The following is a 144,179-nucleotide window of genomic DNA, read 5'->3' as shown; positions in this document are numbered from 1 at the left end:
CTGGACCTTGTGACAATGTCTTGCCAAGGAAGGAACCTGTTCTATGTTGTATTAAAGGCTGTGCCTTACAGAGCTTAAAACCACAGCTTAGAGCACAGTGGATGTCCAGGGGTGTGCAGTGCACCCTCCTGAGCTCTTGGCACCATGTCACTCTCTGGTCCTGGGCTCCTCTCACTTTCCCAGCTGCAGGTCACCAGCAGCTTGGGCTGCAATTTATGGAAACAGCCAGATGGATCAGGTTGGACCTTAAACCCAAATTTCCTTGCTGCAAGAAAGCTAAGCTTTAAATGGTAACTAGAATCTGAATTAGAAGAAACCACCAAGACAGAAAACCCTGCTTTCATTCATGAGTGAAGGGGGCTGGTGTCTACCAGCTGCTGACACCAGCCTGCTTTTCTTTGCTAATATGTCAGTTCACAAATGGGCCTCAAGGATTTAGGAACTAAATCCAACACACTTTGCAAATTTTGTGTATCCCTTAAGATGCAAAAATATCCTAATTTTGAGGGTGAGTAGTACATAATTGCTATATACAGTTCATTATTATCTCTGTGCAAGAAAAAATGTATTAGAATATTTAACCTAATCTGGCATTCTAGAGGGAAGCCTTACCTTGGTTGTACCCACAGAAATTTGTTACAAGAGTAAATACATGGTACAGAAACAATTCATCTCACCCTGAAAACTTGTGGTCTGGATTTGGGAGGTTAAGAGATAAAATGTTGAAGCAGGTAAGAAAACTACTTCATCTGAATGTAATTTGAATGTCCAACAGAATGTCATTGTAGTCCCAAGTCACCCAAATAAATTACTGCTCAGAAATGAGACTCAGAGTACATGATTCAGAGTTTCAAATTAAGGAATATAAAAAATGGAGACAGCCTACATTATTCATAAAGCCTGGCCCAGTGAAAGACCCAAAGATCCTGAGATTTCAGAAACTTCAACCAGTGATGATCTTCTGTGCAAAGGCACTGGACCCCATAAATCACTCAGCTGCAGTGAACTTCAACACACACGGCAGAAAAGCCCAGATTAAAAGAGTAAATATTTAAGAATACAAAAAATAAATAACAGATATGAGCAGCAGATGATTAGTTCCAAATCTATGAATCAGTTCCTTCATTCTTATGTTCACATAGTGCTCACTTGTTCTCAAGAATTTATCAAAAATAACATCCTTTCAAATCTGAGAACAAACTGTACCAGAACTATAACCAAAACATATGGTTTACCTGCAATTTCAGCAATTATCAAAGTGTGTTATTTGGAGTTAATACAATTATTAACAAGGGCTTTGCAAACATTTTAGGCACTCTGGTAATTCAAAGCAGGCACGATGTGAACTTGTCTGTATTTGCAGCAGAAGCAAAGGCTTGTCAAGGTCCTGTTGGCCTCTCTGATTGTGCTCTGGAGCTGCTCACCTGCCCCTCCAGCCTCACAAATGGGCTGAGGTTGCCCCAGGAGTCCCAGCACAAGCAGATATGGGAGGCCTCCCATCCCCAGCCTCAGAACTGAGACCTGCTTTTTATCTTGAAACATTTTCCAAATTGCCATTCCCCATTGGTCCTTCCACAGACTGTATTCCCAACCCATTACTTAGATGTCCTCTAACCATTTTTCAGTTATCACCTCTCAAATCTAGGAAGGAGGTTAGCAGCAAGAAAACCACAATTTTTACCACAAACATGACATCAGCCAAACAACCCAGACCACATCTCTCTCTGACATATTGTCTTTTTCTTTGCCTTCATCTGACCATGACTCTAGCAGGCCTGCCATACACTTGTGTGCCCATTTTTCCTACCTGTATTGCTTCTTTCCTAAATTTCTGATGAAATTCCTGCTTTGCACTAGCATGACTGTGCAGACACAGCCTGCACAACACAAGCAGATGAGCCTTTCGTCCAAGGTGACACAGTTCTTTTCTCCCTCTCTTTTTACTTCATCTTTCAGAGGTGGAAACTCGAGCTCAGTTTCACTCCAGAAGTTAGTTGAGTGTCTTAAACATCAGTGCCTCATCTTCCCCATACTGAGAGTTGGCAAGAATGCAACTTCAGCACATCTGCCAGCTGCATCTCCACTGACTGTAGAGGGAGCATAGATCCCTAATTCAGGCACCTTTTGTGCCCAAGATTAGTTTATATGAATCCATCTGAAACACATAAGTTACTTAATAATTATTGTATTTCTGTGGGCTTATCCAGCACCCAGGAGAATGGGTCTGCAGCTATTCTGGAATACAGATAAAAATAACAGTGTGCAGAAGTTGCATGGCTCGTGTAGAAGAGTCTCAAGTCCTTGTAGGAAAACTACTCTGGGCAAGGGATGTTTGGCTCAGGTGGGTTCTGCATCTCAGAGCCCCATCATCAGATGCAGGCTTCATGGAAAACAAATATACCGAGTCTTTAAAAGGTGTGGCCTTGGATCCTAAATTTCCTACCTGACAAAACTTGATAAGAACACTTGCTCTCTACACCCCATTACCAATAGTGAGAGGATGTCAATATTCAGACACGATGGAGTCTTTTCACCATTATGGATAGGAGCAGTACCTTCATCTGTATTTCTGGGCCCTGGAGTCACATCTGCTTTTTTTTTCTGTACAGTTATTTTATAGTAAGACAGCCAGCACAGCCCAAGGATTTTGTTTTGTTTGTTTAAAACCTGCTTGCAGTCATGAGGTGTTGAAATTCACACTTCTTTTCAGCTGCTGAAGCAACATTCTGAGATATCACAGAAATGAGGCCAGCTGATTATCAGAGAGAGATATGTATCATAAAACAAAATAAATGACGAAGTAAAATGGGCCACTGTAAAAGCAAATAAAAACAGTGCAAGGTGGTATCACAAGCAAACAAAAAAGCAAGAAAAATGTACAAGAGCTCACATCACTCTTTCAAGCCACGAAAATACTCAAATAAGGGCAGCAGTATCAGTGGAAACTACACAGTTACACCATAGTCCCACTGCTTTATTCTTCTCTTATCAAAATGGATCTAACTTTAAACATTGCAGCTCCTTGTTAGAACAGGAGGAACTAATGCTGGCCGCACACTATGAATCACATTGATCATCTATCTGCATTTAAATTTACTGGACTTTGAACAAACTGACCTAATAGCTAAAAATACAGTCTAGTTCCCTTTTCTAACATCCCATTTCTGCCAATCCTAACAGTTCACACACAGTGATGGTTTGCTGTGAAGGTACCAGTCCCTTCTCCTTCCAAAAGCGATGTGATGCAAGCTCTGACTGATTGGCGTGGACAGATATTCAAGCAGACAGTTCTCTGAGCTATCAGTTCTTAACTTCTGCATTGCCTGGACATGATGACAGGAATATAGAAGTTAATTACCTTGCAATTTTCCTTCCTTAAAATTGTTTTGTAAGACTGACTTCTGTCTCCTGCTGTAAGACTGTGGGAACACTACTACTGCCTGTGTCTGGTCCTGAATGGCAGTGGCAGTAGCAAGCACTGAAAGATGTTATCTTCTTGCTGCCCACAGAGATAAAGCAAGAGAAAATAAAAAAGGGTGGATTTTAACATCAGAGTTACCACATATATGGTGGCTTCTCTAAAAGATAAAAAGTTTCCCACACTGGAAGTCTGATTTAACAGAAATATCATCCAAAGATAAACTGATAAGTGGCTGTGTCTAGTTTTGCATAGGCAGCTGTCTAATACCACGCAGCCAAAGCTGATTAGATTGAAGGATTTCCTACAACACATGTAGATGAACCCCTTACAATACGAAATGGAGGGTTTTGTCATGCATAAAGCAAAATTCAAGCATTCACGTCCACAAGTCAAGCACGGAAAATTAGAATGATTCTCACATGGTCATGTCACTGCATTATTTAGAAACTCCACCAAATATTACTAATCCTGCAACACATTTGGCAATTCAGAGTGGAAATAAAGCAACTCCATAAAGTAGAGGTCTCCAGTGTATGTTTCTTCCTAAACCAGTTGCATTTGTTTAAAATACCCATCAGATCTGACTTAAGAGCACACACATTCTTTGAAAGTGAAACAAGTTTTCTGAGAGGAGTGCTGTCTCATAACTCATGCAAAAGCTATAATTCCACCTAGCTGGCAACTTTATCTCGACAAGAAATAAGGACACCTATATTTTCAAAATTTTTTGTCCATGAAAACAAAAGTTCCCTACCAGCTTATTAAAAACAAACCGTGCTAGACAAGACTCCTGCAAAACTCATGGTGGTAGTAAAATTATGTTCATTGTAAATGGAACATTTTACCTGATAAAGTGTCATAGGAATTTGTAACAAGTGAAAGAGCTGTAGAGGCAAATTTGAAAAATCAATTTGTTCACTGATAGACTAAATTAACTATGTAAACTGTGTAAAAGTTTTGTAAGCTTATTTTCCAAACAATACTACATTTTTTCAGCTACATCATGCATTATTTTTGTCTCATGCTCATTTTCTCTGTTCTCCGACCAGGAGCAGCACTATAGCAAAACAGCCAAATTGTGACCACCATTGGTGAAGCCCTTTAATTTTAAAAATCAGGTTCCTATCTTATCTTGGAGCAGAGGGTCATTGTGCTCCACCAAGGGGGTGACCCAATCTGGGACAAATCTGAGAGTCAGGACATCAGTAGTGCTGAAGGTCATGATCTCTTGGGAACACAGTAAGGATTAACCACAGACTAATGACCATTCCCAGCCCCCATGGGGGAGTTTGAGGGTGGACAAGAAGGGTTTCAGAAGCAGCAGAGCTGGATCTGCCTCACATGTGACCCTGGAGCTGCCAGGGACATGGGGACAGACCAAGGACAAGGACAGCCACGGTGGCCAAGGGTGGGACACAGCTCCTGCCAGGGCTGAGCACACACGGGGTCAGGGCTCTGTGGGGCTGAATGGGGTGGTGGTGCCCAGCAATGGCCCAGCATGGCACTTCCCAAGGTCTCCCTGATGGCACCTCCAGTCCCACCTGGATTGAGGTGCTGGTGTGCAACGTGCAGGTCATGCTATCACTCCCACCAAACCTGCTGGCAGCTCCATCTTCTCCTGCTTGCTCGAGGAAGTGTGGTTTGCACAATCACTCCATCTGTTGTCCTGCCCATTGGATGGACCCCTATGACAAATCTCGAGTCTGCTGGCCAAGCTTAACCTCAGAAGGGCAGAGGTCTGAAAGATAAAAGCAGCTTCTGAATATCACAAATCTGCAGGTGGGTTGTGGTGGGGACACCACAGCAGTGTCACCAGCACAGGGGATCTCTGTGAGAGCTCTGCAGCCCCGGGGTTTGTGTCTGGGCAGTGAGCAGCACAGCCCAGAGCCAGCCTGGCACTGGGACACCAGGGAGGACACAGGGAACCACCTCACTTCCCACAGTTATCTCACTTCCCACATTAATCTGTGGTTACTGAGGTGCTGAGGACCTCGGGAAACCAGGCCCCTCTAGTTCTGCTGCACAGCTTGTTGCTCCCTTCTTTGTATTAATCCACAGAAGAAAAATCCCAGTTAAAGGTCACAGCGACACAGATAAGTTTGCAAAAAAAGTGTTGTCAAGAAGCCAATATTTTAATGTCTGATAGTTCCAAGTGCATCACACTGACACAGCATGGAAAAATTGCACTATTCTAATATAACTTATGATGCTCACATAATCTGGACATTACCATTCTGAGACACATTTTTAAAAAAGAATACTACTGCCTTATTATTATTTGGACTTTTATGTTGAACTAGACCTTTAGGCCTGTAACTCACATGAAGCAATGGTGAAAACTGAAGAACTTAAACAGTTTTCCAGTGTTTTCTCTTGTGGAGGTGAACATGCACCTTTGGAAACCATTAATCCCTAACACTGAAGGGAGGGCAGTGAGGGAAATCTGACAAGCATGCTAGCACCAGTTTGCAGTCAGTTGACAGTAACATTTTCTGACTTTGAAAGCATCATAAAAATGTGTATTTCCTTTTCTTCTCTATACCCACCACTATTTTCTGGAGAGAGCTACACTAATCTCCTGGAAAGCATCACACCTTATGGTACCAACCACAGTAGGATGTGGTCTGTGCCCTTGGGAAAGCCCAGGATCACCAATTGCGAGGAGGAAGGGAAATGGAAAACTTTAGATTTTGGACAACAACCATAAGAATAGCATGCTGCTTCTTTTAACCATTTCCTAACTAGAATTGGTAATTTACAATTTACTTTCCATAGAAGAAGAAATTGGAACCAGTATTACTTTGTTCAGTTCAGTTTATTTATAAGGGAGGAAAAACATCCTGTGTCCTCGAAAGCAAAAGGAATCAAGCAGCAGAAGAGGCGGGCTCTGCTTACAAATCAAATCCCCTTTTTAGCTAGCAATCTGGCCAGAGGTTCTCTTTTTAAAACTATTTTAAACACTGCCAGACTATTGGTGCTTCTGTGGCTGCAGTGATCCCTTTCTTACTGTCTTGTCTCAGTTTCTGTTTTTTTCTGCCCCCCCCACAGAACAATAAACATTTACCGAATTAAGCTCAGTGAAACCTCTTTACTTGCATATGCTTGCACATTGAAAAGTAGCTCCCACTGTCTTCATTACCTGGTCCATAAAAGATCCCTTTTCTTACCAGTTTATTACCATTTACCTAAATATATTAAAACTATTTACTCCCCAAAATGCCTAGTTAATGTTCAGATGTAGCCAAATGATAACAGCGTGCAATCTTGATTAAAGACACCCAGCCTGAGTTGGCCTAGGAAAGTATTACACAGAATTTCAACTCTGGTGTGCAGAGCTAAAAGCAAGAGTAAATGACACAGCACCACAGTTCCTACAGCGACAGAGTGCTTGCAGTTAAGAGTCCAATTGTCAGTGAAAGCAACAAATGTAAAAAACTAAATATAGCTTGGGGGCAGCAAAAAAAGGAAACTTCCTAAGGAAAGGCTGAAGAAATTGCAAGATCCTCAACTAATGTCAATCAGTATATCTTTGGTGAAGGTGATAAACTTCCTTAATGCAATGGAGCTAAAAAAGCTGCCCAAAGCAAGTACTAGAAATTATGACGGTCACAAAAGTAGCAGGCAGGGGGGAAAGCAGAAATTAATGAAAACTCTTTTCACTTTGCATTATCTAACAAAAGAAAAAACAGTTTAAATAATGTGCTTATTACTAATCAGATGAACAGAACATTCCAATATTCTACTTACAAAGGAAATAACCCCACTCTCACAAGTACTGCTGACAGTCTCTTCTCGTGATCTGTGCAGACTTCAAGGTTTCTTCAGACCTGTAATAATAATCCTAATAAAAGCATAAAGTGGCTGGGCTGTGGCAACCACTTCTGAAGTGTGAGAAACAAAGAGGGAAGCATCCCTTCCCAAAGGGAGAGCAGCTGGACAAAGAGAAGCAAAGCACATGCAGGTTTTGTGGCGGGATAAGGAATTTTTGTTAATCCTTTGGTACAGCTCCAGCTTTGTAGGTGTTTTTTCCACGGTATTGTTTGGCAATAGGTCAGATCTCCTGTAGAGTACCCACAAGCTTCCTGCATTTCAGTTTATCTCCTCAAAATCAGAGTGCCTTTCTTTGTCATTGTGGTGTCTGGCAGTTAAATGCCCTTTTCTTCTGCTTCAAAAAAATTGTCTTTCTTTCCAATTCAAAACCTTTGAAAGACTCATAAGTCTTCCCCTTTCTTCCCCTCTGTGAGACCCTCTGGAACTGGTATTCTTTTAAATCCTGTTCATTCTTTCTGTTTAAGGACTTTCCACTTTTTCTGGTATGGCCATTAAAGTTACTGGCCCTCCATCACTCTGGCAAATATGTGGTGCAGACCCAGCAGCAAATGGCCTGTTCCACATTAAAAACACAGCAGTTACCATAACATTGTCCAAAATTCATCAGATATGTAGAACATGCAAGCTGCTCCATATGTCTGGGATCAAATAGAGTTTAAATGTCATTTAAAAGAGATATTTTATAGGGTTTTTTTCTAAGGCAGAGTGCAGGACTGAGCCTACTTTCACCTCACAAACAGCAGCTGAACCAGCCAAGACCATTAACACAGATATTTAAGCAAGACTTGGGTAATGATGATTTTGATTTTTTCCTTTCTTTCCCCTACAAAAAAAAAAAAAAAAAAAAAAAAAAAAAAAAAAAAAAAGCTGCAGAAACAAAAGCTTTTGAAATCCCCACTGCCCTGTTGGACAGGGAAAACAAATGCTAAAGACATTTCAGTCACAATAGTTTTGCAGTGTTTAGTAATTATGTGTGTAGACAGCAATAAATTCAACACTGGACTACAGCAAAGACATTTCTATCTCAAAAGGCCAAGAACTCATATATTCTCCGAAATCTCTGTGGTAGTAATTGTGGAAGACAAAATATTTTTTTTCATCTAGGACATATATTCAGAGATATGAACCACAGAAATCAAATATATACGGTTATTCTACCAATTCATCTGCATTGTTTTGGAAATGTGGTGAAAATTAATAAAAGTTATCAAGAAGAGATCCCATCTTCTATCCATTAGAGTGATCAAGAAAAAAAGATAGTTGACTGTGCTTGTGCTGAATAAAACTGGAAGACATTTTTAACTATAGAAACAATAGAGATCAGTTTAGAACTTAGAAGAGCATTGAGCTTAACTTACACATCAGCTCATACTTCTGCTGCCTACCAGGGCTTTACTTTCCAGAAACCCACTTCAGTGTAATTTTTTAAGGAAAACTTAGTATTTTACAAAAATTAATTTCAGAAAATGGAAACTTAATTTTTTAATTATAAAATCTGACCTCTGGGCTCGTTTGAGGAGTTTTTCCTTAATGATGTGAATCAGTACATTTTATGTCAATGTAAATTTGATGACTTTGGTGGTTCTGTGGTCTCCAAAAGCTAGAGTAGGGAATAGTCAAGCCGCCAGCTTTTAAAGGAAAGGAAATGTAAGGGGAATCTGAGATACCCCTGTATGAGAACATGCATATAATTTCATAATCTAGAAAGGAACTAGCAGGTGCTCAGTTATACTATAATTATTCTGCTTCATTACAGACAGTTCTGAGGTCTATTAAGGCAGAAAATAGTTTGAATATTTTGTTATAAGTTGTCAACTTTTTGACAAAGAGACAGACCAAGTAGCATATGCAGTCATTGTGATCTATTCTGACCAGTGCTGCTAATTAAGGCTTTAGCTAATTTATTTTTAAAAGATAGTTTGAGTTAGAATCTGAAAACTCTTGTTAGGTAATACAAACAAGAACTGAAGACATGTTACAACTGAGAATGAAACAGCGCTTGAACTTCTCATCTTAGTGGAGGCTGTTCATTTCACACTAACAATTTTTACTCAAGGAAGACAACATCTTTTCAAAGTGTGAAATAACCTGCTGGTAAACTTCAATGTTTGAAAAAGACCCCTACAAATGAGAAGGTTGAAGTCATAAGGGGTGGGCTTAAGGGGAAAACCTTAAAGAAAGGATTTTTTTTGTCCGTAAATAATCTTTTCCAACAAATCAGTTTTGTTTCATTTGAAGAAATATCAAATAGCTATGTGGAATATTTTCCCCAGCTCTTGAACTAACTGTCTCTCCTAAAACATCAGCAGGGCAAGAAGATTTGCCATTCCTTCTTAGCATTTTCCCCAGGGTTAAGCAGGACTGGTAGAACTCGAATATGTAAATGTATATATATTTATACACAAATGTGTGCATATATATGGAGCAGCTTGTGCAGCATGGCTACTCCCTGGTGTGGTGTGGTTCAAGCCAGAATAATCCTAAAGATGAGCTCATCGTTTACACCACCAGAACACTGAATTTTGTGTTGTCCTGTGTGCTCCTTCCCCAGGAAAGATGGAATGCTGAAGAAATGCAATCAGGTGTGATGGTAACAAGACCAGCTTGAAGGAATCCCATCCCTGCCCACCTGCTCCACCTCTCCAGGGGAAAAGTGGGATGTGACTTCTGAAGCTTTGCACCAAAGCCAGGGTGCTTAATGACATGGTAAACACCACAAACTTTAGAACATATATTGAATGGCATTCAGTAAAAAACAAAAATCTGTCTTCTCATACTTTTACATGTCTGCGTAAAGATAAATATGTCTACAGCAAAATTTCAGGTTGAAGCCCATTATACAACGGTGATCAATTCATTGTATACTGCTAAGAAAATATATATATTAAAAAAGATATGGTTGGCTCAACTTCTAAGAATACTCAAATCTATTTAATATTCCAGATATTTGGCTCCCTGTTTGCATTCACAAAGCTCTTTCTTAAAAGTGAAAACATAGCCCTATTTCCCCTGCAATGTTCAACTTTCTCATTCTTAAATAGCAAAGGGATACTGCTATTTAGATTGCAGGAACAGCAAGAAGAATATTTGCCTGTTTAAATCTTCCCTTTCTGAAAAAATGGCTTGTTTATTTGTTCCCTTATAATTTGTGAAAGCACACTTGATAATTGGTCTTGTAAAAATCAACAATAAAAGAAACAAACCAGAGTTATGAACTCAAATTACTACAACAGTAAAAAAAAGTAATATATTCAGAGGTTAAAAACATGCTATGGTAAATCAGGATGGAATTCAGCTCTTCCAGAAATGGCAAGGTCACATACTGTCTGATCACATTCATACCACATGCAGTTTTATTTCAGTCAAAATCTTTGTCTTTTTAGTTGGTGTTGATCTAAGATGTTAGAAATGATTGCAGTGTACAGAAACAAGGGATGGGGGGGAATCAGCTCTTAGATATGCCTGACTCTTGGAGATAATTCAAATGGAAAAAAATCCAGGTCATTGGCCTTTTTAAATAGACCCTAGGCAATATTTACTCCTCCATAAATAGCACAGTCACATGAAATAAAACTGTGTTCAGTAAAGCCTGCAAAACAAAAGAACAATTTACAGGCTGAAAGGCGAAGCGTGGCTCATGCGCTGGGATTAAGGGAGCTCGGTGTGTGCTCGGTGTGAGCTCGGTGTGATCTCGGTGTGATCTCGGTGTGATCCCGGTGTGTACCCGGTGTGTGCTCGGTGTGAGCTCGGTGTGTGCTCGGTGTGTGCTCGGTGTGAGCTCGGTGTGATCTCGGTGTGATCTCGGTGTGTGCTCGGTGTGATCTCGGTGTGATCCCGGTGTGAGCTCGGTGTGAGCTCGGTGTGATCTCGGTGTGTGCCCGGTGTGAGCTCGGTGTGAGCTCGGTGTGATCTCGGTGTGAGCTCGGTGTGAGCTCGGTGTGTGCCCGGTGTGAGCTCGGTGTGATCTCGGTGGGATCTCGGTGTGATCTCGGTGTGATCCCGGTGTGATCTCGGTGTGATCCCGGTGTGATCTCGGTGTGAGCTCGGTGTGATCTCGGTGTGATCCCGGTGTGTGCTCGGTGATTGCAGTGCCAGCTCTGCTCCAAGGACAGCGAGCTGGGTCACCAAATCTGCTCCCTCCATCCGTCCGCAAGGGCCAGGAATTGCCGGGATCCTGCTCCACATCGTGCCTTGCCAGGCAGCGCTTCTGCTCTAAAGTGACATTTCACCGGGACAGGGACGAGCCCCGCTGCCTTTCCCCCCGTGACTCACAGCACATCTACACAAGGGAAAACCAAGGCACTGCTGAGCTGCTTAAATACAGCCACCATGTAGTTGTAGGAAGGGCAGAGCTTTTCCCCGAGGTAGACAAGCCCTAAATGGAGGCACAGGCTTCTGAAATACCCGTAAGACCATATAGAGCATCTGCTTGCTAAAATTGCTATTTTTTGGATGTTACAAATTAGTAAATTACTATAAACATTGTATTTCTCTAAAGTCCACGTCAATCTCTCTTATGTGCTTAGCCACACTTATGACTCCATTTCAAGTGGTACTTTTAAATTGTTTTCCCAAAGATCCATCATGTAACATCTCCATGTTACTGCGAGCACACACTTATGACTCTATTTCAAGTCGAACTTTTAAAATTTTTTCCCCAAAGATCCATCTCCATGTGTGACATCTCCATATTACTACAAGAACACACTTATGACTTCATTTTGAGTCGCGCTTTTAAATTTTTTTTCCCAAAGATCCATCTCCATGTAACATCTCCATGTTACTACATAAAAGCCACAGCTGTCTCCTTTAAGTCTCTTGTAGGCCTGAAAACACTTGAAAACGTGGAACAACTGCACACAGAACTTTGTAACCCATACAACAAAACAGTAGTATCCACAAGGGCATGTGACTTCATTTCATTCATTAACCAGGGAGTGGAAGGATTGATTTTAATTAAATCAATATTTGGGACTCTTCCGTACTAGTATTGCTCATTCTGGTTTTGCAAAATGAGGTTAAACAATGCTGCTGAAAAGGTATTTTTGGGATCTGAGCCTGGTTCGAGGGGTGCCAGCCCAGTCACCAGTGGAGAGCAGGCTGCTCAGCAGACTTGGCTTTGTTTCCAGTTGCTAAATCACGGCAGAGACACATGAAAATATAAAAACACTTTTCTGCTATTATTCTCCGAGAAGAATAGAACAACAAGGGAATAGAACTACAGTTCTAGATGCAGACCCAATTCTTTACAGAATTACAAATTACACCTTGCTTGGAAATCCTGGTACAGCAAAACCTTTTCACCTTGGATTTAGGGAGAGATCTTCCCTATCCTTTCGTTATTCTTCATTACATACTATATATATCTGGTTTGCAACTCTTGGCCATGTTTTGTACTTTTCTGGCTGCCACATTCATTAGGTTTCCAAGCAGCTGATTCTTAGCGTGCAGTAATTCTTGTTAGCCTGCTAAGAAGCTGACAGAATAAACCTTGCTGTTTGTTTAATTCCCTTCACTGAGCATTAGGAATTACTCCTAAAAGAACTCGGGGTTCCAGGTGTTCTTTTTAGCATGCAAGTATTTCAGACCAGAAGTAGCTCCCTCTTATTTCCCAAATGCTGTGTTGAACAATCTTTAAAGCTGAAGATAGTGCTCATGGGCATTTATAAGGGTCTGACTTGCCACAGACAAAAGCATGTAGGAAGTGGTAGTGGAAAGGCTACAGTGTTTTTTGTTGTTGGCAGTGGGAACTGATTGGTGGGGCTTGGTGTCATTTTTGCATTTCAGTGAACACAGGTACCATTTGTTACATTAAAAATATGTATGAATCCACTCCTCTTGCTGAAGATCTTTACCCATTTTATATATATAAAATGTAAACAAATCTTCAGCACAGAGAACAGATTAATTAATACACATATGCTCTTGTTCTGTAGATTTTTGCTAAGGAAATAACATTATGGCAAAGATGCTAACTGACTTTGAAAGCTTAGTTGTAAACCTATGTCCCTAAGGGATGCTTTGCATCTTACTGAGCCAGAAAGATTGCTGTTGAATTCTCAGACAGCACTGTTTACACCCAAAATGACAGTTCAAGACACAGGCATAATTAAGGAATTAAATTGGGATACATTTACATTGGACTATGAGTTACAATAATCAGGGTTTTTTTTCCCTGTGTGTACAACATTCCTAAAATACTTCTTTTATTTGCATCACAATCACACTGGATTGTCTGACAGAAGACTCAATTCAAAGGTTTTTAAAATCACAACTCGAATCAGAGCTAGTTTTAACAATCCATTGCCTGCATATACTCATATACATAGTTTTGCCTGGAAAGACTGTAATGATGTCAACATAGGTATGCTGAAGGAAGTCACACTCAGGACCCTTACAAAGAAGATGTTGCCAACTGAATTCCAGTCCCTGAATTTCAGATTCTACTCTGGGAGGAAGGTGTCAGATAGCTCTGAGATAACTAAAGCTGTATTATTCAAGAATTTATCAAGCAGAAGACTTGGGAACACTTATGCTAGACATCTACTACCCAACACAGACTACAGAACATGTAAACATACAATTCATCCTGAACTAGGTGAATATCTCACTTGGTTTTACTGGGGCATTAGTCCAGGAAGTACTTTAAGCTAGGACTAAGCCCCTCTCATTTGCAGACAGGCTGAGTGAGTTGGAGTTGTTCAGCTAGGAAAAGAGAAGATTCCAGGGAGACATGAGAGCACCTCCTGTATCTAAAGGGGTCTACAAGACAGCTGGAGAGGGACTTACTAGAAGGGCACACAGTGACAAGACAAGGGACAATGGTTTTAAACTGAAAAAGAATAGATTTAGATCACATATTAGGAGGAAGTTCATCACTATGAGGGTGGTGAGGCACTGGCACAGGTTGCCCAGAGAAGTTATGGATGCTTCATCCCTGGAAGAATTCAAGGCCAGGCCGGATGGGGCTTTGGGCATCCTGGTCTAGTGGAAGGTGTCCCTGCCCATGGCAAGGGGTTTGGAACAAGATGATCTTTAAGGTCCCTTCCAAGCCAGGACATTCTACAATTCTATGAAAAACCCTGAAAAACTGCTGGGGTTGTGCAGTAGTAAACATAAGCACAGCTGCAGTCAGCAGGGCTTTTCATTTTCATTTTCATTTTGAGAGGGAAATAAAATTTTCTCCACAAGCCTTCTTGGTTGAGAGTTCACCCAGTTAGGGCATGCTCTTTACTAAAACATTCCTCCCACTGTCTCTGAGAAGAGCTAGATTTCTGGCAGCCTGGCCTCCAAGCATCTGTATAGAAGAATGGGAAATCAGAGCTGTAGTTAACTCCTCATTTGCTGGCAGCCAGGCATCTCCCTGCAGCAAAAATCTGGTAGCAACCTGGTACTTGAAGCACCAGGTTTGCAAGCCAACTTGGCCAGGATTCTGCAAGTTAATGATGTGTCATGTTCTTATTCACCTTTCCAAAGACTTCTCCTCTGGGTAAAAAGATTATAAGAAGGTGCAAGAAATAATCTTCTAGGACTAAATGAAAAGAACTATAAATGTGACTTTCAGTAAAATCTGCTCCAGAATGTTGCTTCTCCATCCTGAATAATGATCATGAATGATAATGAGCCTTCTTCCAAACTAGAGATATGCTAGTGAGGTTTTGCAGAATCGAGGTTTCAGTGCATATTGAGGGCCCTGCTTTAGGAGTGGGAATAACTTGGCATAAAATTACTATTCACAACATTCTCTGTAGACACCATGGACTTCGATGAATTGAATCTGGAGCCAGCAGCTTGTAACCTGGCATCGTCCCTGTGTGCCTTTAAACACGCTCTGCAAACCAGGGGCTTCAGCAGCTGACTCAGAGCAGCTCCGACAGCTGTGTAGGAAGCAGTATGTGCAGAAAGCAGGGAAGGGCGATCTCCAGCCCTCTCAAACACAGTTATTTCAGACTGCCACTCACAGCTCTCACTTACATTTTTTATCTCCAAATACCCCAGTCCCACAGGCCTGTATGTTCCAGTGATTTTATACATTGATGTGCTTCCACTGATTTCAAGTGTAACTTAAAGCAAACCTTACCATTTCAGTCTGGGAAACCATAGCTGGTCACCAGAGATGCTGCTCATTATTTTCTGAAACAGAGGACTTGGATTAAAAAGGCAAAAGAAAACTCAACGGCTAAAAGTACTTCTCATTTGTTTGAGAGAATAAAAGTTTCGTTCTGTGTAGCTGACTCAGAAACATTTCACCAATGTTTCTTTCACAAATGATACATGAAGATGCAGTCTGAAAATATCTTTCAGTGCAGTCAATATGAAAATCCCATCATTGCAAGACTACACCTATTATTTATGGAGGTCTTGGTGTAATGAATTTCAATTGCCAACAGATTTTTTACAGCACATTTTCAAGCAGCATTTCTAAGCCTAATCAGCCTTGTGGAAAACATTTTAAAACTCAGAAAAAACATTTTTACATAAACTAGAACTTGTATAAAGCTTCCTTAACAAACGCTGAAATATTGATGAAACTCTAAGGTAGACTCTTTTACCCTGAGAACTGGCAGCAAGGCTTGAGTTGCCAATAAACACTACACAGGACATGCTGGGCAGTGTCAGTTTCTAAAAATGGGTGCAGAAGAAAATGACAGCTGTTGGAGGGCAGGCAGGAACAGAGGAACACACCGATACACGGGCTTGGCACCAGTGATCTCTCAGTAGGAGCTGTGGGCCTTGAAGTGAGGATTAACCAGGTAATAAATGCGAGGATTTCCTTTACTGCAATCAATACAGGAAATGGCAATTTAAAGGACAAGTGCCTAAAGAACTGCTATGCTGTCTGTAAAATTGACTTTGTAATATAAAGAAATGAAAACACCTACAAGAAAGATGAAAGTATATTACACTGGTACTCTATAATTTCTAGATATGTTGTATCCAGAATTGAATCTAAAGTGTACAGAAAAGGATACTCTGAGCTCAGCTCAGCAGGTAGGGGTTATTGAGTATTCTGAGCCGGAAAATGACCCACAGGGATCATCGAGTCCAACTCTTAATAGTGAATGGTCCATACTCCCTCTCTCTACTAAAGATTATTTCACCAAAAGCAAAAAAGATGAGAAGCGCACAAGTTAGACTGTGTTGACCGAGGAAAGGAAAAGAGACAGAAGGAAACAGAGAGCAGTTTCCACCGAACAGGCTTCCACAGTCTTTGTCTTTTACATTCACATAAAGCTATAATCATTTGGCTTTTGATTTATGTTTTATACATGCAAAGGTTAAAGTCCAACTCATAGGAGGCATTTTACAAACATTTATGGCGATCTTACTGTATTTATGCTCTACCACAGCTACTGAAACTTGAGTGTGTGCTTAAAATACTACAAATACTTCTTAGCTGAATTGGTATCCAAAACTGTACAGTAAAAAGCAATGTGCTGATGCGCATAAAACTTAGCTCTACGTGAATGGCTACGAGGTAAGGCATCCCACGTGTTAGCAGTTCCGAACGGGGGAGGGGGGAATTGTATATGGAAATGGGACAGCGCAAATCGGACTTCACTGCACAGAATTCTTGTAGACTTCAGTGCAGCCGCGTAGCGAACACACAGTCACGGCTTTTGCAGCAGTCGCGATTCTCCCTCCTCACTTCAGCCCGCACTACTAAAGCCGCGCGGAGCAGCAGGATCAGTTTCTCCGCGCGTATCCATCCCTGGAAGGCCCGCACGTGCTGGGCTCAGGCAGGGCTGCGCCTCCAGCCCGCGACACTGGCTGCGAGAAGGAAAAATCCGGGAAAGAAAACACCGATCGCCAAACAACCGAGTCCGCGCGGACACGGAAGGGAGACACAAAGCGCTGAGGCGTCGGGAGGGTGGGCAGAAAAAAAAAAAAAAGTCGGGAGCACCGGGGCGCATGGCACGGAGATGCGCTTGGGAGCGCACCCGGGCGCTGCCGCGACTCCCGGCGCTCCCGGCCAAACACCCTTTGGCCGTGTCCCCGTGAGCAGCATCCGCGGGCGCGGGACCCTCGGTGCCCGCTGCGCCGCTTCCCTCCCCGCCGCGGGATTGGCCTGCGCGCGCCCCGCCCGCCATCCCGCCCCTTCCCTTCCCTTTTCCCTTCCCCTTCCCCCCGCCGGGAAACCCCGCCCGCCCCGCCTCTCCCGCTCCCGGTTGGAGGAGCCGCCCGTCAATCATCCGCTCCCCGGCGCGCGGCCCAACTCCCGCGTCCTCCCCGGGCCTCCGCGGGCGGAGCGGGGGGCGTTCCGCGCTCCTCTTCTCTCATTGGCTGCCTTGAGCCGTCAATCATCTGGCGCCGCCAACCGCGGCCGCTGCTACCGCCCAGGCCCCGCCCCTTCCCCCTCCCTCCGCTCAACTCCGCTCGCTCCGCCAAGTTGCGCGGCCGCTGCCCGGCGGCTCCGGGGTTGTGGCGGCGCCACGCGCGGCGGCCCCCGGCGGAGCACGACGAGGCGGGATGACGGCGGAGGCGCGGGGAGCGCCCGGCGGCGGCTAAAGGCGGGCAAGGGGCGTGTGGAAGCCAGCGGCTGAAGCCCGGGGGCGAGTCTGGCCGATGACAGCGGGCTCGACTGAAGGGGACGCGGAGTTAACGAGGCGGGAGCGCGGCAGCGGCGCCTGCCAGCCCGTCCCGCGGCGGGTCGCGCCGCTCCTGCCCTGAGGGCAGCGGGACCCCGGGAGGGAAAGTTTGGCGCTCTCCCGCCCCCGCCCCGCCGGGCAAAGTTGTCTTTGGGTTTGTTTGTTTGTTTTCCCTTTCCTCCTCCTCCTCCTCCCCCCTTCCGCTCCCCCGCCGGCTCCGCGCGGGGAGGAAACGGCGAGGGAAGCAGGAACTGAGGAGCGACCCGGGAGCCTCCCCAGCGCCCGGCAGAGCCCGTTCCGCTCCTCTCCTCGCCCGTGTGGTGTGTGAGGGCAGCCAGGACTTCATTTTTGGTGGTGTTTCTTCGTTGGTGGTTTTTTTTTTTTTTTATTTTTTAATTTTTTTTTTTTAAGCCGCTTTGTTTTTTGCCCGCCCGCTTCTCCCTCCGGTACAATATATGCTCGTGGAGAGCCGCCCCGCCGCCCAGCCATGTCGGCGGCCATCTCTGCCGCGGAGAAGGTGGATGGCTTCACACGGAAATCGGTGCGCAAGGCGCAGAGGCAGAAGCGCTCGCAGGGCTCCTCGCAGTTCCGCAGCCAGGGCAGCCCGGTGGAGCTCTCGCCGCTGCCCCAGCTCAAAGGTTCGTACCTGCCCTCCCTCCCCTCCGGCTGCAGGTGCCGCTGCCCGCACCGCCTGCCCTGGCTCGGCCCCTGCCCCGCGCCCTCTGCCCTTTAGCCGTGTCCTCCCGTGCCCCCGGTGCTTGCCAGGTAGGGACCCCGCGGCAGGAATTCCTCCTCCGCTCGCACAAACCCGCACGGCTCGGCTCTCGCTCGCTGTCCCGGGAGCTGACTCCGCTCACTCGCCACCCCCCTTTTCTGGCCGCTTCGCGTGGTTTTTAAGGTCTTATTGAGGAAAATGTAGGCGATAAGCTGAGTTGAGGAGGGCAGGCAATTCGGCGCTAAAACCTGGGAGCGAGCGGTGGCTCCTCCCACGGGGGGTTTCGCGAAGAGGAACTCTGCCCGTGGCACAACATCCTGAGTTACCGGAGAGAGTTGGCGCTCGGCTGCTCCCCGCTTTCGCTCCGCTCTCGGACACGGTGGGAACACGTTGTGCTGCTCTCCAGGAGCTGCCTCGGAGACCTCCCCCTGCACTGTGCTGTGTGGAAACACTCTCCAGTGAATGAAAACTCTGCTCAAACGGGAGATAGACAGTGAAGGTTTTATCCACTGTGCTGCAGCTAAAATCTGAGAAGGCTCAGTTCATTATGTCACAAACACGAAGCGAAGTTCATTGCAACCTTCTACGTCTTTGAACATCACAATACATTTCTGTATATTTTTAAAATTACGAAAAGTGCACGTTGGGGAGAGAATACAAACTTACTATTAGAGCATTTGTCAGGGACTTGAAAAATCAGGGAGAGCGATTACCTTAACGTGACCTAGCATGTTAATTTTGCTTCCACTGGCTTTAAAGTCCTAAGGCTTTTGAAGCTGTATCATATGATGGTGGAAAAAAAAATCTGATTTGCAGCAAATATCCAAAATCCAAATAAGATCTAGCAAACTTAAAAATATTCCTAGGTACTAAGGTTTTGGGGTTTTTTTTTTCAGTTTGAGTTTTTGGCATTTACAGTCGTGTCTTTAGTATTTCAAGTCGCTTTTTCTTGCTCTTCGAATGGCAGATGTACATGAATCATAAATCTGGCTCTTCGCAGAAATGTTATTGACTAGAAATAAACTCAGGCAGGGGAGTAACAAGGGCAGGGTTGTTTGTTTGGTTTTAACTTGTTTGTTGCAGTGGTTTTTAGTGTTAATTTTAACAACAGCAGGGGTGTTCTTGCTGCTTGTTTTAGGCTTTCCTTTCTCTATGAAGTTGTGTCCTGTCTTGGTCCACTACTTTGATTTGAGGGATTTATAACCTCAATATAATAATTTGTTTGAAATCAAGATTCACTTTCTCCTGTTCTCATGCTGTTTAGACAATACATTTTCCTCAGAGTTGAATTTTAGAAACCACACTTGAGACTTTGTAAAGGCCCTTGGTAAATGCTGCACATAGGTGGCAGACTTCAGAAAGTTTGAGTCCTGGTCCAGCAGACAGTTAAACATACGTGTGTTATGCAGGGAGCAATTCCAGCTTAAATCAGCAAAATGTCCAAGTTTACATTCTTTGCTGAGCTTGGACTTTAATAATAAGTTTTTAACTCTGCATTATTAAGTCTTGTAGTTTTGTCAGTGTGGTTTTACAGCTTTTTACTTGTAACACAGAGAAATTTTGCATGGCATCAGCAGCTCAGATGTTTGGAAATTTGAAGCCATAAACCACTAGAGGAATTTCTTCAGTTATGCAGGGTTTTATAGTAGTTTGAATTGCCTTATTGCCTTAAGTTCTTAACGGAAAATCCCTTCAGTCTTTATGCTTATGATTCAGATGTGAAGTCTTGCCTTTGAGACCTGCTTCAGAACAGACACTGTGGGCAAAATATACTTTTATGAGCTGTAGTGTCCCAAGTAGCCAGTTTGCAGAAAGTCAAGCAGCACTCTTTTTGCTTGTTTTTCTCCCTTAGGTTTGTGATGTTAGGTTTGTCCTGAACATAGCTGTGGAGGTGGGATGGTTCTTTTTCATCTGTTAAGGCTCCCTCTCTCCCTTTCCTCTTAAACATTCCTTGCCCCTGAAACCAAAAAAGGTTTATAAAGAGTTTGCTCTCTCTGCAAATGGATTGTTTTATAAAACTATTTGTTCTAATCACATATGTCTTGGGAGGAAAAAAGCTTTGCTTTATTCTTTAAAGTTGTTATGGAATTCAGCAATAGTTTTGATGCTGGCAGTGTAGTATCATCTACTGACTCATGAGCCAGAATTCCCAGGGATGGGCTGAAAAAGGAAAGTACAGTCATTATAATGATGCCTATGGGTGCTTAGCATACACTTATGTAATTAGAATAAAATTTTACTTTTACAGACCTCTTCAAATAAATGTTAAACCTGAGATGTTTCAGACCTGTACTGGGGGAAAATTGATTATTTTTAGATGAAAAAGCAGTTTGGTATTATGCTGCTGTAAAGTATGTCATCTCATTTTGTGGGTATTGTCTTGTTTCATTGCTTTTAAGAGAAAATATTCTGAAATAAGTATAAACAGTATTTTAAAACTTCCCAGTAGGTTTGTCAGACTGGCCTAAAACACTTGCATCTGTTTTACTGGAGGGAGAGATGTTCCAGAAGAAAAATAGAAATTACCTATCACTTTAGGAACTACCTTCTTGGGTAGAGAGTGTTGTGGGATTTTTCCTTTCCTGTAAGGGCTGTTTTGTTTGCCACTGAAATGGCCAGCTCAGATGGTGAGACACAATTTGAGTTGTATTATTTCAAAGCCTTTAGACAGATAATCTTAAAAATACATATTTCTGTAGTTAACTGTACTGCTGCTATGAACTACCAAAATTCTATGCTCTGGCTGTGTATTTCTTCTCCTAGCAGTGATAGATCACTTCTCTTACTAGTGGGTAACAATCCCAAGCTGTGCCCCAGTAGCAGGAGCTCTTCCCTTCAGAGGTGTTGTTGGGGGAGTGAGATTGAGAGGACGGATGGCAAAATTGTGTGTTGTGATCAACACTCAGCTTATTTTTGTGTGTAATGGTATCTCTCCTGTTTAGATAAAAGCTCAGCAAAACCTGACTGATGGCAGGATACTCAAAATAATTTAGTAATTTCTCCTTCAGTTAATTTAGGATATTTCCTAAAACATTGTTACTCAGGATGGTGTCCATCTTACTGTATAATTGAACAACTGAATAAGAAATACCGAACACACAGTAATTATATTTAAAGGAAAAAAATGTTGTTTAATCACACACCTCCCTCTCAGTCTTATTTTAATTTTGTTACCTAAAGTTTGCATAATAAAAGAATTTTGAAGAATCTTCAGCCAAGATAATGTGCTGGAACACAGCAGGATTTTGTTGTTTCATAGACAATTCTGAGTGTTGCTTTTAAAGAAATCTGGTAAAGGGAGTGTTATTTTTGTTGTCTTAAGAAGTGATAATTTTGTCCCAATAGGAAATTGTTATAAGAGACTGCAATAGAACATGGCAGTTACCTTCATTTTTGAAAAAGAGATGCAACTTGACCTTGGAACCTGATCTGACTCTCCAGCAGATGGATGCATGCTTGTCTCTGTCACTTTTGGTTGAAGCAGCCTGTAGAAATACAGGTGAAAAGTGGTGAATAGAAAACACAACTTGTTGCTTTTATTTAGTACAGTTAATATGGCCAGTCAGGCTGTAAAGCAAATAGTTTTTTGTTTTTTTTTTTCTGTGTACCAAACATGTCAACTGGTGCTGGAAAGAATAAACATTTCCTGGTGCCACCTACCCTCACAAGAGAAGAATTGGAAAATGGTCCAGAAATCTTTCAGCCATGGACTAGCAATAGTTAGAGGGGTCTCTGTGGGACTGAGAGTTACAGAGGTGGAGTGTACTGGAATGAGAAGACATTTTTGAGAAGACTTCCTAGTGTGTAGTGTCAGCATTCAAATACAGGGTGTAAAATAGGTGTTAGCTCTGGTTATTTTCTTTACTTAAACCCTTGAGAGACAGCTTGAATTTGCTGAAAACCAGTTGCTGTGTTCAAGTTAAGCTTTTGTGGAAATGTTGCAGGGAGGCCTAGTAACCTTGCTGACAGGTAAAATTTTCATGTTGTTAAATCTGAGGATCAGTTCAAGCCTCACTTTGACTGGTTTTGAGTCCCATAGTCTGTGCTTCAGAGTGACATAAATAAGTGGAATTAAAAACAGCAGAGAGGAATTTTCTTGTCATATTAAGTTGCCTTTGCTCCCCAAGGGAAAATGTGCTTCAAAGTTTAAGAATGGTTTACTTTTACTACAGCCTTAATAAATATTTATAAGTGAAAGGACAGTTTTCTCTCTCAGATTTGCACTTGTTTTTTTGTATCCCTCATGATTCATGATTTCCTCTTCTGTAGTCCTCCTTTTGTATTCAACATCCCTTGCAACTGTGATCATCTTGGATGAATTTTTCCTTAAAAGAGAGAATCTTTAATTCAGATGAAGAATGAGGATGTTCTGTGAGGAATTCATGTTTACCTCTCACTATAATCTCAGCAGAGTGCACTATGAAGTAGTCAAAACTTCCTTTTTAGTGAAGTTACAATCTTGAGAAATAAACAACCTATAACAGATGAAAAAGCTGTAGTAATTCCATGAAAAACGAGCTGTTTGAATTTTTTTCTATATTAAGGAACTGTTCCTAGTTTATGGAGTGGAACATTTTAGTCTTCAATTCTTAACAAATTGACCTTTTTTATCCGTAGACTTGAATTTTTGGTCTTAGAATATACTTCCATCAAAAGCAGCTCCTAAATATAGAGTCTATTGACAGTCTTCACATGAACTTTTCTATTTCAATCTTTCACATCTTCCGAGTGCCAGCTTAGTATCAGATTTCTTTTTCCATATTCATTGCTTTCTGGTTTAGTCAGACAGTAGTTTTGCAGGTGCTGAATTTAATGTTAGTTGCTGTAGGAAATAGAAATGGAATTAGTTATTGCTGCAGGCTATCTGATCAAAAGATGATTACTTCAATCTATAGATTTGGGGGTTTTTTTAAACACCTGTCTATCTTAAAATCATTCAGTGCTTTTGAAAAGGTGTCACATCAACAGTTCTTGACAGATTAATATTCTTTTTAAGCACAGAGGGGATATGTGTTGTGTTCTGAACACATGAAAAAGAGACGCCTTCACTGAGAAGGCTGTAAAATTTGGTTTCTATACCCTTGTTCTGATTCCTGTTTTAATGTAACAGGTTAAAATTATGGCTTTTAGCAGTATGGGATTTGGAGGGTTGGAGCTGCAGCCCAATTAGATTAATATGTAGTTAATAACACCTGTTTTAGAAGATTCCCTTGGCAAAATGCTCCACTAGAAACTAGATGGTGACAGCTTCTTTTTAAAGTCTGAATCATTGATTCCATCGGAGAATTACTGAACTAGTTTCTCTCAGGTTTTGCTGAATTTGTGGCCAGTGAATAATGTTGTCTACAAGATGCCTATTTCATAGTATGTTTCTGACTTGAAAGCAGACTTCTTCATAGTTAGGGTTGCTTTCAGTTTTCCTTCACAAGACCTTGTTCTCAGTTGCTTACAACATTGCTGCACTGTTTGGGCTGAAGTTTTCCATGCCAAGTATGGACAGTTTTATTTGCAACTGTTCCTCAGGCTAATTTTCTTAGTTTCAGCAAAACCAAACTGCTTTGAGCACTAGAGGAAAGATAACTTGTATAATGTCAATATTAAAAAAAAAAAACAACATTAATTGTGTTGAGGTTTAATAAAGCTCGATGTACTTTGGAGCTTAGCACGTGGTTTTAATGCAAATGAATCTCATTTGGTCCAAATTCTTGTTTGGTCCAATTGCAGCAGGACTGATGAGTTGGTATTTACCAAGCTGTTATGTAGAGCTCCTTCAGCATCTGCTGTGCTCTGGGATGCTGCTCTGTGTAGCTTTCTTTGGGCTTCCTGTCTGCAGTACTGCTAGGACAGCAGCCAAATGTAGGTAAAACCTGCCATTTTCTACAAGCAAGAGCCCAGGAGTACATTACAGGTAGAGGCATGGTATGGAACTGCTGAGACGATGGAAAAGCTTAAGAGGGAAGAGAGGGCAGAGGCCAGCTCCTCTCCAGGGGCTGCAGGGAGCTCAGTGTTTGGAGTCTCAACACTCCTGTTGGCTGTGAAACTTTCTGGAAATGTTTCTTGCCATATTCTCTTCTAATTTCTTCGTAACTTTTCATTGTAGCTGTGGATTTTGAACGTCCCATGATCTTCCTGAAACTTCACAGGCTTAGGGTTTTTGTTCTGTACATCAGGAATTGATTGCAGATTAGCTGGTTCACCAAATGAGACTTTTTTCTTGAGAATTTAAGATGGAGGAGAGCATAATGCTACATTTGGGGGTGGGAAGTGAAGCTGGGAAAGGCTGGTGAAGTGTAAATGTAGGATACTGGGCCTCAGTACAAGCAGTAGTCTGATCAGAATTAAATAGTCTAATCAGAATTCAGCAGACCTGTATCCTGATAAAATATTTGCATATACTGCTGCCATAGATATGGTGGGAAAAAAGGCTTTAGATTAAAAAATAAAATTAAATATGGTGCTGTTGCATTGCCTATTACTGTAGGGAAAAGGTTGCTGTCTCATTCTCATCTTAAGTGTCTTCTCTTTGCCACTGTTTCTCTTGATCTTACCAAGCAAAGCTTTGGTGAAATTGATGGGTTTTGTCAGCTTTGTTGATATGATAGGATAGGATTCAGAAGAGAAATACAAATTTTGCTGGGGAGTTAGGAGGTCGAGGTGAGATTAACAGCAAAAATTATATTTGTGCATGTCCATCAAGAACAATGCTGAATAGCACATAAAAGATGTTCTAATTCTAGTAAATTATTTTTTAGAACACTTAGAATTTAAAAGATTATTAAGTTACTCTCTGCAATAAGAGAAAAGTTTCCACATGTTATACAAGTTTCAAATGGCTGATTAGAAGTTTGTATCTGAGACGATCACACGTTTGGAGAGTTGGCAAGCTCTGGGTCACAGACAATGAAAGTGGCACAGTAGATTTTCTCAGAACTGAAAGAGGAGATGGGTTGAGCAAGTTTACAGAAGGACAGTATAGCACGGGGCAGGAACTGATCTGAAAATGATTAAGAATAATAAGTAACAGGAAACAGCTTCATTTCTGCTATAGTTGTATTAAAGGATTAGCAGAGTGCACCCATGCATAAGCAAGGGAGCTTTTAGAAGTGATTTAAAAGGTTTATTTTTGTAGATGCTTGGTCCTTCAAAATACAGAGGCACAGTTTTTATTTTATTAATGTCATCCCAAGTAAAACTATATGGGAGAGTATGGGGAGGAAAAAAGTGTTTTTTAAAATAAGGTTCTGATTTAGTGTAACTGTATAAAACTTTTTAAAAGTGTACTGCATTTTTCCCTTACAAATTCTATACTTGAAATATGACATACATGTAAGAGTGAAATCTTGTTAAGCAGCAAAATTTTGGTTCCCCATGTTTGTAAAAGCAACAAATGGTGAGAACTAAGCTTAAGTCTTGAATTATGTATGGGAAACAAACTTGTGCATTTCAGCATAGCTGGATTCTGTAGGAAAACAGTTATTGTTTTGAGAAGAAAAATTAAGATGACGTTGAGAGACGTGGGCTTGGTCCCACAGTAAAGTCAGGAAGGACAGGATTTGGTAGTACACATTCATTCATTTTCCCTTAAGACTAGGAAGCAGGATCAAAATAAACCAAACACACCAAAATGATGTAAATCAAGTTTAAAAATAGCCAAGGGATTTTGCCAAATGGGAGAGGACTTTAAGTGCAGGTTCCCTTATTACTGAACACTTCGTGTTTAGAGTTTTTGGTGGAAAGAGTGTAACTGTTAAAAGTATGCTTAAAATTGATGAAAAAATTACCTCAGCCTTCTATTTATGAGGCTAAATGTCTATTTCACTTAAATTAAGCAGAGAGATCCCACAAATGTTTGGTATTTGTCTGCTCAGAATGATCTGTTCTCGTTCAGGTTGATGGGAGTTGGGTTAGTGCAGCACAACTAGGATTTCACCTGTGTTCCTGTCTAATTTAATCGAATTTAATAATTCTTGCTACTGCAAGAAAATTATAAAGTATCTCCTTATATTATTGATCTTAGAAGACTTTGAAAAGCTAGAAACACTTGTTTAGCCAGTTTGTAAGCTATGTATTTATCCAAGGAGTTAATCCAGTACTTATAACTTCCACACAGATTTACACAGGAATTCAAAGGAAGAGGTGGGTTTTCCTTGTCTTTTGAAAAGTTAGATTGACTGTTTCCTCTGGCACACATTTCCTATTAAATTACTCCTCTATGCATCTCCTTTGTGTTTAAAAGCTAAGTACTGAATTAACTGCAAAATGTGTTTCTGTACTTCTGTTAAATTGTATTTAACAACTACCCTTAGTCTCAATACAGGGTATTTTTATATTTCATTTAGCACTAATATTGCCATGTAAAAATTACGTGTTTATTCAGTTTCTGAAAAATAAACAAACAAACTTGATTTGTATTGGCTTGCATGTTCTAGTGTCATGTCAAACTGGAGCAACATAAATTTTATTTTATACTTGGGTATGGTGAGGAAATTATGGGGAAGAATACAAGTTAATAGATTTTTAATCTGTCACTAATATGCCACACAGATCCACTTATGGCATACTTCATAATTACTACTCAGTAATTATAAACTACAGCAATGTCAGTCAGGAGTTTTGCAGTTGACTTAATGTAAAGGGAACTTAAATTGGAAATACAGCTGCTGTCCCTTCAGACTTAAAAGGTGCAAATCGATTGGTTTCATTCAAGTAAAGTGTTTAGGTCCATATTAATTGAAAATGTTATTAATGCAGTAGTGGATAATGGGTATTAAGCTGAAATTTTTAATGAGCCTGTGTGGCACACAACTTTGTCACCTGCTTTTCAGCTGTTTGTCTGCCCTGGTAAAATTTGTGCAGAGCTCTACAGTTGTTGGGGGGCAAAATAGGGAGCAGAGATGCTCAGATTATCCTTTTAATTCTTTGCAGGGTAGATGTGAAATGCTTCCTTGAGTCCACCTTGTCACACCCTCAAGGGCTTTATTGCATCTTCAAAATTACAGGCAAAAATCCAGTATTTTGTTGAACCATTACACTTTGATAAATAGTGTTTCTTTAAGGGCAAGTGCTTCCATTTGTGGAAAAGTGTAAATAATGTCATGTTTTGGGATCATGGAGCATCATACCAATTGCTCCTCCTGATCTTTTTGATTTGACACTCTCAGAAGCTTGGTCTATAGTGTCCTTCCATTTCTGTAGTCTCTTGGGCTTTGCTGGTGGGTAATTTTCCTGGCATGAGAGTGAATTACCTGGAGTGACAAGTTGCTTGTGCAGCCTCTCTGGGTACTTTCACCTTGTGCCTCATTCCATGTAACTTTAGATTTTAAAGAAAGGGCCTGTTTACATCCACAGGGCTTTGCCTTGTTCTTTATTTGCCTTCTTGTTAGGAGGACTTCTTGAAAGCATCTCTGTTTTGCCATAACAAAAACCTTTGGTGCATTTCAATATTTATAAAGCTATTTCGGAGCTGTCTTTTCTGTTTGGGAAAGCAGTTTCAATTCTTGGGCCTTTGTATCAATTTCTATAATTTTAAGTTAAAGGTGCTATCTATCCCATATTCACATCTTCTGAGAAACAATTGCCCATTCAAGAAATTAATTACTCTCCCCTTTTCCTGACTGAATGACCTGGCTATGCATATGAATTCCACGATAGGATTTATCACCCTTAAATTTAAAAGTCTCTTCCTTCAAGAGGCAGATTCCTGTTTTAAATTAATTTTTTAGAGGCTGTGGATATATTAAAAAAAGGCTTACCCTGCCATATGATCAGTCACTAAAACTGCTTTTTGGGTTTTAAATGACGACAGCACACACAGTAGCAGTGTGTGCCAAAACCATAAATGAAGGCATTGGAAAGAACATAGAGACTTAAAGGTGAGAGCAAGCTTCTTTCAAGTACAAGAGCAGTGGGGGGGTTGCTAATTATTTTTTGAAAATATAACACTTCATCTGTGTAAGAAGTGAAACTTCTTTGCCTTTTCTAATAAATACAGTATCACTGAACAAAACTATGGTTAGCCATGTGCAAATTCCTCAACTTCTCAATACTTTCAAAAGCAGCACTGATTCAAGAATGTCTGTCCATTGGACAATTTTTTCCCCTACTTTTCCTTTTTGTTGCATGGAACTGAATTTCAGCTAGTTTCTGAACTGCTGGCTTGCTCTTGGGGTACCCTCTGTATTGTTAAACTTGTACATTTTGTTAAGGTGACTTTAGGGTGTTTTTTGTTCCTGTTCCAGTGATTAGTATGCTTGATGAGTTTTTATTTGTTTAAAGAATCAATGGTGCTTTAATTCTTGTTTTTTTAGAAAGTGTGGTAGAAATAATGTGAATTGTGGCAGGCCCAGTAATTAGACTCTAACTTTAGGGACCAAGAGGATAATTTGTATTACTTTTTGCATCTTAACTGCTTGTTGTCTTCTGTAATTAAACAGTAAGAAATAGGGCTATTAATACAAAAACATTTCAGCAGTGTACTTTCTTACTCGTCTGAAGTGTCTTGGTTGACTCAAATCTTAATTAAAATCAAGGGATTTAACATGGTAGTAGCTGGAGACTCTTAACTATATTAGGTTATAAGAAAGCCTGGAAGATAGTAGAAACAATCTAGATAAGACATTTGCAGTTCGTTATCATTGTGAGAAGCCGTGTCACAGAATTTGTGACAGATGTTGTTAGATCAGTGTGGGCTTTTCAGATTTTCTGGACTGATCTGTTGAGGTCAACTGCTGGCCACGTGGAGCAGCAGATGAGACTCTCTGAACAAACAATATCCTACTGGGTAGGAGACAGCTTTCCAGGAGTACTTTTTACTACATGACTTTAAAATTATCTGTAGCCTAGACTTGTAACTAACTCTCTAAATCACAGTACTGTATGTGAATAAAAGGAATTGTTGATTGTTATTCTCATCTAGTTTTACTTCTAATATGTTATTTTTTTTCTTTTCCTTCCCTGGCATGTGTCACAGAATTAATCTTAAATTCAGAATATTCCAATGAGTAAAATTTCTGATCTTCTTACTATTTCAAAAGAAACTGGAGATTTACCATGTAGATGGTGCCATAGTGTGCAAGTCTTGCCTGATGATGATAATCTGCTGAGTAGTTCACTTAAAAATGGAAGTGCAGGAGAAGCTCAGCTTGTTATCTTGATTGCCCTTTGCAGTCCTGATTTCTGTAATGAAGAACTTAAATGTTAGTGTGAGCACATGGGTCCTAGACAGGATTGACCAACTTGGCAGTTCTGTGCCAAGTCCTTTTCGTGTTTGTTTTGTCCTTTTGTGGGGTTTTTGTTGATCTCCTATAGGTAGTATAAATTTCTTTCAATAATGATTGAAAATGCGTTTTTACTTAAATGTCTTCCAAATCTCCTTCTTTAGTGAACAAACTTACTGTTGAATAAACAGCTGGTTGACTTTTAAGATACATGATGTTGTTCTGACTCTCTTATCTGTAATGCAAAGTCACAGTTCTCTTTACTGACAACATGCAGAAAAAATCACTCAGTCCCTTCCAGACTCCTAGCAACAGCTGTAGATTTTGGGGTAGCAGGTAATTTGAAAATACATTCTTTGAACTCTTGATTGGAGGGGTCAGAGGGAACACATACAACCCTGCTCTACCAAAACACCGTGCTTATTCCTTAGGGTGACAAAGATTTTTTTCATGTGGAAAACCTGAAAATATTGATGAAAAGTTCCTTGGATACCTACAGTGCTGCACTGAGCTCGTCTGAGTAGCCCCATCAGTTTCAGTGGGGCTGCTGAGCTGCCAAAAGCTGGAATTGTGGCAACTTCTCTTGTGAGTGTATGGAGTTACTGGGGAACGTTATAAACTACCAGGGCAGCCAAGTATATGAGGGCTACATTTTTTCTTTTCAAAGGAGCTTAAATTACTTAAAACAAAACAAACCCACAAAAATAACCCAGCTCTGCAACAAACACAAAATCTAAAATGTATTATTCTCAGAAGTATCTAACCTAACTGAAACATCTTACCTACACATTATCTCATGCCTCAATACTTGGATGATGATGTTCCAGAAGAGATGGTAAACCAACTGAGCAGCTGACTGCAGAGAGCTTCTGCTCCCATCTCTAATCCTGTGCCAGAGCTGATGCACATCAGGCCCCTCCAGAAGCCATTTACACCTCACTAATATGACCATGTTATTGAGTTAAAGCAGCTTAGGAAGAGCCTGACAAGCTCCAGAGCCAGTGCTGATGGATGGATGTGACTAGAACAGAGAAAGGGAAGGGAGGAGTAAATGGGAAAAGGACTAGCAGAGAGAGAGAGACTTCTCTCAATCTCTGTCAGCTGGCTGCAGATGGAGAATTCTGAGAACCTGGAAACTGTTCTAACATCAACTGCACCAAAATTGCATCATCTCCCAACAATGTCTTGCCATGCTTGTAACACCAGCACTGACACTCAGATGCTAGGGGAGATCACAGCACTCATATACACAAGAGCTCTGCAGGACAAAACTAAATATTCAATTTAGGTCAAATGGGACTCCCTGTGCTTGGTCTATGTAAGTTGGGCAGAGTTTATCACACTACCTTCTTTTCAGACTAATGGTGTCTCTGAAAGGAGCAGGCTGTACAAAAATGTTGATTCCTTTAAATTAAAAGCCCCCAAACCAAACCCAGTGTGTCTCTCAGTCCACAGGCTCCTCTCTCCATGCCAGTATTAAGGCTTTGTCCTGCTCCAGCATATCCCTCCACCGCTGAGTACAGCTGAATACAGTGCAGTAAATGTAACCAGACAGCAGAGACTAAACCCTAAACTTTGCACTGAGGGATGCAGCATAATTATGGCATGATCCTTTTCATGTATTCAGTTTATCAAGGAATTATGTAGAAGTGTAGAACTCTCACCAAGGATATATGTGGTACTTCATTCTGTAATAACATTGTCCTTTAAGTGCTTGAAAGGGCTGTGTATGGACTACCTTAGGAGGCTGTCACACAAAAGCTCCTTGGTTGTTTGTTTTTCTGGCCTCTGCATCTTCCTGTGGTAGCTCTTTCAGGAAAAAGTAGAAAGATTTAATTAGCGAGACTTGAAATAAATGGAAAATGTTTGCAAACGTTTGAGAGGGTTTGTTTTGTATTGGCAGGGAAACTATGAATTTCGAACTTGCCATTTGTGTAGTTGAGAGAGTTTTTGTGGATTTAGTGGTTTCTGCTGATGAATCAAGGATTATGTTAGGTTCTCTGGCTTTGTGCTGAAGGTCTTGGGCAAACGATTGTGTTGAGAAAGGAGAATTATCTTTCTCTCCCTTCCAGGAAGAAGGGCTCTAAATGTAAGAGATAAATATATTGTAGGAAAACATTGTTGTAGTGGTTTTTATGTCTCCAATTATGTATCAGTGAGGTAGCTCTTGTGAATTCTTTTCCTTTCCATTTTTTGCTTGGGCCTTCCCTAGAAAGATTAGCCTCTTAACTCAATATTCTATGCTTAGATTTGCATTGATGACCTTATAAATCTGAAAGTGTTCAATTTAGAGACAGATCTCTACAATCATGTAGTTTCAATATTTTGAAACTTCTGCTCAGGAAAACTTCCAAGTCAAATTGCTTGCTACTTTCTGTCCCTTGTTATTGTACCCACTGTCTGTAATGGAGGGGGGTGTGGGTTATAAACTGTAGAAATAGTCTGTGAAGCATTTAAGTATTATGAAGTGCAATAATCAAATTAAGCATTTTAATCAAGTACAAGCTCTCTACTATATATCATGGAAATGACCAGAGGCAAGTCATGATTAAAGTGGATCATAATTTGCAGTAATTCTTTTGGTGCTGGATGTTAAGTTTTTGTCTTCAGGATTTCCCATCATCATGCTTGATTCAGGGTTGTTTCATTGAGGTATCCACTATCTGCTTTGAACCTAACTTATCTTCTGTGGTCTTTGTGGTAGTTAGGATATTTGCAGAATAACAATTATCTTGAACTCCATGTGTATGATGTAAATCTTCATACAATATTAGATTGAAGCTGGTTTAAAAGCCATGCTGTGGGTTGTTCAGCTACTAAAGCTAAAAGCTCTAGCGTTTATGCAGTTATGGTGGCACAGTTTATTTTATTCCTAGAACTAGAATAAACTATTGTGGTATGATTTTATTGTGGTATAAAGTTGTCTAGCTTTCACCGTGCTGGGATAGTTAAAAGCGAGGCTTTGAAAAGTTAAGAACCTTATCTGACAAACAAATTTTCCTCAATCACTTGGTGGTTCCCATGGTACCTTTCATAACATTCCTGGGACAAATGTGCAATGTGTCAAGCAGGGATTGAGCACATGAAGACAGATTGTGCTGACAGAATAGAGATGGCTTTCTTGCTACCTTATTTTTGCCATGGTTGCTCATAATTTTCATCTCTTGTAGATGACAGAGTAATAAATTGATAAAATAATCATGTTTCCCTTTGTAAGTACAAAGAAAGGATGTATGCCTAGAAGAAGATACTTCCTTTGGTTTTACTTTAAATGTTTTAATAGTAATAAAACAGATTAATGGGCAGGTTTTTCATTTGAGCAAACATGTCCAATTGAGAGAGATCAGGTTGCTAATGAAATGGACTGCTGATGCATGGCAGGGGAGAGATTCTCTTTGGTGTCTATCTAGAAATAGCTAATGCAGGAATTTATTTGGTATCCTAGGGAGGGTAATAAGTGAGTTAATTATTTTGTATGAATTCCAGTTACTGGCTTTTAACCTGAGGTCTTTGGTCTGTTTGAACCATGGTTAGAAGTATTCAGGTGGTTTTTGAAACGTCTAAGTAAATTTTGCTTAGTGATACTTCATTTTTAATTTTTAAAATTTTTTTTTTATCCTCAGCTAACTGTATTGTATTAGCTTTGCCTGGTTTTGTAACTTGGAGTGTAGTTGAGTTTGTAGTGAGGGAAAATAAGATTAGGCTTGGTTCCTGTGTTAGTCTGGCTATCAGTTTGGGACTAGCAACAAAAAAAGCTGCCCTGCCTGTGTCGGTTCCTTAAATTATGCTTTTTGGATTTTATCCTCAGCATGTCACTGTTATTGCTTTGTTGCTATGATACAATACTTACTCATGCAATCCGCTGTAGAATATTAGAAGATCTGAGCTGAAATGTTACGTAACTTACAAATGTTTTTACAGCTGATGTTCATTACTTCTCAGAGTGCAACAATTCGTGTCTTTGTAGTTATCTGAGTAGAACAAGCATCTTGCAAGGATTTTATTCAAAAGAAAAATGGTTAAAATGGCAGAACTGACATTCAGAAGTGTGAATCGTTCTTCATGAGGGGGTAGTAATTGCTGGCTCTTTCCAAAGCTCCCTGAAGTTGTTATGCTCAGCTAATAGGATCATAGCTGTCAGGTGGGGAAAAGGAACACAATGCAGTGTTCTGGTGCCTGAATTGCCAGGGCACGGTGAGCACTGTGGGTTACAGTGGAGGTGTCAGTCCATTTCAGCAATTACTTTTTGCTTATGGAAACGAAACAATTCTGTCAGATAACTACTGAATATGAAACCTGCTGTTGGCTGTTGTTGTTCCAGCCATTAATGAAAGGTGTTTTGGTAGGAAACTTGAGAAATGAGCATTATCAGAGTGAACTGTTAAAGGTATAAACTTAATGAAGTTTGTTTGATTAGAATAATTCTGAAACATTAAAGAGAAGCATGAGATTTTTTGTGATTTGTTCACGTTTTAAAGTGAGACTTAAGATTTTCAGTACACACGTGCTTTTTTATTGTCTCGATCATTTTTTTGGTGATGAAACAGCAGTGCTCACAGCAATACTGCAGTGAATGAATGATACTAAGGCATGAAGTCAGGCTGTAGACCAGTCTTGAAAATTCTTTGGAAGACAGCATTCTTTATTTGGAGATAAAATTGGGAATACTATTTTTTCACCAGAGTGAGTGAAATGCCAACTGGCTGATAGATGAGGTGATGCTGTATTGGTGCAGTGGCTTTGAACCCCTATAAACAGTTGAAAACAAGAACAAAAGACACATTAAACCAAATTTTCAGTTAAAACCATGACTTTTTTATGATTGCTATGGTAATTCAGGTTTGAAACAGTTGCAACATATTAAGGATGTATTAAATTTTTGAAGAGTGTAGTGCTTGATAATCCATCTCTTTTAGAATAAATATGAAACGCTAATGGAGGAATTCTACTTATCAGATTACAGAGGTACTGAATGCTAAAATGAAAATGCTAAGTTACAGCCAAACACATTGTCTTAATAGGCCAAAAAATCTGGAAAAACCCTTTTATGACTGAAATTGTCATAAATTATTTAGACCAAAGCATTAAAATTCAAGATTAATCCTTTCAAAATATCGGAATTCTTTCTTCAGAGAAACGTTGATCACATGATGTCAAAAGTATGTGAAGCATTTTGCATTGGGGTAAAAAGACAAGGTTCCTTCAAAGCAGATTTTACAGCTTTTAAGCGGGTTACATAATAAAGGATTAGGCAACAGAATGAGACAAATCGGATGAATGAAAGGTTAGTTTGATGCACTGCTTCTGGGTATGACTTTTGGTGATGGAGAGCTGGGGCTTGTTAATGTCTAGGTATTTCAAATAAAGTTAATTCAGTTAAATATATTACTGCTGTATCCTGGTCCGTTGTTTCTTTCATGTACCAAAAGTTGGGGATGGTGGGTGTTCCATTCTAACACATAGATATTTTCAATTTTGACAAAATTGCTTAATAATTTGCTATTAGTTTGCTGACTATGAAGCACAACTTTTCCCCATTAAGAAAGCAAGTTATAGCTATGCAAATTCTTGTCAACAAAATAGATTTAGAAATCCTCTGTTTGCTTCTGCAGACTTAAGTGTTTGGGTTTTTGGTTTTTTTTCTTTTATAGATGCCACCTTCAATGAACAGCAAGATCTTTTTTGTCAGAAGTTGCAACAGTGTTGTGTGCTCTTTGACTTCATGGACTCTGTTTCAGACCTGAAAAGTAAAGAAATCAAGAGAGCAACACTGAATGAACTGGTTGAATATGTTTCAACAAATCGTGGAGTGATTGTTGAATCAGCATATGCTGACATAGTGAAAATGGTAAGTAGAATGCTCTTGTTATAGTTTGAATTTTAATAAAATATCTTAATCCGTTTATGACTCTAATGGCATTTTACTCAGAATTGTGGTTGGTTATTCTGCTTATACAATGTAATATAATTTGTTAATGATAACTTGGCTCAGGCTTGTAAAAACAAACAACTTGCAAGTTTTAATTATTAGCTGAAACATGATGCATTCAGGTTAATTAAAATGAAAGGACTGGTACATTGCAGATACTGGGTAAGCTTTAAAGTTCTCTTTCAGAAAAGTATTTCGGTGCTGCCTATCTTTATTTACTAGTGACAATGGAGAGTTAGGTTGAAGTTTTCTGGTAGTGATTGCTGCAGATACTGGTGACAGCAGAAAGGTTTATCAGTGTAAGAAAGCAACTCTACTTTGTAAATACTTTATATGGCTGTTTGTTATTATTTTGGCCCTGGAGAGCTGTACTAGAGTAGCCTAAGTGGTTTGCTGAAGTTATAAACCATAGGATGACTTGTCCCATGCAATTGCTACTAATGGCTTGTTGAATAATGAGCAAAATACTTGTGGTTGTTATCTGCTGACTTTCCCAGGTGTTTATGTGCATTTTCAAATGCTACTTAAGTAATGTTTTTGATCTGCCTGTACTCCATGCACAGGGAATGCAACTGAAAGACTCGTGAGAACAATCTGAAGTTACTTTTTTTTTTTCCTAGAAATGTGAAATGTAAAAACAATGGCTTTAGTGCCCATGCATTTATATTAATGGTTCTCTAAACTTTGGTGAAGTTTACATAGATAAAATGCTGACTTTAAAAGAGCTCTCAGGAACATAAGCAGAGCAAGCAGTTCAAATATACAGCCACTTGTGTAGTTCTCTATACAGTACAAGCTAGCTTTTTTCTTAAGTTTCATTTTGTTTGTTGTTTGGTTGGGGTTTTTTTCTGGGCAACTGGTAGGGAAGATCAAATCTTTAATGTAAGTAAGTGTGGAGGTTTTGCCATAATACTGAAGGGCTAGGATTATTGAAACCCTTTTAATCATTTTGGCTGTTTCGGCAGATGCTTATTAAGTTTTACAAAAAAATCTAGGACACTGGGGGGGTTTTGTATAGTTTCATTTTTTAAAGGACATTTTTTAAAGGTTTTCTGTCATAAATGTTTTTTACATAAGAAAATAAAAGACAAAGTATGTTCACCTCTTCTTAGGCTTCTTTTTTCTTTCTTACTGCTGATGGCAACAAGCCTGAATCCTTGCAGTGTTTTTTTATTCTTCGTGCCCTCTGTAGCCCCTTGTTAGAAGAAAGAATATACTAACTAGCCCATAGTACTTGTTGAAGGGAGGTTTTCTTTTATATTGGAGTTGTTTTCTTTTCTTGGAGATAAGATGGTGTTGAGCTGTTCTTTTGAGGTTTTTGTTGTTGTGCAAATGATTGGATTCTGTGGATGCTTGTTTTTTCTTCCATAACAAATTTCCATCTCCTTTCCTCCCCTAAAAAAAATGACAGAAAGCGAAGAAGCTCAGTGAGAGCTTTAAATGCTCAGTGAGAGCTTTTTGAGAGCTTGAGACAAAAGATCCCTCCAAGCTTGAATAGTATTTCTAATCTCCCTGGCAACTGGCAGCAGAAAAGGTCTTTGCTGTGAATTAGGACGAAGTACCAGCTTTCAGAAAAAAATCTGCATGGGTCTGTCTCTCCCTCCACATAACACCTGTGTCAGGCTGCAGGCCTTTCTTGGTAGCAAAACTTGTATGAGATTGAAGAGTTACTGTTTTACTTTTGTTTTGTTTGGGTTTGAAGTTTCTAGGCTGTTCAGAGTTCCTACATTAAAAGAAAAAAATATTTGCGTTTTGCTGTGGAGTTGGAAGTGTGGTTTTGGGATGAAAAAGTAGAAATGGCCTTAATGAAATCCAGCTATCAGGCAGACTAAAAAAATTCCCTGAAAAAAGCCAGAGTGGCAGCAGTGGCAGAAGCAGAAACAATTTCTTTCCAAAGCCCCTTGTGTTTCCCTAGGCTGGGACACCTTCTCTGCAGCTCACAGAGGAAACAGCCTCAGGTTTCAAACAGGTTTCCTTGGAGTCACCTGAGCTGTGGGGAGGCTGAGTCAACAATGCCTTAAAGGTAGCAGGAAGGGAAATAAAAGGTTGTTTCTGAGCAGTGCATAGGCAAGGTCTGTGCAGGTGAGGAGGTTTGTGGCATTCCTTTCCTTGGCTGCTCTCTGTTGGCAGCACAGCTGCTGAGCCAGGTATCACACAGGCTTCTGCTTGGGTCCTGAGGCAGGGAGCTTGAAATGGTACCAGTGGCATTTCAAGACACTGAGGATGGAACATCATTTGAAAAAAGTCTCTGTTTGAACAGATGTGCAGGACACACTGTAGGTTGTCTTACTGGTGCCCTGGGCAACCTGATTTTCCTTCAGCTGAGGAGGAGTTTTGCTTACAAAGAGTTTTGAAGGTGTAGCACAGCAGTCAGTGCACCTCTGTTCTGGGTCATCTACAACTAGTGTCTTCTCTGTCTGCAAATTCTCTGTTAAAAGCGCTCTGAAGCTAAAAGGAAATTCGGGTTTGGCATTGTGAGTATTTTAAGTTTTAAAACTTACTGGGAAATTAGAAAGTTCTACCTTTTATCTGTTTTGGGAATATGACAGAAATGTCTCTTTAGTACATGTAACTCTTCATTTCCTTGTACCTATCAACCTTGCCTTGTTCCCCAGCAGCATATAAAAATCTAATGTAATGAGATTGTCCTAACAGGCTGTATGAGTTGTGAATTCAGAATTTAAAAGAAATCAGGTATCTTCAATCTGCACAGTCAGAAATTGGAATTGAACCTAGTATCTTTCAAATGTTTAGAACAAATGTACAGACAATAAGGGACTTTTTTCATTTCGTTTTAATGAAATATAATTGCTGTATCTCAGTACACTAACTGGTGCATTTTCTGATGTAATTTCTCGAAACCTTTGGGATTTAATTTAGAAAGCTGATGCTGGATTTATCTGGAGATCTATCCAGCTTTAAAAGCCTTTTATGATTTGTATTTCTGAAATCACAGTTTTGGGATAAGACACCACTTAGGAAAGAAAACGAATGTTTTAAATAACATGAGAGGATATAGAGAAGAATTTGAAAAAGTATTGCACACATAATAAATTAAATTAACTGGGTTTTTTTCAGAGACAGGCTAGTACGTTTAAAGAGTGCAAAGTTTATTTTAAGTTTCATATATTCTTGGGAGATGAATAATGCTAATGGAAGTACTGAATACTCTGAAAATCACACAATTGGTTTTCCAAAGGCCTGGCTGAGAGGCTTGCTAATTGTCTCTGCTACAGAAGTGCATTTAGTACCTTTGTTTTGGACATGAAGCTTACTCACTACTCTGAGGTTCTGTGCTAAAGGCTGGCCAGCTCAGTTCAGCAAGAGGCATCTAGAAAGAAAAAGAAGTGTTTTCAGGAGATGTTACCAGAACACTTGCAAGCAGAGGTAGAACATTCCCTGTAGGAGACTGATTCCTATGCTGGAGCGTTTTATTGAATACCTGGTAAGAGTAGACAAAGCAAATAAGAGAGCCAATGTTTGTAATAGAGCTTGATTAAAATTAATGTTCTCTGACTCCTGTTTCCCCCTCCTCTTCCGCCCCAGCCTTTTGTTCTTGAGCTTTGGAATCCCAAGTCCCTTGTGTTTACAACCTTACAAGAAAACTGTACTGGTTTTTGTGGGCTTGTTTGTTTGGGTGGTTTTATTTGGTTTGGGCTTTTGTTTTGTTTTTTGTTGTTTTTCCTGTGCATTAGGCTGGGAGGCAGCTGAGCCCATCCACACAGAACTTGATTGCCCTTCCAGTCCAGGACAGCAGCTTTGCCGTGTCCCCACGGGAGACAGTGACACCACATGGAACAAAGGGCATAGGAGGAAATGAAAAGTCATTTTATGCAATAGCTGTGTATCTTGTTTAATGAGGCAGCTGGTTCTTATGTGCAGAGCCAGCTGGGTGACTTCAGGATCTTTCTAAAGTTCTTTTTCTAGATTCTTCAAACACCTTGGAGACTCCATGGAATATGTGCAGGAGGATTTTCTGCAAACTGTCAAACAGTTTCTTTAGTGCTTAGTAAGCTTGGGTGATAAGCAGCTACTTGAAACAGATTTGATTAAAAAGACTAAAAGAGTTTGAAAGGTGATTGGAAAAGTCTTGTTCCTGAAAGAATGGTAGAAAATGCAGAAATGAAATGAACTTCGTGTTCTCTTTTGCTTGTGTTAGAGATTTAAATCCGGTATGTTATATCTGGTGCAAGAGGTGACATTTTTCCTTTGACATCTGAATGGTCTTCTACCCACACTTTGATATACTTCAAAAATCCCTGAAGAAACCTTTTTAAACTTGTCCTTTTGAAATTGATTTGATGTGACTGTGTCATACTAAAAGTAACTTAGAGTAACTAAGAAAAAATAGCTACTATGTGAAATGGAAAAGCTAGAATGGTTATGTGTTTCTAACTTTCCAAACCCTTGAAACATCTTGAAATTTTCAATGGTGAAAAATGTAAACAGAAATACCTTGAAATCAAGTGAAGTGAAGAACTCTAGAAATAAGATACATTTTTGGGATTATCTGCCTTACATGACAGACATGCTCTCACTTACGTGGAGAGAGGTCTCTCTAAATCATAATTCATTGGTTATATTTTATTTGTGGTCTTATATAAAAACAGCTGTTTGTGTCACGTAGTTAAAAATTGTTTTTCGTAGGGAGGCTGAATTTTTTTAAACTTCCATAGTTTCAGGAAACAATCTGGAATATGATGATGTCTAGCTACAAGCTTGTAAAGCAATTGAGACAAAAGTTACTTTCTTATTTTCACCGACTTGTTACAGACTTGGGGCTGTTTGTATTTTGCAGTTTTGAAAAAATGAGCTAGTGATTTATTATGTTACTTGTTTTTAGATGGTTTTGTTTAATTTGATTTTAGGATAAATACAGTACTTTAATGAGTGTGATCTCTGAAAGTATAAACAATGATACAATTTTTTTTTTTTGCTTGCAGATTAGTTCTAATATTTTCAGAACACTTCCACCTAGTGATAACCCAGATTTTGATCCAGAAGAAGATGAACCAACTCTTGAAGCCTCATGGCCCCACATACAGGTGTGTGGTTCCTTTACTTTCAAGCCTTCTTGTAAGGCAAGAAATGTGGATACTTCAGTCATTTTTTGCCTTTGTTAAGAACAAAAAAATTACTTTTATAATGCAATTGAGTTTTTACACTTGAGAGAACAACATTTGTTAGAAGGTATAAATATGGCCGAATGTAACTCTTCTAAATGGCTTAAATACTATTTTTTAAACAGAGGAATTGTACTGTTAAATAGTGGTGTATGTATGTCTTAAAGCTGTGGATATTTTAGGTAATCGTGTTCTTCACCTAAGAGGTTTGTTTTCTGCAACTGAGCAACTTTTTAGTGTTGTTTCAATAAAGGTGAAGTTAATAATAACAGTTCAGTTTCTTGTGGCAATAATAAAAAATGGAGTACTAGCCTTTATTTGTGCTTTGAGCAAATAGAAATCCCCTCCTTCTTCCCCACCCTTTTCCCTCCCTCCATGCAAAAACTTTACAATATCAGCATTGTTTGGTAACAGTTGCATGGTTATTCCATTGTTGCACTTCTGTGGCCATCTCCTGATTTTTGTAGCACTGCTGTATCAATCACATGATTGACTTGAAATGCTGCTGAATTTTATTTCACTTTCAGTTAACTCTTAGAAGCTGTAAATGTCCAAGCACATATCTGGGGTAGTTCTTTGCTGAATTTATATAAGTAGTATCTGTTAAGAAAAGTGAAGTAGCAGCTCCTAGCAGTGGGTAGATTAAGCTGCTGCACATCTGCATACCATTTGTTGTCTCAAGAGCTAAAATGCTACTCTGCCCCTGTAATATTACAGTTCTAATGCATCCACAAATGCTCTTATTTAAAAACTGGGCTTTTAATATTGACTCTAAAAAGTACATATTCAGCATTGTATTTCAGACTTAAACAACAAGAATTAAGTTATCACAAAAAATAAGTCTGCAGGTTAAAGGCTGTGATAATTATTTTCTTATATATGGCTGATTCTAATTTGTAGGAGAAATGGCTGTAACTGAACTAGATGAGAGGCTTGACTTTGTTGGGTGGGAGGGTGCAAGGACTAAGCAAATGTCTCTTGTAGTCAGCAGCAGCACCATCTGACTTCTAAAACCTTTGTCTCAGAGGTAAAATTTGTAAATGCTCAGTTCACTTTAGGTCATTATTAAACTCTAGTCCAGCTGATAGAAAAAGACCTGTGGATTTTGTGATCAGTTCAACTGTGCCTTATACTTGCCTGAGAGGAATTGAAGGAGGTTTGTAGCCTATGATATTTGAAATTTTGTTTTCAGGTTTCTTCCTTTTTTTTCTAAGGGAGTTTTTGCCAGGCTGTCTGGTCACTGGCTGTGGATTTCCCTCTCCTGTGTCTGTTCATCCTGTCCTTGGAATTGATCACTCCTTGCAGCACAGTGGAAACAGTTTGTGTTTCCCACTCTCTCCTTTTACAGTTCATGCTTCTGGACCATAGAAGACTGAGTTGGATAACTTGCTTATTGCCCTTCAGGAGCACAAAACTGCTGGAAATGTCAGATTTTGTGTGTGGAAGAAAGGCTGTACACAACCATTCTCCTCCCCAGCAAAATACACTGTTATTTTGGCATAGTCTAAAGGACTGCTTAAGGAGGGAAGGCATGGATATTTTGCTGTCTGTGATTTGTGACAGATCAATTACAAACAAATTCCAACTTCTGTCCTGATCTGGCAGCCAGGTAGCCAGTTTTCTGGAAGAAGAAGAAAAAAAAAAAATCTGAACCTGTACTCATCTCTGCTTGATTCTGTTGACAGAATTGCTTAGTAAGTTACCAGTGTGTGTAGCCACAACAAAAGACTCCAGACCTTGCTCAAGATGGTTTGTAACAGCCAAAGTAGGTTGAACAGGTTGGCATTTAAAGCCACTGTACATTTTGAAGCTTAGGGAGTTGCAGGGTTGGTGGAATTGGTAGTTTAATGCAATAATATTCTAGTGGTCCCTGCAAGATTGAATCACTAAAGCATTAGGAGTTGTGTTCCATAGCTCTTTGACCCAAGCAGACCAGTTTTGAGAACAAAAAATAGTAAATCTGACATCTTTCCCCTGATTTAGTATTCCCAAAAGTAATGTGTCTGTTAAACTCAAAAGAGCTGAGTGTGCCTGTCTCTTTAGGTAGGATCTGTTGTGGCCAGAATCTGTTCTGGTGCCCCTAGTTTGATTGTTGTTATGCTTTTAAGTTTGCAGACATTAGCATACAGGAGGAGTGAGAGTTTGACTTATCCAGAAATGGCTGCTGCAACTTGCTTGCTGCAATGCCCTGGATAAAGAGGCCTTCATGGATCTCCCAGGGCTCACAAGGATTTCCAAAGTTATTTGATACCCATATCTGTTTATGGAAAGAAGCCATAATTATCCTTCCTCCCCTGTCCTTTAGGGAAAACAAAATATGCCAATTTAGTGTTCACTCTTAACAAGTGTTCTATCCCATGACAACTCTGGTGACTTCTTCTCTGTACCCTTTCAGGTTTTAATAAATTTTCTCAAGCACATGTAGGTCTGTGCTGTCAGTATCTTCCTGGAATATCCTAGGATTTCATCTGTCACTTCCATAGCTTCATTGTGAGGATGGATCTTAGTCATCCTATGGTTAACCCTTTCTTAGCTTAAGGGCTTGCAAATGCTTAGCAGAGCTTTTTCGTGGAACTCCAGCTGTGACTTTGCAATCTTTGAGTTTCATACTCTATTTATTCTTCTAGGGCTTCAGGGTCAACTTGTCCTTTCTTGTTGGTAGCATGATGTACTTTTTTTTTTCTATTTTCCCTCTGGTGGTAGCTTCTAATATTGTGGCATTGTCTAAGTAGTTATCACACATAGCTGTTCTTTGTTATTGTCACTGACAGAAATATTTCATATAGGAATTTATTACAGAAATCTTGAATTAAATTTAAGTTCCGAAATTAATCTCTATGAAGCTGTACTATATAACCTCCCCCTGGCCATATGTTGCCCATTTCTATATGAATTTATCTAGTTGCTAATTTGGAAAAGATCAGTAGAATCAGAATGGTTTGGGTTGGAAGGGATCTTTAAAAATCACCTAATTCCAAGCCCCCTGCAATGAGAAGAGACACCTTTCATGAGATCAGGTTGCTCAAGGCACCTGCTCAGTTTGGTGTTATCTGCAAACATGCTGAGGCTGCTCTCAGTTCCACTATTTGTGTCATTGATGGAGATGTTAAACAGCCATGGTTGAGCTCTTTCTAAGACAGAGGATGGAGTATGGTAACATTTAAAATTCTGCTGTTGGGTTGTCTGTTATGGTGCCAAGAGGATGGTGCCAGTGACAAGACAAGGAGTAATGGCCATACACTGAAACAGAGGAGGAACTTTACATTGAGGGTGGCAGAGCACTGGTTCAGGCTGCCCAGGAAGGTCAGGGAGTCTCTTTCTCTGGGGACGTTGAAACCCCACCTGTTCCTCTGTCACCTGCTCTAGGTGACCCTCCCTTGGCATTGGGGTTGGATTAGATGATTTCCAGAGATCCCTCCCAACTCTAACAATCCTGTTATTCTATGTAAACTGCTGATATGAAAATCTCTTCTTACACTCTGTCAGAGGGGGACAAAGTGAAGGGTAGCTTGAGTTTCTGAGCTTCTGCTTTGCAGATACAGCACACCCTCCTTGAGGCAAAGCATAAGTCACTGTCAGCTCAAATGTTCTACATGAAAGTCCTTACTGTCGTGCATTTCTCTGAAGTGAGATTCCTAATTATCATTATGATTTACTCAGGTGCTGGCTCTCAGTTTAGTTAAGTACTAGAATGGTAATAGTTGAAATTCATGCCTGTGAGTATGAGCACAGCTCTGTGTGGATTTTATTTAGTAGGCCAGTTAGTGATGGCATTATGTACCTAAATTGCATTGTAATATTATTACTAATCAGGTGTTTAATTATATGGAGTTACGAAATAGGCATTGAGAATATGAGCAACCCTGAATGTAATCAAAACATAAAGCATCTTTCCTCTCAATTCTGTCTCAGTGAAGAGGGGCCTTTTGTGTACTTTATTAATCTGCCATGGTGATGGAAGTGCAGTATTTTGTCTTGGACTTTTGAGGAATATGGAACCTGTGCTCTGGCCTCTTCATGCCACTCTCTGCTACCCCAGGTCTTTGGTAGCTCTATCTCCTGTCAGGTTTTTTATCTCTGGGCATTGTGGGATTGTAAAAAATAGGAACTTGAACTAAGTAGAAATAATAATGTACAAGCATAATGGATATTATAATTGAGTTTCCAGAATATGGAAGCCTAATTTTAATCTGAACTCTTTCAGTTTCTATGAATTCCTTCAGCTGTTTTAATACAACTTTTCCTTTTCAGAGTTTGTGGTCAAAACTTAATTTCAGGTACACTTACCAGATTTTTCTTCATCTCTTTAAGGAATTATGTAACGTTAGAGCACTTAATTTAACTCTCAGTGCTGCTAAATGTTTGGTAACCTATTTATTCATAATAAGTTCTTAACATGGCAGGAATGTAACATTTAGAACTTGTTTTTTGTCCACTAGTGGTATTTTCAGTAGATTATTTATTAAGCTTTGACTCTTCTGGGAATTAAAGTGTTCTGGGTACTTACCGTAATTCTTTCCGTGAATTCCAGTGGAAGCTGTGGTTAAGCAGTGATGTGCTAGGATTTGATTCCTCTTGTACTTTTTGGGCACCTGAATAGTCCCACTGACTTTGGTGGTGGTGGCAAGGCTGAGATCTATGTTATGGTGTACTTACTAACTTCAGAATGTTCATTTCCATGTTTGTAGCTGGTGTATGAGTTTTTCCTGAGGTTTTTGGAGAGCCCAGATTTTCAGCCCAGCATTGCGAAGCGATACATTGACCAGAGATTTGTACAGCAGGTAAGAGGGCAGCTCTGAAGTTGAAAGTGCCATTTAAAGATCACCTCTGGAGCTTAATTTGTCAGATGAACTCTTAAAGATTTCCTCTTGTCACAGGGTAAATTTCAGTTGTTGCAGCAGTGGTTTCTGCCAAACACAAGATAAACAGCACATCATACCACGGGGGCTGTATGTGTGTACCTTCAGGAACACTTTGTTTTCAGATACCAACCTCAGTGCTTTGCAATGCCAGATATTTGGAATTTGTAAAGTTTTCATGATTTGTAACTTAATTCTAGTCAAATCGACAGTGTGGTAATTATATTTTTTAGTCCTTCTATATTTGGTTTTTTAATAGTTTTACCATGAGGAAACTTACAGCAAACTTTTTTCTTGTAAAAAGTTGATGTACTTATTGTACATGAAATGTATTTCAACACCTTACTTGTGTCTAGATAGTGTAAATTCTCTTTACTATTGTGTATTAACCACAGAAGGAAAATCAAGTAAGAAATTACTCAGGAAAGTCATGCTTTACCATGCAAAGCAACTATGAGCAAGAAAATGAAGTGAGATTTTGTGTTAAATAGAACTTCTTAGGGAAATATAGTGTAGAATGCAACAACAATTTTTGGTTCAAGGTAAATTCAGAGGGAATCTTTTTCACTGTGCTGAAATATTTGTTTGCCGGATTTTGTTGACTTGTTTGCTCAGTATCTGCAGAGTGAGTGCTTCATGGCAAACCATCACAATACAGCAATGAAAAGTAAAACTACAAGATGGATGCTTTCCCTCCCTACCTTCAGTGACTGCATTTTTCCACTTATTTTCTGGTTCTGCTGTTCTTGTTTATAAATTGTTTCCTTCTCAGTTTTATTCAACTTAGACACAAAATTTAAGCCTGGAGCTCCTGGTGAACTATTGGCTGTGGGTATCCAGTTTACAAATTGACCTGTGGTCCTTCAGAGCAGCATTGCAGAGTTTGTTCCTGGCATTTCACTTGATCTTTCTCTAGAGTACAAGACAGAGACAATGCAACCAACAGCTAGCTATATATGGGAAAAAACGTGGAGTAGTGACCCTGAGAAATTCCTGCTAAATATAAAATTGAAATGGGCCTGAACCAAGTTCCTGAACAGCTGTTTCCAGTCCCTTGTGCTGCTTGGTACAGACATACCTAAGCTCAGACCTGAGCAGGAGACTCTGGTGACTGCTTGAGCTGTTACTGACTTGCTCAAGGCAGCTAACATTTCTGAAGATGCTGTTGCTTGGGCATGCAGTGTTAAGAAAAAGAACAAAAATTATAGTCTGTAATGGGGTTGGAATTTTTTTTTATGTCTTTGAGTGAGCATGGTCTTTTCTGTATCCTTGAAAGACTTTCTACAAGAAAAAAATGTGTGGAAAGTTTTGTTAGCTTCTTGCAGCATTTAGTCTGTATTAATAGGGAATTGGTTAATAATTGCATATCTTGTGCTTATTCTATGACCCCCTCCTTAATTGTAAAATTTCTTGTGTAGGAATGCTTTTGCTTGGCCATCAAGACACAAGTACTGTTTTCAGATAAGCTGTAAAAGATTTTGATTAAGAAATTTTAAATATATGGATATGAATTTGATTAATTCTGATTTCTTAGATAACAAGTGTAAACCTCTTACCTACAGTTTGATAATCTCATATTTGAAATTGCATTATTTTGATAGTATAATAGTAACTGGAATGACTTCAGTGTCTGCTGTACACAGGAAAGGAATTAAGTTGATGAGTTTATTAGAAAAAATCAACTTTATTAAAAATGTAATTTTGAAAATCTACTGTTGACATCTAAACAAAATGTACAGCATTTTTTCCTAATGTAAGCTTGTAAATTAAAAATAAAAATCAAATCAGCTAGTAACAAAACAAAATCTTTAGTCTTTCAAAAGTAATACCTTTCAATTTAATTTTTAAAGTTGTTGGAGCTCTTTGACAGTGAAGACCCACGAGAACGTGATTTTCTAAAGACAGTTCTTCATAGAATTTATGGAAAATTCCTCGGTTTAAGAGCATTCATCAGGAAACAGATAAACAACATTTTCCTCAGGTATGCTGTGTGTGTGACTAGGTGAGGAATATTTTGTTTTGCCTTCATGGTCTGGGTCTGCAGAGATTTATTCTTGAAATAAAAAACCTGTGTTTGGTCTGTGATCTTGCTTTCAAATATCTAAAACTTAGTAAAGATTATTTCTTTGGACTCTCTGATCCTCTCTGGCAATTTTTGATGGCTGTCTTTTTTGGTAACAGGTTTATATATGAAACAGAGCACTTCAATGGTGTTGCTGAACTTCTTGAGATATTAGGAAGGTAAGTTTGATATCACACAGAAAAAATATGAAACGTTATTGTGAATGTTTGCTTCAGCTTTTCTGCTTTGGGAATGGAGGGGGGAAGAGAATTATTACAGTAACGAGTGATGAAGTGCAGTCACTGATAATCTAATACTGTCTGGGTTACCACATGAATATCAAATTAGGACACAGGATAAATTATTCTTTTTTTCAGTGCAAGTTTTAAAGATGACAGGCAAAAAAATGTTTCTCAAGGGTCCTTGTTTGTCAGACCTATCTACTCTTGCTTATCTTCTCCCTGATAGATGACTTGTTCTTTGATTCAGAAAATGAACGTTAACTTTTGCCCTTGTGCAGAATGAAATGCTTTAATCTTCAGCAGGCTGGTTTTCCTTCAGTTCTATTCAGGAAAGCCTTGTAAGTGCTAGGGTTTTTTAGTTACCTTTTTTTTTTTTTTTTGGATGTTATTTCACTAACTTCAATTTAACTTTGAAGTTATTGTCTGGTAGTTTTTTTACTGCCTTTCCAAAACTGTCACGCATTTCACGGTAGAAAATCGTATTACTGGTCTAACTGAGAATACAAATATGGTGAAGCTATTGTGGAACAAATTTTCATGAAAAATCAACTGATAGGGATCCCATTATTTTCTCAGATTTACCTAAAATATAAGGGGCAAAAGAAACGAACCTTTTCCTGAAGGACTTTGTTCTATAGCTCATCAGCTCTTAAATGTAAGATGACTGAATCAGTGAGACAACTTTTAAACTTTGCTTTTGAAGGGAAAGGTTGTTCAGCAATCTCAAAACAAGCGTTAAGAGTGCACTGTTAAAATTGTATAATCTATTCTTTTTTCTCTGCAAGTTGCTAATGGTTGTGGGTGAAATGGATCCTGATACATCTGCCTAAGCTTTACAATTAGACAGCAAAACTTACTGTAGATGATTTTATTTAATGGAGGTCGTGATAAAAATACTTCAGCTCATCTAATGAGTATTATTTATCTTCTAGTGTGGTTCTCTGGTATTCCTTACCAAGAGTCTAAACTCTCATGATACCAGCATTTTAAGGGTTGTGCACATGTAGAGCTATTTTATTACTTCAAAATAATCAGGTTTAAAAACAATCAGAAATGGAGTTTCAGTTGAACTTGCAGAAATTCTTGATTTGCTAGGAAAAAAATATTTTTTTAATAAAAATAAATCCTGCTTATTCATGTTTTCAGTATTATCAATGGTTTTGCACTGCCACTGAAAGCAGAACACAAACAGTTCCTTATGAAAGTTCTGATTCCCATGCATACTGCAAAGGGATTAGCTTTGTTTCATGCACAGGTAAGCTTTTGCCTATTATTAAGAGTGGTGGGGTTTTTGTATTTACATTGGAAACTAGTGAAATTTAAAGCACTTTATGTTATAATATCAATATTCCAAAATATTTCCAAATTCAGCCACTTTTTAAAAAAGACTTCCAGATCTTATATCTAAATATTAATTTTGATATAATATTTGGCATATATTACAAGTGAAAGAATGTACCAATGAGTCAAAGACCTTTCAACTGAAGTTGTAAGTTTTTTTGCTTGTGGTCTTGTCACACTTTAAGCTTCATTCAATCCCAGGGCCTTGTGCTGTTGTCATTTCCTTTATGTAACTTAAATGCTGCGTGTAAAGGAACCTTGGGTATGGCCAGGTATTTATTTCAGAAGTGTTTTTTTTCTTTCTAAAGCTGCACCAGGGATGGGGTGGGAGGGAGAATATTGTTGCCATTTATAAATGGTAGAAATGCACAGTAGCTCTCTGGATCAGCCAGGAATTATGTAGATCCATGACATGCTGTCAGAATGCTGCAGTTCTTCAGCTGACTTTGATTCTTATACTTGCCACAGATATTCAGCATTTCATTTGAGGAATAATCTGTATCCTTTCCAGACATATGGCACTTCAAGTATTGAATACGGTTGATGCAAACTTGGAAGTAATTCTGCTGTGGCTAATTAAAACTTGCTTTTGTAACTCAGCTCACTAATACAGCTCCATACAGACTAAAGATACAAGAAAATGGGTTTCTAATTAAAGTGAAATCATTATGACTGTATAATAGCCTACAAACAGGATCAAGTGAAGAGCTGACTTAATTCCTAATTCTCATATGAAGTTTTAAATTAATCAAATCACTTATCTTTGTGGTTTATTGCCTTGCTGCTCCATGAAATGAATCAGGGAAATGAAAGGGCCTAGTCACCTCCCAAAGGTGTTCTCACTGACTTTTCTGGGATACATTTAATCCAGTTCATGGCTACTGAAAGGGCCCTATTAATTCAGCTGTACCTGAAAGTAGCATTTGTCCTGCTGACCAGGCCACTCCTCTGTCCCTTCCTGTCACTGGTGCCAGGTGCACACACAGCACTGTGTCCCATTTTACCCCAAAGGTCTGTGCCAGTGTTAAATCTACTTTGCAGCCCTATGTGTGGCCTGGTTGCTTTGTTGCTGAGGAAAGTATAGCCTACCCTTAAAAGTTAAAGCCTTAAAGATGAATTAAGCCTGAGTCTTTGTGTCTTTGAACAGTAAAGTATTACTGTACTGAATATACACATACAATGGGATTTATGAGATTAATGTGTGACATTTGCTATTTTTTGAATCTATGCAAATGTATCAGTAGCCCAAGGGCAAAAGAAATAAATTAGACCTGTTGCAATTACAGCATTGAAATTATCTGCTTTGGCATAACAGATTAAAAAAAAAAAAAGGAAGGGAATGCTTAAATACAAGCATCCTGAGTATTGAAATGTAATGCATATTACATATTTTTTTGTTTTTGCTTTATATTGTGAAGTACTGTGACTTTTAAAAATCAGTCTTAATGGAATCTAGGATGGTAACTAGTTCAGTAGTAGGATTATTGTATAGTTTCTACATGGGATGGTTGTTTATTTACTCAATATGTGCCCAGTAACTAAACTCTAAGTAATTTATAACATTGAATATCCTTGGCCTGAGCAGGCACAGAAGCCAGGAGAGGCTGGAGAGCAGTGCTGGTCACTTAATCACGTTATGCTTCCCCACTCCTTCCACCTTTCCACAGGCACTTGTTGGCCTTTGCTGCACTGGGACAGGACACTCAGCTGGACAACAGCTGCCTGATCTCCTATGGCCTTGGAATATGTTCAAATTCTTTCACTTGTAATCTTACCACTGAATGTTGTGTGCTGTAGATGTCTGAGCAATGTGCAATGTGTGCCCAGCCAAACCTGTGTTACAACTTGTTTTTCACTGAAGTATGGCCTTTTTTTACCCCAATAGGGATGTTTGAAAGTGATAGCTTTGTAGTGTTAATACAGGAGTTGATGTTAAGAAAAGTCTGTCTGGATATGGGATTTGAGTTTGGGAAATATCTGCCAAGATTAAAAATAATTCTCTAAGTTGAAAAGAAAAGATGATTTTTGGTATGCAGGAAGTTTTTTTAAGCTAGAGCAGGTCTGTATATCTTGCTGCTTTAATTGCTGTTTTGTTTAGTTTGGACTAATATGAAATGGCTGTGTAGGGGTATCTTGGGTTGGGTTCCCCCCCATAATCTGAAGTGCTTCCATTAGAAGTTGTGATACTTAGTAATGCTGCAATGTCCAAACAGTGTCTGCTTAAACTAAATAACCATATGACTTACATTCCAGCTCGCCTATTGTGTTGTACAGTTCCTGGAAAAAGATACAACTTTAACAGAGCCTGTAAGTGTTTTTCAGTTGGATGTCTTTCTATTTTTAATTTCAATTAAATATTGCAGTGTAACATCTTGAATTGTACTTGTGTTGAATTGTGTTATCCTGATTAAGGATGGATAGGTGGGATTTTTTTCAGGGGGGGAGGGGGTGGAAATGAAATCTAGAATAGTTAAGAAAATTCTGAGTTGGAAAGGGCATTTAACTCTTAACCTGTCGCCAAGATAGAGCACAGATTTAACTAAAACTTTGAACTGCTGGTGTCATGCAAACCACCCCAAATGAGAGAGAGCGTGTCATGACTGTATTCTTTCCTCATACAAACTAAAATTTCAATGGTTTTGGTAGTGATTGCTTGTGCTTAGCCACTGCATGAAGTTGAAATATTTTAGGGAATAAACAATCCCGAAGTAAAAGTTGAAAAGAATAACAACACTTCATTTAGACAGAAAGAACTCTGAAATTCCAAATGTGGTGTTTCTGTCTTGCCTCTTCAGTTCCTGGGGTGCCTCTTGGCAGTCAAAACTTAGGTGCTTCAGGCATCTGTGGCTTTTGCCAGACTGCATCTCCTGTGATACATATTGACAGCTCAGATAAAAAGGGTTTATGCACAGACTTTGGGAGGGCCCATGAAGAAGAGCAGAGGCTCAGGGCAGTGCAGCAGCTCATGAGGACACAGAGTGATGTCGGGCCAGCTATAAAAGAAACTGGTTTTAGTTGGACAATCAGGAATATCTCCACTAGGGCTATGTTGATATTTAAATACTTTACCACTTTTGTGACAGAAAAATGAAGAGCTTATGCAAGACCTGATTTTTTTTTCTATAAAAAAAAAGATAAAACAGCTTTGAGAAAACAGCACTGATCTTCACTGAGTGGTCTTTCAGTGGCAGCTTGTTTTCTGCAGAGCCATTTCAGCTGACCAGTTACTCTGTAGGTGATGTAGGGTGTCTGTGGATTTGCCTTGTGTGCTTGAAGCATCTTTTTCCCCCTGCACTGCAGTGTTCCCAGCCACACTGGTCAATAAGCTTATTTTGTGGGATGGGGTGAGAAGAAAGGAATTGTAACCTGTATTCCTTAAGCCAATTGAGGAAACAACCCAGGCATTTTGACAGTTAAAGTTGACATGTGAGCAGAAAATGTGTAGTGTTACATAAAAAGCTGCAAGATTGAATGAAGTGACAATTGTGACAAGGTCAGAACTGACACAAATTTATAGAAGTGTGGTGCAGGATCCAAGCCCAAACTGCTGTGAAGAAGGCAGGGCTTTAGAACAGTGCCACAGTGCTGTTCTGAGGCTCATCTGGACCGTGGCCTGTACAATTGTGGTTGCTTCTTAATCAGTTGAAGGTGAATTCAGGCTGGAGAAGACACAAGAACTCACTGCAGAGTCACTGCTTTTATTTGCTTTTGTTGTTACTCTGGGTGTATAGTAGAAGTTGCTTTATAAAAGAATTAAAGTGAATAAGATAAAAAGCAAAGCTTTAAGAAACTTTCTGAAATGCTTGGAAAGTAAATGTTAAAATTTGGGGCAACTGATGAGATAGCACTGGAAATTTTTCTTGGCTCTAGGTCAAGTAATATTTTAAGAACTCCATCGGAAGGCTGTCTTCACACATACCTTACTGTTATTTTTCTGGCAGGGATTGTCACTCAGGGTCAATTTGGAGGACATTCAGTCCGAGCATTTGTAGCTATGGTAGTCTGCCTCAGGTCAGTCCTGATGTTTGCAGAGCTGACAAGAAGAGTTTGTTACCTAACCCTGCTGAGTGCAATGGCCTTTACATGGAAGAAATCAGACTAAAAGTCCTTGTACATGAGTTAAGTTTCCCAGCAGGTGCCTACAGTTGTAAGCCACTTCATGGGAATCCTATAGCTCAGGGAAGAATATTAATCTTGTGTAGTAAAAGCAGCAATCCATGAACATAAATATGCAGGTATCAGCTTTTTAGCATAAAAGCATAGTCAAGCTGGAAACTGATACTCCAGCAAGGAGGAGCAAGGAATAGGTATCTTGTTGAGGTGTGGCACTGTTATACTCAGAACATGTTATTCCTTTATCAAGTTGAGAATATAGGTCTCTTCTCTAGCAAAGTATATTTAAAAATTCTTGCAGTAATTTGTGCTGGGAAGTGTACTTTAATCATATTAACTTTTTTCTCTGGAAAGCCACTTTGATAGTATATGTAGTTGTTAATGAAGCAGCCAGCTGGAAAGCTGAAGAAAAAAAAAATCAGCATGACAAAAAGCAAATACGGAAGGTATTTAAATAATTGAGTAAGTTTTCCCTTTGGATAGGATCTATTAGGTGATGTTTATCATAAAAAAAATAGAGGTCCTTTTCTCAGAGTGTTTATAAGGCTCTGAGAATGTTTCTGCTTCTGGAACACTGGTGCAGCTTTTTTTCCCCTCTTTTTAAAGCCAGCATTCATTTTGTAATTTAGACGCCATGTGAGATGTTTATTTCTAGGAAAAATGCCTCCAGCCTTTCTTTGCTGTATTCCTTCCATTCCCCTAGGAGGCTGCACGTTCCAATTAATTTCCCCAAAGGTTTTGTTTTTCCAGTCTTGTGTAAGGTAGTTTCAAATGTAGATATTAGAATACATTTTCTCTGTAAGTTCAAATCTTTATTACTTTAGTTTCCAGTCTAACACGTCAAACTGTAGCAGAGAAAAGGAAGAGTTGGAGGCCATGGCTCCCCTGTAGAGCCCTGTCAGCATTTATTGTTTCCTCTCAGGCTTCAAACCTTTGATGCCAAGGCAGGTGTTCCCCAAAGTATGGATCAGTAGAAGACAAAAATTATTCTGTGGGATTTAGCTACAGGGGAGTTAACTTCACTTTGTGTGCTTTGATGTGATCAGCATCCTGTCAATTCATGTGAGTACTGGGATGGGAGCAGAGTGTGAATGGATCATCCCAGGCACACAGAGATGAAGTCTGAGTTATCCTGATAACCTAAACAAGACAAACATTTAAATGAGTGTTTATTTGGTTTTCATTGAACCTCTGGATAAGGAAAAGCAAACCAGTACTTTTTTTTTCTTATCAAGTATGTTGTAGGAACTTTTCCTTCTTTAACTTGTTTGTATTTTTCATACAGGTAATCAGAGGACTGCTCAAATTTTGGCCAAAAACATGCAGTCAGAAAGAGGTTGGTTTTGTATCTCATTTCTGGTGTCTGCTGTGATGTAAAGTCTTGTGGGGAAGATTCACAAACCTTCTCTCTTCTATGCTCTTCAAGACATCTTGCAGAAAACCTGCAGTTCTTGAAGCTTCTTGAGGCACTCACCTTTGTCATGTGACTCAGTCTGGTTTCTTCTATGTAGTTAAAACGAGTTTAAAAACCTGGAGTTTGATCTATCCCACCAGATTCCATCCCCAACAGCTCTTAAAAGTGGGTCCCTTAACACTGTTGTCTCTTTTTCTGCAAGTGGTGATAATTTTTTCTGTGCCAGCTACACAGAGTTCTGCTGGTTACAATTTTATATGGGAATTAACTGCTTATCACTTCAAAAACTACTTTGGTAATTTCTGATAATCTGTGCAACAATTCTTGAAATAAGATGCCTTAATTTTTTTTTTAAACTGTAAAACCCCATTTTCTGCAGAAGCAGTTTGGTGAAGTATTCAGTATTTACACAAAAGAAGTCCAAGAGGAGAGCTGTAACCTGTTAGCTGAGAGTGATGCTTGACTTCTTCTAGGCTGCAAAACCCTTGTGAATGTGTAAATGCCTTGTAATGACAAGCAGCATTCTTTGCAGGATTCGTGACTAATGTAGAAGCTGTATTTTGTTTGCTTCTGTTTACAGTGGTGTTATGAAACATTCTCATCCTTTTTTTCCTTTCTAAACAAACAGGTAATGTTTTTAGGTGAAATTGAAGAAATCTTAGATGTTATAGAACCAACACAGTTCAAAAAAATAGAAGAGCCTTTATTTAAGCAAATATCCAAAAGTGTGTCAAGTTCACATTTTCAGGTAAATAAAATAAGTATTAAAAAACCCAAATAAACGTTGTGGTAACTTATTTTATGGTTGTTATGAATCCTTAACTTTGTGTTTCAGGTTGCAGAAAGAGCTTTGTACTTCTGGAATAACGAATATATTCTTAGCCTGATTGAGGAGAACATTGATAAAATTCTACCAATTATGTTTGGCAGTTTGTACAAGATCTCCAAAGAACACTGGAATCCGTATGTAACATTTCACTTCATTTCACTTCATCTGTATCACCATAAATACATTGGCCCCTGTTTCAGGTTTGGGTTGGGAGCTTGTAAATGTGACTTCATTTTTACTCAAATCAGATGAAATCCATGACATTCTGGGTGTTATATGGAGTGTCACTTCCAGCTATGTTGTTCTTTCACTGTTCTGCATTGTTACAATGGAGACTTGGAATTTACTGAAAAAGTGTGAGAAAATTGGATGATGTATATATTGTAATATACATTTTTATGGATTTATATGGATGATTTATATTGTAATCACATCTGATCCTTTGTGTTAGTTCAAAATGCAAATTAAAGCTGCTTAGACCAAAAACATTTCCAAGGGTTGATTCTATTTATGCCTTGCTGTCCTTTAATACTTCAGATGAATGTGTCTTCTTAAGTGTTTATTGCTGATCAGTGAGATAAGAAGGGAAAAATACCCTATCAGAGAAGAGCAGCCCTTATAAAGGATGGCAGGACTGAGAAATGAGTGACTGCTTTACTTTATATTTAGTGCAACAAGTTAAATATTGATATTCCTGTGTTTGAAAGCAGCAGTAATGGTGATGAAATACTGAAAAGCAAAGCTTGCTGGTGCCAGCACCCTGAATCGATTTGCAAGTTAATACGCAGAATATAAAGCTTGTACAGGCAAAAGCCAGGGTGAGCAGGAGCCTCCCACAGCCCTGCAGTAAAACAGATGTCCTGTTTTAAGCCCTTGGAGGCTTTGCAATTATTCTGGTTTTATCTAGATGGTGTGTCTAGTTGCAAACATAGCAGCTGAGATTGAATATAAACTTTGGGGAATAGTCCTTGGAGTATCAATGGATTTGGGACCTCAACAAATTTGGAGGATGTCCCTCTTTCCCTATCTGCAGGCAGAAGTAGCCCTTTATGAAGGAAGCAAAAGACACAGGATAATTGCCTACTTGAGGACAAGGAAGTTTGGGGAAGAAAGTTTAATCCTTTGATTCTGATCTGTTTTGGAGGGCAGCAAAACATGCTTTTATCCATTGGGTTATCTGATATGGACTCAACTGCTTGCTCAAAATCCAACTTTTCCTCTCAGAAAACCAAAACTTTAAATAAGCTTTTGTCCTCAAACCACATGAAAGACAAGGTTAAAAAAAATCAAATCAAAAAACTAAGTGTATAAACAGGCAAAGCATACTGTGCATTTTGAATGGAATGAGCACAAGGCTCTGATGAACAGCTGATGCCACGATGGACAGAGTGCACTGAAAAGGCAAACCTGGTTCTTTGGTCATTTCCTTAGGGGTTTTTTGACTCCTTTTTCAAGGTCACAGGGCTGCAGCTTTGCAGTCAGTGGGGAACTGCTAGTGAGGGAGAAGACAAGGAAAAGTATACCTACTTTTTGCTTAGTGATTAAGCTTAATGACAGGCATTTTCATGTTTAATTTTATTGTTTTTTTATTTCTTTGTATAAATATGAGTGGGTTTAAAGGAGATAACACAACATTTAAGATGGTTTATTGAAATATGCATACTTTATGAATACAGGCAGCCATGTAACACACAGGCAGTGTTGCTCAAGCTGGTGAGTTTCTTAAGGAAACTGAGGTACCCAAATCTTACCTGATGCTACTGATTCTGGTTCTCTAGCAAGACTCCTGCTGCCCAGAAACATTGCTAGGAGAGCTTTGCTGTGCTAAACCACACTAAGCCTGTGGTTTGTCTGCTGCCTTCTTGAAGCTATGAGCCAGAGGTTTTATTTTTCTAGACTCTCATATTTCATTGCTCAAATGTTAGAGTTGTTGTTAAAACTTGGTTTATTAAAGGTTCACATAATTGAGTGGCTTTAAAGTACAGCCACAGCATGAATAATTATATCCTGTGCAATTACAGAAGTCAGGAATTTAAGATTAGATAGCCATTTCAAAAATGTTCAACTGTACTACAATTTCCTCTGTAAATTAATAAAATGGAAAGGATTTTGTTTCAGAAACTCCCTGACCTTATAGTAGTATCTTGAATAAGAAGCTCAGAATCCAAAAAAGAAATCAAATGCATGTTTTCTGAAGTTAATTTTGTCACTGAGTAAATCTAATGGCTTGTGCTCCTTCTGTTACAGAACCATTGTGGCACTGGTGTACAACGTGCTGAAAACGCTGATGGAAATGAATGGCAAGCTTTTTGATGAACTCACAAGCTCGTACAAAGCAGAAAGACAAAGGTACTGAGCCCTTTTGCAAGTTCCCACTGATGACTATGCCCAAGCTGTAATTTTGGATGTTGCTCTGCTGTTGTGGCAGTTGGGTGCTGGGTGTCCCGTGTGTGCTTGGCAGTGCCCTGGGGGAGCTGAGCCCAGGGAAGGGACAGGAAGGCCCCAACTCCCCATCCTGCCTGGCCAGGGGATGTGCTCCCTCCTGGGTGGTGAAATGGGTCTCAGCTGCTGCTGGCTGTGCTGCCTCAGGTGTGTGAAGAGAATGGAGCTGGAGAACTCTCCATAGCTCAGCAGAAACATTGCTTACCCTACTAACCTGCTCAGCAGCACTGCTGGAGTCAGGGGACAGGTGCCCCTTGGCCAGCTGAGACCACTGCCAAGCCTCCTTGGTAAGATTCTCAGTCCCTTAATTTGTGTGAATGTGATAAAAATTCTCCTTAAAACAGCAGACAGCTGTGCAAAGCCCCCCTGCAGCAATTGTCTGCATTTGCTGGAGCAAAGGTACAGTTTCACCATTCACCATTACTTATTTGTTATGCTCTCTTTTTAATTGAGGAAACTGTAACTGACTCTAAAAATAGCTTTGGAGAAAAACTTGAAAGAGGAATTAGTAGATACAAGTCACAGTTAAGTTACTGTGTCTCCAGGTTGTGCTTAAAACACATCTGAAATTGATCTTTCACTCTTTTCTTCAGAGAGAAAAAGAAAGAATTGGAACGTGAAGAGTTGTGGAGAAGGTTGGAGGAGTTAAAGCTTAAGAAAGCCATGGCAGAAAAGCAGAACAGCACTCACAACGTGCTCAATGCACACAATACAAGTGCCAAATAAAAGAAATGACCACCTCTACTCGGCAGACATTCTTTTTTTGTACCCTTTTGAAATATATAAGGATTTGCAAAAGAAACCTCATCAGTATAATGGAAACAGCCAATTTTTTCCTCTGGCAAATGTAAAGATTTGAATTTAAATACAGCAGTTAAGTGATGTCATTACCACAACATATTGTAAATTTGTCAGATTATTGATATACTGTCACTTCCAATGTTTCATAGAACTGAATTATCATCCTTAATGAGTGAAATAATTATGGGAGTGGTGAGAATTATGACTTGAATTTTTGATTGTGTTGCACATAGGTGGTATAGTTTGCTACATACACATTTTTCCTTGTTTTATATGTGCTTTTCACATTGCTGCATACTTTGGTTAAGATGATAGAAAAGGCTTCTAGTTGTGCTGTATTTTCTCAAATAAAACCAAGGTACGTTACCAGTAACCTGAGATATTCAGTATATGCCCCTCACAGCACTGAAAGGAACTCGGATACAGAGCTGTCCTTGAATTCCTGATTGGATTCAGATTTGGATTTATACAATGCTCACATTAGAAAGGAGGTGAGGTAGGGAGAGAATCAGCTGCAACAGGTTGGGGTGACCAGTGCCTCTGCCCCATTCCTGCTGCCTCTTGGGTCCTGGGCTAGGTTAGGGATTTGCTCCTGCTACAGCTGAGGATGGAGCTTCCTCTGGAGAGCCCATCAATGATGCTCCTCGTCAGCCCAAGGACCCTCCAGAGTGGTGCAGTCTCCAAGAAAGACCCATCTTGGATGTCTCTGCATTAGTTTTAGCATCTCGTGGACTGAAGAATGAGACCAAAATTGGCATTAGTTTATTTTTTTTTTCAGCAAGGAGGGAAGAATGTCAAGAAATTGTTCCTTGTTTTCTTTAAAGAAAATGCAGTCTGTTTCTTAAAGGTGGAAAGTTGACAATAGAAGTCTTGTCTGTTTACTTGATCAAGTATTTTTTCACATCTTTTATCAGAGTACCATTCCAATCTCTTAAATTGCAGTTGTGTGGAAAAATTTTGTAATGAAAGATCTTTGGGGAATTGAGCAGCATTCAATAAAGTCTTTATGTTTGTATTTAGTGCTGTACCTCACATCTTTGTGTTTCTGAAGACCAGGAGAATTAGAAAGGCTGTTACAACCTTTTTAACTGTCCAGTGTGGCTTTTCACTGAGTGAAAAAAGAGGGGAAGTCCCTGCTACGCTGTTTGAGTCAACTGTATTACACTTATTTGTTGCTTCATTTTTGTCTCTGAGTAGTTGTTTCACTGAGGGTATGGGACTAGCAGTGCCTGAAGGGAGAGGACAGTCACACAGGCACAGCTCACCTCGGTTTAGTGCTTTAGTGCCTTTTTTCCCTGTGAAGAATAAAGTTCCCAGTGTGTGACAAACTTTATTCAGCTGTCCTAGAGCCTACATGAAGATAAATTACACAAATATTGGGGAACCAAGCACCTTGCAGGGGTTCAGGGTATAAATCGCTGGCATTTATAATTGTTACAAGTTTTTCCCAACGTTACGAAGAGGGAAATAGGGACCTTAATGAATAGAAAAAAACAACACAGGAGCTGTAAGCTAGCCTTCCAAATTGTGCAACACTTGCTGTCAAGATGGCTCCTATAAATAGGTATGTAAAAGAAAGGTTTCTTGGCTGGAATCACTGGACTGCTCTTGTAACATTTCCTTATAAAACAAAACATCTTGACAGCTGAGACGTAGTGACTGAAGTGGACTGCTGTGGGAGTTTATTGAGGGGGAAAAAATAGTACTGGAAAAAAGGAGTTTATCCCTTATTTAACTGTGCTTTCTACTCACCCCACAGCTGCAGCTACATTGTCTTCCAGCTTACCTTCTCTGACCTCATTAGCAAAAAAACCCTGAAACAATGCAATAGGATCCATCAGAACCAGTTCCAATTGTTTCTAATTTTTCTTTTATTTTTGGTAAAATCCAAGAACGAGCTAGTGTAGTAACATTTGTTAAAGGAACAGCTGGATGTTCCTTTGGCAGTGAGGCATCAAGAAAGCTCAGTTGTCATAGCATAGGCTGTTAGGTGGCAAAGTCAGTGGGGATTGTCTTGATGTGGAAGGGTTAAGTGTGGGGGATTTTACCCATCCCCCAGCCCCTGCCTGGTTTCTGTCCTGTTCCCCATCACCCAGGGATGGAGTAGCTCCTTTTGCTTCAACGATGCAGTGTTTGGCCTTTGCTGCTCCTGTCCAGTTTAATCTCATTCCCGTGCTGTGCACTAGCCTGAGCTGTTCAGCAGCCATCACTGCTCCTGATACTGAAGATAGGTGGTGTCCAGTCCCCACATTTTCTCCCATACAAGCATCTTTATCCCCTGATTAAACATTTTCCCCCTGAACAGCCAGTGCTGCTATTGTGTTTATTTTACCACAATTAGTTGTTGCTCCCTTGTTTAAGGCTGTGGCTGGTCAATGCAGTGCCTTAATTTGCTCTGGAAGCTAGCTGAAAGTAGGAAATTCTGTCCCAAAAGGCTTCCTCAGATGCCAAAAACAAGGAAGAAAGGTGAGGGAGTACTTTTGATACACTTACTCTGAGTACTCTGCTGGAAGAGGAAGGAAGAAGCAAACTGTGAGTTGGCATCCTTGCAGCAAAGCCTTCAGAGCAAACACACAGTGGTGCCCTGTTCCCTGTAGACTCCACACGTCCAAGTCAGGCATCTCAACTAACAAGGGACTTATAAGGAAGAAAAAGACACCAGCACCCCAGCACAGCTGGTGAGCAGGCATTCTCCATAGCACAGAGAATCACAGTTCCACAGCCTGCTGATGCAAGACTATTTTTCACTTCCTTGGGAAAGACTGCCAGAAAGAGGGATAAACAGCCTGAGACAGACTGAGATCAGCCACCAGCTCAGCCCCCCAGGTTGTCCTGTTGCTTGAGTTTGCTTTGAGCTGGACTGATCAGTGGTTTTCACCTCATCCTCATTCCATAACACTCCTGCCCTCCTGTAAAGCTCCTTCCAAACCTGAGAGCAGGTAGTTTCAAAGAAGGCACGCAATAGATTACTTGAAGTATTTTTTTTTAATATTAAAGTCGTTGTACTTTGACTTAAAGATGACATGTAGTAGAATTCCAGTGTATTTTGTTTCAAAACATACTTTGGAGAAGAGAGGCCAGGATGTTTTCAGAGTCCTTTACCTTCCACTGAGCGCCATCAAGGCAGCGACTGTGCTACAGGAGCAGAAACTAAAGGGCCTGGCTGAGAAACATTCAAACACTGTCCACTTTTTCACAATTTACTACAGTGATGACTTTCTGAACATTAGTGAGTTTCCCCCTGTTCCCCCATACACTGAGGTAAACTTGTTAGACTTGGACTAGAAAAGCATGAGTTTGTTAGACCTGTCCTAGAGTTAGCTCCTTCTGCAGTTCCAAGGCCGGTTCAGTAGGCTGTTCTTCCATCCAGCATCTCTGTGGAAGAAAACATACCTGGTTTTCAGCTTTAATTGCTGATTGCAGTTTATTCCAGTTATTTTCTATCCCTCCTGCTATGAACAGTTTAAAAGCAGTCTTAGTCTCAGCTTATGTGGTTTGTTACTTGACGAGTCCTCTTCAGATGCCTTCTTCGGATTTTGATCATCCACTTAACACTCAACTTGGCAAAGTCTGCTGCCTTAAACAGGGCCAGAAAGATACCACAAAGAAGAGCAATCATGTTCCAGGGATTTGCTGTGATGATCTGAAAGAGATGACAAATATTAGTCACCTCATCTGATTCCACATAGGTGGAGAGGAGTGAGATGTGTGGGAATAGCCTCTAAAGGCTAAGGAGGTGCCTGGGTCCTGCTAGGACAGCAGGAGTACAAAGGACCAACTCCTGTCCCACACAGTCTGCATTCATACTCTGGTTTTGGACAAGAAAACACCAACACTAGATTTTGCTGCTGCTGGACCTTGGTTGTTGGGTAAATACAGTACCACGTTTTATTCTAATGAGTTTATTCTAGTAACGGATTAAAAACATACCAGGCTATTTTTATTATTCTTATTTCAGCCTAGGTTTCTTGTCAATTAATAAAAAAGTCACCAAATCAGATTACCCAGGCAGACTTATTTAAGCAAAAAGTTCAGCCCTGACCTGAAGCTACCCTTTGCTAGAACACAGGGGGACAGGCTCTCTTCTTAGTTACAAGCAGAATGCCGAGTGTCACCAGCCCAAGGAAAAGCATCAGATGGTCCTGACTTCCACACAGAATTCATTACTGGACATAAGGAAGAGCCTACATTGAAATTTCAGATGTATCCTCACTCTTCTCTGCATTTCTTCTTGAAGGGAGGTATCAGAGGTTCATGCACACACAAACCACGAGCATGCATAGTCAGACAGTGATTCAAGAAGGGACTAGCGGGTCACTCACGTCCTGAACAGTCTGTATGAAAGGATCTTTCCATTCAAACACCACAAAGAACAGCTGGTCACTCCTTGGTTTGGTTCTCTGGTCAATGTAGTTAACCACACTGGTCTGAGGAAAGGAAAAGAAAAGTGCAGGTGACTTTCTTCAGCGATACAATGAGTCTTGTGCAAGAGAAAAGGCCTATGAGAAGGTGAAAATACTACACTATTTAGGGACTTCCACCACAGCCTTTCTCTACCTAAAACATTGGGCTGCCAAAAATATGGCAAGGGCAGTTTCCTCCCTGTCTCATGTTTATATTATTTTCCTATTTCTCACTCAGTACCACACTACAATACCATTTCTACCTTGCCTCTCAAGAGGGGACAACTAATTTCCAGAATTCATTTACTTGCAGTAATATAACATTTGGAAAATTCTCATGAATGAATGTTAAATTTGTTTTATTTGCCAAAGAACCTCATATTGGTGGCAGAAGATTTCCTTCTTTTTGAAAAATGGTTGTAGAATAAACTAGAGCATTCCATCATTTGCAGAATGAACATGGAAGGAAAGAAGCCCAGGTGTTAACAACCAAACCCATACTTGTCAGTACTGCCCATTAACTAGGTCACCATTTGAAACTAATGCTGCCCAGCAGAGAGCTGTAACACAATTCCAATAGGGAACTGGGTTAGGATACCAGACTATGTTACAGCCACATGAAACCAGAGTCTCAAGAACCACAACCAGGAAAAATATTAAGACATCAGGCCCCAGGAAAACACTTGTCTTGTACCACCTGCTCCCAGCCTAGGGGCACAAACTACAGAGGGTTTGTCCACAGGCAGTAACCAACACAGCCTGAACTGCCCAAGAGCCACACAGTGACCTCAGGAAAGCACAGTGGTGGAAGGACTTCTCCTTTTCCAACCTCAAAGGAGTGTTTACATCTTGCTGTGTTCAGAGAGGAGTACTGCTGCTCATCCTGTTTAATTCTGTACTGGAAGCAATGAATCCAGCAGCACTGTGACTTTGTATCAGGGCTGTGACACAAAGATGAGACAGACGATGGAAGAACATCCTTTCCTATGTTTTATGAGCCCAGTTTTCCAGGCAGAGGATGGCCGAGTTGGAAGTTTAAGGACCACCCTCTTCATCTCCTTACAAGCCTTCCCCCTGTATGAGGGATGACCTGCCACAAAAGCCTCCCATCTATCATGGTGCAGTTTCTTTACAAATACCTCAGGGTTTCTCTCAGTCTTCTCCACAGTCCCTGCCCTGAACAGATTTTAGGTTGCAGACAAGTAGAAGCAGGAGCTGGAACACTTTTCATGGCCACTCAAATGGAGCTTCCCCAGCTCCTGGTTTCTGGTCAAACACCTTTGCTGCAGACTTGCCCCACACTTGTACAGCTCATTTCCTTATTGCAGAGTACCTGCACCCCAACCACACTCACCCGAGAAAACTGCACTCCAAGAAACAAACAGTACACAAGGTTAAACGGAGGCAATGGGAAAGGAAGAAAACACAAATGAATGACTGCTGGGCTAGTTAGCACAGGGAGTGACTGTTCTGTTTGACCTAGTATTTGTACCCATCTTTCTGGTATGCCAGCTCCCAGGTTGGGATTTGAAAGGCTAATGGACTTCCTGGTGCAATTTGAGCAGATGCTGTACTGTCAAACAAAGCAAGTGCAATTTATGTCTGAGCTGTGTCAATTTCTGCTGTATTATTAATAGGTATTTGATTCGTGGTTCCTAGGTTTTATTAAGACAAACAAACAAACAAACCCACAAAACAAAGAGAAAATCCAAACCAGCAACAGTGTTCACTTACTCTGATGATCAGAGTTCATAACTACTGAACTAAAGAGATATTTATGGTCACAAAAAGCTCTTTTTTTTCTGAATTTGAGCCAGCCTTTTGTTTCCACTTTGAGACATGTTAGACTTGTGCACACAAAGGAGGACTTTAAAAAATCCTGCACTTGGTAAGCACCAAATAGCAAATGATACAGTAATGAGCAGTAGGTAATGAAGGACAGACAGACACCTGCTGTCCATGCTTACATGGCACCAGCAGACTGATTCTTTCCTCTCCTCCAAATCAAAGTATTAATTTGGGACTTGCATGACTTTGGCATTTGACTCCTGTCCTTCTCTAGTGGAGTAGGAGGGTACCCTCTCTCACAGGCACAGCTCTGGTCTTCCCTTAAAGCTGTGCCATGTAACACCTAACTGTGAGAACTAAAGATAGAACTGAAGATTCTGCTTCATGTTGCTCTCCCCAGAACACTCCTTCCAAGAGTACGATGGACTAAAGCACAATCTCTGAAAGCTACACCTTCTGGATAGGACAGCTCTTAAAATTTTCTTTTCTCACCACCAGTGAGATACTTCCTTTCCAACCAACACTGGAAGCAAAACAAACTCAAACCAGACATTTTCCTGTTCATTAATGTGAGCAGAACAGGAATGAAAGTCAGGCTCATTTCTTGTCTAGATAAGCTTGCATCTTCCACCTGCATATTTTCTAGTTTTAAATTTTGCAAGAAGTGAAGTTACTCCATGTTTCTAAGGACACTCAACAGCTAAAAATTCCAAACCCAAACAAAGAGCAGACATGAGAATGCTACAAAGGATACAGGGCTTACATTTACCTCTTCATCCTAACATCAGTGGCAATCTAAACAATACCTCTTTCCAACAGTAGCTGTCATTTAGACAATTCCTTTGGCAATTTCTCTCCACCTTTAACTGTAGGTAGCTGTGTTAATTTTTGTGTGTCAGTCTTGGGACCCTTACCTCAGACTACAGGTGTCATAAACCATTTGAGGCCTGGATTTCTGGCCTCCTTGTTAGATGTTTTCCTGAGCTCTGTCACGAGGCCATACCAACAGCTGAGCACATCAAGACATTTACACTTCTCTAGAATCTCTCCTTCTTGAGAAACAATGTGAGTAACCGGAGTGAAAACTGCTTAGTGCAAAGTGGCATCATGGATGCAATGAAACAAAAAACAAACTCCCAAAACATTATGAGTACTTATCTTCTTTGTTTTTTACCTCTTGTTTGAATTCAACAGTCTCAGTACCATCTTCTTCTTTTGTTTTGACCAAGGACATCTTGACCCAAGTTCGGAAGCCTCCAGAAAACTTCCAGCTGGAGTATGAGCTTTCACAGTCCTTCATGAATTTTGCTTTTTCTGGACTAAAGGGAAAAAAAAAAAGCACTACTTTACTGACCAAAACAAGCACTGTAGGAAGGAGAATATCAGACTCACAGGCACTTCAAACTATTTGCTCATTTCCTTTTATCTTCAACCTGCTTAATTCAACATATCTAAAACATTGTGTGTAGTGATGTTTTCATAAATGGTAACACCTCACTGGTGCATCCTTAACTGCAGAGGACTTACCTGGTGCCCTACGACCCTGGAATTGTGCCTGCCTGTAGGGATTGTTCTGCCTCACAGGGAGTTTAGCTCTGCTCATCTGTCACCTCTGGGACAGAAAGGAGCACAGCCAGGACCTCAGGAAACAACTCATCATCATGTTATGAAGCAAGAGACAGAGGAAGAGCCTAGAGGAAGGGCAGGGTGCTTCACCTCATTTCTGGTTGCCAAATAAACCACGTGCAATGCTGACATGCTTAAAATGCCTCGAAATCTACATTCAGAATATTCCTCTTATTTTGAAAACACTGCAGCTTTGGTGTAAGGCTCCCACCTGCAATAACTGTTTTCTCAATATGCAATCACAGCTATTTGCAGCCCCCAGAACAGCAGAATTGCTTTGTATGTTTTAGTTTTGTTTTTTTTTAATACTGTGACTGTAAATCTTGAAGGCTTCCAACACCCCTCATGCTGCAAGTAGTAAAGAGGTATCTTTAAGGCATATCTGGTCTCCATCTCTTCTCTACCAGCTGCACAGGACATAGGGAATTAACCATGCTATTTACTTGGAGCTCTTCAGTACTGTGATTTTAGCCATTTTCATGTCATCCCTGTGAAATAAGCCCAGCCCTGCAGCTGCTTTTCCAATAAGGTTTTATTTGAGAAGAAATGGTAAACAAACCACTGTGAGAAGTAATGAATCACTAAAGGCTGTTTTTACTAAGCAGGACTTCAGGCTGTAGAGATATGCCAGGGTATGCTGGTCCTTAAAAGAAGGGAGAGGGTTTTGATCCAGCCTAAATCCATCTACCTGGGAAAAGGGAAAGAGTGTTCTTTGCTTTTAAGGCAGAGGGTGTACATTACCAGGATTTTAGGAGATTAAGGTGTTTTGGTCTTCCAGGAGAAAAATGCAAAGAAGTAAAGAATAAAAGCAGAGGTGAAGAAGCAAAACTCTTGTCCCAGAACAGGTCAGTCAGGAAGATTTGTCTGGCACTGACTGGACTTGCAGTTTTCCTGTCTTTTTTTCTTAGTTTTCAAACTTGGGGGTTCTTTTCTTTCTACAAACCAAGGTGCCTTGTCTAGAACTGCAATAATAAAAATATCACATTGATGGCTACTCTGTACCACACCACCTGCTCAGGCTTAATAGATGAATACACACGTGTCCATGGGAAGGCAAAGCCATTCTCTCAAGTCAGGGCCTCAAGCAATGGACTCAAACACAGAATTCCACTGTGCACAGAAAGAGAAGGGTTTCTGGAAAGAAAAACGAACACACTTTGCTACCTATCAAGACAGATGCTGTTCCCAGGGTGTTCTAGGAAGTTAGGAATATCTTTCTTTTGATAATGAGGTGCTTGTTTAGTGACCCCAGCAGGATGGCACCTCTCTACCTCCCACAGGAAAGATGTGGGTAGAGCCTAAGGACAAAGCCCTGCCTGCTCCTCACCAGAGCAAACCAGCAACACGGGAACATCTAATCCCACAACTGCTTCCCCCTCCGGACGTAGGCAGAGCAGCAGCTGAGGGGACAGCACAGGGGAGCACTGGAGTGCTTTGCCACTCAAGAGGAACATACATAATTAGCACTCTGCCAGCCAGTCATATGCCTAATGGCTGGCTAAATACAGCATCCTAGAAAAGCTTTCCAAGCCAACGTGGAAAAATGAGGCAGGAAGTTATGACACAGAGCAGAACGTTACAGCCACAACTTCCATGGTAGGCAGACAGCAGCAGTAAGCTTTGCCTTTGACAGTAATTGTAGGCTTGAAAAAGAAGGATTAATAATATCTTAGGAGAAGCTGGGGAGAAGTGATCTGAGAGGCATCTCCGTAATCCAGACCACTGCCACAGAGTGAGGGGGGAAAAAGGGGGGTGGACAGGAGGAGCACTGCAGAGAGGCACGAGCTTTGCACAAATTATAGCAGAGGGCAAATAACACAGCTTTAAAACCACACACAACCAAGTGAACACAAGACAGGAAAGGGATTTTAAGCAGAGAAACAGTTCTCCAGTCAGTTTAATTCTCTCTTCACACCAAAGACAGACAACCCACACAAACTACACCTGATTTTTTGTTGCTGTTTGGTGTTTTTCCTTTTTTCTTTCTCTTTTTTTTTGATCTGTGGGAGTCACTAACCTATTTCTGGGCTGGGCTGTAGTGCTGCAGTGGATCCTTCTAACACCAGTATCTATGGACCACCCACGAGAGCCAGAAAAGTTTAGGACATCCCACCAGCAGATTCCAATGCAACAGCAAGAGCCAAACCCACTGATGGTTCAAACCCAATCTATGTTTATTGCTTTTGTGTTTCCCCAGAGCAGGAAACTCTCAAGCAGCTGTGGCATCTAATAAAGGCTGGTGTGGTACCAAAAGTCTCAATCCTTCTATGTTGTATTTCCCTGCATGCAGCAATCCAGATCAGAGACACGAACATGGAGCTCTGCTTAGACCCTTAAATAATCTCTGATCTCTTCACATTGGTATCCACCATTTCACAGGACCATAAGTTACTTGACATGCTACACTAACAATAGTTCTGTCAGGAGTATACTCAGAGGATTTTCTTCTAAACCCCATGTATTATCCTAATGACAGTTCAGGAGAGGAACTTGTATTTTTAGCCACACATTTTGGGTAATTTGCAAGAGTTTCATTATTTCCCTCCCTCCAATTAGTACAGTACAGACAGCAGCTGCCACTGCCTTAAAAAAAAAAAAAAGCCAGCAGCATCTCCCTCCAGCTCAGAGGCCAACAGCAGCACACAGTGCAGCAGTGTTCTGTGGAGACCAGAACAAAACCAGTGAGCAGTGCCAGTTTCATGGAGTCTGATCCAATTTTAACAGAAGAGCTGCAGAGAATAAAGCCCTTGACAGAAACAACTGGACCTTGCTTGAGTCCTCAGCACTTGCTACACTACAAAAAAAAAATCTCTTAAAGGTACAAGTCTTTAGATGTCATTTTTTTATTGCTAGTGGCACCTCTGATAACACTGCACACGAACTGCTGGGCACTGTGTTATTCTGGGCTCTCATAGCCAGTGAGGCATTTTGTCAGGAAAAGTAGTTAACAGAGGCCAGTAATTGAAGTTTTCAGAGGCTGTATGGAAGGACACACAACAGTTTCTACAGATATCTTAATCCAGACTTCCCATCAGCTAAATTTAGCATCTGCTGATGAACAAGAAATCATTTCTATTTTCTGCTGGAAGCTGGACAGAATGAGTGCTCTCCACAAACACAGTGCAGTTTCACATGCACTTCTCATAGTCAGGAGAAATGTAAACTCCCAACCTGCCCTGAACCCAGCCAGTTCATGCTAGGACAGCAAACACAGTACTGAGCAAGACAAGCCACACCATTTCTATCAAGTTTTGGAGGATGCTGAAAAAAAACCACCACTGGCCTGTTGCCCACAGCTGGGATTTTTCCTGCATTCCACCTAGACATGCAGGTCATTTACCACTAAGGCCTTCATCCCCTTGCCAATATCACCTTCACCTGGGTTAGTTCAAAACCAGTTTTAACTCCCATTCCTACTACCTGCCTCAAGCAAACACAAAGACTGCATCCCCAAACAAACATTCCCGTTTCCCATGTGGCTTCCAAGGCCTGAGGATGCACAGACTGAGCTGTTCATCCTGCCCTGAGCCAGGTGCAGCACCAGGGGTGGTCTCAGGCACTGCTTGTGTCTGGCAGCAGAGAAAGAGCTGAGCACCTTGTTGCAATTGTTCCTACTGTAAGCATTTCTAACTAGAGCACAAGCCATAAAACCAGAAAAAAAAAAAAACATAAGGAAAAAACCAGCACCTTCTACACCACTACTCTTAACTGGTATTCTCTCACCCTAAAATACCCAGAACATTAGCATTTTATGAGGTGTTTCAGTACAGTTACAGAAAATAGTTAAAGACTTAGGATGTCTTCACTGAAGCAGAAATGCTTTGTAAAAGGCAAATCCAGCTAACTGGTCTTTGGCCACCCAGAGGTATTGTGTCTAAACACTTCCAGTCTTTGATCCATTTGAAAAGCATCATTATGACCATGTCCAAGCCTCTGAGAAGGCCTTGCTACAATAAAATCTGTTCTATTGCCTCCCTCACCCCATTTTGCTCTCATAGATCCTCTATCCCTTGTCCCTCTTTTACTGAGCATCTATTATCAAATTAAGGCTTTCTATCAGGTGTCACTAGGACTAATATTTCTTGATTAACTATTAATTTGGATCTCAGAGAGAAGAACAGAACTTGAATTTAAATTAAAGCAAAAATTAAACCGTTAAGTATGAAATTTATTCTCAAGAGATGGAAAAAGAGCAGGTCTTTCAAGAGAGTTCAAGACAGAATTAATTGCATTCTTGTTAAAATTAGAAGGTTGATTAGATACTCCAATGATACCAATGTCAAACCAATACAAAGCCATTTTGAAAACCCCATATATGAATTTACATCATTCTGCAGAATCTCAAACAAAGCCAGTAATACAAAGAGGGAAGACAATCTTTCAATGCAATCACAACATAGCAATCTAGGGATCTGACCTTCACAGCAAGTGCTTTAAAAAACAATTAAATGGTACAGAAATACTTGTGTTCTTGGTGCACTTCCTGACACACTACCCAGGACAGCACACTTCCCAATCACCCAGAGCAGCAGACAGCAGGAAGCCAGCACAAACTCCAGGCTTTTAGAAAGTGCAGCAACAAATGGTTTAAACACAGCTGAAGAACAGTTTTTGTCACTGAAAAAGCCCTCAATATATTTTTTACAGGTCAGATTAGTTAAAAAATATATGAAAGAGCACCAACAGAGTCCAAACATTTAAAAGAATCATAAAAGCCTGCCTGATTTTTTTACTGAAAATGCCTTGCTTTCACAAGTATTGTGACAGTAAATCCAATACAGCCACAGGCTCATCCCCCCTTTACATACCTGCTGACGAACTCTTGGAATGAAGAAAACAGCAGGTAGTCAATGGCACTGAAATCTTGGTCAGTTTCATTTAAATAGAACTGCAAAAACACCAGTTCCCTTTTCTTCACATCACGAGGGCCTTGAACAACCAAAGCATACTTCTGTAAGCAAACAGAGATGGTGAGAGGAGCAAAGGAATCCTCATTTCCTGTTCATTAATTTGCCATCTGGCACTAATACTCTATGGAAATCTAATACACACAGAGTTTCTTGGTTGCTACTAAGTACATATCTAGTAAAATACCTAACAAGAATGCCACTTGAGTCTCTCCTTTTAGTTTAAAAAGGAGGTCTTTACATCAAGATTCAGTGTTTAAATATTAATATTTAAGTACTAAATATGGTCATTTGTGGGTTTTGGACTTTTATTTACACAGAAGCAAGCTTCCCTGCACTCCTAAGGGCAATTCAAGACATACTATCACTCAATGTACCCATCTTGCTGGCTCAAAGCATTTCAGTGTAATGAAACACTTGGTGCCCATTTAAGATTCTTCCAAGTGTGACAAACATGGTATGCAATATCCAGCTGGAATTCACGTATGAATTCCCACCAAACATATAGAAAGAGATTAGCTATCCTCCTTTAATACTGATAATGCTTTCAATCAAAGCTAGATTGATATACAGTATCAAGGATAATGCTTCCCAGTTCATTAAGGAGAAAAATTAAGTGAGAGTTTCACTGTGAAAAATGACTTATTTTATCCCATTAAGGGTTTTGTGCTGCACACACCCACAGGACAGCTGATCTTCCATAACACATACATACACTGACTGAGGTCTTTTACATTTCTGAAAACAAAATGACAGATGGCATACAAAAAATCCAAACCAGAAGCAAGGATTTTTTTTACAGCATGTAGTACATACTTTTACTTTCCAACAACATTATGAGCAGAAAACCCACACTCAATAAGCTTTGTTCTATCATATTGTTATTACCATAGTTTGATTAGTAAAAGGATCTGTGTAGTTGATCCTCTGAGTGGTGCATTCAATGTCTCCTGGCTGACCTGGATTTATCAGAGGTGGAATGTGATCATAGTAATGATGTTTGCAGCTAAGCAGCCGAGCCCTGCCTGGGTAAAAGGCAATACCTGTTTGGGGAGAAAAAACATTAGAGAGCACTGATTTCCTTCCTGAGGACATAGATTTTAATTCTGGAATTTAATCCCTAAGGATACTGAGCTATCCTTAAGATGCCACAAAACAATCAAACCACACACTTCCACATTTTTCTGGAGCAGGACAAAAGCACCAACTGCATCAGGACAGAATTCCCATGAAGCATTGAAAAAAAATCAGGGTTCATATTCTTTTACAACAATTCAAGGTTCATAGAAGTTACCAAGTTTCCCTAGTCTTCCCACAAGCCAGCAGCTAATCCATCAGACCCTCTCAACCCCAGATGAATCTGTAAAATATGTCAGGGGGCATCAAATGGGACATGGAGTGCTTTAGATTGCAGATATTAGCATTTAACATATCAAGTGTTAATTTGAAATAATGTACATACCATACATGACAGATCAAAGATCACTGGCCAAGCTAATAGGAATGCAAAGATGCTCTTCAGAATACAGCATCTTCTGTTAACTGAATGTGACATGATAAAAATCAAAGCATCAAACACACACTAACTGCTACATCCCTTGTTATTTACATCACTGGAAATCCACATATGCCATAAACCTCCTGTTCCAGTCCAACAGTGCATTCAAACAACCTCAGCCTCCTCAGCTTTGGAAGGATAGGAAAATATGAGAGCCAAACCTCAAAATTCTTTTACACCACCTATGCCATATTTATTACTGGAAATAAGCTTGCTGGAAGATAATCTAGCCCAACTTAAAAAAAAAAAAAAAAAGTATAATTGATTAGATATCATTAACTCACAACTGAGATGACCTGCCCACCAAAATGTGAGATGTCAAAGCACTCAGCACATATCAAATGTTTTACTCCTTTCTTCAGAGCTCCATGCTTTCAACTTGCCATCTTATCATTTTAATAGAGCAATAAAATAAAGGACTGCATTGATTTAGGTTCTCTGATCTGCAGGGATCTCCAACAATACTTTTGGATTTATATGTATGCTGCTCTGCTTATTTTCTTCCTGTTGCTGTATGAAAAGCTCACATGGGGAAAAAAATAAAAAGGAGAAAAGCTTGAGTTTGCTTGCTCTAACAGTCAGATTCATATGGCCCAAACATAAGACACTATTTCCAGAGCTGGGCCTAACTGGCCATAGAGAAAAACAACTACAGTAATATGGCAACAACACAAAACACCTTTCAGCCACAACTACTGAAGTGGGTATTTGGAAAATGTGGTAACACTTCAAACAGAAGTGTTATTGTTAAACTGGAAATTCACTGATGACTGACTGAGCTTTATTTCCTACCATGGCTCTACTTATGAATGGCTACTGGACAATTAAAAAGAAGAATAACAACAACAGAACTCACTATTCAAAAATGCTCCTGTGGAGCAATTCCTCCTGCAAACTGCAACAGCTTCTGCTGCCACACTGCATTTTTATGCCTACATTGTTCCCTGCAGTCACATCCCATTTTCATTGCCTACTGACGTAATACCACATTGTAAACAAGGCAGGGTGGAAGCAGAAAGTGGCATTGTGGTTATTTTGTGGTTGATTTGAGAAATTCACCTTCTTTACTGTGAATGGCATCTCATTGCCCAGTGCAGCACTGAGCTCCTGATACACATCCTATATGTTACTCTGTTTGAATGATACAATGGGGAGTATTTCCATCTTTCTCCCCTAGAAGAGGACTCATCCTAGAGTCTGAAAACAGTTCCTTATATGAAATGTTGCACAATTCTCCACAGCTTCTGCCACTCATGTTACTGGCATGAAAGCTCCCCAAAATCTCCCATACAATGTTAACATTTTTGTGCAATGTCAACACAATTTTTTAACCTAAAGTGAGGAAATTAAAGACCTGGGTCAAAGTATTATATGCACTCTGGGCTCTGGAGAATGAACATCAAAAATTTAAAACGATTCAAGAAAAACATGAACAAGAACTTTAGCCATTTTGCTTGTTACTGCTCTTACCAGGTGCATCATACAAGGACACTTCCTTGTAAGTGACAGACATCACTGGGTGCTTCAGCTTCTCCCTGAAGTCACTGATGGTTTGGTAGACAAGGAACACAGCTACAGCCATGAGCAGCAGATAAATAAACAGGAGAATTACTGAAAAAACATTCTTTAGGCAGGTCTTGCTGAAACGCAAAGAAGGGGTAGTGGTACCCAGTTCACCATCTGGAACCAAACAGAATATGGATTGGGACTTTAAAATGCAGATAGTTTTGCTGAATTTTCATTTAAAGATCAATCATGTGAGAGGAAAGTAAGCCTAAAACTCAGCTTAATTTCAAAAAACACAGCTAATTCTGGTTTTGATAATCAGCCAGGCAGATGCCCCCTTCTCAAGTATGAGGTGTAATCAACCTAAGATTGTGCGTCCTTTTCACATGCCAGAATTTGACACTCTGTTTAAGGCAACTGCAGGCAGGAAACAGGGTTTATTTTTAAGGACAACTGAGAAACAAAGTTTGAAATTCACAAGAAAGTCTGTTGATGGTCAATCTTTGCTTCTGGAAAAACCCAACTCCTTTCTCCCCCATTTCCAGTCTGAAGTGATTCTTACACACACTCAGCATGGACATCAGTGGAGTGATTTAATATCCTAATGCTCATGCCCAGCTCTATGCATTGCATCCCCACCATGGTAGAAGTCACTAGATATTTGTTACCATCTAGTTCATAATTCCTTGTGCATGTTAAAAACTTTCATAGAAGGATTCTTCCAATTACAGCTAGAAAGAGACTGACCCAACACTCCCAGAGCCTCCTTTCCTTCAAATCTTGTTCTCTTTAGAGCTTCACAGTAGTCTCACTAACACAGAGACACTGCTTTACTCATGCTCCTTGCATTTGCTATTTCTTTTGGCAGTACTTCTGAGGAAAAGGTTCCTGTACTCTTGAGTTACACATCATGTTTTGTCATGAGCTAGATACAGCTGAACACACAAAATTTTATGTTAAAACTCAATGTAAGAAAGGAGATAAGCAGCCATGCTTTCTGCTGACTGCTCTGTGTGCTGTCATTTAATGAGTCAGGCCCTCTCAGGCCATGCCACGTGCTGCTCTCCGACTCCATGGTTTGGTGTTTGTGCCTTCCCACAGCAAACATGAGCCTTTTAGTGAACCCTACTGCACACCTAACACTTACAAATGTCCATGGGCAAGCTACATGCCAGGAGATGGCAGCCAAGGCAATTAGGACATTAATATGCATAAAATTGCACTGCTGAAACAAATATGTCTTGAGCAGCTGCAAGGCACTTGGGCCATATTCCTTTCAGGCTGGCTAACATCAGCACCCACACCTGAGCTGCACTAAGCCCATTTAACACTGCTCCACACCCTCCAAAAGCAGCCTGAATACTAACTAAGAATCTATTTAAAAGCATCTATTTAATACTGCAACTTGCTCATGTAAAACTACCACAGACTCTGCCTGCAACACACTGCCACTCAGGTGAGATACAACATAAAGGAAGATGACATACTAAGCTATCTCAGGGTCAGATGTGCTGAAGCTGTTTTGATTGAGCACAGCTCCTGACAAAGAAATATTCTCCCATCAGTCCTTGGAAAACTTCCTTGGATTTCCATCAGTACTGATTCACATAAAATAAGTAAGTGAAATTAGTGAAGCAAGCGAAATAAGTAGTGAAATTAGTGTTTGGTTTACTTTCAGAAGTGCAATAAAATAACAAAACCAAAACAATCAAAGCCACACACATCAGCAGCTAACAGGCCCTAAAAATCAGTAATTTTTGGGTCAACAGTTCTCACCTGGTAAAATAACAGAGCTGGAATCTTCATTAACCTCCATCTCTCCTTCTCTCTCCTCTGTTGGATTTTCAGATACTCGCTCCACATCTTCACTCAGCTGTGTAGTTAAAACAGTGGTTCAATTTCCAAACATGCTCTCAACTTGCAATTGTTGGAATTTCTATGGTACAAATAAAAGAGGCTCCAACTAACCAAACACACAAAAAAATGCCCCCAGTCCAAGAGCACCCAACGTCTGTTCCACTTGTTCACAAGACAAAAGCTACCTTTCTGTAGACTTAGAGCCAAAAATTAAGTGACTTGCATGCTACAAATTTAACCTACTTCTACCCTGATGCTTCAACAATAACATCACCTTTCCATTCAAGTTTAAAGTAATTATTTTCCCAGCAGCTCCAATACACTTTAACCTCACAATTAGGACAGTGTTCTCTGACAAGTGGGAACTTCATTCTGTCACTGAAGAATGTATTTTTAGGCATAAAGAAACCACAGCACATACCAGCAAACAGAGCATTAGCACTTCTTAATAAAGAGGTACAAAAAGCATGAGATGCATTTTGACAAGTGTTAAGACAAGGCACTGAAACACAGCCTCAGCCACACAGGTGGCTGGGTCATCATGAGACACCAGTCAAGCATCTCTGTATTTCTGGTCCTTATTTGATCTCACTGTGCAGATTATTATATATTAGTGGTTATGCAATTAATTAGTCTTTCTGAAACGCCAGAGACCAGATGTTTTCTTGTTTTGCTATTCAGAGCTCTGGGCTCAAACTGCCAGGCCACTCCATCAGAGTCAGAAGTTTGTCACATCAGATATGCATCACATGACATGGTGAAGCACTACAGATTTTATACTTCATAAATATAAAGTATCTCTTGTATGTTTTCCAGCTTTTATTTCGCGGTGGGAACTAAGACAGAGATTACAACAATGCAGACCCATTGGCTTTGTTCTTGTTTCAAGGAAAATGGGGGCACAGTTAATGCTGCAGCTGCACTGAATGCTATTAAACACTACACCCCTAACTTACACAACAGTAACGTGCGTGTACCCATAAGGGAGTGCTTTTAATTCACCCAACTTTAATTCAGTACTGAAATCATCATTATGCCATTACCAGATCATCATTAGCACCTATTAGGAAAGAGTCCACTCATTGTATGTTTTCAAAGTCTGACGTAAAGTCTCCATCACCTCCTGCTGTATTTCTGTATTCATTTCCACCATGCAAAGCAAGATGAAAGTAGTTGCCCAGCTGTTTTTAAATGCTTAGTGCATAAATAAAGCATGATTTCCCATAGCATGAGGCAAGAAGTGAACAGGTAACTTGTAGGCTAAAAACTCAGCTCATGTACAAGACTCTTACCAGGGTCCAACTGAAGACCCCTATTTCAATTATCACCATAAAATAAGGGAAAATTAAAAATCTGCTCCTTTTTGTAGAAACACGCTGGTTCTGTTTGTTTATCTGAACCAAAATAAGCTACTCTGACCCAAGAAAAGTACTTACTGAACCTCTTGTACTAGTTACACTAAATCAGTTAGGAAACCAGGTCCAATTATACTCAAGCAAATTGCTGATACCAGAGCTGATCCAACAAATGTAATGTAAGTTACAAAGCCACTGCAGCTCCTCAGCTGACCTCCCACACCTCTCTGATTCCCCAGGTACAGGCATCTCATTGGCAGAGTTTATTGGGAGGGTAAGTGAATTCTATTTCTGATGGCAAGGAATCCCAACACAAGTTTAAAAAAGAACAAAATAAGCAACTTTTCCCATCCTCTCAAGAGGATCTACAGCAATTTTTTTCAACAAGTGGAAGAAAAATTATCTTAGAGGTAATTCCCAATCTAAATGATTCTGTGATAAGCTTAGAAAACACAACCTTTCAGGACTCCTAAGAAACAAACCAAAAAATTCCAAACAATATGCAACTATGTTTTCTTATCTCTGTTCACAATGTTTCACAAGCTTTTCACAGATAAAGGCAGCGAAGGACAGCCAGGCAAGAGCAGGACTACTAACACTGCTTCAGATGCAGTAAGCAGGTTGAGCTGATGTGTAAAACCTATTCCCTAAAAACAACTATATTTTACTGCAAATCCTGAACACCTGAACTGAGATCACCAAGATCCCAGCGCTGTGCATGGCTCAGCCACTGCGTTGTCAGCAGCACACAGCACCCTGACTCTGTAAGGCAGGGCAGCACAGACCTACAAACCCAACCCCAGTGACTGGGAAGCCAGCACAGCACTACTGCAGGACAGCTGATTCCAGTTCACACTTGCCACTCCTCCTGGACTCAGGGATTCTGCCAACAGCTAACCTGGAGCACGCCAACCAGGTTCACCCTCACAGCCCAGCCCTTCCTATTTTTGATAAGGCATTTTTGATAAAGGGTGAAGCGTGGTGCCAATCAGAAGGAACAGAGGTTGCAGGGCAGTTGAGGTTGCAATAGGATGTAGAGCCAGGACAGGATGTCAAGGGCAGGAAGGGCATGAAGCAGACCTTCATTCAACATTCCTCTGGCTTCAGCACACACAGCTGAGGGAGAAACAACTGCAGGAACATCCCATGTCCCAGCAGTTCTTTTTCACTCCTGTACACAGAAAAACACTGAACAAACAGAAGCTCAGAAAAGGCAATTCCAGCCATCTGAGCATCCCTTCCACGGGCAGAAGCAACAAAGACTGCTGCAGCTGCTGGAGAATGAATGGACACACAGGTGCTGCACTTACACACACATCCTATCTTGACTCCTGCCACAGTCTGGGATAAACCCAAACATATGGAGCAGCGCCAGTGGTGACTGATACTTAAGGTGGAAACATAACATGCATCATCCATGTCCACACTTCAAGCATTAACGCAGCTTCATTAACGCTCTCAAGTACCTTCCCTAGGTACAAGCATAGAAGTCAATCCCATCTTGAGATAGTGATGAGCTAAAACCTTCCTACTGGATAAAACTCCCTTAAATAAAAGGAGAACTTGTTCGTACAGGCCTTTTGCTGATCTGCTGATTCATCACCTTCCAATGCCTTCCAGCCTGGCAAGAAAACCAGAAGCTGAAACTAAACAGACAGTACCACACTAAATTAGAATGTATTAAAGCTGAGCCTCAAACTACCCGTCACGTGTAGAGGAAGGAAAATATCTGCATCCCTTTTGCCTGCAAGACACAAACAAAAGTGCTCTGCTGTAACTCTCTACCGCTGCTAACTTGGCACAAATTGCTCGTGGGTCTGCTAGGAGAGATAGGAAGGAGCAAGGAAGCCGGGTTGCTGAGCCTGTACATTGATATGCAAACCAGGCGCTGCCTCGGGCTTTTGGCAGGGTGATAAAGCGTCCTTCAGTTTCGGATGCGAGATCTCTGGTCAAGTCGCTTCTCATACCCGACAGACCATGTCCTTGTTAGCAAGCCCCGGTTGCAGAGGCCAGCTGTACCCACCCCACACACCTGAAACAGCTGCTGCCCGCTGTTTTAACCACGTCCACAGGTAAAACGCGGAACCGTGCGCACCCGGGCCACCCGCTCCGTCCTGCAGAGCGCCCCAGGCACCCAGCCCGAGCCGAGCCCACGGCCACACGCCGGCTGTCCCCGGCTCGGACACCAGCTCCCCAGCCCTGCCCGGCCCCCCGTACCTCCTGGTAGGATGCGGACACCTCTGGCTTTGGCATAGCATCGGCGGGAGCGGCGCCGCGGGGCCGGGCAGCGCCCGCCGGCACCGCACGGGGCGGGGCAGCCACGGGCCGAGCTGAGCCGAGCTGAGCCGGGCCGAGCTGAGCCGGGCCGGGCCGAGCTGCCCCGCCCGGGCAGGGCCACGCAGGCGCCGCCGGGACCCCCGAGCAGCCCGGGCCAGCCCTTCCTTCCCTTCCTGTGGCCGGCGGTGCCCGCCCCTTGCTGGGGCTGCCGGGAGGCGTAGTCCGGGCTCGGCGCTGCGGTCCGGCTGCTCGGCACACGCCTAAGGGGCTGCTCGGGAGGTTGGTAGGGACATCTCTCCCTCCTGAGAGGCACTGGTGGGGAGATGAGCCTTTTCTGCTTGGCAGCTCAAACTCTGCTGAACACAAGCATGAGCCGGACTTGGAAAGCCGGCTCCCCCCAAGCTGCCCAAAATATTGCCCTTTTAATTTTTTTTTTATTTATTTTTTTAAATTTTCCTCTGCTCAAGGCTGTTCCCAGGACACCAGGTGTGCTTGTCCTGCAGGACTCCTGGGGTCACCCCCACACGATGTGCCCGCAGCAATGGGGCACTGCAGGAAAATAAAAGCAAAAAACCGCATAAACCGTGATTCACAAGCCACAAATACCAACACAGCTTTTTTTTTTTTTTTTTCCTTCCCCAGAGTGGAAATAATGTTTCATCATCAAGAAAAATCATGTGCAACATTTTTTTGCATTGAGATGCAACACTATAAGGGAGTCCCTGCTGACTAGATCATTTCCCTCTGCCTAAAGCCCGTACCTAGAAAGTTAATAACCAAGATTTGAAGTCCTTTGACAATAACAGTGCTATTTTTTATACATTTGAATTACAGCACTACAGTCAGGAAGAGTGGATGCTCCAGGATCAAACAGCCAGGATTTAAATCCTTCAGATCCCCACTTGTCAGCACTGCAGCGAGGGATGTGATGATTGTGATGATCTGAACTGTAAAAAGTTTCTAATTTTCTTAATTCTATATAGAATTACAAACATCAAGCTTATTCTTCTGCCTGTCCTGAATGTTAGCCCGTGCCGTATTTATAGCATAGGGAAAAACTGTAATCTGAAAATTTCCTATTTATTTTCTCCATTCTTTGACTAAAAATGTATGGGTTTTTAAAGTCACAAAGATGAAGCCTGCGCTGCGTGCGCTGATTTTGTGAATAAACATTGGAAACAGCTAGAAGGTAAACTTCAAGAGGGGAAGAAGGAGGAAAATGGAGAAATCTTTTATTATTAGGTATCTGTTACAGTGCCGCCAAGTCCATCTCTAAACCACGTCTTTAGGTGCCACATCCATGCTTCTTTTAAAGACCTCCGGCGATGGTGACTCCACCACCGCCGGGGGCAGCGTGTTCCAGTGCCTGGCCACTCTTTCTGTGGAGAAGTTTTCCCTAATATCCAATCTAAACCTAAAAATCTTTTTTAAAAATCACAATCGGAGGCTGTTTCCCCTTGTCTTTATCGATTGTTACCCGTGAGGAGAGGCAGACCCGCGCTTGCCTCGGCCTCCTTCCAGGCAGTCGTGGAGCGCGATAAGCTCCCCCCAAGCTCCTTTTTCTCAGGCTGAGCACCCACATCCCCCTCACCGCTGTTCGCGGCTGTTCCTGTGAGCACCGGGCGCTCTCCCCGGCGTTCCTTTAACTCCACGAGTTCCTTTAACCCCAGTCCCGCCCCGCTCCCTGCCCGGGCCCAGGCCGCGCCTCAGGCCGGGGCGGTGCGCGCTCCGCGCCATGGCGGGCGCTGCGGCCCCGCTGCCCGGCCTGCTCCTGCTGCTCCTGCTGCTGTCGGCCGCCAGCGCCGAGCCCCAGCTGCGCTTCAAGCCGCCGGCCGAGGCCCCCGTGCGGCTCTTCACCGAGCCCGAGCTGGCCAAATACGACGGGCACCAGGTAGGGCCGGGCCGCCGCCCTGGAGCCGAGGCCGAGCCAGGCTGGGCCCGCACAGCCCCGGCGCTGCCGGTCCCCTCCCTGGAGCTGAGGCCGGGCCGGGCCCGCACAGCCCCGGCTCCCCTGGAGCTCGGGTTTCTCCTGCTCTGCTGCCCCGCCATCCCTCCCCCCTGTGGTTCTGGGCATCTTTTGCTTCTTGGGCAGCAGTCTGTGAGAAGTCTGCAGGCTCCCGTGTGCTCCAGCCTCCGCCCTTCGGTCCGGCAGCTGCCGGGGTTGATGCTGCACACACACAGTTTGATAATTGGGTGCCATGTGTCCATTTTTACTCGCTCCCTGTCTGGCAAGGTGCTCCTGCTGGAGAATTTCAGATTGCCATAAATTGGGACCAAAGTTAATTTTCTCTCAGGAATTCATTAAACCATATACTTAGACTTTTTTTTCTTCTTTTTTTTTTAAACCCCAAGGTTATCAAAATAACAAGACAGTTTTAACTTAGGAGTGTTTAGCTTCTTGTGATTCAGAAGTCTCAGCAGAACTCCAGACTCAAAGCTATAAAGTCCTGAAGTCCTATATTGATACACATCTGCTTCTATTTTGGAACACTTGCTGTCTGACTGTCTCAGGGTCTTCTCTAGATACTAGTCTAGAGACTAACCAGTGTCTGACTAAAATTACATCTTATGTATAAAACACAAAACAGAAGCACTGGCTTATTAAGTAAAACAGATGCCAGCAGATTAGATTTACGTGTGTTTATGTATTTATCTTTGTTTCTTAATTAAATAATGCCGTGTGTTGGCCACACACACTTTTATTTTGGGCAATATCCATCTGCATTAGGAATAGAAAGATGCAGTAGACAATCTTCAAGCAGAATAGTGTGCAGATAAGAGGTGACTTGCAAAAGGAACTTGTCTTCTATGGTTGTGCTGTTGAAAAAGATTCATTGCTTATGGTTGAATCTTCAAAGAATATTAGGGGCAGTTTAAAGCACAAGCAGGAAATGTCAAGAGAGGGAACATGTATGGTGGTATAACAAGAGTAAACGTACAACAAAGAATTTGTGTCCTGGGAGCTTGTGGATTTCTCAGCTGAAACGAGCTGCTTTTTGCCTGTGCTGAAGTGCTGAGGATGTATTGATGGCTTTCTCTCCAGGAAGGACAGCCCATCTACCTGGCAGTGAAGGGTGTAGTGTTTGATGTCACCTCTGGAAAAGGTTAGTGTGCTTCCCCTCTGCTGTCTACTTTGCTTTCATGTTACTATTCAGTCATTTGTTTTTAAATATTCCCAGTGTATTGGAAGCTTGCAATTCAATTGTAACAAAAAGACACACTTCTTCCTCTTCTAAAAAGCTTGATTTTCCTCCTCTGACAGCTCCCCTACTGAGGTGCTGTCTAGAACTTACACTGGTCTGGGATCACAACATGTAGACAGACAAGCCAGCACTGTCCAGGACACTTCCTACATCCCTGAGTCCTTGCCAGATGTGGGGTCAGGCCACATGGAAGCTACAGTATTTTATTGCCCTGGGTACATGAACTGAGCAGGTCAAAGCTAACATGGATGTACCCACTGTACATTACAAACACTGCTGCACCTGCATCTTTTCCTTTTGTGCTGGTGTTCACAGCCCTTGCTGGTTATGCCTTCCCTGAGAACTACAAATGTTTGAATTTTAACTCCTGCTACTTAATCCAGATTTGCTATAAAAAGTTTGAAGGGACCACGAGGGTCTTAGACACTTGCCTTGATGTCATCATAAGTAAACTAATGGCTTGTTACTGTGTTTGTACTAAACTTGTCTGGGCATACACCTTGGGTTGGCTGATCTTCAAATCCTAAATTAGACAAGGCTTGCAAATTCTGGAGCCTACAAATGTCTCATGAGAATGTAAAGCACAACTCTCTAAATAATAGGTAAACTTTAAGAATGCAGTATAGGAAGTTCAACAGCTGTATAACCCCAAGAAGGAGGAGATCTAAAGTCTAGAAAGTTCTAGAAAGAAGAGTCTTAGACTTGAGTTGTTGCTTTCAGTTCACTGACATTCAGTTCACAGGCTGGTGAAGGGTAGAGGCTGAACATAACCTGTACATTGTCAGATCATCACTGGATTTTACTATTTTTTTAATCTGACAGAATTTTATGGAAAAGGAGCCCCCTACAATGCTTTGGTTGGAAAAGATTCAACAAGAGGAGTTGCAAAGATGTCTCTGGATCCAGCAGATCTTACACATGACACAGTAAGAAAATGGGCCATCAGTTAATTTCCACTTTGCAAACTTATATTATTATGCAAGATGATGAGTGATGATTTGAAATTGTTTTACATTGTTTGTATTTATGTAAGTTGATTCACATATTTAAAATCAAAATGCATTAGTTCTCTAGATACATAAAATATATTTACTGGTTATGAAAAGTGCTAACAGCCTTCAGGAGGAGTTTTTCTTTCGTGGAATCAATACAACATCTGTAAGCATGTAAAAGGGGACTCACCTGCTGTTTAAAAAGATGCTCACAAAGACAGTGAATCCCTTTCTTTGTCAATTGCTTTGGTGTATCCTGACCTGGCAGTGAATGCTAGCTCTGGTGGTGGGTTGTTGCTTGTTTGACCTGAATACCTTAGAGTTTTGTCAAGGCTGAGTTTGAATGGAAAGAATACAATTACAGGCTGTACTATCAATTTCGTTCATGATGCTCTGCCGTGTAAACCCAAAAGCTGACCCTAAGGTTTACAGTAATGATTTTTTAAAAAAGCATGTAAACATATCTATTTTTATTTCTTCGAGACAGGACTTTAATTTCCCTATTTCCTTTAGACAGGACTCACAGAGGAAGAACTGAAGTCCCTGGATGACATCTTCAATAATGTTTATAAAGCCAAATATCCAATTGTTGGCTATACTTCTAGGCGAATTCTGAATGAGGATGGCAGCCCCAATCTGGACTTTAAACCTGAAGATCAGCCACATTTCAGCATTAAAGATGAGTTTTGAGGAACAATATTAAGTTAATTCCCTGTGTTATGGAGTTCATGACTACAATTAGCTATCATGAGTCAGTTCTCTGCTCAGAAAATATGTGTGTGTGTACACACATAGCATAGAGGAAACAAACAGCTCTGTAGTAGTGTCATACACCTGGGCTGTTTGCTGGGAATTATGGGAATTATTTAACCTGCAAGTTCTTTCTGCCAGGATTTCTCTGTTAAGAAGTGTATAATGTAAAATTACATTCCTCAGAAGAGAGAAGAAAGCTTTTAATAATTGAAATATGACTGGTCTTTTTGTAAATCCCGAGTTGTTTCCCACTCCTTGGAAAAGTGTAAATGAATTATTTGGACAAGCTAACATCAATTCTCTGTGCTTCATGTGAATGTAGGTATCACGAGTACAGACAGGTGCAATAGAGGCTTACATTGTAAAAAGCATTTTGGAGTTTAATATTTGATGGGTTTGAGAAGATTGGATATAAAGCCACTCAGTCTCCTCAAATGCAGTTACTGTAGAGTATTTCTGCAAAGCCTACAGATGTAAACTGAGAAAAATAAATCTTTTCTTCCCCCATGAGGATTACTGTGACATTTTAAATAAGACTATTATGTTAGGTTTGGATAAATGACATTTTACTTTTTAAAAATAATTATCAAAGATGTCATCTATATTAGATTATGATGATTTCCTTCTACCTTCCTCCAATCTTTCTCTGACAAAAAGAGGAAATCATAGCCCACTGTTTGTGACATACTCTTACAGCAGAAGTTTATTACAGCAGTTTAGTGTCCTGTGGATGTTGTTAGCATTTTTATATTAACAATTTCAGCTCTCATTTTTTATGTCTCTTAGTTTTTCTTTGTTCTTACCCTGTCTTCATCACTGCTGTTTTAATGAAGTGTGCAGTGCTATGTTCTTCTTCCTCTTAACCTGATACCAAACTGCAGATCCTGCAGGGTGAAAGCAGACCCCCTTTATGGCATTTCCCTGGCAGTCTTTCAGCAACAAGAGGACTGTAATAGCCTGAGCTGTATAAATTGCTGCTAACCCCTGACTTTCACTAACTTAAGTAGAATGTGAATTGTCCCATATGTGGATTTATCTGTCACTGTCACCATTTTGATTTATATGGGAAAAACTAAGCAGCTGCTCCCAATTCTGTATTAATAATACAGATATAATAAAAATATGATTCTGTGTTGTTCTCTTTCTTAAGCATTTTGATAACTTTCTATGAAGGGAAGATTTTTTTAGATGGTTCTCCATCTTGTAGTTTGCAGGGGACTGCTGCCTGCCAGTTGAATAACTAGAAAAGCTGTTTCTATGTATTTGCCCACTCTTTCTCAATGTTACAGATTTTATTCTAGATCTGTTTTGTGTCTCACCATTAGACCACTTCATTTGCAGGAGGGACTCCATGGGCCCCGCCACTCTTGGATAGTGCTTTGAGTAGAAAAAATAAACCAACATCTAAGAAATAAATGTTGCTTCAGATAATTATTTTTGTGTTACTATTTATTATTATTATTACTGCTGACCTTTTGATTAGAGGCCAGCAGCAGCTGGGAGTTTGCTCCTTGATGAAACCTGTTGTCTTTGTGGGAGTGCACGTGGGTTTGGTGGTTATGGTGGTTGGTTGTTAGCCAGCATTTCACAAATAGCTTTTCAGTGCCTACTAGGTTTTTTTTCCCCTTCTTTCCTTACATGCTTCTTGATAGGGCAGCTGCAGTGGTTGTGCTGGTGTGATTACTGTAGAAGTCCTTGCTTCATCTGGGATCACAATTCCCAGCTGTGTTTTAAAAAGAAACCCTTGTAGCTGGATTGCAGCTCGTCCCCACTGAGTGGCTCAGTGCTCCTGTTCTCTCCCTGATTTTCCTGTCCTCCCTATGAAATCACCTTTGCTGATGTCAAAGCAAGTAACTCAGCTTCTGCCTGTACTAAATTTCAGGTTCTTTTCAGTGAGGAAGTGCTCCCATTGCAACAGGAAATGGTGATATAAAACCCCCTCTTGTAATGCAAGACCCTCAGAAATCCAACCTGCTCTCACTCTTGTCTGTGAGGGAGATGCTTTAGTCCTTCCTTTCTGTTATTAAAGACAACGTTATCACAACTGAGTGCACTTTAGAATGCAAAACATTTCCTTTTTGGTTTTATTTCCATTTGGAAACTGAAGGTTTCACGTTTAATCACTTCCTAGGCTATTTCACTTGGGATTCCCACTCAACAGAAGTGTTATAACAATAAGGCTTTAAGTGGACATATCCTTAACACATTGTCACTGACTGCTTTTTAAAAATGCATTCAGAGTACCACATTATTTATTTTACTGTTAATTCAACAACACTGTTTTACATCTAAGGTTCTTTTATTTGCCAGTGGCTTGAAAATTTTTTGCTTAAAAGCAATCTGTCTGCTATGGCTGCTTTGTTCAGGCAGCTGCATTTCCCTGACCGTTGTATTATTCCAGTAAAACAGGTGCCCTCATGATCTATAAATTGCACTCCAAACAAGCAAGCTGTGCAAAGTTCTATTGTAGCCCTCCTACTCCACACCTCCTTTGGAGAGTCTCGAATTTCTTTTCAATTTGCTTGCTGCTTCCAGATAACATTGCAAATGTCATTCTTTTTACTGTGTGCTTCCAACATGCATCTTGCTAAATTAGGTCTAAGGTTTCAATGAATTGCTGCACCAAGAATTGCCTTCCTTTAATATTTAATAACAGTTTTCTCTTCAGAATGTTAAGAATTATCAGATGGGTTCACTTACCTAGATGATGCACAACCTGAGTTGGTGTTTCCCACCTGGCACTCTTTTCACTTTCACCCTAGCACATTTGTGACAGGATAAATTCTATCATCCCTACTTTAGGAAGGACTTCTCTTACTAACAACTGAAGCATTAGGACTGCAAGTATATGCAACAAAAATTCAGTAAAGGGTTTGTGAAATGCAAATCAAAGTATTCTCTTTTTTTTTTTTTTCAGTTGTAGAGAGTGCAGTGAAGAGAAATCCTCTTAAGAATGTGTTATTAGTTATTGCATCCTAATCTAAACAAGACCACCTGCTGGAATGCAGGGGCTCTGAATCCTGGAGACTGAGCAGCTGAGATTTTTACAAGAATTTAGGATAAGACATAAAGTTATTTTTGTCTATCCATAATATGGATATGGACACCACTTTTTGTAGCCCTTTGTCAAAATATGAATATTTCATTGGCTTAAATCAGGTTTTGTATTGGTTTTCTTCTGCAGAAAAGGCCTTGTGATCCTTTGAAAACTGCAGCTTAGGCTGCTAACTTTGTGGTCTGATGGTACCACTGGGTGTGAATTCATCAGAACATCAGTGTAGAAATCAGTGTGGGATCCCAGTTCAGAATGCACTTGTCAGACGTGCTAGGCTTCCATGTTTCAGTAAAAACTAAAAGAGGATACTTATCTGTTTAAGGATGGTGCTTTGGAATGGAAGTAGCCTCAAAACAGTTCGTAAATCTCCTCCTTTTATTGTTGTTTCAAAACCACTGTCAGGCAATACATTCAGCAAATGATAGTTTGGAAAGGTATTAGATTGCTGTAGTTTTCCCTTGTAAGATTCCCAATAACCTGTAGAACAAGAAAAAATTGTTTAGATGCCTTTCACATATGTATTCTGTCTCTTGTAGATGAATATATTTATCTGAAATGGGCTCAATGTAATTTGCATTTGCTCAAGAGAAAACAGAAGAGATGTGAAAAGATCCACTTAGGAAGCCCAATGCTAATTTTTCAGCTAATCTGGTTGAACTGAAAGGAAAAAAAAGTGAAAAAACATCTGACTACTTCTGTGAGTGAAAAAGCTGCCATTCAGAAGGATTCAGCTGCACATCAGGAAGATGTGCTAAGCAGCTCTGATTAGTATTTGCATATTTTCAGATGAACACTGGATATCTTGAAATCCCAGAACTGACATAGTGATGACAATCACACTTTGTTACCCATCATCCATTCATTCCTTTGCCTAATGTTTTTTTGTCCATACAGGAAAGAATATACAAACCATGCAATTTATATGACAAATCTGTATCCCATAAGTTATATTCATAAAAATGCACATGAACCTATAACCTAAAGCTATTTACATGGTATACAGAATGGCAGTTTTCTAACAAACTAGTACTTGTCTGTGAATGCTTTGAAATAAACAAAAAAATCACTGGACTCTTACATTTGTAGCACTTCACTCAGAGCTCTGTCTGTGAGTGCCAGTTCAGACAATTATAATGTACAATGTATCTGTCTGCTTTAGTAGAAAAATCAGTGCTATATCAAAAGGTGATTTTTTCCCCCTCTATATTCAGTCAGAGTGTCAAAGACCTAGGTGTATGATAGGTGGCCATCACTGCTAGAAGTACTCTAATAGGCATAGGCACGATTTTGACCTTGGCATGTCCAAAAAAAAACCCTAACCCAGAGAACAGAATAAGTGGGAAATGAGAATTTATCTTAGTGTGCTACTGGGACAATTTATACTGGTAGGTAGATATGGCAGAGCAGGTCTAAGAGCAGTGCTTCCTATTTTTGCTTCTGTCAAATCTGGCCAATGATAACAATGTAAAATTGTACCCTTACCCATCTGTTGGGCTTTACATAACACCTCCTGGTTTAGCTTTTTTTTCCTGTTCAGTAGAAAGTGTGAGTCCTGATTTACTTGTTTACAAAACTTATATTTAAATCTTGGCTTGGGTAATCTGTTGATGAGAAAGCCAAACTAAGAGAAACAGAGATTAATGTTCTGTGAAAAATAGAGCTTGTGCACCTGGATGAACTGCAGAGCCACAGGAAGTACTCTTGAATAAACAATTTCTTTTAATGTTTCCTGGAAGTTATTTGTAGCTGTTGCTATCAGAAACTTTGTACTGTTGATGAATGTTCAGCTTACCATGTTCTGCAGTACTTCTTGACATGACTCTTTATCATTCTGACATGAGATATTATCCTTCTGAGAAGTTAAAAGTTTAGAAGAAACTGGGTGCAGGCCATCTTGGAGGTAAGCCAGCCAAGAGAAATCAAAATATGACCTAATTTTCCCTCTACCTAAAGAAACCTCTCTGAAAAAGGAAAAGAAATCACTGTCCAAGGGTCTATATTTTACCTTCCAGATTTTGCTGAAAGTTTTCTCATACTGCAAAGGCAGCAGATAAAGCCTTGAGAAAGACTTAAATCTAAACCCTTGCATTGTGAAAATTTTAATCCACTTCTTGGCATATCTCCTGGGGTTTGAAAGATTATGACAACTCAGATAGTGACATACAAAGAGTCAAACACATGAACTGAATCAAGCTAGGCCTAAGCTAGTAGGAATGTCTGAATGTAGAGCTGAAACTTAGAGCTTTCACCCTACCGTTGTAGACAACAAAATCTTTGAAAGGAAAAAAAAATCCTTAAAGGTAGCACTTGTTTCAGCCAGTTTGGGCAGACAGAATTAGATGATGACTGAAAACTTCCTCCTGCCTTGTTCTGTGCTGCTTTGCAGGGATTCTAAAATCATTTGTGTTGCATACACAGAACTTAGTTACCAAGCAATTCACTGCCTGGAGGGTAACTTTATAGATTAAACTGATAACTGGTTCAAAATAGCCATGGCAGATCAAGAGTATCCTAGGAAGGTTATTTGCCTCGTTGAGGGCTGTGGCTCCATAGCCTTTATTTTATACTGCAGATAAAAGTCCAAGTAAACTCAAAATTATTCATGACATTTATTTCTTTATTAATTTTTAAGTTTGAGCAAAACTCCTAACAATATTACTAATAAGAATAAATATTGTTCCACAAAGATGCAAAGTGCTCACTCTGAACTGTGCAGCACACCTAAATATACTTAAGGCAAAAGTGGTAGTCAAAGGGATTACATGTTTAAATTGAGATTACATTCTTAGGTAACATGTCTCACCTGGAAGTGCCTCAAACACTTCAAGGATTTTTCCTTATTTATTTATTGTTTAACCATGCTGTCTACTTTAAAATAAATGTAAGACCTTTTATGAATATGGCAGTAGGACTTTGAAGGCATTTGTGAAGCATTTTCATGTTACACAAAGACAAACGTACATGTGCACCTGAGATACACAACAGACAGAGCCAGCAACTTAGACAAAGGAACAGTCTTACAGTCTTTCAAAACATGTTGTATTCCATGTATTTCTTGAACTGAACAGGTCACAAATAACAACAAAAATGATAGACAGAAATGAGCTCGTAGGGGTATCTTAAAAATCTCTCAGCATTAATGTGTGTAAAAGACCAGCCTATCAATTTTTGTGAACTTGAAAGGATTTTAGGAACATGAGCTCAGGAGGGTTGTTTGGTATGTGCTGAGCCTCTGTGACTCTACACATTAAATACTATTATTGTCCCTAAATTCCTTCCCATTCCTCTGAGTGGTGTCCTTTGAGTTTAGCATGTCTTGCAGCTGGAAGAAAACAGGCTGCTGAAATGTTCATATGTGAAGCAGCAGTGTAACAGTGAAATACGATGATGTGAGACAGAGCAAAGGAAGGGGAGTGAAACTCTATGAACAACAAGCAGCAGGAGATTATAAATAAACCACAGGAAAGTACTCTTTCAGAAGAGGCAAAACTTGCTGATGCTCTCAGAGATAAGGTTGAACTTGAGAACAGAAAAGTGTGACATCCTCCTTGGATACAGTTCTGGGGAAATCAGCATGAATTAAACAGCTCATACTGCTGGCTCCTTGCTTGACAACCTCAGTCTCATTTTCCAAAAATATGATGCCTTTGATACCTTGCAGGTGCCTGGATTCATGGAAAATCACACTGCTGCTGTTCAGTCCATAACATATAAATTTTCCCCATTTTGTCTTTAAACGATGCCCAGTGCAGTTTAAGAAAGAAGGCTGGAGTTTAGCCAATGAAGAGGTGACCTGGGACACAGGAATGAAGTGCAGTTCTCAGTTTCATTACAGCTCTGCCATCCTTAATGATAGGCTTCCTAGCTGTTAAATAAGCTGGTGAGAGTTTTCCTTGAATTCCTTGTGACTTTTATCCCTGCTGTGACTTCCAGCCTCTCGAGGAAGGTAATGGTGGCTGGACATTTGGGCTGGTGGCACCCCAAGATGGTTATAGTATCAAGAATGCTACTTTATGGATCTCTAACTTTTACTTTCCTCACTTCAATGATATATCACTTTGTGGTGCTTCATATTTCAGCTGAAGTGAGTATGGTTTACCCCATGTTGATCCAAGTAATATGTATTTATGGGAAGCTTTAATACACAGGAAAATAGTTAGAAACTATTATTCCACAATACTGTAGCTCATTTTATTGCATGCCCTGTCAGAGGCAGTGTGTGTAAATTCCTCATGGTACTGTGAAAACAAGAATATAAGCTAGTCTAAATCTTTTAAATGTATCTGGTTTATGTTACCCTTAAAAAAACTCCTCCACTAGGCTGTTTGATTTAAGAACAACAGAAATAAATCAGAGTTTTCCTGGTACTAGCTGAATTGTTTTCTTCACAGCTGGGAATCTGCTGGCCATTTGTATTTTCCATTCTGGCTGGCCACTTGTATTTTCCATTGTGCACACTGCTGGTAGTCACATAATAATCACTGGAATACCTGCATTAGTTATTTACATAAATACTTTTAAAATACTACTTTAACTATATATATATGTATATATTCTGTTTTCAATGGAATTGAACTGAAAGTATACAGCTAACACCATGTGACTTGAGTGGTCTACATGAGCTACTGGAAAGCACTTCTTGATTTATAGACAGAGTTTGGAAAACCAAATGAATTCTGTAGAATGTTTATAAAAAAGTATTACTCTCCATAACTTCCTCTAACTGGACTGTCCTTTCATTTATATCTTTTTCCATCAACTCATTCAGACTGACTCATTGCACCTAAAAATAGTTCAGATTTAATTTATCTTGTTATACTCAGAATAACACCACAAAATGGATCATGCCTACATGCAGTTATCTGAGGAAAGCTACTCTGTTATTTCAGTTCCTTCCTTTTGGAGTGTGGGAATCACTGAACCACATATTAAGTTGGTATAGATTTAAATAACCATGGAAGTCAAGGAAGGTATGTGCAAGGATCTGATCCCCACTTAAAAATGTAACAAAGATTACTGTCTAGGACCTGGAGAATGTCTCACCTTTAGATATCCTTTTAGAAACAGCATGACTGCAGTGCTGTTAATGGAATCATCCCAGATCTCTGCTGGTGTTACTTCAAATAAATCCAGGCTTCTTGAATTTTAATTATTTTGCAATTTTTTCCATGTGGCAGAGGGTACATTTAGCTTTACACCACAGGAGCCAAAGGAGGAACTCTGTGAAGAGCGAGCTCTTACCCTGTCTGAGACAAACTACAAAACAGAAACAAACTCAAATATAGTTCATTATTCTGTGCCCTGCAATATGAGGGGTTTATTTTGGTTTGTTTGGGTTTTTTTAAAGAGAAAAAATCCAAATCAAAACAAAAAGGGGATTAGAGGAACTTCAAAGGGAAAATTGGGACTATACCTGCACACCAGAGAGTTGGCATGAACTTTAACAGTAAGGCTTGTACACATTTGTTTACCCATTTTCAGACAGCACAAAACTCAAAAAATATTACAAAGCACTTAATCCAAGGGAAAACTGCATAGATATAATTTACCTGTTATTTATCTACTTCAGAAAACAGATTTTTTGCCTCAAGCTATAAATCATTAGGGCCTCTAACTTTCAAACAGTGCCTCACAAATTGGCTTTCCGGTTTATAAAAATCATCCTAGCACGCCTCAGCACTGTTTTCTTTCAGGAAAGCCTACAGAGAGCCAGCTGTCTGAGCTGCTTGTGCTGCTAAGTAAGATTTGTGCATAAGTGTCTCTCTGGGAGTTTTGTTTTGGTTCTGTCATTTAATATTCATGACAACCACCATTAACCTGCCAGCTGAGCTGCCTTAGCATCCTGCCTCCAGACAAAGTCAAAAGTTTATTCCTAGCCCACACAGCTCCTGGAAGCCTGCACTTCCATATTACTGGCTATTTTGGCTTGCACTTCTTATATTTAAACTAACAGGATAAATTAAAACAAAACAAAACAAAACAACCCCAAACCACCAGAAGAACTTCTAGGGTAAAGATAAAGCAACAGCAAGAGCATGTTCAGTACTCCTAGTTAGTGAGGACATGGTTAAGCAATTAATCTGATCATTCCAGCCAATACACCAAGGTTTTGGGAAAGCTGACAATTCAGCTCTGTCCATTAATAATAAAATCTGATGGGGTAAAAGGGGAGGGGGGATATTTTTGCTTTTAAGCAGCATGGAATAAACTGTACCACCTTAAAATTATTCATAGCCCATTGCATATCTGTCAAAACAATATATAAATACTGGGAGTAGTAAATAATTTCAGTGTCACTAAGAAGGAACATATTCATGCTAAAAGCAAATTCTGTAATTACGTTATTATTTTAATGTACATATTTTTGCATCAAGAATGGCTGAATAATCCAATGATGATTAACACTCTAGACAATTGAATTACACACAGCAACTTGGAGAAGTCCAAGGGATGCTAAGTTTCAGCTTCCCCAGTCAGGAAGAACAAAATATACTTCATCTTGCCAGTGTGGGGCAAACTGAAAACTCTCGGAGAATCAAGAAGATGAGGAGGAGGGAGGAATCAGTGATAAAAAGAGAGTAAGAGGAGAGAAGGGACCCCCACAATCAAGGGAGAGAACAGAAATTTTGATGTTGACAGCCACAGCAGAGTGAGAGAAGTCCAGAGCCAGCCTCACTGTGTGGCTGGTTCCTCCCTCATTATTTCAGACTAGTGAAGTGGGGAGAGAAGAAACACATGTTTTAGAGTGAACTGTTGGGAATTAGGTATTATTTTATATTGCACATAGTGATTAGAAGAAATATATATTGGATCATATTTCTCCCTTTAAGTTCCTGTGATGGTTTTTGTTCAACTGCAGTTGAAAGGACAGAAGGAGGGAGGGAGAGGCTTACTTGTTGCCTGAAGGAGAAAAAATGTTTTTCCTTATTTTACTGTATACACCCTGCAACAGAGAATCAGGGATGGATTTGTCAAAAACAGCAGTTGAGGGAATTAAGAGCTCACTCTTCAATCAAGACTACAATATTATCTTTGCTCAGGAGGCATACATTTATTTTTTGGAGGGATCGAGTCCCCCAGGGGTGTTAAGAGCAGCAATGTACTTCCAGAGTTAGCTTTCAAAAATAAAGGTTTCCATAAAAGCTCCTATGTAAAACTTCAGATAGCAGACTTCTGAAACTTGCCACAACTTTAGGAAAGTTTCTTCCCCACCAACAAAGAACTTAGGAAACGTGAAGAATGTGAAATACAAATATCTAAAATGATGAACAGCTGTCTACATATAAAATGAAATTACCAGAACATGGAACAGTAAAATATCACATAAAATGGAATTGCCAGAACATGGAACAGAATAGAGCAAGGCCCTCTTCATTTGTATCTATTGGGCATCCCAAGTGGGGATGCAATATTGTGAACTAAATCACAATTCACTGGCCCTTGCTGTGTGGAACCAGCTCAGCCCTGTTGGGGACAGCCCTAGCTTTCACCAGTCTCTTCCTGTGCAGTAACCAGCACTGCTCAGTCTTGTTTCAGCCTCTTTCTGCCTTCTGTAAAAACAACTCTGCTGCCTTTAGGCTGCTTGGAGAAGCATCTCCTACTGCATACCAAATAGCAACTCAATACATGAAAAAAATTATTTCTCAGACTTCTTTCTGGAAGCCACTTTTGGGAAAATTTTCTCTTCTTCAAAGCCAGCCATAACTATGGCTTTATGACAGTGTGGCATAGCTGTTTCTTTTTCAAAAAGCCAGTGTGTTCCCATTAGACTGCTTCTGATCTGCCTATAGCCACAAGCTACCCTTAATATTGTTTATTTTCTGTAATTTGTGAGATCATGTTTCACCCTCAAGTACATTTCATGTAAGTATTGCTCTACCCACTGTTGATTCAAAACAGCTAAAGGAAGTCAGAACAGGACAGCACAGTAATAGGCAGCAGGCCTGGAGAGAAAGTTTAGAGAAGATTGCAGTTCAGAGAGGAGCTGTTTCTGTATAAGTAGAAATCACCTACAGGCAATTTTCCTTGTTTCTAGGAGCCTAATAACTTTGATATTTATGAAACTCTTAAGCTGCTCATTTGGAAACAATCATAGCAAATGCTCCTCCAGGTGGTTATGAAGCATTTCTTTTTTTCTCTAGAAAGTTTCTTTAGAAGTAATGAAAAAAAAAATTTAAGAAATTTATTCTTGTAAATGTACCATTGAGGCAGCTACAAGAGCATTGACAGCTTGCTTCACATTTCAGTCCACATTTTTCAGGAACTCCCTACTAGGAAACTTTATTAAATGCAATAGTAAATTTAATTTAGAAAGAGTGCTGTTTTCACTGTATTTTTCTTTCCAAATGTTTTCCTAGATGGATGCTTTCATAACAGTACTTTTATGTTTGTTTGCTGTGTTTCTATGCAGCTTGAAATCATAAACCAATTTTCAACTAGTGTACATCAATAGAAATACAGAACTCCAACTGAGCTATGCTGAATTTCACTATTTTAGAATCCAGTCCCCCCTCTTTTCCCTAGACCACAGTAACCTCCTACAAGATCAACTTTCATGTTTTCTATGCTGCTCAAAAACCTACATGTTTTACATTATTTAGATTAAGTAACAAAAAAGTACCTCTGATTATGAACATCATTACATATCCACTTTTCTTCCATAATTCTAGATTTAAATGGACACTTGCTTTTGGTTAAAAAAAAAAAACTTTGTAAGTTCAGAGCTGTGGACTTCACTGTACATCTATGTACATTATTATCCCTTTCCCTTCATTTCTCCTTTTGAGGAATATTAAGACATCCACACTTCTGGGAATTTTGACAAATATTGTTGCAAGATACAGATGAGATCACTACTTATGAACCTGAAGCAATTGCTGAATCTAGCTAAAAGCTATAGAAACAAACCATAGGTTTTGATGATGCTTATTCTTGATTTTGCAGGGGAAAAACCCAAATATTCCCCCCCTCCCAAATTCAAAGTAAACATAATTTTCTAATTTCATGCTAATTTACATAATTAAATAGCTCTCCAGGGGTTTCACTGCCAGTCTAAGATAACAACCATGCAATCTGGCTCTTGCACAGAATAACCATTTCTGATTATTGTTTTTACACATAGGCAAGATTAGGCAAACATCTTTCTCAGTATAAGCCTGGAAAAGCTAAAATCCAAAAGGTCTAAAGGCTTTTAAATATTTAGTATAGCAAAATGCAGATTTGTCTGCCCCAGACTTTAAGAAAGTGGCAATGAGCACCTCCCAAGTTTAATGCTTAATTTAGACTGTTAAACAACACTTCTGATATTCCTTTAATTTCACTGTCTGAGATAAGAGAGACCAAAACTTCTTTTCCTCCCTCTTTTCCTGAATGGCCTCGGAGAAACCCAGCAGAAAATGGAGTGGAATGAATCCAATTTGCAGTCCTAGAGAAGAAAATGGGTTTGAAATATAATTGAAGATGCAGCCACAAGACAAGCAAATAAAAAAACACCATCCGAACCATGTGGATGCAAACAAAATTGTGTGGCCCAGGCAGAGATACTAGAAATGCAGGTAAGAAAACAGCCCAAACCAGTGAAGCACTTTGTAGAATGCTCCTGAATTACCACAAAGAGAGGAAAAAAGGGAGTGAGGGTTTTCTGAGTGCAGCCCTGATTGAAGAGAGGGGCTTGGGCTACCGCCAAAAGAGCTGTTTCCTATTGTCTTTTTTCCTGCTACATTCAGGAAAACAGGACCTCAGTTTAATCCTACTTTGATTACAAAGAATGTACACAAAGATACATCACTTTGTATAAACATTTCTGACATAAATAAACTAGAGGAGCTCAAATATTGGCCAACCACTGAAGTCAAAAGTTATGTAACTCCTTTCATATATACTGAAAAAAAAACCACAGGAAAAAAATTCCAGCAAAATCCTGAAATATATCAGACTTTTAGCATTCAGAATTTGTAATCTAAGTTGTTTTTTACCTTAAAGAATTAAAGAGACAATATGAATAAAAGGAAACGTACTAATTCATCACAGACAGATGAAACTTTCTGAAAATAGTGTGGAGAATTGAGGAATGGAAAAAATTATCTCGTCATCACATTACCTTGAATCTTAGAGCTCTCTATTACATTCCAACCTAACCCCAAATTCCCTTATTAGCCCAGCTGGATCACTGAAACACAAATTCCCTGCACTCACCTTGGTGGGTCCTTCTGAAAGCAGTGCCTGAGGCTCTGCTCTCCCCTGTATCCCCCACCTCTGAGAGCTCTGTGCTGTGCAGCACTGCAGAACTCTGGGATTCTGCACAAGTCAGGCATCTTGAGGGTCTCAACCTGCACACAGCTTGTGTTTTGCTGCATTCATGTGTTTTTGATGCCTCCAACAAGCAATAATGTGCAATAATGAGCTGATAATGTGCCTTCAGAAAGATTTCCACTGCCTTTCCAACACAGCAGAATGGACAGAAGGAGGGAGGGAGAGGCTTACTTGTTGCCTGAAGGAGAAAAAATGTTTTTCTCAAGACAAAGACCTGGTCCTGTACTCTTGATTCACACAGGAAACCAAAATTCTCTCCTAATGCTTAGCTTTTCAGAGCAGGATTTCGTTGGAAGTTCTGAATGTATGTCTTTCAATTCTGTTTCAGAACAGAGAAAGCAGAGAGTGCAGACTCTTCCAGAAAAGGGAAATCTAGTTCTTGTTTATATGAAGTTGCTCCCAGCTTAACTGATCTGGGCCAGAAACCCCTGGCATGAAAAAGAACATTTACCTGGTGAATTTCTTCTATCCAGCCTAACAGAGTACTTGCTTACCTATGGTAACTATTGAGAAAGGCATTACCAATTTTAACCTATTTTTTACAAATAATCTTCAGTTATTGGCAGCAGGTTTAGTACAGCGGCACAGAGCACAACTGAGAAGAACGGGGAGGGAAAAAAGTTCTCTTGTAATGGAAGAAAAATGCATTTCCCATCTCTTAGTCTTGCTGATACCTCACAATCTCTTGTGTTGAGATCTGTGTCACATCACCCCGGTCAGCTGGCAGCAGCGAGCAGCTGGCCTCCCACACTGCCCCATTTATCTGTCCCAGATGCAGGCTCATGGCTCTGAAAGGCTGGTCCTGCTCCATGAGAGCGGAGCACCAGGGACATCCAGCGGCTGCAGCGCTAAAGAGCATCTTTGAACAGAGCTGGAGACAAACTCCATCACCTTCTTAGCCAGTCCATGGCCCTGTGTGCCTAAGAAAACATTTATGAGACGGCTGCCAGACATACAGAAACGGAGAAAAAAAGATTCCGGTGGCTGGAGCACTGCTTTAATCTCTGCTGTGCAGTTTTCATGCAACCTACAGACTTCCTCACTGTGTCTCCCTTTTTCCCTGAGGCTTAACGCCTTTATTTTATTTCTGAACTCTACATGTGAACTGGGATAGGTCTCTTATCTTCCATGAAGCTATAATGCTCTGTGCCAACCCAGGATCTCAATTCAGTGCTTTTCCATTCAGACATATATTTCACTATCTTCTATTCAAATATTTTCTTTAACCTTTACTCTATTTGTACTGCTTATTTTTATCTGCATAGTAAATAGAGCTCCCAGTTAATACTGATAAAAATTCCAGAGAATCAGTTGTAAATCCTAGTATTAAGTGGTTTGGTCTTCATGTAAGAGCAAGGAGAAACAAATTATTAACTTTACTAGTAGAAATTAGTAGTATCTCCAGTATTTGTCACTAAAAATTCCGTATCTTTCCTGCTATATCTAAACAATTTCTTGTACATAAAAATATAGATTATTTGGAAATATTAATCAGCACAAAGGGGCTTATAAACTTAAAAATTTGAAGACAAGATGAAGAAATAGAAGGAAAACACACGGATAATTTTCTTTACTAAGTATTAGCAATACCTATTTAGAAGCAATTTATTTGGAAAAAATCAACTTTGTCACTGCCACATGTTCAATACTTAATTTTTAAAAGGGCTTGACCCTTACAAGCTTGAAAGATATGAAAAGAGTAGGGAGAGTTAAGTCTTCCATATTTAGTGAAGTAGTGAAGGGAGGCAATTGCTGACTTCACTGGCAACAATGCAGGATGAGGAGTTAGGAATACAGGTAAGGGATGTGTTTAAAAAGGTTTTAAAGAGAAAAGTGCATCAGTCAATAGGGTAAATAATAATATGATGGTAATAATAATATGATGTAATGAGCCAAAATTATCAGGATATGCTACTTAGGAAAGAACTGACATGCCAAATAATTACTAGTAATTAATAAGAGACAGGAGTCAATGCTGGAACCAGGACTGGTGATCTCTTTCTGTCTCTTTTTCTCTCTTTAATTAATCTCTTCCTTTCTCTCTCCCTTTCACTCCACCCCTTTATCCCAAACCCACACCATGTAGTGTCAGGGACAGCACACCAATTCCCATACCAAGTGTGCACATCACTAATAAAACTTTCTGGTTGTTTGCAGACTTTTGTCATTCCTTTTGCCCACGAGCATTTACCAATTTTAGGCACCCCCTTACTCTTAAGGGTGGAACATCACAACCATACAGGTGGGGAGCCACATGTGTATTGAAGTCTGAGCAACCCTTCAGGGACTCAAACCTCTGTATGTCACTCCCAAGGCAAGCCAGCCCTGCAGGCAGCACAGAAGGATATGGTTTTTCTGAGCAGGAGGGTACTTGGTAGAATTTTCACCTGTACATCACTACAGCTGGATGAATACCAGACAGTAATGAAATTATTATTGTTTTCTAGTTATTGAAAAAGATTTTTTTTTAATTCAAAGGTTAAATCAACACCTGTTTAACTATCAGTTATTCAATCACTTAGTTCTAAACATAGTGAAAAGCATATTCTTATATGCCTACATGAAAAGTAGTATTTTTCCTGAGTTTTCTTCTACTTTGCAGTATGAATTCACCAAAAAACAACTTTAAAACTGTGATCTGTATTTGGCATGAAATCATCTGATTTTGTACAAATATTTAAAAAATACAACTCCTGAGACAGGATTCTCTGAAAGAACTTGGGTCCTATTCTGTTGAGAAATACATTACTGTTTTTACACCACATAATCTTTGCACTGAAGACCTTGTTTCAATCAAACCCCAAACACTGTGATAAAGTAGCTGTTATTGTCACTCCATTCTCCATACAGAAAATGGTAGGAAAAAAGCTACACCCAGAATTTCATCAACACTTTACAGTTGAAACAGAGCAATAACTCAGACTCCTTGATCTAATGTTTTGTACTTTTCCAACAAATTTTCCTCCATTTGAATTCAAGGAACAATACAAATGATTGCTGAGACAGCCAACTAAACCTTAAAATGAAACCTGAAAGCAAATTATATCAGCAAAGTCCAAGTATCACAGTTCAAATCAGCTTTGTTACGAAGTTCCTCTGTTAAGAACTTCTCATAGAATCATAAAATGGTTTGGGATGGAACTTTACAGACCATCTAGTGCCAAAACCCCTGCCACAGGAAAGGATGCCACCCACTATCCCAGGCTGCTGAGAGCCCCAAGCAATCTGGCCTTGAACACTTCCAGGGATAGAGCATCCACAGCTTCTCTGGGCAACCTGTGCCTCACTAAAGAATTTCATCCTAATATCTAACATAAGTCCCTCTTCTTTCAGTATAAAATTGTTCACCCTTGCCCTATCACTGTCTGCTCGAGTAAAAAGTTGCTCTCACGGTTTTTTACAGGCTCCCTCTAAGCACTGGAGGGCACAAAGGTTTCCCTGAAGCCTTGTGTTCTCCAGGGGAAAAAGACACAGGAAAGATGCTCCAGCCCTCTGAGCACCTTTATGGTTCCCCTCTAGACTTTCTTCCTAAATGTTTTTGTTATTCTTAGAAAACTTTACCAGAGCCAGAACAGCAGCACAGGGGGCACAGAGAGCAGCACAGGGCACAGGGAGCAGCACAGGGGACACTGAGAGCAGCAAAGGGGGCACAGGGAGCAGCACAGGGGACACTGAGAGCAGCACAGGGGACAGTGAGAGCAGCATAGGGGACACTGAGCAGCATAGAGGGCACAGGGAGCAGCACAGAGGGCACAGGGAGCAGCACTGGGGGAACAGGGAGCAGCACAAGGGGCACAGGGAGCAGCACAGGGGGCACAGGGAACAGCACAGAGGGCACAGAGAGCAGCACAGGGGACACTGAGAGCAGCACAAGGGGCACAGGGAGCAGCACAGGGGACACTGAGAGCAGCACAAGGGGCACAGGGAGCAGCAAAGGGGGCACAGAGAGCAGCACAAGGGGCACAGGGAGCAGCACACAGGGCACAGCACAGGGGACACTGAGCAGCACAGGGGACACTGAGAGCAGCACGGAGGGCACAGGGAGCAGCACAGGGGGCACAGGGAGCAGCACAGGGGGCACTGAGCAGCACAGGGGACACTGAGAGCAGCAAATGGGGCAGTACCTGGCAGCTCCAGCTTTGGAGAGGAGGCTGCGAGCCGAACCATGACCACGAGAAGGCAGCAGAACACAACCTCCTGGAAATGCTTCCCTGCCGGCAGGGATGCAACCCAGCTGATGAATCTGTCAGCGTGGAAATAAAGTGCTTCATGAAGTCAATTGAGGAGCACAAAAGCCGGGCACATTGCTGATTTACTGGGACATCGACAGGTTCATCCACATAAACCACACCCTAAATAACCTTGGGTATGAGGGTGAGTGCCAGGCAGGGCTGCTAGGGTAGTTTTGCTGTTTTATCAGCCTGAGGCTTACAGAGAAGTCTTAGAGGGATCTTATCTTAACACTGCTACGTGGCACTGACTCTAAAATGTTTTCTCCTGGTCCTCTTCTCAGGTAAAATCATATCAGCCTAGATGGAAAAATTGCCTGCCTGAGAACTGAATATAATCTTCATACAATTGACCAGTTAACAGATCATACACAGAACTGAAGGGATCAATTAATTTTCATAATAAAATTACTACAACAAACAGCAGGGGATAATTATTGTTCTTCATTCTTTAATATCATATGACATAACCCTGATCCCACTTAGGTTTCTGAAATCAGGTCACTGAATGTGCAGGTCCCTCTTGATTTCTGACTCTGAGCCTGTTTCCTTAGATCCCAGGGGCTCCACAGCACCACAGGGGTTGAGCAGGTATCCATCTACATAAGGACAGCACTGTGTGCTTGGGCAGTAACAGCACAGGAAGAACTCGGCACTGGAAAAGCAGAAGCAGTATGGGAAGTGTGGTCTCACGTATGCAATGCAAGATGCCCGCAGACATACAGCAGGATTTGGTTGTCTCTCATTAACTTTATTTAATGGCACAATTAATCTCTAGTGAAGAAAAACACATACCACAGAAACGTGATATATAAACACAAAAATAAGCAAATCAAGCTGCCAAAAGGAATGGTTAAAATGCAGATTACTTGAGCAGTGGCCTGAAGCCAGGACAGCTATTTAACTACTCCACACCCTGATGAAGAGCAGGCTGTGATTTTATTCCACTACTACCATCACCTATATCTATTTTTCTGTGTAAGAAATGAGGAGGTGCACACTTAGTTTCAGGAACTCGAAGTAGAAAGCACTGGATAAAGAGCAAAATCTTACTATAGTACACCTGGAAAAAGAAAGGCAAGGAACCTCTGTACCAGAGGGAACTAAAGTTCAGAGAAAGTCGTGAGATACCCAGACAAGGAGTGCACAGGCTGTGTAGAAGACAGAAGACAGTCCAGGAAGGCTGAATTACAGCACAAAGAAAGATTTGAGGCCAGTGCCTGGAAAGGACACTCATTTATGCAGCACCACAGGCCACTTGTACCATCTCCTGTGGCAGCAGTGCCCAGGGCACAGTGGAGGAAAGGACATGAGATGGCTGCACTGAAGATCAACAGTATCATACAGAAAAATTCAGGTTAGTTAGGGGGCTTTTTTTCTCTCTACCGGTGAGTAAACTCACATCCATTCCATTCTAGTACAGCCTGCTCTTTCAGAATTTACAAGCAAGGTGATTCCTGTTCAGTCTGCTACTTAAAAAAGGGATCTGAATGGGGATCCACAGACACTCCGAGCTAGGTCTCTGTTTTGAGCAAAATAACCACATGTAACCCAGAAATTCCCAGAAGGGTTGGTTACATGCTCTTTCCTGCTGCTCTGCACCAAATCAAGGTGTATTTTCACAAACTTCTCAGTAACAGAGCTGGCTTTAACAACTCGGTCCCTCTAATTTTCTCTCACCTCACACCACAACCTTACCTGTGTCAGGACAACAGCTGGTACAGGCACATGTTGAACTGTATTGAGGAAAATGAACCTCTCCCATCCCTTCTCCTCCCCCCGAAAAAGTTTTTTCGAAAGAATTAATTAGCTTCCCAATCTAACTCACTGTGCAGTCCCATCAGCTGTTACACTGGCACAAGTGAGTATGTAGGTGATGGTGGCAGCAGGCAGGAATGAGTGACATGTAGATGACACCACTGTGAGAAAGAAGGGCTTGTGAAACCACATTCTCGTGGAGGCTAAGCCTGATCATTAATCACTGAGGAAGCACATTTAACTTTGGCACCAGTCAAACTACTCAGCTCTTAACATTTTAACCTGAGCTCCTCGCCAAAACTCAGGTGGTTTTTCCAGTTAGAAGATACTGGTATAGAATTTAATTCCAAAATACTGCTGCTTTAATTAAGTTCACAAATAATAATTAGTTCTAACTGTTAGTTTGAAATAACTGGTATTAATTTTTAATTTCAAAGCATCCCACTTTCACCTTGCTGACTGGGCTTTTCACCCCATCACTCACAGCACAGCTGCAAAGGTTGCTGCATCAGCCTTTGCCACAGTGGAGGATTGGGAGGGAGCAGCCAGGGAAGGAGTGGGACTCTTCTGTAGTAGCTCTGCTGCTGAAAGCACAGGAGCTTTGCTCAGTGCCAGACTGTTCTCAGGAGGTGTCTGACGCTGTTTCCGGGCTGTGCTCCACAGTTTCAGCTGTGCCAGCTCCAGGTACTCAGCCTCCTTGAGCACTTGCACTCCAGCTGAAGGGTGAGAAACCTCCCACAAGAGCAGGCGGAAACAACAACTGACTTTCCTCTTTGTCCCCCCCCCCCAATTTATTTATCAGCTCTACTTTCAAGATAAAACTAACAAGCCCTTTTACAGGGTCAGATCTTTCCCAGCTGTGCAAGAATCCAACAAATGAGACATGAATGTGCCCTCAGTGGGTAATTCAGGATGCTGCTCTGAGAGCTCTTGCTCAGCTGTTCTTTACTCTTACCCAAGATAAGCTTCCTACTCACTCTGTGGTTTTTCTGTTTAAGTTTCTAAACCCAGCTCTGCATACGTGCTTCCCCCCCAAGATGACTTAATATTGCCCATTAGTACAATTTGTTCAAATATTCAAGTAGCCTCTGCTAATTTTTCCCAGAACTGATGACATGCTTAAGTATTTTTTAAAACACAGTATCACTTCTTTTACATAAAATTACAAGAAATAAAGGGCATCAGTAAAACCTCCTGATTTCAGGAAAGCCTCTCACTAGTTAATTAATGGAATATTTAAGCACACACGGGTCTCTTTAGCCCAGCTGCTTCTTCTCCTTGCATAGTTCACACATGAAACAGCTTAAAATGGTCATAGGAAAGGAAATTTTATACAAATAATTGTAAAAAAATCCCCAAAACTTAGGGAGAATCAGCAGTTCTAGTTTCCCCCCTTGCACGTTGTACATTCTGATCTCAAAAAGATATAAGCTCCATGCTTATCAAGAGGAGATAAAACATTTATGATCTGATATTGCATAATTCCTGCACATTTGAAGGTAAACAGTTACAGATATTGTACAGAGACATTCTCTCTCTTTGCCGTTTTGTCAGTTCATATTCCAAATCAGGTTTTAATGCCTTCATTTAGCTGCAGAAAACGCAGTGCCTGCTAGAATGAAGCAATACTCAATACATGTGTTGTAAGGTCATTCCAAAGATGTGCACTGTAGAACTTACAAAATTTGCTCAGTACCACATAAATTAATCTTATATCCCAAGAAGAGAAAAGGCTGGAAAATACATTTATTTAGACTTGTTTCTGCTAAAAAACAACAACAACAAAAAAACAATTTTCAGGATGGCATTAGACAAATGATGTTATGCTGAACCCTTATGTCCCACAGTGCTTCTGCTTGCTGTGCTTAGTGTTTATTTTCATTTCTGAGTGCATCAGACAGGCATTCCACTTGTAGGTGTAGTAAGAGAAAACCAAACTCGAACTCCCTTTGTACAATGTGCAACTTGCAAGCCTGGATGCCTACATAAAGCCAACTAAAGGTCAGAGCAGAGGAGCTGTAATTAAACTTGTCATTTAGAAGAAACTTAGGCCTCACTCCAGAAATCTATCAATGAAATTGCTTAGCTTTCAGTTGCTTGAGTCCTATGCAGAAGGTCAGCAGTACTTTCCTAGATAGGATCCTAAATGTGGATTGGGATTCCAAGTAGTCCACAGCAGATTCACGTGCATTTCTAGCAGGACTGTTTCTCTATTTACTTCCCTCCATGCAGCAGTACCCAGCCTTGGACTGCTTAATGCCCATATCACACTGCACCTGCAGATGTATGGGGCACTTTTAAAGCTTTGTACTACATCTGTGAGAATTATAGTTGTTGCCTCAAGTAAAAGGTAGTACCTCTAGCAGATGGGCCCTCACATTTCCATCAGTATTGATAAGATGGGCTCTTGTCTGCTCTGACTGAAATTATAGGGAATTCTCCAGTTTTAAAGCTTTTGCCAGTCTTGGCAAGAAGGTGTAGTAACAATTTAGTTCCAAAGGCTAACCTGAGCCGGCCTGATGTGCTTTTTCAGCCCTAAAGGCTTTTTTTTCTTGTGGGAATGGGGCTGCTGTCCCATGAGGATGAGGGAAGGGTGCAGTGTCCCTGCACACAGGGGATCAGTGTGCGGTGTAACTGCGGGTGCCTGCGGTGCCTGCTCAGGGGACAGTGTGTCACTTCCCAGAACTGCCAGCACAGCACCTTCCCACAAGCATGAAATTGTCTGTGTTGGAGGGGGAAAAAAGAAAGAAAGAGAAGATTCCCTGATTATCATGTTAGGTTCCTCATCCTGTCAAGTGACCCACCAGGAGGCTGCCTCGATCCCACCACGTTATCTAATTTGGTGGTAACAGAAGTAGGCACGTTTGCCAAATGACTGAGCAGATGTGGCATTTAAAAATGTGTCAACTTTGCCCCTGGACAATCTTAGAGAAAAAGCAAACAAAACTAACCCAGACCCTTCCATCATCCCGATTACAATCTTTGGTGATTATTTTTCTCCAAATTTTTGTCTGTGATTTTTCCCTCTCTGTCTTCGTCCAAACTCAGCTGTGGGAATTTTCCCATCTCCAGTGCCAGTGATGGGAAAGCCAGAGCAGAACTGCTGTTCTGGGTCATATGATCTGTCACAGAGACCCTGACCCCAACCCCAACTGGGGTTTTTTACTGTGCATCTGGGGAGGCAACACATGTTTAAGCCCTTGCATATGATCACAAAAGTCTGAAGCAAGCACATTCTCCATCTCATGACCAAAGTACTGGGCATGATTGTGCATCCTACTTCTGCCTAGTAAATACCTGCTCATTTAACTTTTCTCTCCAATATTTGTGGGGGGATGCAGCCTAAATGTGCACTGTGTATGATTTAAATGAACTATGCAATTTCCTGTGCAAGTCCATCAAGTTATATTGCAACACCATTTCTGTTTAAGTGATTTGCAGCCTTTTTCATCTCTAGTAATTTATGTTTCCACAGAACAGATGGCAATCTAATAGAGGAATGCACAGTCACAAATACATGGAGCATTCACTGCCTATACACAGTGAATCAGTGTATGATTCACCCACTTTCATAAAACAGTTGTGACCTTTCATCTGACTACTTCCTCAAACAAAATACAGAGGAGTATTAATAACATATGGAAACCAGGAACCAACAAATTGAGGGAATAATAATAGCTCATCTCATGATTTTTTCGCTATTGTGCTAATCCTTACTCCATGCTGTGCATTTCTCAAATGTTTCTGTCATCTCTTGCTACCCTTTGACTAATTAGCCAGACCCACTGAAGCATAGGTTGCACTTTATTGTGAAAAAAGTGAAGGCAGAGAATAACTACAGGCCTCACAAAGGGATAATTTTTTTTGACAAATATTATAAAAATAAACAATATCATATGAATAATATGCCAAACTGCAGATAATCCTATTTTGTGTTTCAAAAGTAACAACACATATATATATACAACTTTCTTTTCTGCCCCTTACAGTGTAAAGCTGCTAACAAGCAACCCTGAGCACCAAGATCAAACTTTATCAACAAACACATCTTATACTGAGAATTAGAGAAGGCAAAGTTAACATGCTACAGTATTGCACCACAGATGTTTTTGCCACCACATGTGAAAAAATCTCAGGCATAAAATTAAACACGAGCAAAATCCTTTCAGGGAGCTACTGGCAATATCTCACCCTAATAGACATTTTGAAATAATTCATGAAATATCACAGAAGAAGCCCTACCTGGTCTTTAGAAACACGAGGTGATACACACCAAGAGGAAAATGTATTTTAAATGTTATGCAAAGCTTTAGCAGAAAGATTAAGTGGCACCATTCTCCAAAACCCTAACCAGCAAAGTTGAGAAAGAGGAGAAGTTTCAGAGCCCCACTGGATTCTAGCTGGACATCACACATATGAAAGAAATACCTGGTAAATCTGAGAAGCAAAGGCTAAATATATTTTCAAGGAACACCATCCTGCAAATAGTGGAAAAGATGTGCATTTTCCTCACAGTATGTAAGACTTTGTAACCTGGCGCTTCACAGCTTTTTTTTTTCTTTTCTAAATCAGATCAGTTATTTCTTAGCAGCTTCCTCTGGTCAGGGATCACAGTAGTTGGTACCCCAAGCTCCAGAAGAGGTGGTTCCTTGGAATGCCATTGAGCTGCTGGTAGCTACCAGGTTGTGCTATGAGTTACTCTCTTGGAGAGACAGTGGAGCCCATGGAGTGTTAGGAAACCTCCAGGGAGTGGCAGAGGTGTAGAAAAGGCTGACTACTTATCAGGTGATGTCATCACAGGGATGGTTTGCAGTGGTTAATGATCCAAATTTCCAAAGAAGTAGCTAGAAGCTTGTCTTGCAGGCCTCTGAGGCACTCTCCCTTTTCCCATGGGAATGTGGTGGCAGTTTGCATCACCCAGTGCCAACGCTTCCACACATTAGACAGCACAGTGTTTAACAAGTCAGCCAAGGAACCAATAGTGGATATTGGATTTGTATTACAAGAAGTCTTATAAACTTCATAAGGAATTGTGTCTCTTTACACTTGGCACTGTACCAATAAATAATAAAGAGTTCCCATCCCAAACAATAAACCATATCCACTGCTGACAAGATGCCACAGGAGGATGAAACACAGGAACAAGATGAGGATGGATAAGCACAAAAATAGCTTGAAGAAAAGCAGAAGTCCAGACGTTCCCTTTTTCCTAGCAGTTGATTTATATTTTCTGGCAGTGTGGCACAAATGCAGGTGACTGAAAGTGACTGTATTCACCCTTAATGAATTCACCCTTGCCTCACTTGGGACTCTGTTTCCCCACTACTTTATCAACAAAAGATTAGCACAGATCAAGCAGCTCAGATGTTCACACCCTGATGCAAATTCTGAAAGACAAGGAATGTTTGTCAGTTATTGGAATGCTGCAACAGGCAGGTAGAAGATGCAATGTGGTGAAATACTCAAGCCTGCAGTAAAATTTAACCACACTATCAAACACAGCTGTACCAGTCACATGCTGGGGATTTCCCAGCTGCAGATTCGAGTTTCAAACAATTCAGTCACTATGTAATCAGCAACCATGTGACAATTTCATTTTCTCTTTCAAAACATCCAAACAAGTCTGGACTCAGACTCTGTGGCTCATCCACGGTGACTCTTAGTACTTTTTCTGCATTTATCATGTCAAGCATAACACTGCAACTACAGTAGGACTCTACTGGATTATCACAGAAAGTCCTTCTGTGATCTTCATTCAGGAAGGAAATAAGTGTCCTTATGTACTGATGAGATCCTAAAGATTTCCTCAGCAACATGAGCTGGACAAATCACATCAAGACCACAGGTTAAACGTGTGACACTCAGGCATCATTAAGTTTTTTGTCTCTATCACTGGTGAACACGAGATTAAGTATGTATAAGAAGATGATCACTTTAACAGACTATAAAGTAATAAGAATTAGAAAAATAAATACATTTAAAAGCCTTTATACATCCTAATTCTGCTAATTCCTCTCCTCCCTCAGTTAGAAGCCAGACTGAAAGCCCATGAAAGAAGAGGTACAGTTCAATTTTACCAACTGTCTTTTCCTCTGCTCATTATCTATTAGTATTCTGGATAGGAAAATATACTGAAAGAAATAATTATTTACTTGTAGTTTCCTGTGCTAATTGTCAGGTTTAATCAGGAATATTACTAAAACAACGTTTAAGAGGTTTAATTGTAATGTATTAAGGAAACAGTTTTTCCTGGGAGTACAGGAGACAGGAGAACCTACAGTGATGATTATATTTCAGGAAGGAAAGAAGAAGTCAGAGGGAAGAACTGTGCTAAGGGCCCTGTCCCAGGAAAGCATTTGATTTAAAATAAAATACTTTAAAATAAATAAAGAGGCATGCCCAAGCCACATTTTCGCTTTATCACTCTGAACAGCTATGGTTTCAGAATGCTGACTAAATTTGAATTCTCACTGTAAAACATGCAGTGTGCTCTTCTCCTGGGAGCAGCCTTTAACATCACTTACAAACCAGCTGGATGCTATAGCTCCCTCAACACCCTTTATATCATCCCTTTTAATTTACAACACGCTATTCTAAAAGAAGAAAAATATACATTGGTTTGGAATAAATGCTGACACATCCTCCAGATATGTGGGACTCTGAGCCACAGAGGCAAAGTGCACTCAAGTAAAATGAGGGTCTGCTGTATAAGACTATAAGAAAAAAAAAAGAATTAGTTTCAGCTTGTGCAGGTAGAGTCACAGATTCTACATTCATGGTATACTACTGTGGCAGACATGCTGGTGAAAATTTTGCAAAGAGAACATAACGTTGTGATGCAATGTATCCGAAATCTCACTTTTGCAGCATCACTTCTGGAACAGATGACATTATCCTCAGAGTAGATATGATCATATGAATAAGAGACAAACAAGTGCATGACTTGAGAAGACCTCTTTAACAGGGCTTTTATGAAAATACATTCCCTGTGGTAACCGTACCTCTTGGAAAAACTCAAAAAGTGGACAGTGCAAGTGTTTACCTCTGTCTGATTGGAGACAAATTGGAGTAGGCAGTAGGATGTTACAGTAGCAACACCTGAGGAAGTTGGCAAGAAAGCAAACCCAGTAGGTGCTCAGTCTCTGACAAACTTGAACTGGCAGAGTGTTAAAATATGACATTTTCAGTCCTTTACATACTGAGATTAGAAGAGGTGATGAACCAGAGATCATAAAATTAACACCAATGCAAGAGAATGATGCCATTATTATTAGTGAACACTGCACAATGATGTAAAATGTCATTTAAGTGCTAAAAAACCCAACAAACCACACTAACAATGTATAATGAGTAGATGAGATGAGGGAGACACTGTTGCATAAAGACATGAGTGTGATATATGTGCTGCAGTTGTCAGTAACCTGCAAGTTCAGAATCTTATCACAGTAATTAAAATTATGGTTGAAATTGAATTGAAAATCAGAAGAAAAGAAGATTTCTTCTTTTTTTAAAGAAAAAATCTTAGGATGGTCATGAATTTGTAATTCCACAGCTGAGAGAAGGATAATTTTACCTAAAAATGCTGTTTTCTTTCACAATTCAAGTGCAAGCAGAAGTTTTTAATAAAAAGCGCTGTATAATAGTGAAGATAAACCGTAATTATCCCTATGAGTTAGAAGTTACAAAGGGAAAAATATAAATAAGTTAGAAGCATCAGCACAAAGTCCACAGCTGATATTACCAATGCAACGTGAAGAATTAAAAAACCCTCAAACTTATCAAGACCACAATACCCTAGCAGCTATAGAAACCCTTTGCCAGATGGAAATGATAAAACTTTTAATAGTGGTGCAGAAGAGACAGACATATTTAGAAATATTTCTATTCCATATTTAGACAGCTGTTCTTATGTCACGTGATGAAGTTGAACTATTTTCCAGTCCCCTGGTAACCAAGCAGGATGTTATACAGCATACATTAAAAATCAACATTTTAAAGTCAGCCAATTCATCTACCTGACACCTAAGAACTAAGACAGAGAAGACTTGAGAGCTAATCATGTTGTTTTACTAAATTAAGGCATTCCAGGGAAATCCCATTTGACTAAAAAAGTGCTAATGTTGTGCCAATAATAACAGAGGCCAGCAGGATGACTCAGAGCTAATGGACAGTGAGTCTGACCTTCATTCCAGGTAATAAAGCCGTTATAAATTTAATAAAGAATGGAAGTGATGGAATATAATTAATATCATCCCAGTGAACCCAGTTTTGTAGCAAACAGATCTTGTAAAACAAGTCTTTGCATTGTTTGATGAGACAAGTATTTGGATGATGAAAGCAATTGTGTATTTGCAATATATCTGTGGAGAGCACTTGAATTAATAGTGTATGACATTCTCATTATGAACACTGGCACAATACTATCAGTAAAATGTATTAAATGAACTGAAAACGGAAAGATCTAACAAAGTAATAATGAATGGAGACTTGCAACATAAACTTTAGGGCTTTCGTGAGAAGAAAATAAGTATATGCATCAATGATAACAAGATTTGTGAGGTCAATAAAACTGTGAGGATGAAATATGAAGATATTAATGCAGAACAATTTGAATCACTTAATAAACTAAGCCAGCTTTAATTAAACATGTCTTAATACAGCAAATTGCAAGGGGAGTAGAAATAAAAGCTCCACTACTAGCTAAGTCTTCTCCCTAGAAAACACATGGTCTGAAAAGTACCAAGAATTACAGGTGACAAACAGCTGACATTGTAGCTAAAAAGTCCAAACGAAAAACCAGTCATAATACATTCCTTGTATGTATAAACAAAAAGCAATACCAGCTTTTTCACTGGTGAAACGTGCTGTGAATCACCCCACCAAGTTTCACACTTTAGAAAGAACACTTTCAAAATAGAATTTAAACATAAAAAGAGCATACAAAGTTCTTTGAAGAGGAAAATGTCTTACCGTTACATATTTGAAGAAAAGACTCACTTGTTAACATTATTAACTAGCTCGACTTAGCAGAACAGAAAATGCTGGTTCCCAATGGTTACTTAGTGTAAACACAAAGTTCATGTAGAAACATGGCCTATTAAACAACAAGTTATTTATAGCTGAAATTACCATGGGAAATCTCAATGGCATACTCAGTTCAAGGCTGAATATATTTTTGAGTGTTGTAGGTCAGTGTGTATTTGCCTGCTTACCACCACAGTTGAACATAAAATACTCTATACAGAGGTAACTGGGTAATAATGACCTGTGGCACAGAGAGCAAACTAACTGACCTAGTAAGTTCTTCCAGGCTTTTTTTCTCCCATGTGGATACTGTAAATGGATTTTTTCTCTTTGTCTGAAGATTGAGCTGACACCAACATACCACTTCTCTGATTTGGGAATATTCTATGCTGAGATTTGCCACAATTCCCTAAAGATTGTCAGATCCTCAGGCTTCTTTCTTTCCCTGGAAAGGTAAGGGTTTTCTTAAAAGGGTGCAGGAAGATGGAAGTGGAAATCCTAACCCTGATCCTATTGACAGTAGTATGTGATTTGCCATCAATTTGCAGTGGCCAGATCTGGAGCAGAGTGTTCATAACCCTATGGAAATGGTTCTAATTTTGGGGTTCTTAATTCCACACACAATTTCTTCAGGAGCAACAGCTTGGTTCTGTGCGTGGTACAGCAATAACAGTCAGACCTTCCCCTTTTCCAGAAATAATCATGTCATAAGCTCCTGCTTCCTTTTTTAACGTATTTACAGATATCAACAAATCTATATAAAGCCTCTCCATGACTTGTTCACATACAGTAGTCTTCCTTTTGTTATATTTTTAGCTCAATTGCCCTTAAACAACACTTCCTCAACCTACTGAACTTTGCTCTGGGACGATGATCAAGGGAAATGCAAACACTGTGCTGTCTAAAGGACGACAGCCAACATTTTCCACAGCATTCATTGAAAGGTAGGGTACTATGAAGGACAAAGAGTTTAGAGTGACTCCAGAGTGGTGCAGCACTCAATTCATGCTCACAAACTCTGCACCTGCCCTTTGGGCAGCCTCCAGAACAGGACAGGTGTGAATTTATCAATGTGCAAGAAGCAGCAGCTTACATGATCTCTCATGTAACATGCACACGTACAAGACAACACATGATCGTTCAGTTTTTTCATAAACAGTGCCACTTTGAAGAAAACAAGAGCTTCAAGCCTCTTTGCAAATAATTTTATCAAAGGGGGAATTGTAATAAATAAGACGACTCATCAAGGAAAAGCTGTGTCTGTGCACTCCTTTCCTTCTTTGCTACAAGGTTTGATAAAGCTGGAAAACACCTGGAGAGGCAATTTTCCTATGGCTAGGTGGTTGTGTGCTTTCAAGCATATCACATCTTAGAATCTCAGGAAGGGCAAAACTACCCTTTTCTGAATTTTCCAGTGTAGAGGATATAAACAGGCCCAACTTCTGGTACTCCAGTACAGGAAATCTTTCTATCAGATTCTGCCATTTCCCCCAGATTAAGAGGTGTGGCTAAGTACAGCCCTACCTGTAAGATTTTTCATGGTTTATAAAGCTTGACTGTTAAAGCAGCAGACTGGACAATAATAAAATAATATGCAGATATCAGGACTTTTTTATTGGTTAAAGTACAAACTAAATAGGTCACAATTATAGTACTGAGCACTGTTACATGAAGATTTCCCCTCACAGGGTGTAAAGTACACCAAGAAAAAATCATAGTGGTTTTGAAAAACAATTTTCAGCTCCCTTGTATGCTGTGAAATCTCCTGTTCTGATTCTGTTCTGATCCCATGCAGCCAATGCATGTCTTACTGGTGTCAGGAGAGGAACATGTTAACATGTCCAAATCAATAATTCCTTATGAGGAAATGTTGTTTTAAAATACAGATTAGTCACACAACAAACAATCAGAATATTGATGAGAAAAGCAGCTGGGACAACTGCAGTTTGCAATGATTATACCTGAGATGAGAATCCACTGTGCAATAGAATTTACACATGCACTTGTTGCTACATATCAGTAAGAAAAAAATGCTGCAATTTCATCAGATACCAGTAAATAAAATCTTTACATTGTTGAAAAAACATTACACTGTTAATTTGTGTGCTTTCTAACTGGGAGTTGTTGAGATATTGCTATGGATCAAGTGAGAGCTTTAGACAATCCTTGCCTTAGGTTCAGATTTTTGGCAGCAGCTTTACAGATCCAGAATGCCTGTGTGGAAAACAGAGAAAGCCAAATCCCACACATCAGTGCAAGACATAATCAAGTTATGTCTGCTTTGTGAAGAAGACATCCTCATAGAACTGATTGTTTTGCAACTCTTGTCCTGCTGGCAGAAGTAGAGATAGATGCAAGTGGAATATTCTGCAGCTGGAAGTACAAAGACACTGAAATGGAGACAAGACACAAATGAGCTTTGAGATGCAGAGTGGTACACAATGTGGAATGAGACAGAAAATGACTGACACAGAGACAGCAGGACAGTACAAACAGTACAAGAGAAGACATGGGAGCCTGAAAAGGGTCGAATCACATGACTACATCATGTGTAACTAAAGTCAGGAACAGCTGACTCAAACAGGCAAAAAGTGAAAGATATACCTAGAGGTAAAAGCATGGTGATGCATAGGTTGTGTTGGTGCAGATTTAACAAGAATCTGAAGCTAAGAAAGTTGAGGCTTATAGCCTGAATTTGGAAGGTGAAATGCTTGTACAGACAACCTTTCTCAGCTGTTAAACCTGTCTTAGGTGAAATTCACTCCCTTACAATTGAAATGAATTCCTACTGTGAATGCCTGAAGCAGCACAAAATGTCTTTCAGGATCCTGCAGAGCCCTATCTTACATGTGGTCTGGATCTTAAAAGAAATAATTTGAAGAGGGTGGTGTCCCATGAAACTCCAGCAATTAACAGGAAAAAAAAAACAAACAAAAAATTCTGGGAGTCTCTGCAGGAAAAATAGCCATTTTCCAACTGTTCTCCATTCTGACTGCCCCTTCAGAACCTTTGCAAATGGATTGGGCTAGTCTAGTTTCTAGCTTCTCACAAGGAATAGGTCCCATCTCATGTCAGCCTGCTGGACACCAGTAATATGGCTTGCATGAGTTAGGATCATGGAATCAAGCCTACACAGACTAACTAGGCTATTCCTATCCACAAAACCAAAACCATTTCCTGGCCTCCAGATTAATATTTTATGTTCTCTCCTGATTCAGGCTACCTTTCAGCCCTGGATCCCACTGAATCTCAGTCCACCCCTCTGTGCTGTGGGTCACTGCTGAGCCTTCCCTCTCTCATCACAGTGCCATGCTCTAAGAAAAATGAAGAATGCAGCCTTTGTGGCAGCACTGAGTGAACACCACTTGTAAGGAAAACATCCCAAATCTCATTAAAAAGAGATAAAGCCATCTGGATCATAAGACAGTCAGTTTGAAAAAAAACCCACAAAACTATTCTGAAACCAATTTACGAAGAGAAAGAGATAGGAAAACAACTTTGCTGCCAACAAATGTTGTAGCCGTTGTCATCTATTACCACATGAACAAAGCACTCAATGACTGACTCCAGTACCATTGCCAATTATTATGACAACATACAGTATAACCATATTACGTTTACAATATAATACATGTGAGTATTCGATAGAGCCTGGCAGGACTTCAGTCACTGCCTCTTTTATGCTTTAAAAATCAATTTTTTAAACTGAGTTTGCTGTATAACATGTTCCCTAATTACATAGTTTACTGTATAGAGAACAAGAAAGGATATTGAAAGTGATTTCAGGCAAACCTCTGAACATTTAGTGAGATAAACCCTTTTTATTCATACACATTGCACCACTAACAGCCAACATAATGCCTTTATTATATAAACATGCCCCATCTCATTCCCATTGACATCAGAGACAAATTTTCCAAAAGTTTCAGCTTCAACTGAAACACAAGAACAAAATGTTCAGGGCCTAGTTTTAAAGGGGCTCCTTCTTCACCTTTTATGCTACAACTGCAAAGGTAAACGGGATCATTTAAACATCTGCTTCATCTGTGAATGACATCAGAAGAACAGTTTGCCAAATTATTTGATTTATATTTCCCAAATCACGTGCCAAATAGAAGCAGAAGGTTGCCATGGAAAATATGAACTAAGGACGTGCTCAGACTCAAACATCCTGTTACTAAAAGGCCCTGCTGTCAGTCCACAGCCAATAACTCCATCAAATTTCTGTGTGGGCTACCTATTTTACATATAAATCAGGACACAGGCGCAGAGATACTTAAAATAACAATGTGCATGCTAGCTTAAGTACATCAGGACTAAGCAACAACACACCAATATGATTGTAAAGATTCTCAGGCAAGTCTGAGTTCAGAATTAACATGGTTCACCTGCCAAGCTTTGGAGCAGGTTGTCCAAAGAGGTTGCATATGCTTCATCCTTGGCAGTACTGCAGACCTGACTAGATAAACTCAGAGTGGATATGATGGATGCCATAACTCGAACTTCAATTACAAACACTGGCTTGTTCTGCTACTGAAAGGGGCTTAAAAACACATGCCAGCCCTGGCAGCTCCAAATCACAGCCCTGGTTACACAAGGGGCAGACTGGAAGCAAATAACAATTGCAGAGATGCTTTCTCTTAAAAGTGATGCTTGGCTTGGAAATCTTTGTGCTGGCACAGTGGGCTGAGTGGAGCTGTTTTGCAAATACCTGAAAAACATCTAGAACCTCTCAGAGACTTCTCTGATTACTGTAGGGCAATCCATTTTTATGCTTCAGTATGATTGATAAAATCTAAGATCCATGCATATACTGAACAGGAAAATTTGGAATATATGTACTTATATTTCTACACATTGGTTAAAGAGAAAACCGTTCAAACAACTCCAACATCAGGCTAGAGAGAAACTGTAAGGGTAATTCCTCAAGTAGCTGCCTCGAGACATATTTAATATTTTCCCTTGTGACCTTGGCAGAGAAACTAGGTTTGTGATAAGCTATTGGTACAAAGAAAGACTGTATTCCACACCAAGGGGGAGAAGAGAACTCTGCAATAACAGAAACAGAAAAAAATTAGATAAAGTGCATAGTCATCCATATAGGAGTAAGAATTCCTGTGACAAGCTGGAAATTACAAATGAGAAGAAAGAAGAGGGCGTATTTAGTGCATCAGAGGATGACTGTGAGCAATCACTGTGATGTGGCACAAAGAACAGTAGGATATTCTGGGTGAGATGTTGCCAGGAAAGGCAATGTCAGGACACACAGTGCTAATCAGAATGAAACATAATGCAAGATCTTGCCACTCATATTTAAGAAAAAGAAAGTCAAAACAGTGCAATTACAGAGAAGTTTGACACAGTAATAAAAATAAAATAAACACTAAGGATACAGATAAATCAACTCTTATGAAAGTAAAGTCTGATCTAACTATTAACAAGCTGACAAAATTCAATACCTTTAATATTTCTTTCACCATATCCTTTATGTGGAAATAATTACAATTTAGAATGAACAACATTATGTACTACTTTGTTTCTCTATACATCAGTTTTGGCATATTTTTCTTCTGGATACTGTATTTTTCCATCTTCTCTTCCAGGACTACGGATAGCACCAAGTTTGAAATTCATTCCCATGTGAATCGTCGCAAAGACAGACAAACTTGTATTTTTCTCTAAGACTGAGAGGAAATTTTAGAAAAAATGCCAGTTACCAAGGAGAAACAGAAATGACAGTTTTTTCCCTGAAGTCTGTGCACCTATGAATTTGTATGGCTGGAGCCAGGAATCCTATTATCATTCTACAGGCAAGACCACTCAAAAAAACCCCAAACCAAATAATTTCACCCACTAACATCACAGACTTCGTTTTCAAGACTTTAGCTGCTTGTTAAAGTCAGACAATGTTAAGCATTACACAGCACTTTGCTCAAATAATCCTCACAGCTCTCCTGGCAGGTAGTTTAGAGACCTGCCTAAGCCTCAAAAATAAATCAGCTGGGATAAAAACACAGTAATGTCCATCTCTCAGTTGTTCACCATTAGACCCTTCTCTTGTAAGAAGGGATCCTGGCAAATTCCAGGGTTTATGGGAAAGAGGCTCTATTTAAACATTTAAAACTTTAAAGCACTTACTGGAATAGAAAAAAGGAAATGGAAATAGAAAAGATGAGAAATCCAAGTTAATCCAAGAAATGTGATAGCAATTGATCACGGTGCAGTCTGGAAAGAAAATGTAATCAATACAGAGGGGAAGAAATCAAATGAAACAGATACAGCTCCAGTGACTGAGGCACAGATGCTCAGATTGCAGCTAGGGGTGATTAATTTGTCCTCATCCCTGCTGTATGATGAAAACTAGAAAGCTAAACATTAAGAAATGTCATTTAATGTCAATATACTTCTTACAACTGTGTAAGAGTAGCAAAATGCAAGTGTGAAATTGCTATTAGAATTGCTCTTGAGGTCTTAGGAGGTGTCTTACTCACCAAACACTGCTTAGTCACTGCAAGGGAGTGTTTCAGTGCATCTGTGCTCCTGGGAAATGATGTTAGCATGAAAATTCTATTTACATTTAATGTATTTTCCAGTACTGACATTCTGATGACAAATTGATATTTTTGGTGACAATTTCAATTTCTTCCAGGTATTAGGAATGTAACATTGTTAATGATAATAATGCTAACATTTACAAAGCTTATGATGTTACCAATCTAGAATGAAAGTACCACACAGGCAAGTATCCTAAGTACTAAGCAAATACAATTTTCATTTAGGGAATAAATTATCATGATTTTTTAGAATATTGTCTTGTATCTAAGAAGTAACTGAAGCCAGGTCAGTATGGTTCTGTATACCTAGAAGACAGCCATTCTACTTTGCTATGAAAATCAATATTTCATTAGAAAATTTCAGCTTGAGTTTGGGGGGTTTTTTTGAGTTTGTTTTTTGGTTTTTTTTAGAGACGGGTAGGGAGTTCTGCATCTTGGAAAGCTGAAGTATCATAATCAAGAGCTCAAAAGTCAAGCTCCCTTATTCATATTTTACAGTATCTTACTCCATGTGTAGCTATAGTAGCTTATTGCCAACACTTTCACAGCACATTATTACTTAGACAAAAGCAAGAATGCACAGTCTTCTTCAAAGGGCTTAAAAGTTCAGGAAAAAAATCTTGAAAATCTTTCTGAATCTTGAAAAATTTTTTGAGTTTCCTCATTCTGCCTTCTAATTCTAAGATTGTTCAGCCTCTCAGAGGATTATCTTTGAAGGAATTACTTGAATACAGACCCTCCTCTGTGTCCTAAGCTTGCCTTCTGGAATTAATGTAGCTGGTATAATTTTTAAAAAAATACTCAATAGGTTATATCTGCAATTTATCTGGCCCTGAAGAATGATATTCCAATTTCTTCCTTTTCTCCTCAGATGGGTCAGTGTGACATAGAAGGGACTTGACCCCTGCCTTTCATAGGCAAGTGAGTCACTAAGGATTAAGAACACACACACAACTATATATCTGATCTTTAAACACCAAGGTCAAATCAAACTCTTTTCTCTTTCAGATACTATTAACTCTGAGAATATGAGACATTCTTCTTTCCAACTTATGTTTCATTGAGTTTTCATTCTAATTTAATTTTAATAGAAAGGATTCCCTTCTTGACTTCCATTTTCTAATAGAAGTTCTCTTAACATTTTCCCCCAGAATTTAAACTCTCCTTTCTTCCCAAGGTTTAGATGATGGAATAAAAGTAATGCTGTTTCTTTAAAGCTGACACAGTGAGAAGGAGCAGGCTGTCTTAGACTGCAGGCCATTTCATTTCTCATAAGCATGCTGTCATTAGCTACCTTTAGGAGAATGAACTGTATTGATTGGTTCAAATCAAGGCTGTCACCTGGTGGCAGTATTAGATGTTTGTTACAGAGCATCATCTCATCATTAATCTTTCATCAGGCAGCATGATCCGAGAAGCAGCAGCAGCAGTCACACCACGCTTACTCTCTCGAGTGATGCCACCACAGAGCTCTCCCTTATTGGATCACAGCAATTATTGGCCTTACAACGCAGATCCTGAAAGCCTTATCAAATTTCCTCCCAGAGATGGCAAGCTTACAAATAATCATGTGCTGTTTCTTGGGTGAGGACATCACAAAATTACACCAGAATGCAGTAAACCCAAGTCATTTGCAATTAAACACGTGACCCTCGTTTCTGAGATGATACATCTTCATTTACAGCATATGAAGTCTTTTACAGAAATCCAAAATACAGCAAATTAGGGTGTCTTAAAAAGTTCCAGTCAAAGAATAGGAAGGTAAGTGCCAAATCACATTTCTGCCTGGGAGAAATGAAGCAGAACCTCTGGTATCTGGATTGCTGGCATCTCAGTACTGTGATTTAAAGAGCTGGGAAGCAACTGCAGGCAAACAGCAGGAGAAAGATGTGACTCTTCCCAAGGACCTAAGCACTGCTGGAACAGAGCCCAAGAGGGAGATATCAGTTCTTATTTTCAGCTCAACAGCACATCATAACAAGATTGGAGGGGTGAATGTTGGAAATTTCCTTTAACAGTCCATGCAAATATTGAAAAGATTAAAATTTTAGTGCCTCTGAGTGAAGATTCTTTTCATACTGCAACTATAAGTCAATGGATCCTGTACTTCCTCAGGTTTACAAGTATAAGGGTTGTGTGTCCAAGCTATTTTCTGCAGCCACATAAAAGCAGCATTAAAATCTGAACACAAGACCCATTAACCTCAGCAACCATTAAAATAAAAAGGCCTAGCAAAGGGCAAAATAACTCTCTATTTGAAGAGAACTTAAAAACACATACTGCAGAAAGGTTCTTACTCATGCAGTTTAAAAATTATTCTGGCTAAATCACAAAGATTTGATCAGGGATATGGAAAAGTGACATGCACAGCACATCTGGATATAATGCAATCACCTCACTATTGCCTCAGGCAAGGTGGTGAACCCTTTCTTGTCCCACAAATGTTACATCTCCTACAAACAGCACCCTGGCAAGCCCAAGGGTTGTCCACCATCAATATGGCTGTGAAAGGACTGGCAGCCTACACAGAGTATCAAAATTAAGATTAACATCTTTTCCCACATGAAAAAGACATGTCCAAGATAGGTAGATTCAGGTAAAATACAGGACAGGTAGGTGTGGCCAATGCTTTAAGTTGTGGGTTCATCTTATTATGGGCAGTTCAAAATGTCAGTGTCATAGTTATTACACAAACTCCAGTAGTTCAGAGTTTGGAATTTGCTTTTAAAAGGTAATTTGAGCTTTAGGAAATTGAATTGCCTCCTTTTTTATTGTGCTGTTGACTTGGTCACTTGGTTAAGTATTTATCTCCTCTTGTGTTCAGCAGGGAACATCTATCATTGCTCTCTCAAGTCCCTCCAGCCAAGCACACATTTTGGAGAAACAAAATGATACAACCCTAATTCATATGACATACTCCATGAGATTTTGCATGATAAAAATCAGTCCCTAGTCTCATACACCTGGGTTGTGATAACAGCAAATACTGGCAAAGTGAGCTGACACAGATTTTTGTAAGAGGCAGATTCACTGTACAAATCTGGACCTGGTATTTATCACAAAAAAATCAGCTTTCACTAACTTCAAAATACTTCATCATGTTGAGGTTCTTCAGTGAGGAACATGTACCTTGGAAAAATTTGAACTGGAATAGGCTGTTTTAGTTCATGCACTTCTGTTCTCTGGAGCTACCAGACAAATTGTGGGTAAGATACAAGTATTATGGGAAAAAAAAAAAGAAGAAAGCACTGCTGAAAAATTTTTCAAATGTGAATATGCCATTCTGATGGCATGGAAAAATTGAGACTCTTAAGAGAGGAGGAAAATACATGAGCACTTCCAAGCGAAAATAAAAAAAAAACAAGAAATGAGTATGTATCTTTAGTTGCACATAACACATATGAATTTTTTTAAATACTGAAATTTAATATTTTCTAATAGAAAACTTTCACCGTGCATCTTTCATAGCCTTCTTGCATATTTACATTAGAGAATTAAACATTTTAGCAACAATAGTTGATTACAACAAATTCTCCAAATTCTAGCAATATAACTGTCAGGCTAACATGCCTTAGGCAAAACTGCAAGCCAACAGATAAGACTTCCTGAGCGACAGCTCTATGACTTGACAAAATGCAGTAATCATAATGTTAATAAGCCTGAAAGCCTAATTAATATTGAAACACGTGAGTATGAAGAATTTTAACCAGTGTAGCTATCTTAGAAGTTACCAGAGGTTACCTCAGTCCTAATTGAAAGGTGAGCATCCATGAGGCAAATGGTAACAGCTGTGTCACACAAGTGTTTTGTTTGGGGTATTCCAACTGAAACTGCAGAAATCCTTTAGGAAGCTATGTAAACACAATGCAGGGATACAGAGGTTAACAACCTTGAAAATAATCTTGGCTGACCACAAATGGCTTCTTTCCAAGACACTTCTGTATCACAGTTTTCCCCTGCACCTTCCCAAAATTTAAACCCCAAATACTGAATATCTAACACCAATTCCTAAAACACAGACAGGGTCAGTGGACGCTTCTAATCCAAATTTTTATTGAGTGTTGTTTAGTGAATGTTGATCTTTAAACCCAGAAGCTTCCTGCACAAGGAGGCCTTGAAAATAAAGACATAATAGCTGCACTTTTGTAAATGAAATAACTGTGTATCTCCATATTTCCCTCAGGCTCTTGCTTGCTTGGCTAGAAAACAAAATTAAATTAAGCAGCTCATCTGCTTCGCAACAAGATGACAAGAATTTTTTCATTCTAAGAAAACATTTTACATTTGAAATATCACATTTTCTGACATCAAAACAATCCTACCAGAATCCTCATTTCACCAATCTTAATTTCATCCATTTCACCAACTGTTACTTCTCTTGTCTTTCAATTTTCCTTACCTCCAATTCACAAGTCTCTATCTTTCTGTTTTATGTGGTGGCTTCTAAGTTTCTTTGCTTGACAACCTTTAAATGCTCCAAGGAGCTAAGGTACATAAAATAAAATTAAATAAGCTTAACAGAAACTAGATCAGTCATATATAAAGACAATGGGTCGAAAAATTCAAAATTATACTGAGGATATTCCTTGAAGTTTTGGAATAAACAGTGTGGCTTCATTAAAATATTAAAACACAGTAGTCAGAAATGCTACTGTCTTGAATGTTAGACCTTACTTTGCTCAGAGAGTATCATTCACTGATATCATTCTATTGAATTAATAAATATAGCTGAATACATTTACTGAATTTTGTCAGAAGCCTGGCAGCAAGTTCATTGCAAAAAGGGAATTTTTTGGAAAGTCTGTGTAATGATACCCTTCTCAATACATAATCAGGGCAGAAAACAAAAAAGTATGACAAAAACCCACTGGATTTGAGCTCAGAAAAAGACCTGATATACACTTATACATGGATGACAGATTATCACAGGAAGGAGACTGTAACTTATTTCTCATTTGATAGAGTGAATTTAATCTCACAACTGTAACACAAAACCTCAAAAAGTAGTCCAATAAAATTCTTGTATTTGATTCTGTTCAGAACTCTTATTTATAGACTTTGGACCTGCCTTCTTCATGTTTATCAGAGAACAATCTGTTTCCAGTTCTTTTCAGAAAATCTCAAACTCTCAAAGGCTCAAACCAGAAACGAAACAAGGAGGGAAAATTAACTTGTCTGAGAAAACTTCCATTAACTCACAGTTGTCATAAGATCAGTACAGAAATTGGGTTCCTAGACTTATCCAGCCTGGCCACTGGCTTTTTAAATCTTATATGGGTGATGCAATACTTAAGTGTTGTAAAGGATTAAATTGTTAAGCACTGACAGAGCATAGCTTTTAAGCAAATAAGCCTGATGAAGTAAGCAACTAAATATGAGATGTGACTTCCATGAAGAAAGTCACTCTAGGGGAAGTTTAGCAGAGGTTTCTACAGCCAGCTTTCAGACATACAGGATTCAAAGAGAAGGAATAACCCAGAGAAGGCAAAAATATATTTAATGTGTTATTCAATTAGGTAAAGCAGGGTATAAAAACCTAAAAACCTATTTAGTACATTGACATATGAAAACCTGAAAACAGTTCTGTCAAGTAGCAACTTTATATGCTGTTAAGAGAGCAAGGCCTGATTTAAAATACTCACATTGCATCTTATATGGTGAAGTACTGTGCTGCAGCCAGAATAACTGAGGATAACTGGACCTGATCAATTCATAAACAGAACATTTTTCCACAGGCAACCCAGAGCTGAACAGAAGAAATAATTCACCAGTACTAAAGGATGATAAAGCAGATGTTTGTACTGTAGACATCAGCATTCGTTTGGAATCTGGACTGTTTAGTTTAGAACACATGGTACAAGGACGATTGGTAGTGAGAGGAAATACTGTGAACAAGCTTACATACATCTCACTCCAAAAGCAGACTTTCTGCTTCGTGAAACAAACTTCACGTTTAATGCCAAAAACCACCAAAATAATTCACAAGCCTGCATCTGAATAATTACATTTATGCTAGTCTTGCCACAAAATCATGCCATTTCATTAACTGTACTATTTCAACATCAGAAAGACATAGTCTGCATGTTACATTAGTTAGCACACACTTTCCAGACATCCACATCAGCAATTACAGCGACATCTCCTTAAAAGATTTGCAAGCCTGGATGAGCATTGCTCACATACAGAGTGCAGAACAAGACATGAAACTAAATATATTTTGTGGGGATTTTGGATTTTACTAAGACCTTCTGGCACAGCATAACTCCATTCTATGTTGTCATTCCAGATCACAGATTTGAGAAAAACAAAACACACTCTCATTTACATTTAAGTCTGTGGTATACCATACCTAGCATGGAATTTCTCTGTAAGCAACATTCACTCAGGTAGAGCATTATTTACTAATCAAGTGTTTGGGAATGCATTAAGCAATTCCTATACAATCAACAGTGTACTTTCCAAGGACTGTAGAATGTATATTCTTCACAGATCAAGAACTACCTACCACAGTGAGTCACACAAAATCCCAATACTTGTTTTCTTTCCAAACAGCCTTACTAGAACCCAAGACCAAAACCTAAATATTTACTGTAAATGACTGTGGTTTTTTGTAATATGCTCTGCCATTCTATAAATCAATCATTTACAAAAATCTTTCATTTGCACTTGACAATATGGGGCAACACCCACTACAAGGAAATGAATCCATTATCTGTGCCAGGTAGTTTTTAATAACTTCCCTGTATTCTTTTTCTCCATGACAGAACTTTTGATTAGAAAGTCATATAGAAAATATTAAACTGGAAAATAAATCTAATTTACAACCAATAGGAAATATCAAATCCATTGGAACAGCAGTAAGTTATAGACATAAATTATATTTTTATATGTATTCATACACAGGCATAAAATAAATTACTTATTACCAAAACTGTATGATTGGTGCTCACCAGCTTGGTAGACGATGCATATCAATATAGTGTTTTTTTGAAAAGCCAAATAACTTCTCAATCAAAATACAGTGATCTTGACATTAGTTTGTGAAAAACTTGGCAGAAGAGATAAGGTTTTAGATCAGCATAGGCACACAAAGTGCATTTCTGAATGGTTACCCTGAGCAGTTCTATATATATTTTGAAATGTACTTGACTCAGTAATTATACTTTATAATTATGAATAATGTATACTGCATTGTGTTAAGAAAAATATTTAAATCCTGAACTGATATCATCAGTGGAACAGAACTGATGCCTGATTTCATGTGAAAAATTAAAATTGTCAGGTTACAGAGATTGCCATTTGAACAATAACTAAAAGGAGAAGTGCAGAACTCTAGGAGGAAGATTTATCTAGGCAGGATTAATATTTGAAAAAATATCTGTTCAGCATTCAGGGCAATAGAAGAAGTGGCACTGTACCTCCAGCACAGGGAAGAAGGAGAATCCAAAAATCCTATTTTTCCCAGGGCTTAGTTATACTCATTTATGCCAACAGGACCTCCCAGTGCATGGAGCCAAGAGGTAAAATAAGATTCTTAAGGGTGGCCATGGATATAAATGCTCAGCAATGAAGGGAAGAGACCACTGTCACACAACTCTGCACTCCATCAGCTCCCAGAAGAGCATTCTCATGAAGCCAAACTGCTGTGTGCATTTGACTTCTTTTGAGCCATTGATAGGTATATTTAGATTAAATCATACCTAGACTGGTAAACTTCAGGTCACTTAATATTCTAACAAGCCTCTTTTTTTTACTATAAATAGTGATGTTCAAACTCTTACCTGTTGAGAATGAGTGAATTTTAAGAGTGTAATTAATTATAAGTCTAAGTCAAACACTAAAGATTAATTCATTATGGCCCATTTCTGTTTTACATCCTATACTGCTTGCTATGTCACTTCCCTACCAAAAAAATCTACAGAGCTATCTGTGGTTGATCCACACATGACTAAATCTGGGTACGTGCAAAAATAATTCTGTAATCAGAATATCCAGAATTACACAAGATATATGCATCATAAGGTCCTTTTTCAAGTTACTTTACAACCTCTTGTGTACATCATCGTTTAGAATTTTAAAAGCATAGATTGCAACTGACTTACTTTCTGGTTTCATGTCAGATGTGTTCATACTGGCATACCATTTTTTTTTATAAGAAAAAGCTTTTATACTCTTTTAGCCTGAGTAGCTTTTATCTCACACCAACAGAAACAATAAAATCAAAGAGAAACAGAAGTTTCTCCAAGAGCTGTCCTCATAAAGGAAAGAATTATGTTAACTCACAGTAATTATAAATACAGTCATAACACTGGCTGCAATATAATCTAGACATGCCTGTTCTAGCTTTGGAATAATTTCCTGGGATACTTGCAGAGATCTAGGTGGGGCAGCACGGAGCTCAGAGATCACTGGCAAAATGGTGTATTTTGGGCAACTCAATGGAATTGAAAGCTTCACAACAACAACACTTTACAATAAAAATACAATTTGAATACTTACACAAGATTAACGAAGTAAATGTACAACTACACTTCCTCTTAGTCTTCAATATGCTTGGATAATCAGTGCCCTCACACCCCTAGGTTTTGCCTTTATGTTTACTGGAATTAATACTTTCATTCTTCAAAAGGTCCATACATGGGTGAGACTGGAATTTCCAATCAACCATTACTATTTGATCTAAGAGACACACTCTCCTGCAGGCTCCTTTGACATTCAGTATTACATTTAGTTTTGTTGTAATCTTTGCTCGAGTTGCAAGTTAAATATTGACATTAATTTAAGTCCTATCTATACATTAAAAAAACCCCAACAACACAGCTTGATATGGCACTGGAAAATTAAAGGACAGGTAAAGATCAATTTACACAACTCGTCAGTTGCTCACACCACCAATTCCTAGTGTGGCTACCTGCTTACAACACTCACATGCTATTAGTGTTTCACAGATATTCACAATTACTTCAACCTCTTCAGAATATACAATCCACTAATAATTCTAAGAATCCACTAATAATAACTAAGACAGCAGCAAAATCCACTGTAATAAAAAGAACCAGGAAATGTGCACCTGAGTTCACCCTGCCACACAAAAATGAGTGGATTTCTTGTATGGACACATTATCTCACCACCACTTTGCACTGTGGTGACTCTTTGGGCTAACAGGAGGACATGAGTTACATAGCAGAAAAAAACCCAAAACAAAACAGCAACACGCTCTGGAGTCACAGTGGTTTCCTTACTGTGATTTCTTTACTGTAGGTATTGATTTCTCTCAATACCTACTGACTGCCCACATCAACTCAGATCTGCTGCTCTTCTACACCAGCAGTGGTAGAACAACGTAATGGAAGTGGCCTGTGCCTCCCTCAGTGAGGGTCAGGGTCACATACAACCATCAGCACAACGCAGGGCAGTCCTCCAAATTCCCCAGTTTTGCTCCTGATGCAGCTCTTATAAATTATTCCAGGAGAGTTGGCTGCCTGCACATAAAAGCATTCTGACTGCTCAAATGGCTCCTATGCTCAGGCCATGCACAGGGGCCAGGAATGCACAGATGCTGTAGTGCCTATGGAAAAATGAGACAGAGGAACAGTGCACAGGGAAGAAGACAAAACCTTTTTGCTCTCTTGTCTCATGTGCAGATACCGGGGGACAAAGCAGACAAAAAAACACTCCTAGACGTAGAATCAGTACAAGATCACGCTTACATGTTAATAAAAACAAACAAAAACCCAATCAAATGAACAAAACAAAACATTTTTCCCCTCTGTTATGGTTAGTATCTATTTCTTTTTTTCCTCAGGTACGAAATGAGACTTTAAGCAAGAAAACCACTGATACTTAAGGTAAAAGAAAAATCCATCAGAAAATTTTCCTTCTAAAAACTTAATCTGAGAGTAGAGACATCAATACAATATTCTAAGACATGCTTTGTTATCTAATTGCCTCTTATAAAGAATTAAAGTGACATTACAGAGCAGAGCAAAAATGCACTCTACAATCTACTTTAATACATTTCTTTTCCTAGGCTTAAAGACAACAGCAACATTAATCAAAGAGATAGTATTTCTGCTAGAGAAAAAGTAGCCCATCCTCCTTAAGAGATATAATGGTTCCTTATACTGACTTTTATCTGTGTACTATTCTGACTTGTTTTCTATTTCATCATGTGAAATTACTGAGGGATGCACACAGTGAAATGTAAGAAAAAGCAGAAGACACCTCACAGAGCAAGAAACTCTAAAAAGGAAGAAATGGCACTCTGATCATGTTCATAATTCTTCTTTATATGAATTTCAAAACATACTTTACCTATACTGAGAATCACAGTCTATTTAGGAGGTACAATCATTACCAAAGCTGCACCAACACTCAAAGTGACGGTGCTTTGCAATGATACAAATGGGTGACCAAGTAATTAGCTTGCAGAACTACAAAAAAGGGTGACTTCCCCACTGTCCATATTATTCATAAATTTTAAGGTAATTTAGGTAATGTATTAGTAAAGTAGCCTAAAAACACATGACAAGCTGACACTTTATCTCCTCAGTAAGACAATACTGTCCAGTAAATATTTGTTAGACATTTTCAACTGTCCAAAGTTATATGACATTTATATACAGGAAGTGATAGATACCTAAAATAAGAAGTAACACTGCAGCATGGGTATTCCCCCCAAATTTCACAACTAAGAAAGGAACACTACAGGTTACTGCTTTGCTTTTCTACAGTTCACTATTTCTAGTATGTTTTGAAGGTGTTCTTTGAACAGGCAGTGCTCTTTTACTGCAGTGCTGTAGGGCACTTCCTGATAAGCAGGAGGAAGCAAGACAAGCAAAATGAGCATTACTTTCAGCAAAAACTGAGTCACAGCAACAAACCTTTCTGCAATACCCCGCCCTTTGTGCCCTCCTGCTCACAGGCTGCAGCAACCTTCATCAGGCTACAAGTCGAAAGTCATGTTCAAAAACCAAACAATGAAATCAGCAACTTTTGTAACAGGTCACATGAACCTGTGACCATGACTTTGGGAAAGTTCTATGTTTAGCAAATGTTGCATCTACTATTCTAAGAATGTGACAAGGAGGTCTTGTTTACAGGGTTTATTTATAACACTGTGTAGGATTGGGGGGTTCAGCCCGAAAATGAGGTATTACTGGAAACTGATTAACAGTGACAATGGCAATTAATGGTTCTCCATTATTATGTGTGGGGTCATAGTAGGAACTGCAGGGAATTAATCAACACAGGCTTGTTATGTCATACAGTGACCAACTAATCCAAGTCAATGGAGAGATTTGTGCTGCTTTCAATAGCACTTGGATCAAACAAGCCACCATGCCAAAACAACTCAACCCCAAAACAATCGATATCAACCCTTGAGTGCCTGCTAAATGAGTGTGACTGAAGTTCCCAAACTGACACATCAGCCAGATGCCCAGATTTGTGAGCACTCACAAAGAGAGCTAATTGACAGTAAATCTGGCAGCTGTTTCAGCTTTATGTTGGTCAGAGTTTATAGAGCCAGGCTTTGCAAACAGTGCTAGAAACCCCTATCACTGTTAGAGAATTTTTTGTGCATCTGCTATTACCTATGATCTATTCACCCAACAAACTGATACTGTTTAACATGCTCTTGCCTTTCTGCAAAGGGTTAATACCACCAAATAGAGGGGAAAAAATGCAGGAACAAACCGGAACAAGAAGCAGCCTGAGCCCTTTGCTAAATGAACACATCCTCTGTGCAGCTGAACTGCACACACAAAGCTATACAAGCACCTAAATGCCGACTGCATTTTGAACTACTTTATCTCTGTATCAGTGTACAGGATCAAGCTGTAATTACATTTTTATGACCAGTTTATATTCTTAGCAAATTCAGCTAAATGGAATAGGGTAAGACTATTGTACATGTTTAGAAAATGATGGAGGCAAACAACCAGAACTTGCCAGTTTCAAAAATGTTTTAGTTTACACTATGCAGTATGAGCTTTTATATTGTCTGTATATTCCAACTGTGCCTCAAAGACCCCAACTAGACACGCTGTCATGACATATGGCTACCATGAATTTATTTATAACTTTGGGATCTCTCCATGTGCACAATGAGATGGAATAGGCATGTAGACAGTGTACTTCACAAAAGGACTGATTGGATTCAGTGTCAGATGTAATAAGGGTTCTTCATAAATCACAAAGTTTTTGAGAAAAGCTATCTGAAGGTACCCAAAAAGGGTACAGATGAATTTTAACATGTTCTCTGTATATTGCTTCATACAATGAAAACAAAAGGAGACCTGAAGAAGGGGTAGAAAGTATTTCTTCCTCTGTGTGACTTCTCTCCTTTAATTTACTTCAAGTCTGAGAGAAATGCTCTTTGATGAATATAAGTATTTAGCAAAACCCAGCAAAGACCACACAAGTCATCTTCCCAATCCTATAAATATCAAAACTCCTGTGACTGTGATTCAAGACTTAACGCTACAATACATTAAAGGGACAGTTTACAGGAATTAATTGTCCAAATTGTACGTCTTATTTTTAATAAGAATATCAAAATAATAAAATATTAGTTACAAAATGCTAGAGAATGCAATTAACCAGAAACTGCCAAGCTCATCTTTGAGAAACATTGACTCTGTATGTGTGTGTGTGTGTCTGTGTGTGTGTGTGTGTCTGTGTGTATGTGTGTGAAATAAAAAAGTAAAAACAACTCCAAATAACATTCCTTGCTGCTGTTATTAGAAATTATACAAATCTACACCTATGGTATTAGCACATTCCAATGCCATTATGTCCCTCCTTTGCACTGGCCCTGAGTAGCACATTCACAAGGGGAGAAGAGACTGTAAGACTGGGGACACAGGTTATCTCCTCTTGGAGGGTTTGCAGGAAGAACTTAATGGGACAGTGAAAGTTTTATAACATAAAGATACTCCTGAATCAATGCAACTAAGTGTGCAACAATTCCACAATATGAAAGTGTTTTTCAGTCCTAGAGTCATTGTTACATGTCACCAGCTACCTGCTGACATCCTCTTGTGGGCTCAGTGAGAATGGATATGGAAATCAAGATTTAACCAAGTCTCTAAAATGATTACTGAAAATAATTTTAAAAGAATCCTTATTTGTGTTGAAGATCTAAATAAAACACCATTTATTTTCTTTATATAGACAGTAATTCTATCCTGTATCTAGATTTTCATTGCAGCACTTAATGCTGTATAAGATTGCAGATTCTTGTCCACTTAGAAATAGCAAAGTAACATTTAGAACACACATTTTCTCAACGCACAATCAGGAATACTGATTAAAAAAATGTGTCACCTTGTTTTATGGTTCAAATGTACTATAAAAATGTTCCCAAGAAACATCTGGTTTGTATTCACACCAGTTTGGTTTAAATACATGTCAACAGATAATCCTCATATTCCAAGTTGAGTGAAAACAGACCTTTTCAGCAAATTCGGCCTCACTCGAATTCATTCTGAAATAAGTGATAATTTCTACGTTTTTTTTGGTGCAGAATATCATCCATTAGTGTTAAAACTCTCAATGAACTTCAAAATCTTACTGTGAATAATCAATTCTTACCTCATCCTGTTATCACTGATCTCAGCGACACAGGAATATATTCTAAGGGATCATTAAGTAAACAAGACTGTGCCTTTTTAGATTTGAAATTATATTTTTCAGAGAACTGACAACAAGCATTGAAATTAATCATAATAGCCCTTATTACAGATGCACTCTTACTTTCAACAGCTGAAAACTATTTCTTCTCGGTGCAAAATTTAAAATTTAAATTTTAGCATTTAAACAGAACAGCAATCATGAAAGAATAAAACTGCAGCACTTCTCAAGAAGCAAAAGGATAAAACCTGGCTTTCTTCATCTGCATTTTCAAACCCTTACAAAGATTGCAGTAAAGACAGCATAACTACCCAGGAGGTAGGAAGAGTACTACACTGTAACCACAGCAATTAAAAGCAATCTGAATCAGAGAAGTTACAGCAAAATCAGGCTTAGTTTTAAGTATTCTGTCAAGTGTAGTAGAAAGGTTAAAAAAATAATGTTTTTTCCAGATTACAAAGGGTTTTTAGGACATAAGCTACCATGACAAGTTATTGTAATGAACCTTTCTAAAATGCTAATAAAATGAAAGATTTCATGAAAATTAAATCAAAGGAAGTTTTTTTTGTAGAGTTTTGAACAATATTTAAGCAGTATGCAACTCAATCCTTAAAAATAATCTCACTTTCGTAACACAAATCAAATTTAAAAGGCAAAAAAAATCAACTTATAATTAGGCATGTGGTAGCACTGAAATGCTTTTTCAAAAGTAATTTAGTGATGTTACTGGGATGAGGAAGGAACCAAGCTTTTGTAGGAAATGTCTCAGTTCCAGAAAGTATGCCAAATCAGACAGGAGCTAATTAGAAAGCCTAGAACACCCTGCTTTTACAACAACATAGACATAACAATCAATCTGTGGAAAAGGAAACCAAGAAGGAGAAAAACTCTGCTACCCAAAAACCTACACTTCAGTCGTGCATCACTTCTGTTAGCAAGAAATGTCACTGAGCTCCACAGGGACAAGGTCATGGCCCACTTGCAAAACACCTTTACCTTACCTTCATTGCTTCTAAATAGAGCAGAAAGAAGATACCATCTCAGAATCATTCAATTTAAAAAATATTTTAAGATCTAAACATGCAGAAAAGTCAACAAAATTGAAGATTAAATTCTCATAGGGCAACTTCTGACAACATTTAAGTCTGCTGCCATGATATGTGTTCATGCATTGGTTTTGCCTCTGCTGTGCTTTCAACTGAATGAATAACAGATTTAGGATTTCTGCTAAGCATTGTGTTCACCAGAGAAATGTTCCACAGTGCACAGTGGAACTCTGCTGTTTATGGAAATTTCAAAATGGTAGTCATGATCTACTGAGTCCATTTTCAACATCTTACATTTAGTTAGACATTCCAAGGCAAAAGACAAATTCCAAAGAATTTAGAAACCTAAACAGTTACAAAAACAGGAGCCTTTTGGGAAAACAATGAGGTTTTAGCTTGTTTTAAACTTCTTTTAATTAGCAAAACATATTTCTCATTGTGATTTACAGTATACCACAGATGTTTCTTTGGGAACTTAATAAAGTTATCGACGTCAAAAAAAAAAAAAAAAAAAAAAAAAAAAAGGACTTGGTGGATACAGTGGATACAGAGGAAGCAACAAAAAGAAAACAAACAGAAGACAACAAAAGTTTCAAAGAGCCTGAGCTGCATGGAGGAGATTTATGTGAAACATTTTGACTTTACGAGGAGATTTATGTGAAACATTTTGACTTTACGCTCTTGGAAACTTTGATCTAAGGGTGGAGGTGGGTGAGGACAGGAAGGATTAGAAGGGAGAACAGAGAAATAGGGCTTAATCTATTTCTGAATTTTGAAAGCCATATTTAATGTAAGTTTTCAAGTTGCACTGTTGGTACACAGCAGTGGCAACTACAAAAAGTTCATAAATTCTGTAATTCATCCTGTCATGACAAACACTAACAGGTAATAATCCTGCACTGACCTTGAGCACGGGCTAGGTGAAGTGACAAAATGTCAATTAGAAATTAAGAGACTTATGAAGTAGTTCATATTACATAAAAAGCTATGATGGCCTTATTATATGAATTAAACTTTGATTGATTCACAGTAAACCATGAGAAAATTTGTTAGAGCTGAATGCTTTGAACTCTTAACAAGATTTGAGAAAGAAATAAAAAGGCACCTTTTTTACTAAGTTATCCAAATTTTCAGTCATGTAACAAATGCCACAAATGGAATAAATCCATTTGTGAGATTATTAGACTACAACAGAACCTGGAAAGCTACCTTGTTTCAGTTTATAAAGATGCTGCAGTTGCTGTTCTGCAGAAAGCAGGCAATGGTCAAAAGAAACAGGTAACACCTGTAATGTGCAATTTCTAATTCTCTCAGGTACTTACATGATTAACAGCTTTAACATTATGCTCACCATGTGGCCCTGATGGGCATGATACACCTCCTGTCTTTGTCAGAAAGCACTGAACAACTTACCCAAAACACCCTGTGGCAGACTGCATATATCCTAAATTTCTTGCTCACATCTTTACTTCTCTTTTCTACCTGAAAAGAGGAGTCATCATGATCAATGACAATTCTGCTTTCCTCAGAGAAAGGAAGTTAACATCCAAGGAATAAGATAAAGTAATTGAAAAAAGAAAGAAAGAAAGAAAAAAAAAGTCATGGATCCTTTACTTTGGTGCTGCTAGAAAGACAGGAGACTGCCATGAAGAAAACAAGAGGATACTGACTTAGTGCCCATGCCTGATCAAGGGCTGCTCACAAGTAACAGCAGAACTGCACACACTTTAAAAAATCTTTTTTTAAACTTTAGTGTTCTCATATACCTTCACCATCCAGACTATCCCCACTTCTACAAAAACTTCTGTCATGTCCCTTCTTGACTCCCATCTTCCCTCATTAGATTCAGAGCCACGAGTGTAATAAATAGCTCTAAGGGTAACTGCCATTCTCCACCTTGCATAACGTAACCATCTAATGAGAAAATGGTATCTCAGATACATTTCAAATGCATCGTGTTTGCTCCAGAATGAAAAAGCCAGACTGCAAGAACTGACTTGACATTCGGCCCTGGATCATACCACAAGGAAATCCTTAGGACTGTGAAGGAGAGTAGCATGTTCAAGTCACAGAAGAAATTCCCAATTAACTTTTTGGAGAGCTCTCACAAATCACGAGTGCAACATTGCCAAATCTCCTCTACAGCCACAGGAAAGGTGCAATTATCATTTAGCAACAAAACAGCAACTCCTCCAGGCAGAACTAAATCACAAACATCATACTGAGAAACTGAAATTGCTCCTCCTCTCCCTCTGCCCTCAGGCTTATAATTAAAGGAAACTCAAAAGAGATCCTCTTTATTTCTATTCCTTGAAAACAAAGAGCCCTGTTGAATCAGGGAGTCCAGCTTCCACCAGAAACAACTTCTAGTCTGCCCTGAAAAATGGTTTCCAGACATAGAAGGCAACAGAAAGTATAAAGTGCCTTTTTTAAAATAAGATCAATGGATCTGTTAAATGTATGTGGACCTTAATAAGTCTCATAAGAATTAGAATGCCTTGATTATGCTAAAAAGCTAGATGTTTTCTGATAGAAGGGTAACTGACACTTAGAAGTGAAGAGAGGCCATCATGGAACTTGAAGAATAGCTGTTAATTATTACCTATGTGAAAGCAAAGGGCTGACAGGAGGACAAAATTAGGTGCCAAATTTACGTTTCTGCTGGAACTACCGTTTTTAAGTGTCCACCTGGGTTGAAAATGTTAAGCTCTGAGCTTATGTTTTGCAGGTACTCTGTTAGCCCACTTGGATTGCTTTGTGAAAATATTTCCCAGCTACTTACAGGCCATTTCTGTCTTTCAGCCTGTGGGAGCCATTCCATGCCTGATAGCTGTTCTCAATAACTTCCATAAGGACACTCAGTACACTGAGCAAATTCAACCTCACTTTCTGGGATGGGAATGAGTAGAATCCATAGCTCTGCAGTCGAGGGCATTTATTATGCAAGACTCACACACAGACTGATACTGCTCAGTGCTCACAGACTTCCTGGAAGGTTGTTTCTGATAGGGGGCACCACCTCAAAGCCATGAAGGGCACACAGAAAATTCCAGGAAAGCTTCGCTTCCAACCACAGGACTTCTTTTTTCTAGGTTTAGAAGATTATTTAACTGTTTTGCAGGGAGGTTCTAGCATAGGCTGGTACACCACTGCAGAGATGTACAATCAGTACAGATTTTCTCTTCAAGTTACAGTAAGCTTTGCAATGATATTCTGGTGGCTCATTCAGAAGCCTGCTTTATTGTCAGCATACAGTCATCCAGGTGACTAAATGGTGAGGTAAGCATTGCAAATTCCCCCTTCAGAGGAGATGCAGTGTAATCTCCAGACAACATAGCCCAGGGCTCCTTTGGTGCACTTTGAGCAGTTATCTGTGCAGCAACACATTTATGGGTCCAAACACAGTTCTGTTTGACAGGTGTGTCCCTAGCAGCATGTAACCAGGAACACCTTAGTGGAAGACTAGCAGCTATGACATTTCTAGAAGCTGAGTAATCCAGGTTTTTGATGGAGAACACAGTTTTAAGAACATCACAAATTTACTGGTATAATTTTCCAGATTTTCTTTTTTAAGGTGGCTGAAGGAGAAAGGCTTGTGATCCTGAAAGCTTGCCCACTCCTCTCCTCTCTTCCTCTGTATGACTTAATGTAATTAAAGACACAGCTACTCTCTAATAACCACATCATCCTCCCTTGGAATGCTCTGGGACAGCACAATTCAGCTCAGGCTTGCACTGCACCACACCATCACCACACTGCACAACAAAATCCTCCAAATGGCAACCATCACAAACAGATGCCACTGTATCACAAAGAAAGGCTGAACAAGAAGGACTGCTAACATTGAACAGTGCACTGGCACACAAAAAGGGCTGAACCTCTACTTCCTTCAATTTTCAGTTGAGACTTTGGCTAAGCCTACTCAAAACCACTTGGGAATAGTACAAAATCAACTATTTGGTTAAGTTGTGGAATGAAAATATTCCTAGTTTAGATTTAGTTCAGATTAGTTTAGTCTATATTTAGTTCAACACTTATCTTTCAAATAAATAGACCCTTAAACTAGAGGGTGAGAGCACGCTGATGCAGACACATCAGTCCTATGGGGACAGAACTTGGCACACTCAGTTTTGCCTTCTGGAAATTTCAACCTACTTTGCAGCTCCTCTACAAAGACCTTTATTTGGTGCTTTATTTGGTGTTTTATTTGGTGCTTATTGTATAACTCTTGGTGAATTTTTTATAGATCTTTCACTTGTTCACAGTGACTAGTGTACCAGAAGTTACTTGATGACAGAGTTCCTTGTTTCACATGGTCCACCACATTTTCTTTGAATATGAATGGCTGGGAAGATGCCATCTCAAATTAGAGACCTGACTGCTGTCTGGTCTGTCTAGAGAAAGCAACAGCTCTGGAAGACAGACAGAGAGTCACCGACTTTTATGAACAATTTCACAAAAAATCCCAACCAACCCAAGCAACCACAAACCACAACCCCCCGCCACCTGCATTCAAAAGCGATCTAAAAGGACCCAGCAGCTTTTTAATACCCAGTTGTGAAATACAAAGAGTTACAGTAAAGAGTGTGTAAGCTTTGTCTATCAAGTACTACTATTAAAAGCTTACACATGTGGCCCAGTATCCTTTCACATTATCTGATTCCTAGAAAAAGGCCAAGGCCAGCTCCAACCCCGGACTGTAAACAATTCCAGGCTTCAGCCTTTCAGAGTCCATGACCACAAAGGCTGCGGAACATCCTCGGGCTGCTCTTGAGAGGCGGACTTGGCAACTGGAACAGAAATGAACCAGCATTCTTTTAACATTCTAGATACAAGCTACTGCTGTCATTGCTGTAGTTGAGAGAATGACCGTAATATCAATGGCATCCTTGACACGATACTTATGTAATAATTAATTGTGGGGAATGTCGTGTTCCAGCGGGCGTAGAAACCATCCCCCGGGGTAATGCATTGCTTTTCTTCACTGGGAGAGCACAGTAGAGAGCCAGAGCAGCACGCTTTGCTGTTTGCCCTCGCTCGCAGTGCGACACACAGTTATCCTTTCACTCAGCACCCCGCACAGGGAGGTTTGGCAGGGGCCCCCTTGCTGCTGCCAAATAAAGGCGAATCCACGGCACCACACAAAGAGCCCCGTCAATGTTTCCGAGAGCCACCAGCCCCCGGGAGCCGACGGCAGGGCTCGGGCTCTGGCTGTCCCGGCGGGCGGCTCCCTGCCCCCGCCACCCTGAGGGGGACGCGGAGCCCGAGCCCCACACCTCACGTGACGTGACGTAAAGTGACGTGACGCCGCGTGACGTCACCGCGCCCGCCTCCCACCGGCGGCGGCGCCTATGAATAGGCGTGCGGGGCCGCGCAGGCGCGCGCCCGCGCCGTGACGTCACCGCGGACTCGGGCGCGGCCCCGCCCCGCCCGGCCTAGCGGGCACGGCGCTCCCCGCGCTCCCTGTGCTCGCTCACCTTCTATTTTTATCTCGCCTTTGTTCCTCCGGGCCCGCCCCGCCGCCGCGGGATGGACAGCGGGAGGGAAGGAGGGAGGGAGGGATGGCGGGGTGACGCCACCCGCTTCCCGGAACGGTGACGCGGCCGCTGGAATGCGCGGGGGGCTGCGCTGCCTTAAAGGGGCAGCGCCGTGGCGGCCCCGCCTGGGGGGGCGGCGCTGACGGACGGGCGCAGCTGCGGGGCCGGGGGGGCGCGGGGCGGCCGCGCTCTGCCCCGCACACCGCGCATCGCCCCGCACACGGCACCGAACGCCGCGCACCTCCCGAGGCTGCCGGGGACAGGGACCCCGCCGGGCCGGTCCGCGGCGCCCCGGGTGCGGCCTGAGCGCGGCCCGAGGTGTGCCCGCCCCGGCTGTCCCGGGCGATGCTCCCCGCGTGTGCTCCGCGTGTTCTCTCCATCACCGCGCCCGCTTCCCCGGAGCGCGGAGAGAAGGGAAACGCCGGGTCTGCCCCAGGGCAGCAGCAGCAGCGTCCGGCCGCCTCCGTGGGGCTAACCACAAAGGCACATCGCTAATAGAACGATGCTAATTTGCAAAGAAAGGATGCCTTGATGTATTTCCTGTGCGTTGCCACGCGTCACACAACAGAACCAAATACTACGAGTAAAAGCTTTATGCTTATGTGTTAGGCATGAACTGTTGTACATAATAAAACACAATTTTAACTCAGCCTGGAGCTGAGGGCGCCGAACTACAGGTGTTGTCCATAGTAGGTTATCTCTGGGTCGGGGATGTGCTCTGAAATAAAGCCCCTCACTCATTATAAGGTCGAGATGATGCTGTACCCTCATATTTAGATCATGGCTCGTAGGGAAATCTGGGGGGGGTACTTAGTCACCTATGGCATGACCTGATATTGCCACTCAATTTAGTAACAACAGTTGGTTTCTTATAGGACATGTGAGATTTAATTTATTATCCGTTTCTAGGATAAGTGGAGGGAAGTAAAATAAAGGCATGAGATGAGTAGTCAGCAGATGAAGGAGAAATGCTCAGTGGGATGGAGCTTCCAGAGAAATGTAAGTCTTGTCTCCCTCTCAAATAGAACATTAATGGACATGCAGTTACTTATCAAGAAGAGATTTTTAATACGTTGCCCTAGGTGATTTTTTTTTCCTGACAAAAATTATATGGTTATGATTTTCAATTCAGGTTTTGCCTTCTGCTTACTTTTGAGCCTTTTATTGAATAGCACAGTGGAATCCGTCAGAATGCTAAAATTCTTGTGTTCTAAGAATGGCGTTTCAGCCATCTGGGGGGAAAAAAAAGCTTCCCTTTACATTCAGATGGTATATCCTATTCGTCAGGATGGCACGTGGGAATATTGATATATGTTTGAGCATGTAAAATCCTGGTAGGCAAATAGCAGAGGAACTTGTCTGTTCCAGAAAAAAAGAAGTGCTGCAGCTTAGCCCTGAGATAGCCAGTGTGTCACAGATGTTTGTTTCCTTGTCTTTAAACCCTGGAAGAAATTCTGCTCTCACTGGCCATTTGTCTGCTTTAAGCTGGGACAAGATATATTACACGAACTTTTAGCTTGTTGAAGGACTTCTGGCTTTTTGCATTATGATGCAAACATGAGCTGAAAGGGTGTTGGTTTTCTTTTCCTAGCTGATCACTAGCATTAAGTAAACCAAGAAAGAGGTAAAATTAATAAAATATCAGAGGAGGTTGGCTCTGAAATGCGATCTAATTAAGATGTCAATTTAAATAAATCACTTACTGCCATTGAAACTAAATAATGAATGTGAGAAGCTGTTTATGTGTGAAAGAGATCTGAAGTTTTCTTGGAAAAGTAATTGTTTAAAAATTCAGTATTTTTCATTCTTATCTTATAAATAATCAGGCAGGCTATTCTCTTACCAATTTTGTGTTTCAGTGAATCTAAGTTTGATTGTCACTTAAGCTTCCTTATGAATAATTATCGTCATAATTTCATATCACTCATTTAATGAAAGTTGTTTTTTCCCCCTAAAACCCCTAACCTACTTCTATCATACCAACAGGGGCATTCAGAAACTGGCACTGAGGTGCTGCTCTGATAAAAGTTTTCTGTTTCCCTGTGACTCATTTGACATTAACATAATTATGCTAGAGGAGTCAAAGTGATTTTCCAACTATGAGTAATGCACAGCACTAGACCGAATGTTTACAGGACACCGAGGCATATCAGCCAGCTGAAGTAACCAGCTGCTGATAACAGCTGAAGTAAGTTGGGGAATTAAAAAGTCTTATAACACAATTACCCTTCTTTGGCACTCGGTGTCACGCTCGGCTGGGAGGTGTCGTGTGCCCTGCGGGGAAGGATCCAGAAGCAGGGCTGGAACGAGGAGAAGACCGAGCCCGTGGGTAGTTCACACAACAAGTTCTTCATAGTTTTCTTCCCACTTGCATATTTATGGCAGAGTCGTGCTCAAAGGGGAGCAGTGATCTTTTCAAGAAGCGGCTTTATTTACCAGAGTTCATTTCAAAACACAAGTGACACACATCCTCTCAGCCAGGAAAACAAGATCAAAATGAAACAACAACAGCGGCAACAAAAAAAAAAAGAGATCATCTCACAGGTGCTTTGAACCATATATGTGGGAATAGCACAAAAAAAGAAAACCAATGAGGATAAGGCAAAATTGAGTGCTGTTACCACAACATCTTTTCTCTGTAATTAAAGTATCTATGCAGGCTAGTGATAAAAAAATACAGAGAATTACAATGAATATGTTCTGTATAAATAGCAGAAACAGTAACTACACAATGTATTAGCTACATGAAAAAAACAAAAATGAAACAAAATCTTATTGGTCTAGACTTGTTTCAAGTGTTTCCTGAAATTTTTAGAAATTACCGACTTCTCAGGATTTTAAAAAACAATTAGAGAAATAGGTTGTTTTTCTTTTCCTGACTTGGTTTGTTTGTTTGCATACAAGTAGATTCTTGACTGAAACTGGGTCACTTTGTATTTATAAGTTTAACAACTTTGGCTGGATATCCTTCGGATGAGGCCTGATTCAGTAATGTGCTGAGCACCCAGAACATCACTGGTTTCATACGTCCCACAAGGATTAGCTGTGAAGGTAGAAAGCTAATTTTGAAATACCAGCTCAAACCCACTACAATTTGCTAGAATGCTAGAATGGAAAATAAGCTGTTAACAACTTCCTTATAAAATACCACAGTAATACAAGTAGGGGAGAGTGTCAAATGCAGAAAACAGTGCTGATAGCAGAACTGTTAGCAGAAAGAATGTATTGCAGGAGACATATCTGAAGAATTCAGAAGAAAATTGCACGTCACACTGCGTTTTTTATTTCACAAGAAAATCTGCTGAGGTCAGATGCTTGGCATGCTCTGATTATCGTCACTGACTCTCAGAGCTGGATGGGGACCAGAAATGGGGAAAAAAAGATTTTTCATGGCTGAGAAAAGCTGGAGGAGGAAAGGTTCGCCACAGTACCTTGTACTTACAACATTCCCCATTTGCCAGGAGAGTCAGGACTTGGAGGTTTTCTGCTTTCTCTGCTGTTTTTCATGCTGCGTGACAATAAGCAAAAATCTAAATCTGTTTCCTTCAGTTTGGCCATCTCTTACTTACTAAGGGATGGCTTGGTGGAGATGGCTTTGCATTCCAGCTGCTACTACAACGACCAGCATGAATGTATTTAACAATGTTGATAAAATCAGCCAGCAGAGCCCAAAAAAACATAAACAGAACAATCCAAGCCCTATCAACAGAAATAAATTCCCCCAGCAAAATTTAGCAATCTTAAATTTAATCTGAATTGCTATAAGCTCATCCAGGACTGCAGTTTTATAAATACAAACATCCACCTCCTTTGCACTGGATTTACATATGTGTTCACCACTTTTAATTACCAATACCCCTAATTACCAAAGCTCTGC

General features: G+C 40.0%; 3 protein-coding genes across 6 annotated transcripts; 2 read left to right on the top strand and 1 right to left on the bottom strand.

The window, feature by feature from the left end:
- Positions 1-17,617: 17,617 nt before the first annotated feature.
- Positions 17,618-59,942, top strand: PPP2R5A (protein phosphatase 2 regulatory subunit B'alpha). Its single transcript, XM_014876898.2, has 13 exons — positions 17,618-18,479; positions 35,424-35,620; positions 40,645-40,746; positions 45,513-45,605; positions 47,534-47,664; positions 47,865-47,924; positions 49,134-49,242; positions 51,582-51,635; positions 54,727-54,777; positions 55,484-55,603; positions 55,691-55,818; positions 57,932-58,033; positions 58,720-59,942. Exons 1-13 carry the CDS (start codon positions 18,329-18,331, stop codon positions 58,850-58,852), a joined length of 1,431 nt encoding a protein of 476 aa, XP_014732384.1. The 5' UTR covers positions 17,618-18,328; the 3' UTR covers positions 58,853-59,942.
- A 1,951-nt stretch (positions 59,943-61,893) lies between these two features.
- Positions 61,894-140,352, bottom strand: PACC1 (proton activated chloride channel 1). Of its 4 annotated transcripts, none has more exons than XM_088161198.1 (8): positions 140,243-140,352; positions 76,492-76,588; positions 74,680-74,889; positions 72,540-72,694; positions 71,553-71,695; positions 66,293-66,437; positions 63,250-63,354; positions 61,894-62,570 (listed from the first exon to the last, which is right to left on the bottom strand). In XM_088161198.1, exons 2-8 carry the CDS (start codon positions 76,529-76,531, stop codon positions 62,409-62,411), a joined length of 960 nt encoding a protein of 319 aa, XP_088017324.1. In that variant the 5' UTR covers positions 76,532-76,588; positions 140,243-140,352; the 3' UTR covers positions 61,894-62,408. The 4 variants fall into 4 exon arrangements, with proteins under 4 accessions (XP_088017324.1, XP_088017322.1, XP_014732382.1 ...); XM_088161196.1 differs by lacking the exon at positions 140,243-140,352 and adding an exon at positions 80,145-80,374 and having other exon boundaries at positions 76,492-76,651; XM_014876896.2 differs by lacking the exon at positions 140,243-140,352 and adding an exon at positions 80,145-80,363.
- On the top strand, positions 81,701-86,583 carry NENF (neudesin neurotrophic factor). Its single transcript, XM_014876935.2, has 4 exons — positions 81,701-82,095; positions 83,248-83,308; positions 84,230-84,333; positions 84,913-86,583. The coding sequence occupies exons 1-4, from the start codon at positions 81,940-81,942 to the stop codon at positions 85,087-85,089; spliced, it is 498 nt and encodes a 165-aa protein (XP_014732421.2). The 5' UTR covers positions 81,701-81,939; the 3' UTR covers positions 85,090-86,583.
- Positions 140,353-144,179: the final 3,827 nt, after the last annotated feature.

The sequence above is a fragment of the Sturnus vulgaris genome, chromosome 3, assembly GCF_052056855.1.
Source record: "Sturnus vulgaris isolate bStuVul1 chromosome 3, bStuVul1.hap1, whole genome shotgun sequence".
Classification (NCBI taxonomy): domain Eukaryota; kingdom Metazoa; phylum Chordata; class Aves; order Passeriformes; family Sturnidae; genus Sturnus; species Sturnus vulgaris.
This window is presented reverse-complemented; position numbering and strand designations above follow the sequence as displayed.

What these genes read in the sequence shown, in the direction of transcription:
- PPP2R5A (XM_014876898.2), top strand. Translation starts at nt 18,329, where the DNA reads ATGTCGGCGGCCATCTCTGCCGCGGAGAAGGTGGATGGCTTCACACGG. An exon ending in GCCGCTGCCCCAGCTCAAAG is followed by an intron (nt 18,480 to 35,423) that starts GTTCGTACCTGC and finishes TTTCTTTTATAG; the next exon opens with ATGCCACCTTCAATGAACAG. An exon ending in CCTCATGGCCCCACATACAG is followed by an intron (nt 40,747 to 45,512) that starts GTGTGTGGTTCC and finishes CCATGTTTGTAG; the next exon opens with CTGGTGTATGAGTTTTTCCT.
- PACC1 (XM_014876896.2), bottom strand. Translation starts at nt 80,180, where the DNA reads ATGCCAAAGCCAGAGGTGTCCGCATCCTACCAGGAG. An exon ending in CAGCTCTGTTATTTTACCAG is followed by an intron (nt 74,890 to 76,491) that starts GTGAGAACTGTT and finishes GTTTGGTTCCAG; the next exon opens with ATGGTGAACTGGGTACCACT. An exon ending in CTGTTGAATTCAAACAAGAG is followed by an intron (nt 63,355 to 66,292) that starts GTAAAAAACAAA and finishes TCCTTTCCTCAG; the next exon opens with ACCAGTGTGGTTAACTACAT.
- NENF (XM_014876935.2), top strand. Translation starts at nt 81,940, where the DNA reads ATGGCGGGCGCTGCGGCCCCGCTGCCCGGCCTGCTCCTGCTGCTCCTG. An exon ending in CCAAATACGACGGGCACCAG is followed by an intron (nt 82,096 to 83,247) that starts GTAGGGCCGGGC and finishes CTTTCTCTCCAG; the next exon opens with GAAGGACAGCCCATCTACCT. An exon ending in TGATGTCACCTCTGGAAAAG is followed by an intron (nt 83,309 to 84,229) that starts GTTAGTGTGCTT and finishes TTAATCTGACAG; the next exon opens with AATTTTATGGAAAAGGAGCC.